The 135,754-nt window shown below is 43.0% G+C and overlaps 1 protein-coding gene across 4 annotated transcripts; it reads right to left on the bottom strand.

Moving 5' to 3' along the window:
- Window positions 1-31,759: 31,759 nt before the first annotated feature.
- Erich1 (glutamate rich 1) lies at window positions 31,760-93,075 on the bottom strand. Of its 4 annotated transcripts, none has more exons than XM_035452418.1 (7): window positions 92,987-93,068; window positions 81,109-81,202; window positions 72,238-72,384; window positions 62,202-62,336; window positions 41,383-41,814; window positions 37,912-38,106; window positions 31,760-31,819 (listed from the first exon to the last, which is right to left on the bottom strand). In XM_035452418.1, the coding sequence occupies exons 2-7, from the start codon at window positions 81,179-81,181 to the stop codon at window positions 31,773-31,775; spliced, it is 1,029 nt and encodes a 342-aa protein (XP_035308309.1). In that variant the 5' UTR covers window positions 81,182-81,202; window positions 92,987-93,068; the 3' UTR covers window positions 31,760-31,772. The 4 variants fall into 4 exon arrangements, with proteins under 4 accessions (XP_035308309.1, XP_027243575.1, XP_027243573.1 ...); XM_027387774.2 differs by lacking the exon at window positions 31,760-31,819 and adding an exon at window positions 34,346-34,771; XM_027387772.2 differs by lacking the exons at window positions 31,760-31,819; window positions 81,109-81,202 and adding an exon at window positions 34,346-34,771 and having other exon boundaries at window positions 92,987-93,075.
- Between the last annotated feature and the right edge of the window lie 42,679 nt (window positions 93,076-135,754).

Below are 135,754 nucleotides of genomic sequence, written 5' to 3'. Positions count from 1 at the left end.
CTTGTGTCAAGTTGACACACAAACCAATCAGTACATAAAGGGACCCAGGAGGTACTGGAGAAGACAGCTGAGATTTTCTTGGAAAAACAGTGGGACTACCTCTTCCAGGGTCTACAAAGTCCCTGCCATGAGAACTGGACTAGGAGATGAGGGGGAGAGGATGGCCATTTGATTCCAAATGGAATTTCTCCGGGATAGAATTCACATTAAACAAGACAGCATGCTATAAGTGATTCCACCAAATGATTGATGTAAAGATTAATATCATTCCTGCTCAGTGGGAGTAAAGGAGTCTGGATCCAAAGGCACCAAGGTCACCGAGGACCTAGGAAACAGCATGTGGCCCCCAGTAGTCTGGTTCCAGGGGCTCATAGTCACTGACAGGGATTTTTCTCACTTCCACTCTGACTGCCACTAAGCACCATTTCTACACTGTAGCTGCTGCTGCTGGCTGTTGCCTGGCCTGGTTAAGTCACTGGCTGTGCCCATGACTATGCCATCTGAGGAGATGGATACCCAGTCCCTGAGTTCAGTCTGGACATGTCAGGTGTGTGCCTCCTTCTGTGTGGACAGTTGCTACCCTGTATTAGTGAGCAACATACATACTCACAGATGTGTAGACACGTTAAGGAATGATGGGAGCTCCCATAGTAGAACCCAGGATACCTTCCTTACACGGAAGCATAGAGGAAGCTGCAGCTGAGTGGCTATCATCTTGCAGGATCTGTCTCCCCACAGCTTTTATAACACACAGCAGGGGTTTTCTCTGTTGATTTCAATTCTGCCTTTCTTCTCTTTCTAGGGATTGGCGAAGCTCCCCGCACACCCAGCATTATTTTCCCGAGCCCCCTCTGTTCTTGTGATTGCCACAGGCTCTCCTGGTTCTGGAGGGGCATGCAGCTCTTCTACCTGCCTCTTACAGCCTCCAGGGCTGCATTCCTGGACACAGCATAGCATCTGCTAGATCCCACCCTCAAGCCTCTGGTTTCATTTCCTCCTCTGTGGAGACATTGACAATTGCATTGGCCAAACTATGATGCTCAACATTCTCATCCCAAACTCAACTGGTCCACATCTGTGGAATCTCTGAAACTGTATATGCATAGATTCTGGAGTTCATATGCAGACATCCTGGGATCATCACTCTCTCTCTGTTGTTTCATGTTTTTTTCTGTTAAATTTTCTGCCATTTTCTTGATGGTTTGCAGGAACTATATAAATGTCACCTTGGTTGTTTGAAATAAGTACCCCCTTCCCTAGCAATGTAAAGGTTTATGAACTATGGGCAACAGCCTCCACTGTCTGGAAATTATTGGTGCTAATATAGTATGAGGTTCCCAGAAAAAGGCCACACGTGTAAAAATCTACAAGGTTGAATGACTAATTAGGACTTTTTGATGACTAAACATTGAAATGGCGTAGATTCAGAACCAGATTGTCTTGGGCTATCTATGGCCCTTTTAATGTCATTCATTGTCCTCCTCTGTGCAGACCTAACAGTCTTGTGATGAATGTGGGAAACTTTGGGGGGTACTGACAACAAACCACTAGCTTCCACCAACCCCAAAGTCAAGACTGTCATTACTTTCAAAGGCATCTGAAGCAGGCAGCAGCGGACGTCCCTCTTTGTTGTGATATGCCTTCCTGCTGTGTTTGACAAGCCCCTTGGCTTCCTTTGACTCTGTGACTATACATCTTCAGGAAGTCATTAGCTGTAATATGGTATTTGGGGCCATCCGAACCTGTGTTCTTCAGCCGTGGTCATTCATATTGGATAGGCTAGCCATTATTCCCTTTAGGGGAGAGTTACATTTTGAGTTGACAGTAGATTCTGTTTTTTTTTTTTGTTTGTTTGTTTTGTTTTGTTTTGTTTTTGTTTTTGCTTTTGTTTTAGCAAACTGTGGGTCATGACTGGGGATTCTTATTTTAAAAACGTTTACCCTTATGGTAGTCATCTTGATACTATTATTATTATTGTTAGAGGGTTTCTTTGTGTAAAAGTCCTGGTTGTCCTGGAACTCATTTTATTTTTTTATGTCTTTAAAAAGTTGTTTATTTCAATAAATATTGATAGCTTACTTAAAATTTCGTTATTTTTAATTCATTTTACATACCAACCATAGTTCCCCTGACTCCCCACCCTCCCCCCAAGCTATCCCCATCCACTACACAGAAAAGGGAAGGTCTCCCATGGAAAGTCAACAAAGCCTGGCACATTCAGTTGAGGCATGACCAAGCCCCTCCCCCCATTATGTTGAGCAACGCATCCCACCATACGGAATGGCCTTCAAAAAGCCAGCTCATACACCAGGGATAGATCCTGGTCCCACTGTCAGGGGTCCCACAAACAGATTAGGCTTCAAAACTGTGGCCCACATATAGATGGCCTGGTTTGGTCCCATGAAGGATCTTCAGGTGATGGTCTAAAGTCTATGAGCTCCCACAAGTTCAGGTCAACTGTCTCTATGGGTTTCCCCATCACGATCTTAAACACACACACCCCAGCCCTGTTGCTCATATAATCTTTCCTCCCTCTCTTGGACTAAACTCCCATATCTTGTCCTGGTGCTTTGATATGGATCTCTACATCTGTTTCCATCAGTTACTGTGTGAAGGTTCTAGGGTAGTCACCAATCTGATCACATGGGAAGGGCAGTTCAGGTACCTTCTCCATTATTGTTATGGGTCTTAGCTGGGATCATTCTTGTGGATTCCTGGGAATTTCCCTAACATCAGGTTTCTCCCTAGCCCCATAATGGCTCCCTCTATCAAGATATCTCTTTCTTTGCTCTCCCACCTCATCCCTCTCCCAACTTGACCATCCTGCTGGAACTCAATTTATAGACCAGACTGGCCTCGAACTCACAGAGATGGGACTGCCTCTACTTCCCAAGTGCTGGGATTAAAGGAGTGCACCACCATGCCTGGTTTTGATTTAAACAGTTATTATTTAACCTCCTAGAATGTACTCTCACGCTGTGTAATGTGGTATTGATCTTGTTTATATCCAGATACTAGGAGATGTCAGACAAGGACCCCAGGGCTGAGATTAGAATGGTACTGTTTGCTTGCTAAGAGTTCCTTGTCAGACTGTTTTTGTCCATCTTCCAACTTCTTTTGTTTCATTTATGTACACCATGTTGGGTTTTTAGCTGAACTAAGTGTTAGGAGCAGGCAAAAACATTTTTATCCCTTCTCACTGGTGGAAGTCCTAGGAATCATTTTTTTTTTTTTTTTTTTTTTTTTTTTTGTGAGGCATAATCAGCCGTTTCCTTCAGAAGGAGCCCTTAGCTGTTGAGAATGCTTCGAATTCCATTGACAGTTAATTTTCAGAATAAATATTTTTCTTTTTGCTTTGTTGTGGTTCTGGGGACCAGACCCAGAGCCTCCACATGCTAACTGCATACTCCACCACTGAGCCACACCACACCACACGGCTCACTTCTTTTTGTTCTTTCCTGTCTATTATAATCTTGATTACAGGTTCATTTTTTTCCCCTAGGAGGCAACTTTACAAATCGCCCTGATTTTTCTTCTATGCTCCGTGATTTCATTTTAAATTCACAAGATGAGTTTTTTTTTTGTTGTTGTTGTTTTCCCCCCACCCTGCATACTCTGATTTGCAAGGAAGGTTGGTATCTGACAGTCACACAAGGGTTACCATGGCAGCCACCCTGGAGCTGAGCCGGATTTAGTGACTGCAGAACCCTGCTCTGTCGCTAGCACAAGACCCCACATAGCAAATAATCAATAGATGCTGACAGACCTGAGCTTTTGAGTCCATTTGACTGGAGCCTCTTGTCACATCTGTGAGGTTGGCAGGTTGTAACACCATCACGTGAGCTCTACAGAAGAGCTGGTGAATGAGGAAAACCTGAAACTGCCATCAAGCATCAGAGTTTAGTGGCTAGGTTAGGACCAACCACAACCATCTTGACAGGGAAACAAATCCAAATACGTCACCCTCAAAACTTTCTTATTTGATTTAAAAGATGTAGGTGGACTTTTCTGTCCCACAAATCAGCTCTGTCCTGCCAGCCAGCTCCCAAATAACCACATGGAGACTTCTTATTAATTATAAATGATTGGCCAATAGCTTAGGCTTGTTACTAACTAGCTCTTTCAACTGAAATTAACCCATTTTTCTTATCTACACTGTATCACGTGGCAGTACCTTTTTTTCAGCACAGCACATTCATCTTCTGCTTCCTTTGCATCTGGCTGGCGACCCCATCTTCCTTCCTCCCAGTGTTCTCTCAGTCTGGCTTTCTTGCCTAACCTCTTCCTGCCTAGCTATTGGCCAGTCAGCTCTTTATTAAACCTATGAGAATAATACATATTCACAGTGTGCAAAAGGACTATTCCACAGCAAAAAGAAATTGAGAACCGGTCAGTATTGAACAAGTTCTCCTTCCATCTCTATTGCCTTAAATGAAGTACAAAGTCTCCCTCTGATCACATGCATAAAAAAAAAAAAATTGCCAACAAATGTGCCCAGCCAGGAAGAGAATGACTCCCATCAGCTAAGAGAGTTCATCTTGTAGCATAGCCACCCCCAACAACCCACACCCCCTCTGTGGCACTAGGTAGTGTTCAAATGACAGTAACCTGAACCCCTATGCATGTGTGAAGACTAAAATGCTTTTCTCCTACTTACCATATCATGTTAAAATGGATTCATAGACCAGCTTAAGAACTTTGAGTGGTAGGAGGAAGTGATTTTCTTTCCACCTAGATACTATATTTCCCTTTCATTACCATCCTGTCTATTTTATTCAGTGCCTATATTAGAAGAGAGTAACTTCCTAAGGCTTTGTGTGGCTGGCCAGATGTGCAGCCTTGCCAACTCAGGATGAAGTTCCTCTCCTCCACCGTATTGCAGCTGAAGGGAGACCTAGATGACCTGTGAAAAACAAGGGTCCAAACTGTTTTGTGACAGTAGAGTGCCAGATTTCAGGGCTCACGCCACTGCCCGAGGCATAGAGGCTTCCTTGGTCTGTGCCTAGCTGGTTTTCTGTACAATTAAGTTCATTTTAAACATAGGGCTCCATGGCCAAAATGCCAGTTCAACCTCTTTATTTTCGTTGTTGCTCCCTGGGGGAGTGTGCTTTACTATAGGTCATAGAGCAAATGGTTGTCAGAGCTGCCAAGACCAGTTCGAGAGGCATCAATAGTATCACCCAGACCCACAGCAGCTCCCCACGACCAAAGATCTGGACACAGTGCTCTTGGCTCTCACGTGGACACCACCACCTCCCATTCCCAATGTTTCCCACTTCACCTAACACTCTGTGTCTGTTGCCAAAAGTCGCCAGTTCAATCTGTCTGCAGCCAGAGCCCCACAGCCATGAAAATTACAGTTTTGGAAAGCCCAGAATGGCATCTGCAGGGTACATGTCAAACCCTGAAAGGGATGGAGTTAGGGAAATCAAAGGACAGGAAAAACTCAAGGCAAATAAATAAATAAATAAATAAAAGACAGCATTTGACCAGTCCTCTCACTATACCCCAAACAATTTCAAACAGTAACAATAGAAAAACATTTAATCCTCAGAGTTCTAACTCCTAGAAGAAAAGACAATGCATGGGATACTGTTAAGTACAGAGCAGCTGGGACCACATAGGTTCTCTCTACCCCTAGACACACCCTTCAAGAACTTTAAGATCATTTCTATTCTGAATGAGGATTTCATCTTGGGTCTTTTTCTGTAGTACAATTTAAACAACTAAACTGAGGTTTCTCAAATCCCCCACATCTGCTTTAAAAGAGCAAGAGTCACACGTGAGTTTGTCTAACATCTGTTCTCGTTTCAATGTTGTTCCTTGGGGAATGTGAACCGGTATTCTCCATAACAGCAGAAATGCCATCCTCAGATGTTTCAAGTCACTAACAATTTAAAAACTCTTACTGCTAACCAAGAACAGTCACTCAGTCACTGGAGAGACTATATGTTCCCCCAAGTACAGTCACACTTGAGAGTCTATATTCTTTTTTTTTTTTTTTTTTTTTTGGTTTTCTCTGTGTAGCTTTGGAGCTACACAGGTTTCTCTGTGTAGCTTTGGAGCCTATGAACTCACAGAGCTCCACCTGGGTCTGCCTCCCGAGTGCTGGGATTAAAGGCGTGCCCCACCAACGCCCGGCTTAGAGTCAATATACTTTATCTAGAGAGAGCAAAATTAACTTCTTTTTTTTTCAAACAGGGGAGGGCATGAATACAGTCCCTTAGCACACAAAGAGGGCTGTCAAGTTTCACAATTGGGAGAGTCTCAGAGGTTGCATACTTTCTGCAGTAAGAGCCTGGGTGGTGGTGGGGTGGTGGTAAGGAACACTTTTATTATCATGGTGTCTCCCCTACAGGGTAATTTTTTTTGTTTTTGTTTTTGTTTTTGTTTTTCGAGACAGGGTTTCTCTGTGGCTTTGGAGGCTGTCCTGGAACTAGCTCTTGTAGACCTGGCTAGTCTCGAACTCACAGAGATCTGCCTGCCTCTGCCTCCCAAATGCTGGGATTAAAGGCATGCACCACCACTGCCCGGCCTACCAGGTAATTGTTTTTTTAATGATTGAAGAATCATATCCTCACTGCATAAAAATAAATTCAGTAAGATACATAGAAGAAAATAGAAAACAACCCATTATTAGAAGTCACCATGAGGAGCATTTGAATATATATTTTCCAGTATCTAAGAATATGATTTTGTTTATAGTTTTGTTTACTGCATTTGAAAAAAATTTTAAAAGATTTTATGTATTTATTATGTATACAACATTCTGCTTCCATGTATATCTGCACACCAGACGAGGGCACCGGATCTCATAATGGGTGGTTGTGAGCCACCATGTGGTTGCTGGGAATTGAGCTCAGTACCTCTGGAAGAGTAGTCGGTGCTCTTAAACTCTGAGCCATCTCTCCAGCCCCTCCATTTGAAAATTAATGGGCTTTTGGGCTGGGGGTGTAACAGGTGGTAGAGTGCTTGCCTAGCACACATGGAACTCTGGGACAGATCCCTACTATGGCATAAAGCCAGGTATGGGAGCATAGGTCTACAGGCTCAGTACTTGAAAGACAGATGTAGAAGGATAGGAAGTTCATACTATCCTAGGCTACACAAAAAAGTCAAAACCACCCTGGATTGTATGAGATCCTGGCTCAAAAAAAAAAAAGGAAAAAATCAATAGCCTTAGTTTTTCAGAGTAGTTTAGAGAAAATTGTGTAAAAAGTTGAGTTACCTTGGCTGGTGAGATATCTCAGCTGGCAAAAATCTCACTTTCCACATAAGCCTAGTGACCCAAGTTCAATCCTCAGAACCCTGTAGAGGTAGAAGAAGAGAACCAACTCCACAAGTTGTTCTCTGACCTTCACACATGCTGTGACATATGTGACCCTTCCACTTTCACACACATGTGCACATACACACATACAAATACACACACAGTGCAGACACATACTAATTAATAAATTAATAATAATTAAATAGTATAAATTAATTATAATTAAATTAATAATAAATTTAAAAATTTAAAGAAAACTGGGCTCTTACATTCCTCTTCTCATCCTCCTGCCTCCTGTTGCTGATGTTTTGCATTGGCATGGTCCATTTGTCACAACTGATAAACCAATATTGACACATCATTGTTAACAGAAACCCTGGCTTAGGTGTGGATCTCTCTTGGTGTGGTATATGCTATGGTCTAGACAAATGTATAGCATGTATCCATCATTATAGGGTCATGGAGAGGAGTTTAATGGCCTTTGAAACCCTCCTAGCTCACCCCCAAAACCTCTGAAAATCCCACTCTCTTCACTGTTTCTATAGTTTTGCCCTTGCCAGAATCTCGTATGGAATCATACAGTGTGCAGCCTTCTAGATTGGCTTTTTTCACTTCACAATACACATGTGAAATCTTCTATGCCTACATAGCTCATGTGTCCTGCTGCCCACTCCTCTTCCTATTCCCCTCCCCCTTTCTCTTCCTCCACAGAAGCAAGGAGCTGGAGTTGTAGGTGCTTTATAAGCCATCTAATGTGTGTGTTAGGAACCGAACTCAGGACCTCTGTAAGAGCAACATGCACTCCCAGACTCTAAGCCAGCACTCCAGCTCCCAATCCCTTTCTTTTTTTAAAAAAATATTTTATTAATTATTTGAGAATGTAATATATTTTTATCATAATCACCTTCCAACTCTTCCCAGGTCTACCCCTCCTCTCCTTCCCACCCACCCAACCTCATTCCCACTCCCTCTGTCTGTGTGTCCATCATCTCTCTCTCCAAACCACGAAGTCTAATTTGTGTCACCCAGACACTCTTTTCCCAACTTGCAAAGTATCAAATTTATCTCTATGTTTTCTGTAAAAGAAAGATTAAGCATAGCTTTTACTTCCAAAAATAAAGGGCCCTGTAATTAAGTATTTGCAATCAGATTTCTAGATTGGCATTCCAAAAACACACAGACTGGAGTTGGCCAACTGTTGTGAAAGCTGATTTTTCTTCTTTAGTCTTCAAGCTGATTTTCAAAAGGGAATTAACATGCAAATTAACCTTACCACACTGCCACTGTGTCCAACAGTTTAGGCTCTGTGTAGTGCATGGCCCATTTTTAGAGCATTCTGTGTGGAGAAGCCACTGATAATCTCTCTCCTGAACTGGAGATGCTTTGCATTTGAATTTCTTATTTGTGAAGATTGAAGGTTACCTAACTGCAAAATTATCAAGATTTTTAAAAAATGTATTTTCAGAAGGAGGGTCTCATTACATACCAGCTGGCCTGGAACTTTGTGTATTTCTCTCTCGACTTGGTCACAGTTATGTGTCATTATACCAAACTAAAACTGTCTTTTAAAACTTTTATAAGCAATGTTTATATATCTTGTGTTGGTCTAGGGATACTCAGGAAATTCATCTGGTATGGGGATATCAAGTGTCCCAGAGTGAGATTTGAGAAAGCAGAGTGCTAATCTGGTTGCATTCCTAAATTTAGATGAATCCAAACTTGTTTTACTTGTTTTCTATTTTTAAGGCTGCAAGATGACTGGTGTATGTGATTTTTTTTTTTTAAATGTAAGCTCAGACCTTAAGAAGCACCTTGTTAGGACAAGATAACATCATACAGGCTCTACTCTGCTCCCCATCCTCAAGTGTGGCCTGCCACCAGAACAATTGTGTAAGGCCTAAATGAGAAATGCTGGTGGGGAGATTTCAGGTTTTCTGTAGAAATGTCATTCCAGGAAATCTTTTTTTTTTTCTTTAAACAATGGGATGCTATGTGTGTATTTGAAATTGCTACTGCAGAATATTCTGATTATAATGCTATGGAAATGAGACAAAAAACAGAACAGAGGTTAGGAAAAGGCAGGCTTTCTTCTTCCCAGTGATGTTGTATGCAGTGGGTCACGAGGTAGGCAGGCCCTTCAACCCCTACAGTATATGCCCTGTGCAAAGTTCTGTCTATCATGCTAGGCAGTGCGAAGCCCTGGCTAGTAGAAGTGTTCAGAGCCACTACAGTGTCCTTGCAGCCACAGTGGGCAAAGTACCTGTAGACATCCAACTGATGGTGAAGATAAAGGCTACACAGGCAAATCACCGGTGTTGACCAAGAAATAGGATGGGATCTTGAGAACATCCATGATTATTCACCAGGAGCATCTGAGGCTCCCATCCAAAGTGGTGGTTTATCATGTCATAACTCTATCTGCATCCTTATTATTTCTTAATCTTAATTATTTTTACTGTGATAAAATACATTCCTTTGTCCATTCATGGCTGCTATAACAAAATACTATAGACTTGGGAGTGATAGACATTTTACTTTTCACAGTCCTGGACATGGAAGTTCAATGTCAAGGGACCAAAGTGCTCCATGTCTGGTGTGATCTAATTCTTGTTCCATAGACAACATTTTATTAATGTTTTTTCACATGGGGAAAGGTCTTTACTCTTTTATAAAGGCAGTAAGCTAATCATAAGGTTGTAACCCTCTTACTTCCAAATCACCTCCCCACCCCAGCCTTACTTGAGGGTAAGAGGTCAACATAAGAACTTTTGTGAATAGACACAATTAGGCCACAACAATATAGATAACATACAATTGGCCAATTATAGGACACACACACTCACACACACACACACACACACACACACACACACACACACACACACACACACACACACACACGGCGGGGGTTGTCTATGGTTTCTGACTCCTAACCCCTACAGTTCCGGTTATTTGCTAAACGAACTAGAACAATCAGTGAGTCTTGGTTAAAGCATTTGTCCTTGGTTTCTGAAGCAGCTCTGGAAGGCTTAAGCGATCAAAGTGAAAGTGTTTTGTGATAATGCTTGGAGTGTTGCAGTCCCAGAAATCAAAGTTCTCCCTTAACATCTTTTTTTTTTTCTCCAATTCTGCTCTCTTTTGAGGGCAGGGCATAGTTACACACTCTATTTTATCCCTTCTTCTGTCTTGGGACTAGCCATAAAGAAACTCTCTGACCTACTTGGAATGATAGTTTATCACAAAACCCCATTTCATAGGCTCCTGCCTCAAACATAAGAGGCAGAAATGCTGAGCAGAGGTCAAGAATCTGAACAGACAGGACTTTCTGGGTCTTTCCACTCAGTTGGTTTAAAGTGTCACCCTTTTGCTCAATAACTGTTCTTCACATCTATCCATGAAGAGTCATGACCTCAATGGAGTATCTATGAAGATCTGGGCACTGAACACATGGAGGCTCTCAGGAGGTAAACAAGACCTTGCTCATGCATCAGGAAGGTTATGATACCCTGGGGGATAAAAGCACCTATGCTAAGGACCCTTCTAGATGGATACTTGTATGTCTCTGCAGCTGTTTTATTTGTATCTTTCATAGTGCCCTTTGTAATAAATGAGGAAGCATGTTTCTTTGAGTTCTATGAGCAGGTCTAGCAAATTAATCTGACCTGAAGAGGGATTGTGGAAACCCTAACTGATATTGGTAAGTCAGAAGTTCTGGAGGCCTGGCTTTGCAATTGGTCCTGAAGCAGAGGCTATCTGGAGGCCTGAACCATGCATGCTCTGTGGTATTCTGACTGCCTCGTGGAAGAATAAAACTAGGATTGACTCGGAGGCTGCCTTGCTGGCCTTTGCCAAGAACTGATTACCCACTTGATGTATAGGGAAACACACACACACACACATTCACACACACACACACACACACACACACACACACACACACACGTTGTCCAAACACTGTTGTGAGAGCCATGGAAGGAACTGAGCTTGTGAATATGTCTTCCTCCTGTATGTCCTCAGATTGCCTAAGCCTGTTGATGTGCAAGTCTGTGGCGCTGCAAACAGTCACGTAGCTGTGAAGTTGTCCCTATCATTTATTACCATCATTGCCAGGACTTTCTCACTTCCCCAAGCACAGAGTCCCCGCTCTTCTCTCCTAGGCTCTGGTATATTTCCATTCTATTTTCTGTCTCTGTGAGTTCAGTATATAAAACATCCAGAGGGGCTGGGCGTTGGTGGTACATGCCTTTAATCCCAGCACTCAGGAGGTAGAGGCAGGTGGATCTCTGTGAGTTCGAGACCAGCCTGGTCTACAAGAGCGAGTGCCAGGACAGCCTCCAAAGCCACAGAGAAACCCTGTCTTGGGGAAAAAAAAATCCAGAGGGTTCACACCTTCGAACTCCTTTCTTTGGGTGCAACAAGCCCTTGCTGATTCAGGCCTTCTGGTAAAATTGGCTCTGATGGATTTTGCTTGTTTTCCAGATGTTTCTGTGGAGCCTGCAGTTGAGGTGATGACTCTTCCATATCGATATCTGCTTCCATAGCATGCAGATTCATTTGTCTACATAGACTTTTTCTCTTTTTATTTAAATTGGAAACAAGCTTGTTTTATATGTCAATCCCAGTTCCCCCCCTCCCCTCCTCCCCTCCTCCCCTCCTCCTCACTGACACCCTACCTATCCCATACCATTTCTACTCCCCAGGGAGGGTGAGGCCTTCCATCGGGGATCTTTAAAGTCTGTCATATCATTTGGAGCAGGGCCTAGGCCCTCCCCTGTGTGTCTAGACTGAGAGAATATCCCTCCATGTGGAATGGGCTCCCAAGTCCATTAGTGTACTAGGGATAAATACTGATCCACTGCCAGAGGCCCCATAGATTGCCCAGACCTCCTAACTGGACACCCACAATTAGGGGGTCTGGGTCAGTCCTATGCTGGTTTTCCAGCTATCAATCTAGGGTCCATGAGCCCCCCTTGTTCAGGCCAGCTGTTTCTGTGGGTTTCTCCAGCCTGGTCTTGACCCCTTTGCTCATCACTCCTCTCTCTCTGCAACTGGAATCCAGGAGTTCAGTTCAGTGTTTAGTTGTGGGTGTCTGCTTCTGCTTCCCTAAGCTACTGGATGAAGACCCTAGGATGGCATATAAGATATAAGGTAGTCATCAACCTCATTATTGGAGAAGGGCATTTAAGGTAGCCTCAACACTATTGCTTAGATTGTTAGTTGGTGTCATCTTTGTTGATCCCTGGACATTTCACTAGTGCCAGATTTCTCTTTAAACTATAATGGCTCCCTCTAATATGGTATCTCTTTTCTTGTTCTCCTCTATTCTTCCTCTGAGTCAATCTTCCTGCTCTCTAATGTCCTCCTCTCCCCTCCTCTTCTCCCCTTCTCTTTCTCCTAGCTCCCTCTCCCCTCCCCTATGCTCCCAATTTGCTCAGGAGATCTTGTCCCCTTCCCCTTCTAGGGGGGGGGACCATGTATGTCCCTCTTAGGGTCCTCCTTGTTTCCTAGCTTTTCTGGCAGTGTGGATTGTAGGCTGGTTATCCTTTGCTCTATGTCTAAAATCCACACATGAGTGAGTACATACCATGTTTGTCTTTTTGTGATTGGGTTACCTCACTCAGGATGGTTTCTTCTAGTTCCATCCATTTGCCTGTGATTTTCAAGATTCCATTGTCTGCTCTCTGGCATGGAGCATGGAGGCCAGGATGCTGAAAACTCATACAATGGTTGCACAGCACTGTGCCATGCTTACTGCCACCACACCGGCTTGTGTTTCCCTGGCTGCGCGTTCCTGGCGGCAGGCCAGTATGTTTCACTACCAGAGGGACAGCAGTTCTCAATTCCCCATATTAAGCACTTAAGACATATTTTTCCTTCCTTAATGAAGTCATACCACTTCTTTCTCTGAGGAACAAGTGCATAGCCCCAAGGAATGCCAGTGTCTGTCTGGATGGGCAAGATATGTTCAAAACAGAAACAGGGAGGGAAGCTTGAAGGACAGATGTCCTTGAAGTTGTGGTGGCAGCAGGCCCCAGGCCACTGGGAGGCAGGCAAGATTAGTACTGAGTGCATTCCGGGGATGTGTTGTAAAAGGCTGGTATCACTTTGATGAGGCAGAATGTGGGAGAGAGAAACATGGGGCAGGGTGTGCCAACATAAAGCAGAGATAAGGTGACTGATTCAGAAAGCAGCTGTACAAGGAAAGAAACCAGGATGCTGATATGAAAACCTCATGAGGGAGGGGCATTGGATAGGACACTCTCTTCCCAGAGAAAGGACTGGGACAGTGAGAGGTGGAGGCAGAGCCTCAGGAACCACTTGTTTTCAGGTTCATTCAGGGACGGATGTTGTATTGTCCAGGTAGTAAGGTGAGATGGGGTATGGAAAGAAAGCAGGATTATAAATTGCATGTGACCCTGATATAGAAGGACAGAAGGGGGTGGGGGACACAGTTTCAGGGATAGAAGCAATGGATCAGAAGGGGTAGAGGCTGAGGGGTGAGGAGCAGGCACGAAGGCTGGTACTGAGCCAAGCAAGGCCACTGATGAAGAAGCCCAGCTCAGTTCCAGGCATTTTCTGCTGTCCTGAATCCACGAAGCTGAGCTCATTAAGTCAGCATGATGTGTCCTGTCGTCTGTGCAAATGTGGAGACGAAACCACCCTTAGAAGGCAGAGAGAGGCTTCATTGGGTGAGGTGCTGTCCATGAGGCTGCAGAACTCCCAGGGACTGAGAATCAAACCAGGACAGTGCCCTTGTATTGGCAGAGGCTGTGGGAAGCTCTGCCAAGCTGCAGGCTACCACCAGGCTTCTCAGTGCAGTGGAATTGGGCTTTCTCTGAGTCATGAAGACACTATATTGTGTGAATGAAACTCTCCCAACCTAATACCAAGAGATGTACAAAATAAACCATTTTTCTAGAAATCTCTCTCTCTCTCTCTCTCTCTCTCTCTCTCTCTCTCTCTCTCTCTCTCTCTCTCTCTCTCCTCTCTTTCAACTTTGTTTCTATCAGGAGAGAGAGGAGGGCTGGGACTAAAGGATGTGCTAGTTTTAGCCTTCTCAATCCAGGGGAGGTATAAACTTTATGCTTATGACAGTCCGAATAAAACCACAAACAGAACAGGTTTCAATACTTGTTCTTAGGATGGCAGGGTGAGTACCGCAGGAAAAGGGGACTTGGATATGGACCAACTGCTTGACAAGATAACCAGCATCACCCCAAGGTTTTTTTATTTACCCCGTTACTCAGCCCTGTTTCCACAAATGGAAGAAATCTTTGCAAATAGTTGTGTTTTAGTATTCACTTACCTAAGCTAAACGATTTGAAATAAATCTGACTTCCAGTTTGTGTTTAAAATGAGATGTCAATGAATGAAGTCTGAAATCAGTTAAGTATGTTAACCCAGACATAGCTAAGGCACTATTTAGGAACCTCATTATATATGCAAAGTGTGTTTGAAGTTCAAAGTATTCCCAAAATGAAAGAACATTTTTCGCTAGGCATAGTAATAAAATAAGGTAGATGTTTAAATATGTTGGTCTTCTTATGTCAGAAAATTTAAGTTATAAATGCATGAAAAGTTAAGTTTCGTACTTCATACAGAAGTAAATGTTTTAAAATTAGGGCATTAATATCCCCGAGACACAATGCATTTAAAGGGAAAAAGTATGCAAAGTTGTGTGTGCTTTAAAATTATAGTCAGAACTGAGTAAACGGATAAAGCACACATCTACTGGAAGCCCTGTAAAGTCCTTCTCTGTCTGAGTTTCTCTGTACCTTCCTTATTTCTTAGTTTCCTTATCTATAGGGCTACCAGAGTTGGATCAGCCTTAAAAGGCATGTTGAGTTGGCCTTTTTGATTCTTTTGTTCTTGCTTTCTGGACTGGGGCTTGAGATAACAAGGGCTACAGTGACCTTGATCTTGCTGTATATCTGAAGCCAGCTGCAAGCTCAAGGTCCCTCTCCCTCAGCCCAGAGAACTGGGGGTGTGCCACCACACCTGGCTTTGCTCTTCTGTCAAGTGCTTATCAGTTCCAACACTGCAAACAAGTGTTAATTGTGAAGATGCTTCTACTATTTTATTTTCCCTGCAGCCAAACCCACCCACTCGATGTTCTTTGGCAGGGAATTACAGACTTCATCAAGGATTTATTTCATACCAACGATAAACACGGTACACTAAGGATGTTGTGCCAGAGATTAATATTTCAACTTTCCCATGGTTCACAAAAATTTAGGTCCCTTGCACGGTCACTCTGACTCAGAGAAGACCAGGCACAGAGAGGCTGTTGTCTCACACTAGCCTCCACTGATGTCAAAGGCTTCAGCCTCAATGCTTTTTCCTGGGTGGGGGGTTTCAGTCAGTCTATGGATCACGGGTATTTCTAGTGTTAGCCTGACTCAGCCACATGTAGATCCTAGATAGTGAGGTCAATAGTTATGGGAGGTGCACTGATGGGGGATGTCCTTCTGTATGTATGTTTCTCTTATTGGTTGATGAATTAAACACTGATTTTGCCAGTAGCTAGGTAAGAAGTATAGGTGGGGTTACCAGAGGAGGAGAATGCTGGGGAAAGGATGCAGAGAGAGGCCGCCAGGAGATGCCATGTAGAGGCAGAAGGAGTAACATGCTGGGGCATTACTGGGTAAGCCAAGAGCACATGGGAATACTTAGATTAATAGAATTGGGTTTACAGTGCACCTCTGGAGAGAACACGGTGAACATTGTGAACAGTTTCCCCAAATAGAGGTTCTAGAATTGCTACGCAATTGACAATGACCAAGGCCTTCCAAGACATTCCATCAATATTTTTAGGGTGGTGGTTTTTGGTACCTGAGCAGGCTGGGAATGGCAGACTTTATACTCTTGAAAACCCTTGGGACAATCTAATGCATGTGTGTCATCTGCCCCCAGTCCTGCTAGCACAGCAGGGCTCCTGGAAGCATCTTGCAACCCTCTTGGGGGATAGGGCTTGAGGAGCAACCCTGGGGAGCAACTCATTTATTTCCTAAGAGCATGGGACCAGTTCTTTCAGAAGAAAGAGAATGCCAAGCCTGTTCTCAACACCAGGAGTACAGATCCATGGTTATGCAGGCATTTGATTTCTCAGTTCCAAAGCTGGGATAACATTTGCACTTTGACATTCTCTTCATGCCTGCTTTTGCATATGTCTATATCTGCCATTTTATCAGGTTTGTTGGGTTATGAGGGGACAATGTCAAAACTGCCAGTAGATAGTGTTTGTGTCCTTCCACACATCAGTTCAGTTCGGATGTAAACCCTGATTTGTCATCTGTGTTTCCGAGAAGGTTAAATAGAACATAGAAAAGAGTGGCCACTTGATAGTCACACACTCATTTTTGCTCTGAGGTCAATTAATCTACAATGATGGTCCTTTATTATACGTAAAAGTCAAACCATAGCCAGTCCACCCAGCCAAGCATGTTCTATAAAGGGAGGACTCATGGGAGGACAGAAGCTGAGCCCAGAATGGGTGATGCCCATGATTTCAGGGGTGACTAAAATCTTAGCTCTGTTTTGCCTCACAGGGCAACTGCATCAGTGTCTTGGGTTTCAGAGTTATTACTTAACAATGCAGCTGAACTCAACACCACACAGATCATACGGTGCATCTCCACCCTTCATCCCCTCCATCGTGTCCTCGGTTCTCCCTCATCAGATGTATCTGACCAGCTGTGATCATTCTTTTGACTCAGTGCTCTCTGATCTTCAGATAGATGCCAACTACTGGGTGGCAGAAATTCCCAAGGTTATCCTGCTGGCCTCAGCTGCCAGCCATGCAGTGAGGATCAGATGCCTGTATGGACGCCAGTTCCAAAGGCCTATTCTGGAAAGGTCTAGCGATCGTCCTGGGCAGTCAGGAATAACACATTCAGTCAGGAATGCTTGGTGAGAATGGCAGAGAAGGCACTGATTGGCACCCGTGTTTAATAGAAAACTGCATTTCAGCCTTGGCTGGAACATCTTGTTAGATTCCCAAGCCCTGCTTTCTGCCAGTCTTTAAGAATCGTGCTGCAGCCTCATGCAATAGAGAAGATGAGTGTATCAACTTTAATTGTTGATATTTTAGAGGACCTAACTGCTACTTTGTTTTTTAAAACACCATTATTTTATTGTTCTCATAGGTGTACATGTCTGATGTGCATATGTGCACAAGAATCCAGGCATCTGAGGAGGCCAGAGGCCTTAAAGCCCCTGGAACTTGAATTGTAGATGGCTGTGAGCTGCTTGATGTGTGTGCTGAGAACTGAACTTGAGTCTTCTGGAAGAGCAGCCAGTGCTCTTAACCACTGAACCATCTCTCCACTCTTGACTATTGCTAAAAGTTGCTAGGGATAAATACTGGTTCCACTGCCAGAGGTCCCATAGACTGCCCTGGCCTCCCAACTGACACCCACATTCAGGGGGTCTGGTTTTGGTTCCCCAGCTGTCAGACTAGGGTCTGTGTGCTCCCACTTGCTCAGGTCTACTGTTTCTGTGGTGGAAGGGGGGTGGGATGGGAGGTTGGTGGGGGGCATGGGAGGACGGGAGGGAGAGGGAACTGGGATTGGTATGGAAAATAAGGTTGTTTAATTTAAATAAAAACAAACAAACAAACAAAGAAGTTTCTGGGGAAGACTCTTTCTCAGTTTTAATGTGGTGCCATGCCTTTAAATGTTTGGCTTTACTACATACCCAGAAGTGTGTACTAGAACAAAATTATAAATCCCATTGTTTTTCTGGTAATCTTTTCATATGGGCAACTTACTTAGATTGTATTGGATATTAAACTCAAGGTAAAATTAAGAAAATTTGGTGACCTGGAAAGTATAGTCATACTGATTCCCTGGTTTCACTGTATCTAAGTGCTGCCTAGCATGAACCTTTCTAATGTCTAGTTTTCATATTTGTTTGGCAGGATGGACTTGAGGTAGAAGAGAAGGTGTTAACTCTATGAAACCAATCCCTTGTGTTACTCCAAGAGTTTTCTTACAGCTGCTGCTGATGGATCTGGGGTTGGGCAAATAGTCAGTTGGGCAAAGACTGGTTCAGTCAAAACATTCTTGCTACTAAATTGGACAACTCTAAAGAGAAATAATCTAGAGCTGGAAAGAGTTCAAGGGCAGAGTTCAAGTTGGGAAGTATGAAGGGAAGCAAGGGTGGGAAAGAAAAAAACCACAAGAGCATGCAAGTGGGCAAACACTCAGACGGAGGAAAAAAAGATTAAGGACGGATTCAATCACCTCAGTTCAAAACTCACCAATTCTCTATCCCAGTCCTTCAATTTTACAGACTAGAAAAGAGATTCAAAAGTGACATGGACTTTGCATGGGGGATAGCTGTCTCCATATAGTTTATGGGTTTTTACCTCTCCTGTCCCATGGTACTGTCACTGTACTATCATAGACTACACTTGGCAGGACCACTTGAGTGTGTCACAAATTGGTATCTGTAGGAAATGGGAAGTACTCAGGAGTGCTGGGGGACTTCCTAAGACAAGACGTTCCCTGGGTGCCATATCTGTGTCCAGAAAGGACAGAAATGTGGGACACTGTCAAGACACAACTGGTGACCCCGGTGCAATGGGTGACCTGAAGAGAGAGGAGAGAAAAGGCGAAGACAATATTTTTAATGGCTGAAGTTTCCCAAGTATGATGAAAAGCATTAGTCCACTATACAAAGAAGCTCAATAAATCCAACCACAATGAAAGCAAAAAGACACAGTTAAAATGTAGAAAAGCAAAGAAGAAAATCCCGGGGATCACTGTGACAAACAAGCATTCACAGGCAGAGGGATGGGCGGCCCCAGCATCCGGCAAGAATCTCACACCCAACACTGCCACCTCTCCAGTAACGACACCCAGACAGACAAAGGCAGAGAATGTCAGTCGGTTCACTCACACGGGGAGAAGGGTGTGCCTCATGCCAGCATGTGGCTCCATGGTGCAACTTAAATGTGGGTGCAAGCACAGGGATCAGGCGAAGACAGCCTTATTGCACAGAGCAAAGGAGCTGGACCAGTGGTTCTCAACTTGGGGGTCGTGACCCCTTTAAGGGTTAAACAACCTTCTCACAGGGGTTGCATATCAGATATCCTACATATCAGACATTTACATTATGATTCATAGCAATAGCAAAATTACAGTTATGCAGCAGCAATGAAGTAATTTTATGGTTGGTGGTCACCACAATATGAAGAACTGTATTAAAGGGTCGCAGCATTAGGAAGCTTGAGAACCACTGGTCCTGAAGCAATGGGAATGAAGAGGATCAGAAACACTCAGTGACAACAATGACATGACAAACTTCATAAAGATACACCTGCCTGGCTTTTGAATTTCATCATCTTTCAAAAACATAAGATTATACAAAGCTATAATTACAACAAAATAGATATACCAAAACTCCTTAATATTTAGACTTCTGTTGCAAATAGTACCATTAGCAAGCTAAGAAAACAACCCACAGGGTGGGATAAACGATGCATGGCAATAAAGTCCTGTAAACGGTGGGCAGCACATTCAGTGCTCTATTTCACTAGCCAGTAAAGACGTACAGTCAAAACCACAGTAAGATTCCACTTCAAGTTACTGATGGGCTGCAGCGCAAAAGAGAATATTAAGTGTTGGCAGGGATGTGGAGAAACTGAATTTCTGAGATGAAGAACTGGTAAGAATGATAAATATTACTGACAAGAGAGTTCTGGACACAGTCTAGTTACATCCAGGAAGTAAGCATGGAGTGGCTGTGTGCTTATCCAACACTCCTTGGTAGAGATTCTAGAAGTGTAATTGGAAACCACACAGAGGCATAGACATAAATATTCATAGCAGCATGGCTGCTAGATTATAATAAAAAAAGGAAACCCGATGCTTATTCCCCAAAGAAGGACAACTAAAACACATTATGTTCATATACCAAAATATTATGTAGTCACAAGAGGGCACTGATTTACTTACATGAAGAAACCTTGAAGCCTTCCCCTGAATGACAGGAACAAGATATGCCAAGTCACATGCATGTCTGACCCTAGCTACATGAAGTGCCCAGAGAAGATAAATCTACAAAGAAATTAGAAAATGGTGGATGGGTTTGGGCAGCTGGCGATGCTTAAGCTGCACTGAATTTCTTCTGAACAATAGACACGGTCCATCAGTCACTGTGGCCATAGTTGCACAGCTCTGTAAATGTGCTAAATGACCTTGAACTTGACACTTTGAGTGGATTTTATGGTAAGCAAGACATATCTCAATACAGGAGTATAAATAATGATAGAAGTAGGGCTCAGGCAGCCTTAGACAGGATCTTAGTTTCACAACATCAAATATATCTGGACCTGCTTCAAATGGTGCCAGATGTTAATCCCTTTTCTAAAGGTATCAGGACTATTTGGCCTGTTCTTTCAGCCTGGTGAGAAATAAGTGTCCGGGTGATATACTTCCTGTAACAAAGTGTGCCTTTTACCTTGGGCTAAAAACACATTTCTCACCCCACTCCAATGACTTGTGGCAGAAATACCATTAAAAAAAAATGTTCCGTATTTTTGTGTCTCAGAAAGTAACATGGTGTATAGTCTGTCTAGAAGAGTGCTTTCCCTCAGCTTTTAGTTGTATACAGTAGCAAATGTGTTCCGTGTGCCGCTGCTTCCTTCTCTCTGTATAAATCCTCCAAGTGGGGGAGGTGAGTTTCTAGTTCAGCTCGTTCAGCTTGGTGGTTGTCTCAATGAACATGCACTCCTTTGCCACACAGGTGCTTTTAGTATGTGAACCGCCTGCAACTCTGGACTTGCCGAGGGAAGCCTATCTCCCGAGCTTGCTCAGGGTGTGCCAGAATACCCCAACAGCACCTTGAGGACATTAGCTTTGCCAGCCTTGCTAGCTTCATGAGTCTTCACACCAAGTGGGCAAAGGCGTTGAGAAAAGCCACTCGGGGTGCTGCTTGGGATTTGGGTGAATATGAGTCTGAGACATTTTGAGACCGGTTGCCGTTGGCTCAAAAAGCCCCCTGGGTACATGAAGGATTGCAGAGTGCTGTGGACAGTATGGTTCACTGCTGGGAACTTCATGTGTGTGTCCGCCCAGAGGACTGAAGACAGTGTGGTGATATTGGCTCAAAGGATTTCACCATCTGTATCCATCTCAGATTCTGCGGTCCTCCCCACCTCACTGTTAAGTCAGGGAGCTGAAGACTCCTCTTCTGTTTTCCATATTTGTCAGCTGTATCGCGTGGCAGTGGTTGAGTGGCTTGTTCTGGGAGTATGGAGAGGCAGGCCTATTGTGGAATATTATTTTAAGGTGTGTTACATTTGTTTATGCTATGGAACATTTGTTTTAACTTTGCAAAGATGTGTTACATTCCTTTATGTTGCATTTGTTTACCTCTGTGGATCTGTGAGCACCAGAGTGACAGGTATGGCCATGTAGAAGTGTGGCAGGAATCCTAACAGCCAAAACTACATATGTATATATCCTGGCTTCTGATTTTTTTCTCTGTGAATTGCAATGCACTTCTCCAATTCATAGGCGGAGAGAAACAGAAATTTTCTCTCCCTAGTTCTTCTAGTCAAGACTATGCAGAAACTAGTATCTTTTTATAAATTCCCCTTCTCATGGCTTTTTTGGTAAAGTGACAAGCACTGGACCTGAGATTTCAGTTGCAAGAGTATTATTGGATAGCTGGTGCCATGGTTCTCAGGAATCGAGTACAACGGCCTAGGTCAGCATTTAGTCACTAAGTCCTGTGGAACCTTAGCCTCCTGGCTTTCATATTTCTCAACTGTAAACAACAGGACTGGCCCTCTAGGATTGATTGATAAGGCATGTGTGACCATATACAGACCTGAATAGAACATGCTTGTCAACGGTGTCCTCATCAGAGGTCTGGCTCTGCCTATGTGCCTATGTCCTGTATGAGGGTTGGCCTCTGTTCAGGTGATGTCTTTATACATCCCTGGCATCAAAGAAATGAGACAACAGGTAGCTTTGGCTGTTAGGTAAGTTATCAGAGCTGTGGGATGATGTGGTATTTACAGAAACAGGGTCTTCCTCTGGGGGCTCCTTTGGCTCCTTCTCCCCCAGTGTGAAAGGTTCTAGAGAAAGTTTTTTTGTTTTGTTTATGACTTCTACCACACTACTGCACCATCATACCTGTCCCTCTGTTGCTCATAGCATAGAAATCTGGCCCACCATATAGGCAGAAGTTATGCCAGGCCCATGCCACATACCATCAGGTGTTTTAGACAGGCAGAGAATCACAGCTTCCCTGCCTGGCCATGGGACCAGGGCATGAGAACAAGGAGCCACATGTCCAGAGGGTGCACATGGAGAACGAGTAAAGCCAAGTTCTTTGTCATCATGTTATCATTTAGGCAGGATGCTGAGCAATGTCCATGGCAGGACAAATGGAAGTCTGGAGCAAACCAGTGCTCAAAAGAGCTTTGCCCTGCCTCCTTCATCACATACCCCCTGACCCAAGTTCAAGAACTTAATGTCCTACTGTTATGGGTTGAGTTGTGTCCTTTCTACAAGAGACATGTAGGAATTCTAACCCCCCCACCATCTCCCAGAATGTGACCATATATCTCTACAGAGCTCATCAATGTAAAATGAGGATGTTACGGCAGGCCCTGATCCAAAGGGATTGGTATCCTTGTATCTTTCTAGAAGGAGGAGGAGGAAGATGGGGAGAGGGAGGAGATGGTGGTGGTGCTGAAGGAGAAATGGTTGAGATGTGCCAGAGAAATGCCATGGGGGGGGTAAAAGGAAAACCAAAAAGGGTGACTTTGGGGAAGAGAACAGCCCCCACCTATATCTTCATCTTCCTGTTCAGAAGATGGGAAGACAGATTTTCCGTGTAGAATTTGTCTACCTTGTGGTATTTTTCTACAGCTTCCCTGGTACACCACTGAACGCAGGAATGCTAAGTTCTTTGGAGCATGGAGGATGGCACTAACAGCTGAGTGATGTGTTTGCTCTGTGCCTTGTGTAGTAGCAAGGCCTTTATGACTTCCCAGTACAAAGGCTCTTACAAGGCAGCTCTGATATAACTCCACCTCCTATGACTTCTTTAGTGTACAAAGGCATCTGGAGCAATTATGTTCTCTGATGATGAGCAAACAAGGTGGGTGTTCCAGTCAGAGGCAGCTTCCATGCCCAAGTGAGGCATTGTCTGAGAACACCACATAGAAAGGGAGGGTGCGCGGAACGAGAGAGGGGTGTTCTCCATGGACAGCCTGTGTCCTCACAGTACACAAGCCAAGGCACCTTCTGATGGTAACCCCAGTTATGATCATAGCTCTACCTTCAGGTCAGCTTGCAGCATGGTGATGAACTGGGGTCAGAAGACCACCTGGGGTGCCAGTAAAACTTGGAGATGGAGTCTAGCTGTATGCCTAGGAAGCTGAGAACTAGCACATTCTGCCTTCAACTATGATTTGGTCACTGCATACCTATCTCTCGTCCCCAGTGCAAGGGAGGCAACCCAGAGTTTTTCCCTGATACTGAATTTAGCTAAAGATTTAGGACATTTAGCCGGGCGTTGGTGGTGCATGCCTTTAATCCCAGCACTTGGGAGGCAGAGGCAGGTGGATCTCTGTGAGTTTGAGGCCAGCCTGGTCTCCAGAGCGAGTGCCAGGATAGCTCCAAAGCTACACAGAGAAACCCTGTCTTGAAAAAAAAAAAAAAAAAGAGATTTAGGACATTTGCACAATATTCAGCACCCTGATAGAGTCCACAGTATTTCTTCTGGATAAGCACACAGTAAATTGAGCACAAGCCACTGTTTGCTCCCAGCCCAATCAGGAAAAACATTTTTTTTTTTTTTTTGTAACATAAATTCGCAGTCCAGAGGGGCATGAGCCATGGTGGTAACACAATACTGAATGGGAACACGAAGTCCTTGCTGTGGAGTGGAACCTAGGGTCCACAGCAGGACCCTTCTGGTGACCTTTTGGCTCTGCCTTCTTTTCCAGTGTCCAACTTGACTTTTGGAGAGCACTCCTGGGAAATGCTCTGAGAGCAGTTACAACCATTGTAATCCATAGACTGCTGGGGCTCAGGGGTTAATTAAGGGTCTACAGTCAGAATCCAACACCATGCTGAGCTTTAAGGAAGCTCCTGGGGTGAGGATGAGGAGCTGGTTGATTTTTTTTTTTTTTTTTTTTTTTTAGTCTTCTTGGGTCCTTTCTCCTTTGCCCTTGTTTCTGACCTCAGTTTCCTTTTTATCAATAAACTCATCCTCAGATAAAACAATTAGGCTTGGGCTGTGGGGCACAGGGCACATCCATATTCTTTTCTTTCAATTTATAAACTTTATTTTTTTTAATTTCAAATTAAAAAAACATTATGCACCAAAATTAACCAGACCCCAAATCTATACCACTCATTCTTTTTTTTTTCAATCAGGTGTTTTCTTTCTTTCTTTTTCATTTAAATTAGAAACAAGATTGTTTTACATGTCAATCCTAGTTCCCTCTCCCTCCCCTCCTCTCCTACCCCCCACTAACACCCTTCCTATCCCATACCCTTTCTGCTACCCAGGGAGTCTGTCATATCCTTTGGGTTAGGGCATAGGCCCGACCCCTGTGTCTAGGCTGAGAGAGTATCCCTCTATGTGGAATAGGCTCCCAAAGTCCATTCTTTTGCTAGGGATAAGTATTGATCTACTACCAGAGGCCCCATAGATTTCCGAGGCCTCCTCACTGACACCCACATTCATGGGGTTTGAATCAGTCCCATGCTGGTTTCCCAGCTATCAGTCTGGGGTCCATGAGCTCTCCCTTGTTCAGGTCAGCTGTTTCTGTGTGTTTTTCCAGCCTGGTCTGACCCTTTTGCTCATGGTTCCTCCCTCTGTGCAACTGGATTCCAGTTCAGTTCAGTGTTTAGCTGTGGGTGTCTGCTTCTACTTCCATCAGCTGCTGGATGAAGGCTCTAGGATGGCATACAAGGTAGTCATCAATCTCATTATCAGGGGAGGACATTTAAGGCAGCCTTTCCACTGTTGCTTAGAATGGTAATTTACAGGCAAATGGATGGAACTAGAAGAAACCATCCTGAGTGAGGTAACCCAGTCACAAAATGACAAACATGGTATGTACTCACTCATAAATGGATTTTAGACACAGAGCAAAGGATTACCAGCCTACAATCCACACTGCCAGAGAAGCCAGGAAACAAGGAGGACTCCAAGGAAGACATACATGGTCCCCTGGAGAAGGGGAAAGGGACAAGATCTCCTGAGCAAATTGGGAGCAAATTGGGGCAGGGGAGAGGGAACTAGGAGAATGAGAAGGGGAGAAGAGGAGGGGTGAGGAGGATATGAGGGATCAGGAAGGTTGGGTCCGGGGAAGAATAGAGGAGAGCAAGAAAAGAGATAATATAATAGAGGGAGCCGTTATACATTTAAAGAGAAATCAGGTACCAGGGAAATGTCCAGAGATCTACAAAGATGACACCAACTAACAATCTAACCACTCATTCTTAACTTGATTTTTACCCTGGAGCACTGTTTCCCTTTTCTGTGAATCTTGGAAGTCCATATCAGTAAAGGCCTTTCACATCTTGCTCCTCTAAGGGTTTATGTTTTTAGACAGGGGAGTCCTGGGAGTCTGTAGATTTAGTTCCCCATTTTTGTTGAGTAACCTGTTTCCATGACAACAAGCGGCACACTAGGCCTCACCAAATTTTGGTAGAGCTCTGGCCCCGTAGGCCTCTCTATTTGCCTTCCCAGTAAGCCAACTGTGGGTTTCACCAGGTATTTTGCTACTGTCTGATCTGACCAGTCTTCTCATACCCAGTTGCCCAATGCTGTCAGTAGCCTGCGTTTCAGGTTTTCTTGAATGGCTTGCCACTTCCAGATACTAATTCCTTGGGTCCTTACGGCTACATGGTCTGTTAAACAGACCTAACTTGCATCTTAGCTGCAATTTCAGAGGATGACAGGAGCAGCTGGAGGAAGGGGTCCTGCTTCTAGACTCATTCACCTTGATGTCTGTCACTGTACTGACTATGGTCAGCATTTTCTAAACCCAAGAGCAGAGTGCAGGGAAGCTTGTGGGTGAGTTTTTTAAATTAATTAATAAATTTTTCGAGACTGGGTTTCTCTGTGTAGCTTTGGAGCCTGTCCTGGAACTCACTCTGTAGACCAGGCTGGCCTGGAACTCATAGAGATCAGCCTGCCTCTGCTTCCTGAGAGCTGGGATTGAAGGGTGTGTGCCATCACCACCATCCGGCTGGTGTGTGAGTCTTGGTGGGCGTCGTCCTTCCCTCTTACTGGTTACAGCTTTATCACATGGCCATAATAAACCACAAGGAAACTGGGAGCATTCTGGTTGTGTTGTGTGCCAGGAAGACGAGAATTTGGTGAGTAGCTGGCCATTTCTGCCACTGGTGAGTATGTGGGGTATCCAGGGCTCAAATTTAGTCCTCAGGTGTAAGGACATACATACAGCCAGGGTATTCCTTGTCACATAGACAAGGCTGCTGTAGACATCTGGGCATTGGGTAATGTTCAGGTACATCTTATTGCTGAAGGCAGCGACTCGGCAAGCGTGTGGAGAATTTGCATTCCTAGCATGCTTCGAAATTCTAACCAGTAGGTTTTCTAGAAGGGCTGGATCTGTAGAGAAGCTGGTAGAGGGAAGCAATGAATTGACACAATGAGCTATTGTTCTCCAGCAATGAACTGTTTACACACAGAAAGCAGGTAGTTGTTGGACAGTGTGAATATGACTTGGGGGCAACAGTTACCTCATGTTTAAGGAGGGGCAGAGGTCATTGCAGCTGAATATTTGAGCAATACACTGCTTCAAGAGCCCCAAATTGCTGGATGTGGTTGCCACACACACCTTTAATTGCCACACTCCAGATGCAGGCTGATCTCTGAGACAGAGATCTAGGCCAGCCTAGTCTACAAAGAAAGTTCTAGGCCAACCAGAGCTACATAGTGAACCCCTGTCTCAACAAACGAACAGACAAGAAACACAATGAAGCAAACACCTCAAAACATGCTCTTGCATTTTGAAATGCTTTCTCTTTGATTGTTCTCCAGGGTCACTGGCCTGCAAGCTCCTTCAGCCTCAGCACTGATCCCTGGGTCAGGTCTCTGCTCTAGCCTGGCTCTGACAAGAGCATCATGAAAGCTAAAACACTTCCGGAGGTTCCTTCTCCAGTCAAGATGTCTTGCTCTGGGTCTAGCTCATTTCCTTCAGAGTTGGGCACACCCTGGAATGTACAAGTGGGGGCCGATTCATGTTTATAGGATTTCCCCACTCCTGCTCTTATAAAAACACCAAAGCCAAGGAATAGGCATCAGCAAGATGCTCCTCCAACAGAGACGATGACCTCGTGGGAAAGGGACTCACACCTGTATGCGTTGACTCTACAGTAGCACTGAGTTCTAACTCACCTCATGTGTGCAGAGCCACCTGCTCCTTCCATACCCTTCAAAGGTTCTCTCTCTTGTTGAGTTAGGCCTGGACACACATGTGCCCCGCTGCTAAAACCCTAAGATAGGCTGATATAACACAGATGGACAACACTGTTCATACCTCAGAGGCTCACATTACCTGGAGACAAAACTGGATTTTTTTTTTCACAGTCCATGTACAATGGAGGGATGGGGACGGGTTATAGAGTGGTTCCAATTAGATTCTGACATAAGCCAATAAACTCTTTAGATAGTTGACATTCTTTTTTTAATTCAGTTTTGTTTCAACGAAACTTCAAAGCAAGTTCCTTTAGGGAGAATGAGTGTTTGAAGCAATGTCTAACACTCAGCAAAGTGCTCCAGTTCACCTCCTCAGCCAGTGGGGGTTCGTGGGGGCTCTGCTCTTGAAGAACAGACTCAAAGTGATTGCCCGAACCAGAACATCCCAAACACTCGTGACTTCTCAATCACTTGGCAGGGGACATAGAGGGCTAAGCGTTTACTCCACTCTCTAACGCACATTTCCATTACTGTAAAATGGCGGAGGATCTTTTGGAGCCAACTATGTTTATTTTTCAAAATTTCTTCAACTAATTATTTCAAAGGGAAAGTCCTCAGCTTGGTTTGGGCCTTCCTCAGTTTGTTGTCTCAATGAACAAGATTCGCAACCTAAAATGAAGTTCACTGCCTGGATGGATGCCCCTTCATGGCTAAATGTAAGCTGCATTGTCAGGGTCTTGTTTTCAACCTTAACAATAAAAACGAAGGAACTCTCCAAGTGTCCTTAAGCAGTATTACTTAGGAAACTGAAAGGAAGCAGAATCACACTTCTGACTCTGGAAGGCTTTCATTGGCTTGGTGACGGTTAATAGCGTGTACTCTGATGCGCTTCTTAGGATGCTCCACTCATTCCTGGTCTACCAAAACTTTCTTCAAAGGTTATCCCAATTATGGCCAGTGACAGTCTTTACTGCACAAGGAAAACCTCGTCATGTCTGAGCTTGTTTAACTCCTATGCATAGAGGCAGCTCTCCCATGCCTTATTGGCACTGGCCAATCACTTTCGGGATCTTCTTTTCCATCTACTGACGCTGGTTTTTCCATGTTTCCCCCAATACTTCATCTCTGTGAAGCCTGCAGAAGCCCAGCAGATGGAGTGTCTCTGCTCAACAGCCTCTCTTGCAATAACTCCTCCTCTTTACCTCGCAGAGGATTATCCCTTTCTCCACCATCCACTAGGCCCGGTAGCTGTTGCCTTGATACACTCCTGATGAGGGGGCGGGGTCACTCCTGGGAACCAGGAACCCAGGGTCAGCTCCCATCCTTGGCACCATGGGTATTTTGTGGTCTGACTCTTGTGTTCTTGAGTCCTGACTCCAGGGTAGGCTGACCTCAGGTGAGAGTAGCAAATGGAAAGGGCAGAGGAATCCGTAGAGCTGGTAAAACCTGAGTATCTTCAGCTTCCAGCTGAGACTGTTATCCTGGTTTTACACTGTGTTATTAATATCAAGCTAAGTTTGTGTTGGAGTCTTCTGTCTGTGAATTGAAACTTAGCAATTCTTTGAATTATCGCGTTGCCTAGGTGGACACCACTCTAAGAGCTGAATGCCAGGTCTGCACATGGATGAGATATGTTGACCCAACTTTCTGGGCTGTTTCTGAATTTCCTCCATCTCCTGTATCCAGTGACCTTACTGTGAAGTCCAATGGAGACATGTATAATTAAATGGAGATACTTCAGTTCTTTTTCTGAGTGTTTGGCATTATCTGTCTGAAACGACAGCTGTTATCAAAAATCATCATAACCCATTTACTTTTTCGCAGGTGCTTAATTAAAATCTCCCTAAACTATTAGGAGATTCAGCTAGGTGAAGTCCATGCTGACTCAAACTAGTTTTAGCATATTACAAGCCAGAATGATTCAAGCAGAACATACACAGCATTTCAAATGCTCTAATTAAAAAGGAGAAAAAAAAATAGGATTATTTTCTTATGTATTCAGAGTCATTCTCCACAAACTGGAAGGAAAAAAAAACTCTTTAGAGTAACTAGAAGAGACCTGGAAAAGGTTTCTGGCTCTCTCAAGGACTAAGATTTTTCTAAATTGACATTTAACAAAATACAGACCGGAAACCAGTTTCAGGTAGAGCTTTTCACACCACGATATGAACAGCAAGTGAGGGCTCATGGTGTGCTGCCACCAGTAGTACAGGCAATACATGAAGCCACTGAATTACCTCTCAAGAATGAGACTCTCCAGAGGCTCCAAGAGCAGAGCCTGGCTCCAAGAGCAGAGCCTGGCTCCAAGAGCAGAGCCTGGCTCCAAATCCTCTGTCAATGCTTAACCAGGCTGGAGGGCAGCAGAGTGTCTCAGACTCCCCCTCCCCCCATCAGCCTCTGTGATCCCCAGAGTTGCCTATTTGATCTTCTCCAGTTGTGATGGCTTGAATGAGAATGGCCCTATGGACTCATATATTTGAATACTTGGTACCCAGTTAGTGGAACTTTTTGGGAAGGACCTAGAGGGTGTGACCTTGTGGGAAGAGGTGTGTCACCAGGGGTGGAGCTAGAGATTTCAAAAGGCTTGTACCATCCCAAGTTTCTGTCTTTTACTTGTGGGTCAAGATGTGAGCTCTCAGTTACTGCTCCAATTCCATGCTTGCCTGCCTGCTGCCATGCTCCCTGTCATGATGATCATAGATTCTACCCCTTTGAAACTAAATCAATATTCTTTTTCTTCTATAAGCTGCCTTGGACATGCACTCTTATCATAGTGGTAGAAAAGTAGCTAAGACAGACACATTAGGCTGTTACTAGCCCCACATTTAGAGTGGAAACCAAAGCTCAGGTCTGGACAGATGGGCTGTTTACAGCAGGCCTAGTGTAAGGCTTATATACTACACGCCCTCTGAGGGAGCTGTGTATTTATTATTGTTCTTGATGGGTAGGATGTTTTCCAATTCCCAAGGTACCCTAGCTCTAAGGAAGTTGTCACATTCGACATGTGATTATTTCACAACCACTAGTTATGACCACTTTTGATAATGAAGATGTGTGGTTATAAGTAAACACTAATCCATACCTGTTCTAAACTCAATAACACACTTGGTGGGGGGCTGTCAAGTCAGGAACCTGAATCCCCTTGAAAAGAAGGTCACATGAGCTTGACATCTGCATGGAGACTTAGGATTGAGATACCACCCACACCTGCATCCACAGTCGCCTAAGTGGGCATGCCCCTTCTCCAAGGATTGCTATTAACTAACAAGCTGTTATAACCTTAGCATTAGCTCATTTTCCCAGTCACCAGAAAATGAAGAAAGTTACTACTGGATCAGTTTGCTCAAAATTACTTTTGTGCTGGAGAAATGGTTCAGCTGTTGAAGGCCGAAGTTAACCACCGAAATGTCAGAAATTCCTCTTTCTCCATTGATGACAAACCTAGACTCCAGCTTTCCTCCTGGAATGACATAAGTGGGACTAACTGTTTGCTTTATCTTATGTTATTTTGAGTAATTGTCAATCATGAATACTGAGCTTCCGTGTGACATTTTATTTTTATTTTTTATTTATATTTTTATTTGAATTAGAAACAAGATTGTTTTACATGACAATCCCAGTTCCCTTGTCCCTCCTGTCCTCCCCTACTACCCCCACCAACTAAAACCCTACCTATCACATATCCTTTCTGCTTCCCCTGGATGGTGAGGCCTTCCATAGGGTGTCATCAGAGTCTATTGTATCCTTTGGGATAGGGCCTAGGCCCACCCCTGTGTGTCTTGGCTCAGGGAGTATTCCTCTATGTGGAATGGGCTCCCAAAGTCCACACCTATGCTAGGGATAAGTACTGAACTACTACAGGAGGTCCCGTAGATTTCCGAGGTTTCCTCACTGAAACCCATGTTCCTGGGGTCTGGATCAGTCCCATGCTGGTATCCCAGCTATCAGTCCGGGGAGCAAGAGTTCCCCGATGTTCAGGTCAGCTGTTTCTGTGGGTTTCACCAGAAGGCGAAAGGTCTGGACCCCTTTGCTCTTCACTCCTCCTTCTCTGCATCTGGATTCCAGTTCAGTTCAGTGATTAGTTGTGGGTGTCAGCTTTTACTTCCACCAGCTGCTGGATGAGGGCTATCGGGTGGCATATAAGTCAGTCATCAATCTCATTATCAGGGGAGGACATTTACCGTGTGACATTTTAACACATGCATATTCACTGATCAAATCCAGGCACTTCCTAATCACTCCTAACCCCCCTCCTGTGTTAGCCACATTTCTCATTGCTGGCACAAAATGCCTAACAAAAAACACCTTGGGGAATATTTTCGGCTCATGGTTTCAGACAGTTCTGTCCATCATGGTGGTGGAGGCATGGTGGCCAGTGTTAGAGGCAGCTGCCCAAATTGCATTTGCATCTGCATCTGTACCAGTCTGTCCCATTACCACAGTCCCCAAATAATTTTTTTCTGGAGGGGCATAATAGGAATGGAAATTATTTGATTTTCCTCGATAAGGATGAAGCCATAATTTAGGCTTAGGATAAGAAACTAAGTGTCTTGTCCTGTCTCAAAGGAGACATGAAAGCTAAATGGGATTGCTGTAGACAAGCTGTTAGCATCAGGACCTGAGCTGTCAGAAACCAGAAGATAATGTTCTACACAGGCCATTTCCCCCTAGCTGCTATGTTGGCATGTGGCCTCTGGACTAGGAGGCCCTCCTTGCTTACTGGGGCTGCTTGTTCAGCATGAGCCATAACATGGTTGCACCACGGGGCACATGATCAAGAGACCATCATGTACTAGGGGCCTCAGGTAAAATACTCTCCGACTAGATGTCACATCAGTAGTTGTTGGGTAGGCGGGCCTGGGAAATTAATTACAACACAGCTCAGGGCAACCTCAGCTTATCAGAGACCAGAGTAACAGATCAGCTTGAGGCCTCCCAGGGGATTGACTGGGTCTTAGAGGGACCAAGGACCAAAGTCCAATGAGAAAACAGTGACATCATTCAGGGAACAGGTAAGAGAGGGAAAGAGCCAGGAAGAGGGGAAAGAGGAGTTAAGAGTAGTGCATCCACTCAAAACAGGGAGCAGTTTTAGGTTGTGCTGCTGAGAGGTAAAATATCTGGAGTCTGCAATGTGAGCCTAGAGAGAGGGAGGCCTGGCGATAAAGGCTGCTAAACAGATAGAGCCCTATTCCTTCCACCTGCCACTTTTTCTTCAACCTTTCCCAGAGCTTTGGACTGAACTCTCTCCCCAAAGCATCGTGGTTGGGACTCTGAGCCTTAAGAGGCCGAGAGAGAATGTATATGAGAGCCAAACAGGACACAGGACTTCAGTCCTACAATCACAGGTGTGGATGGAAGCAGCCATGATCTATCTCTTGTTAGTCTTTTCAAGACCCCCAAGCAGAGTACCTAGTCTAGCTGTGACCAGACCTGACCTGCAAACACTGTGGGGTGCAAAGCAGTGCTGTCTCAAACAGAATTTTTTGTTGTGTATTAGTAGCAGAATAGGAATTGTAGCTAAAAGGCCCTGGAAGGTGAGATGTAAAGCCCCCTTGGAACTGCAAAGGACTCTCTGTGGCTGCAGTTTGCATGGACGTGCTCTATGGACAGACATGCTTGGAGAAGGAGAAATGCATTTGTCAGGGTTTCAGAATACAGTGCTCTGGAAGCAGAAGACATACTCAGGGTTAGGTGGGGGACAACTCAGAATGGATCAGGTGGTACTAGTGTGTAGGGAGCTCAGCACAGTTCAGCTATGGAAGCAGCAATGCTGGGCACCAGCACAGCTAGGGAGGTGTCTCCACCTGCTGTCACTGCTCCAGTTTGTGCAAAATGACACTAACAGCAATCAGCTTAGAAAACACCCCAGCCCCTTTTGTAGGATAACCTTCATTAGCAATCTCACAAGACTTCCCTATATTCTTAAGAGCTCGCTTTTCTTTGTCTCCGCAAAGGTTTGCAGAGATTAAAGAGGGCTGTAGGCACAGTTTGCAACACTGCAGGAGAGAAAGTGATCTCATTACTATTGACTTCAATCATAGCAGGATAAACAGATTAGCTGTGGTTATCTGAACATAATACAGGCAAGCTCTGCTTCTACACATTTTTCTGTTTGAAACAGAATTATATGCAAAAGTTATGAGTTACAATTATTGCACCTGTCCCCATCCCATCCCATTCTCCCTGCTCCAAACTAATGTGTAACCCTGCATAGGTGCCTAAAGAAGCAACTGGCGGGCACCAGGAAAGAAGCCATCAAAGTTGCCTCATCTTAAATTGGAGATGCTCCCTAGACATTACCAAGGATAAATGCTGCAGAGATGAAAATGGAGAATCAAATGTGTGAAGTCACAAGCATAATGGGACATTATGTATAGAAGAGACTGAGGCTTGAATGAACTCATGGCTGAAGACTAGGCCCAGGTGTACTGACTCCAGCTTACCATTCTTTCCTGTCATTCTAAGTTTGTTTTAAAAGGTAGCACGAAGTGTGGGGAATAACAGAAGTCATATGACATTTACATATGTGTATATTCTGTACCTTGGTCTTCCTCAGGACCTGTGTGGTTAAGTGACTAATGCTTTTAGAGCTCAACATTTACACACTGGTGGCTGTTCCCTTAATATAAAGGACAAAACAAGAAAAACAGATTCTTTATACTATTTCTAACATAGATAAGAGCTATATTGTTTATTTAATAAAATGTCAATTTTTTAATTTGACAGGCATTAGAAAAAATCAGGTTTTATGTAGTAATTCAAAACATATGTGACGATAAGCAAGTGAAAACACTTCAATTTTACCCGTTTCTCACTTAATACCTTACCTACAATACAAAAACACAGAAATAAATTAGATAGAAACGTCTTCAATGTATCCAATTTGTGTCACAAAGAAAATAAATCTTTATGTACAAGAATGAAGTCTCAGTTCGTGTCATATTTGTATTTAACATCTTCTTGTTAGACAGTAGGTAGCTCTTCTTAAAGACACAATACTTTATTCGCTGTTTTGTTTTTCAGGAAGAATATGTGTGATCCAATAATTAAAAAAAGCTGAGATTACTTTTGCATGGTCTGTAAGGCAAAAACAAAAACAGAACAAACAAAAAAATAAAATCATAAATAATAATAACTATTTTATAGGTTTGAGCCCTTGGGCCCAGAGAATACTCTGAAACAATGTAATAAAATGCCATTTTGGCATAAAAAAAGTGGACAGTGATACAACGCAAATGAAAATAAAAAAGAAAATAGAAGTTCGTGTCAAGGAAAGAAATAGAATCCTAAGCGGTGTGTACCAGGAGTTAGTTGCACAGCCTTTGGCTTTCATGATGGCAATGCTGTGCCAGGACACCAAAACTCAGCCAAGGGGACAAAGCACATTTCCAACATCACCTCCACCCTCCAGTCCCTTCCTAAGGAGTCATGACTTTTCTCCAACATCAGGTTTTATAGTCACACTGTGCTGCATGTGAGTGACATCTAGAGTTTAGTTTAGGATGGTTCTACTTCTAAAGTTCACAGCTACAGAGAATACAAGCTAACCCTGAGCCTGGAGGTAGAGGGTGGGGGCAGAGGGGACCCCTCCCCAGGTCTGGCCAAACCCCAGGGCTGCCCTTGATGTGGTCTGTCTGATGCTTTACTTCCTAACTATGTAGTATACAGTATCCGGGAGTCCTGGTGCTGAGGTGGGGTGTCCAAGTTCCCCTTTATTTCACACAGCCCTCTGAGATTCTCCTAATGCTTTATTAATTATTATTATTATTATTATTATTATTATTATTGCCCGGGGACAAGGTGTTTGACCTGTTTCTTTTTTCTCTATTGGGATAATGTAAGGAAGCTCCACACAGTGAATACAGGGGGTTCAGTGCAGACATTCCCACCTCGTCATACGTGTCTGAGCGTGACAGAGGTCAGCTCAGCAAATGGCATCCAGACTCATAAAGGGGTCTGTGACAACAAAGGAACAAGGGAGTGTGAGTCTGAGCTTTCCTTAGCACCCATGTGGCCCTCACACCCTGAAGGCAGTGAGCCTGTGAAAGGGGTCTGAGCCCCTTTGCAGTGGGGCCTCTGTGGGCTCAGAAGAGAATCCCCAGCAATGGGGAGAAGATAACGTGGGCAGGACACATGTGCCTGCTTTTAAGTTCAGACCCTAGGGCTGACGCACACTGCTACTAGACTTCATAAGCTCACTTACGGAGAATAAAACCTGATCCCAAAGAGTTGCACAGGCCACATCTCCTTAGGTAACCCTGGTATTTAAGAATTTAATGTCTTATTGTTTGTGAAACTGTTCCACAAAATAGCTTGACACAGAAACAATTTGAAGTGCATATCCTACCTGGTGCTTTGAGGGAACCCATGTTAAAAGAACAGATTCATGTACAAGCTTCAGCTCTATCGACTGCTTGTGGCAAATGTGTCTGAAATCTAATCTGTTCAATAACCTTAAGGCAGAATCAGTGACTCCAACAATGCAGAGTCTCCCCCCTCAAGCACACACCCCAGATGTGCCTCAGGATAGATACATGAAGGTCTTATGATATGCCAGAACAGGACAATCTCATAAGACGTTCCCATTAGTTTAACTGAATAAAACTAGCTTCAAACAGTTCGCTTTTTAAAACAGTTCTCGAGTTTGTGTGTGTGTGTGTGTGTGTGTGTGTGTGTGTGTGTGTGTGTGTGTGTGTGCATGTGTGCATGTGTGCATGTGTGCATGTGTGGTGTGGTGTGTGTGTGGTTATGTGGTGTGGTATGTATGATTACGTGGCATGTGGTGTGGTGTGGTGTGTGTGGTCCATGTGGTGGTGGTATGGTGTGTGGTTGGTTATGTGGTGTGCGGTATGATGTGTGTGGTTATGTGGTATGTGGTGTGGTTATGTGGTGTGTGACATGGTATGTGTGGTATGTGGTATGTTACGTGTGGTGTGCGGTGTGGTATGTAATGTGTGGTGAGTGTGATTATGTGGTGTGTGGTGTAGTATGCATGGTATGTGGTTATGTGGTTATGTGGTGTGTGGTGTGGGGTGTGGTATGTGTGGTCCTGTGCGTGCAGAAGCCAAAGCAAGATTTCAGGCGTCTTCCTCTATGGCTTCCATCTTATTAAGATAGTACCTCTTGCTGAAATGGAAGCTCACCATTGGATAGGCCAGCTGGCCAGTGATCTGGGATCTGTCTGTCTTCACTGCATTGCTGGAGACTCAGGCACATGCGTTCATTCCTCTCTTTCTGGGTGGGGGCTGGGATTCACATTTGGGCTCCCATGCATATATAGTGAGTGCTCATATCCACTGAGCCATCTCCTTAACCTTGACTTTTTTTTTTCTTTTTTTTTTTAATAAAACTCCTTTGCAGTTGTTTGGTATAAGACGTTAATGGATGTTTAAATTTGTCAAATACTTAATACAGTAAGCACAATAATGGCAACTAGCCTCAGGTCTGTTAGGTGGTGGTTCTTGCTTTCAGGGGAGCATCTGAGTTTTCTTTTTCTGCGATGCACACTGTACTTCCCATGAGCTTCTTTGGTCCTACTGCCTTCTTCAGTTTCCTTCCCTATGTGTTCTCTCACCTGGTCTGTCATGGGTCATCTTTGCTCAAGTCTCTTATGATTCCTTATTCATCCGTCATAAAGAAGCCTTTGTCCTCTACCTTCCCCTCAGCTCTATCCAGGTGACCACTGACTCTCAGACTCCTCCAGAGTCCATCCAGGTGACCACTGACCCTCATCCTTCTCCGATCCTTCTGGACAAACCCTGGGCCTCTAACAGGACCACACACCAAGCCTGATAACACACATACTACAGCTTGCATACAGCAGGGAACCAAAAATGATTGGAGAAGTGAAAAAGGAAAGACCACTGTAGTAATCTAATACTCTTTCTAACTGTCCCCACGGTGAGATTTTAATAAGGCACCAAGATCTTTGGAAGACAGAAAACTTCACCCTCTACCAAATCAGCAGAGAAAAGAGGAAAAAATGAATTATTCTACTTCCAATTAAACGTAGAGTTCCCCCTCCCAATGAAAACTTTTAACTCAAAGACCAAAAATTAGATGACATGCATTTTTGCATCCATTATGAGACATCTTTTTATGCCAACCATAAGCACATAGAGCCCCTTTCTCTGAGGGTTCTATTCCTCTGGGTCTTTTGAGTATCTTTTTATGCTCAGGTCCAGGGAACATCCTTAAGTAGACGCTGTGGTACTTACCAGGGGGCATTGCACAGTGCTCTGGGAACATCTCCAGAGCGCTCTGCAGTCTCTCAGTGTCCTGCAGAAGCAGCAGAGTTTTCATGTGGTCCAGAATGAGCACATCGGAGGCAGGCATGCGCCGAGACTCGAGGAGGTGAAGCAGCTCTTCAGCTGTTTCTATACACACAGCTGGATCGAAGCCTTCAGAAGTATCTGGAACAAGTCCCACAGAACCTGAGTTTCAAGATAAACTTTCAATTCTTTAAGAGTCCTCAAATACACATTCCTCTGGTGATGAGATGTACGGAATATAACGAGCTCCCAGGAGATAACTGGAATAGAACTATGGAAAGAAAGATGATAATGTGCCACTATTGGAACGACACCGGAATGTTGGCTCGTGTGTGTCTGATCTTTTAAACACCTCCTGAGCATAACACAGTGGTCGGAGTCAGAGACAGCAGCAGGAAGAAACAGACAAGGAAACAAAGCTCAAAGGCATGCTACAGGTCTTTAAAAACATCAGCAACAGAGCAAGAGTTCTGGCTGTTTAGCACAAATCAAGGAAACCCACCCAAGAGGCCAGCTTTGTTTGTTCTCTGAAAGGTCCATTGGTCTAGGTGTCTGTCTTGGAAAGACAATAAGGTCTTTTTTCTTTGGCTCTTTTAAAGATCTTTTAAACTTTCCATTTGTTGACTTATTATTTTTAGTCACTTCATTTTCACATGTACACCTGGTTCTTATTTGCCTCATCACTGCCTTTTCCTGCTGCCATCACCACTCTTTGTGGTCCTGTGTCACATGTTTTCCATCCCCTCTGCTGTCCCTCCCTTCCCACTTTCTTTGGCTCTCTTCCTCCATCTCATGGTCCCCTTACTAAAGAGGGGCGGTGCTTGTATATCCGAGTCTGGGTTGTTTCACTGAACATCATGATGATCTTAGCTCCAGTTTCCTGTAAGGGTCACAGTTTCAATCTCTTTGCATCTGGATACAATTCCACTGTAGTATGTACCTAATTTTCTTTGCCAGTTTCAGGGTTTACTTTGTCACCAGCCTTCTGTGGTTGATGGTGTTAGTACTTGTGGTGGTTTGAATAAGAGTGGCCAACACAGGCTCAGAGATTTGAATGCTTGGTCACCAGGGAGTGTCGCTATTAGGAGGTGTGGCCTTGCTGGAATAGGTGTGGCTTTGTGGAAGGAAGTATGTCACAGCGGGGGGGGGGGTGTGGTGTGGTGTGGTGTGGTGGTGGTCTTTGAGGTTTCAGAAGCTCAAGCAAGGCCAACTGTCTCTCTCTTCCTGCTGCCTGCAGATCAAGATGTAGCACTCTCAGCTCCTCCAGCACCATGTCTGCCTATGTGCCACCATGGTCTCCTCCATGATAATACTGAACTAAATCTCTGAAACTGTCAGCCAATCCCATTGCAATGTTTTCCTTTATAAGAATTGCTGTGGTCAGCAATAAACACTGAATAGTGGTGGTGCACGCTTTTAATCCCAGCACTCGGGAGGGAGAGGCAGGTAGATCTCTGTGGGTTCGAGACTAGTCTGGTCTACAAGAGCTAGTTCCAGGACAGCCTCCAAAGTCACAGAGAAATCCTGTCTCAAAACAACAACAACAACAAAAAAGACAGTCTTGCTGGAGTATGTATGTCCTTCACCTGGTTGAAAAGTTCAGCTGTCATCTCTAGAAACAGTTCCTGTTATGTCTACTCTCTTCCTGAATTATGGTTGTGTGAGTGTTAGACCTCCTGCTGTGTCAGGTGCATTTCACACACAAATCAGGAATATTTTTACATTAGTGTAAACAGTTACTTATCACATGACTATATATGTCTCAGTTGTACTTTTTTTTTTAAAGATTTATTTATTTATTAATGTATACAACATTCTGCCTCCATGTATGTCTGCAGGCCTGAAGAGGGCACCAGATCTTATTATGGATGGTCGTGAGCCACCATGTGTTTGCTGGGAATTGAACTCAGGACCTCTGGAAGAGCAGCCAGTGCTCTTAACCTCTAAGCCATCTCTCCAGCCCCCTCAGTTGTACTTTTAAGAACATTTAGTATCTGGCTGAAATTTGCATCTACCACACCCTCTACCATAATGCTCTTGTACACTGTAAAGATTTGTTACTCGTATTGGTTTAATAAAGTACTGACTGGCCAGTAACCAGGCAGGAAGTATAGGTGGGGCAACCAGACTAGAAGAATTCTGGGAAGAGGAAGGGCAGAGACACAGTCGCTAGCCAGACCCAGAGGAAGCAAGATGAGAATGCCTTACTGAGAAAATGTACCAAGCCAAGTGGCTAAACATAGGTAAGAATTATGGGTTAAGTTGTAAGAGCTTGTTAGTAATAAGCCTGAGCTATAGGCCAAACAGTTTATAATTAATATAAGCCTCTGTGTGTTTATTTGTGATTGAACGGCTGCAGGAACTGGGCAGGACAGAAACTTCTGTCAACAGCCATTCAAATGGGGGAGCAAACTCTCAGTGCATCTCTTTCTGAATGTGATCACAGTGGATCCTGATTGGCACTTGCTCTTTCTGGTCCTTAGGTCAAATGCTAATAAAACAGTATGAAAATGAACAATTGTCAACCATGAGAATAAATATTTTTTTTCATATCCTATAAGTATATATACAATGACTCAGAAATGCTTACAGAAAACTCAAGTCAGCAAGTTCTATATGAAAAAGTGACCCTCCAGGAAAAAGCCATGGCTCTTCTATTTCTCTGGTAGCTAATAAAAACAAGCTGCCAGCTGGAATGGTCTTCGTTTAGAAACACAGACTCGAACACCAACATATCCCAAAGCCTGACCTTAGAGAAATAAAGCTATTAGCTCACTCCTCACGTGGAGCCCCCAATTTCACCAAGGGAACACAACTTTACTGAGGGAGCATTGACTTCACAGCACTGGCTGTTATTTCTCCCAAGGTGCACAGGAGAGATAACATGGGCTAATGTAGTTTCATGTTAGAAAGAATTGAAATGTCCTGGGTTTCAGCTTGAATCTTACTGTTTACTTGGAACACTGTGATGGTCAGTCCCAACTGTCAACTAGAATCAGCTGTGAGACGGTCTACAGTGGACTATACTAGATAGGGCTAGTTAAAATGGGAAGCTCCATCCACTGTGGGTGGGCATTGTTTTAGACTTGGATCCTGGACTGTACAAAAGGGAGAAAGAGAGATGAGGACAAACATCCACTGCTCCCTTCTTCCTGATTGTGGATGCCATAGGACCAGCAGCCTGAAGCTCCCCAGCCCTGACTTCCCCACCATGATGAATTTATATGTTATTTTAAACATATAAAAGCCAATCAGCCCCCCTCTTCTTCCCTAAGTTACTCTGATATCTCATCAGATATGACTTACACTTTAATGTGTTTTATACAGTAACAGTAAGTATTTTACTACACTTAGTTATTCTTCCTAATACTAAATGGATGTCACTATCCAAAGGAAGACATGGGTAGGGACACTTACCATCATAAAAATAAATTTCTTGTGTTGACTTGAGAAAACTCAGGATGCCTTCTGCCTTGCTGTTGGCAAGTTCAATGTCTTCCTGGGTGGCATCTGTGACGGAGCCCTCCTGGTCATCTTCGGCCTCTCCTCCTGTGACATCATCTGCATCTGCCTCACTGCTGCTCTCAGGCTGATACATGAAACTGACCCCAAAGGTCTTTGTCACTAAGCCGGCTGCTTTCTTCCTCCTCAGCTGCAGCTTCTTTTTCAGCTTCTTTCTTTTGTTTTTGCTCATTGTGGGGGTATCTGCATGCATTTTCTCTTGTAAAAGACCTGGCTGTGTCTCTAGTTCTGCTTGCTTTATCACAACATCATTAGGGTTTTTAATATTTTTCTTGGATTTGTGCCTTCTGACTCTTCTCCTTTTTGGTTGGTCATGAAGATCTGGCTCTGTTAAAAAAAAATCCAGATAGAGTAATTTTTAGTATGATAGAACCATAACAACCATATTTAACTTAAATACATCTACTACCAGGATTTTTATAGTTTCAGTACAAAAGGAATTTAAACAACTTACTTCAGTGAGTCTTAACCTTACCTTAAGTGATCACACCAGTTAAACCTTAGTATAAACCTGGATTCAAATGAATATCCTTATTCCCCCGCCTTACAAAAAATATACACACTCACAGCTACTAGAATTGTGACATCTAGTGTGTGTTTTTAGGGATATAATTGTTGTTTTATTAATGCAAAATTTAAACTTCCATGGCCCTGGAATAAGAGCATATGAACTAGTCTTATTTATTTACTTAATTATTTTGCTTGAGATAGGGACTTTCTATATAGCTGAGACAGGGCTGTTTTTAAATTTGAGATTGTCTTGGAGACTCTTGAGACTGTATATGAAGACTATGAAGACTGTATATGGAGACTGTGAAAAAATACTACACAAAATTCTGCATTCCATCACACATATATCTGACAGGTTTGAAGGTCACTAAACACACAGGCCACTGACATGGCATTCTTCTCATCACAGGTAACTCATGTGCTATGGGCCCTGACTGAACAGATCTACAATTGCAAAGTGTGCCTATACCTTGTGCTTTGGTTTTCAGACTATTCTAAATTTTAGGAAATTCTTGCTTGAGATTTCTGAGCTGTAGCCTCTTGAGAAATCAAGTTTAACCAAAGTGCAGCTTACTGACCTCACAGGAAACTGCCTAGCAGGGCCCTTTCTCTGTTTGTACACTAGAGTCCTCATGTGTAGCCAACTCCCATGGAGATGTGTAAGCAGTTCCAGCATGCTTCATCCACCTTGGAAACACACAAGACTCTGTCTTTTAGTGAGCGTGAACCCTTCTCTCTTTCACCTGACATGGATCATTCCAGCTTTGTGCCCTTGATGGATTAGATGCTGTGTTGTGAGAACGGTGAGCAATCCCATTGCTATTTTTGAATAAGAGTTCTCAGTTTTCTCCTGACACACTTAGCAACAGTATCTATGAAACCTACTGCTACCTCAAACTTGACATGAGGCCAAACTATGCCTCATGAAATCATGGTATTAGATTATGGTCTAGCTCATAAATTGCTTTCCTTAATCGATGGTAGATTTTTGAAGAGTATTTTGCCATTTCATTTGCAAGTATGAATTGATACCAGGGGCCTGCTAAGTGTGGCTGACAGATCAATGTTGATTTCAAGTATCTTTGACTTCCTGACCATGAAATGGTCTATTAAATATTCATGGCCCCAAAGTGACTACTGTTTGTGGAACTGTTTTTTCTTGAGTTTATTTTACAACAGAAAAAATTATTCTTACTGGTGTCTTTAGAAATAGTTAATGTTAGTAATTTGGAGAACAGAATCTACAGAGATTTTTATCATCTCAAAGGAAGAGTGCACCAGGGAAGCAGTGTGACAGGTCCCTGGTGTGTAAGTCCTCATTGCTCACCAAAGAGGGTGGGCAGAGGCTCTGCAGTTATCCTCAGGCTATTTGTGAGCACCTCCCTCCCCGCTGGAAGCCACCTCCAGGACTATAGCTAGCTGCCAACTTTGTTCTTTGTGGTTCATTCCTTTTTCAAGTGGTCATACCATAATACGAACAGCTGTCACATTGAGAATAATTACAGTACTGTTCTGCTAGTTAAAAAAAGACTATAAAGTAGTCATTTTAAAAGATGGCAATAGCAAAACAGCTTTCAAATGATGTATTTACCATACTTTATTTTCAAATAAATATATGTGTGCTATTGAAAAGGAAAACTTAAAGTGACTGTTAACCCAGACCTGGGAAGCCCACTATGGTCACTCTGGATGAGAAGAGTGCAGACTACTTGTACTCTGCTGTACTTATCTGATGTCTATGTTTAAAATATTGAACATCTACTGCCTTATAACGAGGAAAACTTATTTTAAACTTGAAATTATGACATCTCAAAATGTATAGGCTGCCATTAAGTCATTCTTGGATGTATTTGTTAATCACAAGAGGAAAGAAAACCAAGGGTAAGCCTTTGTCTTAAGTAGATAGAGGTCTAGGGATACAAGGGATACAAGGGATATACCTCAATGGTTAAGTATGTGTCTAATATAAAGGAGGAGGCTCTGGACTATCATCAGCACTGAAAAGCAAAATGAATATATATATATATATACATATATATATATGCACACACACACATATATATATTATATGTTTATACATATACACACACATACACACATATGTATGTATATATATGGCTCTCTCTCCACTGGTATGAATCTCTACAATTCCTCTAGTCTGTTTCTTAATCGTTTATCTACTCCAGTCCACTTCCTGGTGCTTCTTTTATCCTCAGCTTGCTCCTTTTCATTATAAATCTTTGTAAGCATGAACACCAGTAACTAACTACACGTCAGAGTCTATACTGGGCTGTTTGGAGATTTCCTCTGCCAATGGAATTTGTCCAAATCTCTTCACTTTAGCCTCAGGCAGACTTACAAGGGCAAAAAGCAGCCACATGCTTCATCAAAATATCACAGGACCAGTCTCTAGGCCATATACTAACATTCTTCTCCTCTGAAACCTCTTGAGCCAGCCCCCCATGGTTCAGATCTTCCATGCTCCTCCTATTATGGTCCATTAAGTAGTGCTTAAAGCATTCAACTGCTTTTCTAATCCATAGTCCCAAGGTCCATATTCCTTCAAATAAAAACATGTCAGGTCTCTCACGGCAATACCCCAGTCTCCAGCACAACTTCTGTCTTAGTTAGGATTTCTATTGTTGTGAAGAGACACCATGACCACAGCAATTCTTATAAAGGAAAACATTTAACTGTGCTGGCTTATAGTAATAGTTTTGAGTAGAGACCCAAAGCAAGCATCGGAAAGACAATTGCGTCACCCATGAAGGAATAATTTTCACCAGAACACGTGAGAAGCCAAGTGCATTGCTTACTTCTGTGTCCCTATAACACCACCACCAACACCATCAACAGTTTAGAGCAGAGATGTGGGCTCCTGCAGAGCATCTTGGTGTGGGAGCATGTGGCAGAAGCTGTTCCTCACTTGTTGGAAGGCAGTATGCAAAGGAAGGCTGGCAACACAGGAAGGTGTCACGGTAAGTCACCACCTCCCACCTTTCTCCACCTCCCAATAATACCATCATAAGAACCCACCAAAGGATTAATTAATGGATTAGCTCAGAGTCCTTCAGCCCTGTGATGGAAACCCCTTCACAGACATACCCAGAGCTTTGACTAACACCCTAGTCATTTCTTAATCCAACTAGCATGATAATTCAAATTAGCCATCACACAAAATAATCTCAGTTAATTCACAAACTGAAACATGAATTTCCAACCCCATTGATCCAGCACTGGGGCAAGGAAAACAACCAATGCACACAGAATCCTGGACAGGAAGCCTGGGATGATGGTCACCAGGACTTTGACCACAGAGGAGACAGAATTATAGCCCATCTCATTTAACTACAGGCCTTTAAGGCAGAGTTGATGGCATACTTCTTATTTTAAAGTAATGATAGATTGGAATTCCTGCTCATTGCACATCAGAAGTGTCAGATATGGCCACAATAAAGAGTTTCCTGTTTTGTTTCCAAGGGACAGTGGCCTTCTCCTCAGCAGATAGCTGCTGAGTACAGGTTTCGTTTTTTAGATCAGACCTGGGAACTCTGCTCCCCCCCACCCCCCACCCAGACAGGGTTTCTCTGTGTAGACCTAGCTGTCCTAGAACTAGCTCTTGTAGACCAGGCTGACCTTGAACTCACAGAGATCCACCTACCTCTGTCTCCCTAGTGCTGGGATTAAAGGTGTGCGCCACCACTGCCTAGGGAACTCTACTCTTTGGTTCTTTCCTATTTCCTCACACCAGAGGTTCATGTTAATTGCACATAAATACAAGTGCTGACTTATTCTAGAGCCATCCATGTTCCTGATTCTTTGTTTGTCTGGAAATGATCTGCTATAAGAACTCAGTTGGTCCAACCTAAACTGGGTGACAGTCCCATCTTCTAAGCCGCCACTCTAACAGGGTTCTCCAGTGTGCCTCCTTCCCTAGTGCTTCCAGACTACTGAGGCCTTTCTCCAGGCCTGGGAATCTTTCCTTCGAACTGTCATGAATGATGAGCCCGTTTCTTGTTGCAGGGAAGAGAGAGACACAGACACAGACCACTCAGCTCAACCACACTTTGAACGGAGTCTGTACTAAAGCCTGCTGGTGACTGCCTGTAGAGAAACACTTCTCATGGAGCAGCCTCGGATAGATTTTACAGGGAGTTTCTAAAGGTAAAGAACAGAAAAACTACTTCCTGGTTGGCAATTGCAGGGGGAGTAAAGCAAGCAAGCAAGCAAGCAAGCAAGCAAGCAAGCAAGCAAGCAAGCAGTTTAACAGAAGCTAGAAGCATGCAGTTAGTTAGGGCATTTTTCTATTATTATTATTATTATTATTATTATTATTACTACTACTACTACTTTTTTTTTTACTATTTTCTTATTTTTACTGAAAATAGATTCTTTTCTTATAGTTTTTCCTTTCTCTACTTCTTCCAGCTCCTACCCAGTTCCAGATCAACTCCCTTTCCATCTCTCATTAGAAAAGAACAGGCTTCTGGTGCATGCCTTTAATCCCAGCACTCGGGAGGCAGAGGCAGGAGGATCTCTGTGAGTTTGAGACCAGCCTGGTCTTCAGAGAAAGTGCCAGGATAGGCTCCAAAGCTACACAGAGAAACCCTGTTTCGAAAAACAAAAAAAAAAAAATAAAAGAAAAAAAAAAAAAAGAAAAGAACAGGCTTCTAAGTGACAACATGACAAAATAAAATATATTAATATGAAACAAAAACTTTCACATGGAAGTTGGACATGGCAACCCAATAGGGGGGAAAAAGTCCTAAGAGCAGAGAAAAGATCAGAGACCCACTCATTCTCACATAACAACACTAAACAACACTCATAACAACACTAAAGTAATGGCTACAGCCCATTCTAAGAGGACCTGGTGCAGACTTGTGTAGCCATGTGCTTGCTGCTTCAGTCTCTGTGAGCTCATGTGTGTCATGCTTAGTTGATTCAGAGAGCCTTGTTCTCTTGTATCCTGCATCCCCTCTGGCTCTTCTATTCCATCTGCCTCCTCTTCTACAGGGTTTCCTGAACTCTGAGGAGAGTGATTTGATGGAGACCTCCCATTTAGACTTTTCTTGCATAATGTCTGGCTGTGGGTCTCTGCATGTGTTCCTGTCTGCTGCTGGAGGAAGCTTCTCTGATGATGACTGGATAAAGCACTGATCTATGAGTACAGCAGAATATCAGTAAGGAGTCATTTTATTGACTTGTTTTGATCAGTCATGTTTGGTTTTACCCTAGGTCTCTGGTTTTTGGTCACTCAAGCAGTGTCAGATATGAGTTCCTTCTCATGGAGTGGGCCTTAGAGCAAATCAGACATTGGTTGCTTACTTCCACGTGTTCTATGCCATCATTGCCCTAGTATATTTTGCAGGCAGGACAGATTGTAGGTCATAGGTTTTGTGGCTGGACTGGTGTCCATGTTTCTCTTTTGGCGGCCTACAGAGTACCTTCCTGCACTGAAGAGACTACAATGTAGGGGTGAAGGCTTCATGTAGGCACCATATGATCACCTGATTTTTGATAAATAAGATGGAAATGTACACCGGAAAAAGATAGCATCTTCAACAAATGGTGCTGGTCAGACTGGATGTCTGCATGTAGAAGAATGCAAATAGATCCATATTTGTCACCCTGCATCAAACTCAACTCCAAATGGATCAAAGACTTACACATAAAACTAGATACACTGAACCTGACAGAAGAGAAAGTGGGGAATAACTTTGATAGCTGGGGCATTTTGACCCCGAGTTTCTGAATGGGGTTGGGTTCTTTCCCACCAGACTTTTCATGATGTGGGTAGAAAAGGTGTGTGTGTGTGTGTGTGTGTGTGTGTGTGTGTGTGTGTGTGTGCATGTGTGTGGGGTGAGGGGTCAGTTTCTGGTTAAACCAAAGTTGGCCCCAGCTGAGACAAGATAGAGGAAACTTTGCTTTGTCACATCTCCTAGTCACTGTGGGTAGGCAGGGGACTAACGTTCACAGTGGCCAGCTGGCATACAAGGCTATCCTTACTTGATGTATGCAGGAATGCAGAGCCCCCAGGGTCACTCCCTACCCTAGGTCTATGGTGCCATACTTGAGTCTTCCCCTTCCTCCTATTAAATCTCCAGACATCAATATTTATTATCATGAAAGAAGGGTTATTTCATAGAATTTGCAAACTTTTACATGGTATTTTCCCTCAGTTTGAATGTAAAAATAGGTTTTAGAATTTTTCTGGAAGTCCTAATTAAAACTGTTAAATATTCAAGTGTCCTCCCATCCCATGGCAAGTTGCACACATCTCTTTTAAAAAGACCATTTCAGAAATGCTCAGCTTTGAGGATGGGGAGTTTGGCCAGTAAACTTATGATGGGACCAAATAGTGGCTCTGCTGCAGTTCACAGGCTAACATCAGATGACTCTATTCTGGGCTAACAAACTGCATTTCTTTATCCACAATGACAAAGTGATAAAAACATTCATTTAGTATTGAGCACGATCAAGTGGATGACACAGAAAAGAAACAACATTAATCAAATACATGGAGACTGTTTAAAAACAGAGCAGCAGAGAGGATAAAATAAACATAAATAAAAGACCTCATTTTATAAATTACATCACTGAATTCAATTTTCATTCTTAAACGCTTGCCTCAGTGACTAATGCTGCTGAGTTCCTGATGAAAAAGTAGTGACTTGGAGGTCTCAAACACAGCCCAGAAAGTGACAGTGACCCACCATGTCACGGGATGAGTACACAGGTCTGCACAGACAGTGACAGTGATCCACTATACTCTTTATCTGTTATGGTTTGAATGTCAAATGTCCCCTCAACAGGCTCACACTTTAACATTTTTTTCCCCTAGTTGGTGGCACTGTGTTGGGAGGTCATTGGGATTTTGTGTAAGGGACATGACCGGTGGAGGTAGTTACTGATGGCAGAACCCATCTGGGTTCTGGCCAGAGCTTTCTGTCCCCTGGCTGGTGTCATGTGAGAAGCAGCCACTGCAAGCTTGCCGCAGACTATATGACCCACTCATGCTGCCATGCTTTTCCACATGATGGACTGTAACCTCTGAACTATAAGCCAAAAGAACTCTGTCTTTCTTTAAGTTGCATCTTTCAAGTCTCTGGTCATGGTGACAAGAAAAGCAGCTAATGCACTGTCCCTGACCAGCACTACAGGGCATCTGGGAGTTATTCTCCTTAGAGTTTACAGAATTGCCGGGAGAGGCACTTGACCGTGGCCCAGGGTCTGGCACCAGTTCTGGATGTGCTGTAGGAGGAAAAGCATGTTGTCAGGATCCCGAAGAATGGTATCTGCATGCTCCTTTATCATGCTTTGGTGTGTGTGTGTGTGTGTGTGTGTGTGTGTGTGTGTGTGTGTGTGTGTGTGTGTGTGTGTGAGAGAGAGAGAGAGAGAGAGAGAGAGAGAGAGAGAGAGAGAGAGAGAGAGAGAGAGAGAAAGAGAGGGGGGTAAAGTATAGAATATTAGAATCAAAAGGGCACTAGATGTAGTCAGTAAAAAACATTGTGAAGGGTGAAAACTATCATTACTGGATTTAATGCATCTTGACTTTTAACTAGGCATTCACAGTGTTAGCTAGAGCCTGGGGTGACGCTCAGTGGATGACTTCTTTTCTTGCCTTGTGAAGTCCTGGATTTACTCTCTAGTTCCTCAAAACAAAACTACTCCCAGTGTTTACACAAGTTCCCTTCCCCCATTTTGAGACTGCATCTGCTATGATGATCTGGCTGGCCTTGAACTTGAGATCCCCTCCAATTTTGTCCTTTGGGTGCTGTTGGGTTAGTTCTTGTGTATTAGTGCAGGACTTAAAATTACTGTAATACTCTATTTCTTATGTATAACCTTCTTAAATATAGTATTATTTAAAAAACTGAATGTATGGCACCTATGAAATTTTCTAGTAAAACTTTAAAGCAAAACTTAAAAAAAGAGAAGTAGGCTAATAAATAAAAAATATTCCAAATGATGTGAATGTATCTCCAAGGTTTCTGTGTTAGAAACTTAACCCCTACACAACAATATAGAGGCTGGACCTTTGGGAAGAGGTCAGGCCATGAGAGTCCTGCCTTTGTGAGTGGATTCGGCCTTCACGGATAAAGCAGGCTCCTACTGAAAGGAAGAGTCTAGCCTCTTCCCTCTCCTGGCCACCTTGCCCAGCATTCTACCACAGATGATATAATACAAATGCCTTCATCAGATGTGGCCTTTTGATCCTAAGGGTTCCCAGGCGGGCAGCCCTTCCACAGGTCCTCAGGTCAATTCCCAGCAACCACAGGGTGGCTCACAACCATCTATAATGAGACAGGATGCCCTCTTCTGGTGTGCAGGCATACATAGAGTACTGTATACATAATCAATAAATCTGAAAAAAAAAAAGAAGAGTTTCCCAGGCTCCAGAAACATGAGGCAAACACATAGCTGTTCATTATAAATTACACAGCCTCTGGCATTCCTAATGGCAGAAGAAAAAACAAAGACTATTTGATTAAAAAAAAGTATTATGGAAATAGAAAAAAATCAATGCATTTGATTGCTAAAATGGAGGGATGAATCCATGATAACCATCTCAAGGATTCTACAAAATAGGCTGGGGCTTTCTGGATTTCTATTTTTGTGCTACCAAGAGAACACTCACAGGAGTTCTCAAGCTAAAGCTGCACAAGTGAAGACCTAGATGTGGAGACATTTGCTAGCAGACTCTCAGAGCTCCTGGGAGGTATGGACTGCTCTCAAGGACATGGCAGGCAGAGGCAGTTGAGCACATTGCATGCAGAAGAAGAGCTCTTGTGCAAGGAAGACCTCAGGAGATCAAGAAGCTGGTTACCTTGTGTGTCTGTATCCATGGTGTGTGTGGGGGAGCAATAAGTACACACCAATGTCAAGCCATTTCCGGCTCTGGTCCTATTACTCTTTGCAACCCACTACTATTGCCAAGATGGGATTGTATGCTTTCTCACCATGGAAATAGCTGTTCTCACCAACTGCATGATAAACAAAACCCCAGAAGGCACAGCCACTGGAGTTCACATCATTCACCAGAGGCCACATAGGGCTGGACAAGTTACACTTTCTGTCTGCACTCAGAGGTGGGCAAGATGATCTGTGCTATGAGTCGGCTCTTCCTGTTGTCTTTATGACAAGTGCTCAGAGGCGGTGATGACAGAAAGTCAGCCGAGGGCCTTGGCTGCACAGGAGCCCCACTGGAGCCTTTTCCATAAAAGCACAGAGTAGAAAGCCATGCCTTACTCTAGCAGAGTCTCAGGTGTGGGGGCTGTGTTGTAAATGTATCAGTTGGGGCCAGGCAACCCACAATTAGTTTCTCTCTGAGTTTTGACCAGGTGTGGCTTTCTGTAATAGTCTCCATTAAGACGGACATTCTTGATCCCTGCTGCAGCTGCCTAAGCTTTGCCAATGGAGTCAAACTGACATGAAGGAAGGAAAATCATTAAAGACTCCATTTTCCAGGTGCCAGGAAGGTCATAGCAGAGAGCAAGGAGAATCAAGAAGGTGATAACAGCTAACAGTTACATAAACAACTTAGGAAACCTTCCCCAGTACTTCTCTTCTCCTGTCTAAGAGACAGGGGCCCTTGGGCTGTGCCAAGCAGCCTTTTGGCTTGTCTTCTTAGGGGATTTTAGCTACACGCCCACTCAAAGCTCCAAAGGTCCACAATCCGACCCTCTTCACATGAGACAAATAAAAGCTGTAAGAAAATGTGCATGAGAGTGAACCAGAGAGGCATGGCTATTTACAACTTCTGAAGCATGAAGTTTGAAATGATGCTATCCCCACGACATGCCTCTCAAGACCTTATAATTAAAAAAATAGTAATAATCTAAATTTGCTGAAATTCTCTTAGCTGCTGTTGGGCACCTGCATTCTGGATACACTGCTGAGTGGAACTAGGTACTAAAAATAGCCATCGCCTTCTGATCAATTCTCACAGCTTACTTTAAAATGGCCTTGAGTTATGGGACACAGTTCAATCTGAATGACACTGAAAGAATACACAGGATAGCAGACAGGGAGAGGGAGTTAAAATATGACAATCTAGACACAGACCTTTTTATGATTTTAAATGCTAATGCCTGATAATTATTAGGTACTGTTCTGGTTAGCTTTGCTGTTGACTTGACACTACTGGGAAGGAGGATCCTCAGTTGAAGAACTGCCATCAGATGGCTTGTGGGTTTATCTATGGGGCATTTTCTCAGTTGCTTATTGATGCACAAAGGCCTGGCCCACCTTGGGCAGTGTCATCCCTAGGCATGTGAGCCTGTGCTGCATGGGAAGGCAGCTGAGCAGCCAGGGGAAAGGAACAAGTGAATGGCACTCTTCTAGGCTTTCTGCCTCAGCTCTTGGGACCAGATCCCTGTCTTCACTTCCTTCTCTGGTGTCCCTTGATGGGGAGCTGTAACCTGTGAGCCAAACAAACCCTTTCCTCTCCAACTTGGTTTTAGTCAGTGTTTTATCACAGCAATAAGAAACCTATCCATGACAGATGCCAACTAAGGAAACACCTACTTCAGCTCTTATTAAAGAAAAAAGATATTTTCATTGCTAAACTACACGCTTACTTTATAAATACTTGATAAGCATGGGGACAAATATATATCATTTAACTACTTTTAATAAGATTAATTCTTGGATTCCTTCCTGAAAAAGCTCTGATATGCTGAAGTAAGGTCCAATTTTTCTAGGTTAATATTTATATAAATATTTTAATTCTCTGTGTGAAGTTTATACTAGACAGATGCCATGACAGAGAAGGACAAATGGACACCAAGTCCCATACCTAACCAAGAAGCTATTTACAACTAGTAGCTGCTGGGAGGATGAAACCAGTTTTCTTCAACAGTGTGGCACTGGGCATACCAACCAGGTCAGACTACATGCATAGGAACAATTGGCTAACACAAAAGAGACTCCATGCCTGTTGCTTTCAATTTGTTTTGGGTTTTCTTTTCTTTTCTTTCTTTCTTCTTTTTTTTTTTAAGAGAAAGAATATGACGATAGGTAGGTGGGGAAGAGGATCTGGGAAGAGTTGGGGGAGGGGAAAGAAAAACTGAAAACAATAAAAAAAGAAGAGAAGGTGATACGTATAATGGCTGTTCAACAAGCACTTATTAAATGCCCAAATAAAAGTGTGTGTGTGTTGTTTTTATGTGGTGCATATATTTGTTATTATGAGTGTGTGTGAGGGCAGGTGCAGAAGCCAGAGGTTGATATTAGATGTCCTACCTCAGTTGTTCTTTATCTATTTTTGTGTCTTTGAGTCAGGGTCTCTAATGGAACCTAGTGTTCATTGAAATGGCCAGACCAAAATAAACCTAACCATGGAGGGGAAAGATCTCTACAAAGAAAACTTCAAACCTCTGAAGACAGAGAAGGAGAATAACACTAAAAATGGAAAGACATCTCACACTCGGGGATTGGTAGGCTCAATATTGTGAATTGGTACAAAAGTAGTTTACAGAATCAATGCAATCCCAATCAAAATACCTACAGCATTCTTCACAGAAAAAGGAAAAAAAAAATCCCTAAATTCACATGGGACCAGAAAAGACCCCGATCCGGAGTAAAAGACTCAATCCTGAGGAGAATGGTTAACACCAGAGGGATTGCCATTCTAGACTCCAGCTGGGCCCTGAGAACCTGACAGGTGTAATGATGAAGAAAGGACAGACACACAGATAGATACCTGTACAGAAAACCTGGCATTGGGCTGTGTGCTCTGATGGAGAGGCACTATCGGCCTGGAAACTCAGCACATTCACTCAGGAGTTCATCCATTCCCTACAATAGACCTATCATGATAGAAATAATGTGGTACTATTACAAAAAACAGACATGTAGAAAACAGAATAAAACAGAAGACCCAAATGTTATTATACATTACTACAACCACTTGATGTTCAACAAAGAGGCCAAAACATACACAACAGCTTCAGCAACTGGTGCCGGGAGAACTGGATGTCTCCATGCTGAAGAATTTAGGTTCCTATCTATCACCCTACATGAAAACTAGCTCAAGTGGATCAAAACCCTCCCTCAGAAACCTGAAATGCTAAAATCTGTTGGAAGAAAATATAGGCCGTATCCTATAAAATGTAGGTATAGGAAAGGGCTTTCTGAACAGGACCCCATTAGGCAGGAATCAAGGCCAACAATGGACAAGTGGGAGCCTCAAAAAGTCAAAAGGCTTCTGCACAGCTAAGGAAACAATCAATCACCTGGAGAAGAAACACAGAATGAGAAAGAATCTTCTGTCAGTATAAATCTGTCAAAGGATTAACATCCCGAACGCACTAAAAAAACAGAGTCAAGGGAACAAACGATCTAATTAAAAAGGAGCTGGGGGATCTAAACAGCATTCTCAATAGAAGAAACAAAAATGGCTAAGCAACATCTTCAAAAGCATTCATCACCCTCAGCAATTAGGCAAATGCAAATTGAGATCTCATCTCATCACAGTCAGAATGGGTAAGATGAACAAAACAACTGACAGTAAATTCTGGATGGGGCATGAGGAAAAGGGAGCCCTTGTTCACTGCTGGTCGGAAGGCAAACTTGTCCAGCCACTTGGGAAGTTAGTAGGGAGAGCACTCAAAAGACTAAAAGTAAATCTACCTTATGACCCAGCTATACCATGTTCAATATTCACAATAGCCAGGAAAAGGAAACAACCCAAATGCCCTTCAACAGAAGAATGGATGATGAAAATGTGGCACATAAACCCATTCAGCTGTGAAGAAAAAGAAAACCATGAAATTTGCAGTTAAATGTATGGACCTAGAAAAGGGTATATTGAGTGAAGTAACCCAGACCCAGAAAGACAAATGCCACATGCTCTCTCTTATCTGTGGTTCTTGGTTCCAAGTCTTCAGATGTAAGCACATAACCTGGAGTAAATGCAGAAACCAGAAAAGCAAAGTGTGACCATGCAGGCGGGCAACAGAGAGAGGACTGGCAAGATACAAGTGATATAAAGGGGGAAATGGAAAAAATGGGGAGGGAGGTCACAGAAGAATGAGGAAGGAGTAGGGACAAATAATTCCAGTGGCAGTGTTTTTGAGGATAATGGTCTCCATGTTTGAATACTTGGTCCCCAGTTAGTAGGAATGTTTGGGAAGGATTAGGAAGTGTGGCATTGTTAGAGGTGTGTCACGGTGTGTGTGTGTGTGTGTGTGTGTGTGTGTGTGTGTGTGTGTGACACAACGATGATGACAGATTTTGAGATTTCAAATGGTGTCATTTTTAGTGTTCTCTCTGCCTCCTGACTGTGGTTTGAGATATAAGTGATGTAAGTCCTGCCACCATGCCTTTCTTCCAGTGTTAAGGACTCCGAAACCATAAGCCATGACTCTCATCTCTTGAGTATGAGGCTGTGTGACTGCTTTGTTGGAACCCTATCTGTTGCTGCTGCACTGAAGGTAATAACGCCCATACCCCAGAACAGCGGAGGTGATGTTCACACTGTAGGACACACTACAGCCACTCAGGCACCTCTTCTCAACCCTGGAGAACAACTTCAAGATTCTCCCATGGTACCCACTTTTCTAGGAGGATGTGACTGGCTCTACCACCTTTAGCTGCTCATCAATTGTGGGCTTAGATTATACTTTAGCTATTAGATTGTCAAGCTGCACTTCCCCTTCTTCCTGGGAGCAAACAGAACCAACTAATTTATCAGAAATAACATCTAGTCCTCAAGGTCCTTCCATACTTGGTGCTTGCTCCTGACTCTCACATCCCGTCTTTCTCTTGTGGAGGTCTGACACTAGTTACTGTAGGAAAAACCAACTGTCCTAGATGTATGCCTGTGTCCAGCTTTCTCACAGAGCACTGTCTTTTTGCTAGGTGCTTAGAAACTATTTCTCTAGAGAGAAATTTTTAATAATTGTTTCTTAAGTTTAACATTTTGGTGTTATTTAGTCTGAAGAGCTCCTCATTAATTTAGACACACTGTTTAATGGCTCTTCAGCACACAGTCTTTTATGTTTATATATGGCATGTACTCCACGTCAAGATCCATTTATTGTCTTCTTTGGTGTTAAATATCACATTGTCAAGCAAAACTCATATATTACACACATAAGCATTATTTTTTAAAACAATAGTTTAAAAATTCTTTTACATTTATTCATTTTTAAATATGGTTCTGGATTGGGTCATATGTACCATGATCTCTTCTTGGCAAAGGAAGATAGTTTACAGGCTTGGAGACATGCCAAGCTTGACCCTTCAGAATAGTTTTCACCCCAAATGAGGTGTCACTCACAATTATTTGCTTTCTGCCTAAACCCAAATCATTCCTCTCACTTACTTGAGCAATTTCTTACCTGTACAGCTTGAGCTTAAAATTTAAGTCTTTCATAAAACCTGCCTGGACTCCCCAAAGCTGACCTCTTGTTGTCTGCATTCCCACAACACATGGTCCTTATTAGTGATAAAGTATGTTGTTTTTCCTGCATACTGACTACTAGCTTTCTACTAGGAAGGAACCAGTCATAGGTGTTTCTGCATTTCCAACATCTGCATGGGAGGGTCTCAGACAGTTTTAATTTTAGATGAGGCCGAAATAAAGAGCACATGGGAAACTCCCTTGTATTCTAAAAGTCAAATACAGGATAGACTTGTTTATCCTCATAAACACCAGCCAATGACTTCTGGAGTCCAAAGTAGTAAGCTTGGTCCATTTAGACCTACTAGGTGTCAGTGCTACTCCTTGGTGTCTGTCACCAAAAAGAGTCTCTAACTCAGGCTTTCTACAGCTCCCAATCAGGAAGATTAGGATGAGTTTAAATTGGAACCCTGGTTCTTCTTGATTTTAACTAGGGGTCCTTGAGCTGTCAATCCATTAATCCATATCAATACCGCCAGTGGCTTCTACAACCCAAGAGGACACAGTGAATCCCAATATTCCTCGGCTGAACAGTTCATTGGGTACAGGCATGGCAACCACACAACCTAGCAGGCCATTTGTGCGGAAAGTTTTGAAACAGAAATCTTGCAAAAAAAAAAAAAACCCACAAAAAACCAAACCAAACCAAACCAAAACAAAAAAAACTTTCATGACTCAAGCCCCGTGACTTCTGAATTGGAAACCAATTTACAGTGCTCACTCTTGTTAGGAGTTAAGTCCCAGAAGTCATGGTCAAATGAGGGCAAGAGAGCCACCTGGTGGAAGTGGACTGTAAGGCTCTTTGCACAGTCATCTGGGCAAACTCAAGGCCAGCGGCTAGTTCACAGCCACAGGGTTTTAATGAACAGCAGTGTTCCTCACTCAGCTGAAAGTAAGACTGGCAGGGCACATGACAACAGTGGAGCCATTGATATTCCAAGTTCAGACCATCATTTTGCTCCCCTCTTTTACAGGTCTTTGGAATCTTAAGCTACGCTCACACTGTGGTCCTGCTTCTGCACTGTGTCTATGTTGATATCGACCATATACACTTTCCTGGTATTTGGAAGTTCTTTCCTTCCACATTTCATGGAAAATGTTTAGTAATAATGCATAGTGCTGGCAAGATGGGATGATGCTCGACGTCAAGCCTGACCACATGAGTTTGAGCCTCAGAAGCCAGAGGCGGAGAGAATCAGCTGTACAGAGTTGTCCGCTCACCTCGGTACACCACTGTAGGTGGTGACGGGAGGGCTGGAAATGGTTGCATCTTTTAAAACCTCAAAGTGACACACCTCTTCTAACAAGGCCACACCTCATAATCCTTGCCAATTAGTTCTCCCAACTGGAGACCAAGTATTAAAACATATGAGCCTATGGGGGCCATTCATTCAAGCCACCACATGATTTCATTGGAGATATCTCCATCTGGAGCCTCACACATGGCCATCTCACCTCATATGAGGGAGAAGCCAGGCATGAACAGAGTTACAGGTTCTGTCTCGTGTCCACACGCAATAAGAATGAACCATTCTCACACCCTGGGTGTGTACAGTGTCCAGGAATGTGACCTCTGTCCAAGTCAGAGCTTTGCTGGGCTTGGCTGTACCAGGGTAAACTGACCTTGCTATCCACCGGTTGCATGGCCACACAATACCCAGAGGCCTGGCTCAGGCTCTCCTCAGCAAAGACAAGAAGTGGAATAGAGGCCAGGGCAACAGTAATAAGATTTGAAACCTGTCTGTCTTGAAACAAAGGCTGATTCTGTCTAAACATATTTAAAAGATGGATGGCTACCTCTCAGAGTATACACTGGGAATGTGCATTGTTCATGCTTCCAGTCAACAACCTACCTCACCTGGCGATCACTTCTGGAATAATAACCACAGGAACCAACAATTAGAGCATACAGAAAAGATTCCTTTCAAAGACTTGCCTGTTAGTCACAACGACTGAGGTTTTCACATCTATAGAGTCAACGAAGGCTTTCTATGTAATATTGATGTTCTAGGACTTGGTCTGGTTCCACCTCCACCAGGCAGGGCTTGTGTCCTCATTAGATCACTTAGAAGTAACAGCCATGGTGGTGGGTCAGGAGCCTTGGTCTAGAACCACACAAGCTTGCCACCCTCACAAATAATTGTCAGTTTATTTTGTTTCAAGTGACACATCCTTGCTAATGAGATGAGAACATCTGAAAGCAGAAAAGGGAAATGAGGGAGCTAATGGAAATATTTTATTTATCCGGGGAAATGGAGATTAAAGTGGAGAATGTGGTGGCTGACAGGTGTGGTTGCAACCAGCTGAATACACTTCAGACATCGCCCAGTGCTATTTTCAATAACGCACATGCAAGACAGCGGGCTCCTTGGATGCCTAGGGGTTCACTGTAGAGCTGGGACTGTGATTTGAGAGCATAGTTACAATACTGTTTCTAAGGAGACGGGGCAAGGCTTGTTGCTATCTGCTGCAAAGCTGCATCCTTGGTTCATCTACTTAAGCAGTTAGCAAATATAGGACATGAGAATCAGAAACTGAGCCATCAGTATTCAACAGCAAAAGGTGGATTTCTCAAAAACACTAATGTGACACAAGGTTAACATGTGGGACGAGTAGTTAGGCAATAGGGATCAACGTCAGAGAACACAAGAAATCTACAAAAGAGACATGAAGAGATATTTCAATTTTGAAACAAAATACATTTTACCAGTATTGTTCTGTCTTCAAGAAAACTGTGATTTGGCCCACAGTGACAGTTTAAATGGCACGTTGCATTCTGTCTTACAAGAACCTCACGATTGGCTTTGGACTAGAACATGTTCACCTGGCTCCTCGAATATTCCAGTACATGCCTATTCTGGCTGATGAGTAGACATCTAGATGGAAGTCATGTGTCATGCTAATGCTATACTGAGTGTGAGCAGCTCAAGGCTGACAGGCAGTGGGGGTGTAGCGGGGGGGGGGAAGGGGGGACTAATACCACGTGACTGACACTCCAAAACAGGAGGGAAACGATCAGGTTTTCTAACAAACACTGTGAGGATCTCAGAGGAAGGAGCTGAAGACTAGCATCAGGTCAGGAGACCAACCCCCACAATAGATACAATGTCACCACATGAAATATGAATGTCAGGGTTGGTCTCATAATTCTTGGGATATGTTAGATGTTCTGGCTCCAGATAATTTGTAAGGCTTTCAACACACTCTACCCTAACTGTTGAAAGTCTTCTGGATGTCACTGTGTCAGACACCCTACCATTTTGAATATCTTTAAATGTACATTTTATGGAATTTATGGTGAAAAATATACTTAAAAGTTGATAGAAAAAAACCCAAATATTGGGGTATAAGTTATAAGCTGAGATACCAACTTCCTGGCTGAATCAGATCCGTGAGTTGTTTAAAGACATCCTGAGAAACTGGAATGGTGTTTTTAGTTCATGTTGACTCATGATAGACAAACAGGACCTCTAGAAGGCAGCAGCAGTCTAGTCTCTGGCAGCTCCTCTGCAGGCAGGGCTGGGTGTCAGGGCAGAGGTGGCACTGGGTTAGAGAAATGGAGGTGCCAACAGAGAACTGGGAGAGGGCTGGGTATGGCAGTACACCCCTATAATCCTAGCTACAAGAGAGTCTGAGGAGACAAGTTGTGAGCTTGATGCTAGCTTGGGTGAAAAAGCAAGACTTACCCCTCAAAAAACAAATGAACAACAACAACAAATTAGTTTGGGACTCAGAGGGTCCTGGCCTGCTCTAAGCATCCATGTTCCTGGCCCACTTGCTCTAGGGCAGGTGTGATTTTCACCCACACTTCCCATCTACAAGGTAGGAGACAGGAAGCAGAGTGGAAAATGAGTAGTAGAAACACTTTGAGCCAGGCTTTGGTGGCACATGCCTTTAATCCCAGCACTGGGGAGGCAGAGGCAGGTGGATCTCTGTGAGTTCGAGACCAGCCTGGTCTACAGAGTGAGTTCCAGGACAGCTTCCAAAGCCACAGAAAAACCCTGTCTCGAAAAACCAAAAAAAAAAAAAAAAAAAAAAAAAAAAAAAAAAAAAAACCAAAAACTTTGACTAACAATCAACTAAAAATGTAACTTGTAAGAGCTATTCAAAGCTACAGCAATACCATTGACTTTGTCTAATTGCCATTGTAGTTTCAGTGGAACGAATCCAACAAGGGTTTCAAAACTCAATTCAACTTTGTTTTCACCAGGCTACAACTGTTTCCAGCATCCTGCCTGTAGGAGGTGGCAATTGTTGCAGGTTACAGGAAGAGGGTAACCATTTAAGGGCCCAGGAACATTAATCACACAGAAAAACCTTTAACATAGTTCCTTGCATTAGGCCACCCTCAGGAATATCAGCAATGGAGACAACTGAATACAACGACAGCAAACAACTACGTACAATAGCAACTACATACAGCAGTATGTGAGTGGATACTGATTATGTTACAACAGCAAGTGAGAACCAAATGTGTGTAAAAACATGTGAGAGATGACTGTTCTCAACATCACAAAAACAAATGACAGCAAACTTTATACAGAGCCGTGTGAGAGTTAAATGTACGCAGGGATTAGTGAGAGATAACTCTATACAATGATATGTGAATGAGAACTAAATGTAGATAATGCTATGTGATAGCCAACTCCACAACAGCAGGTGAATGAGAGTCAGCTCAATGCAATGTCATCTGGGTGAGTGTCACCTGGGTATAAAAGCACAGGAGAGCCCACGTTAAGCAGCAGCACCTGGATCAACTACATAGAATGAAATAACTGTACATGAAGGCATGTCAGTGAATGAACTGTATACAGGGGTGCATAAATTAGAGCCACCTGCATGTAACAGCTCATGAGTGAACCCAACACACTTCCTCATAAAACACATTAAGTTCACAATGATATATATTCACTAAAATAATCCATCTCTATAAGCACACAGTTAAATTTCCTAAGTAAATTATTTATCTGATAATTAATATTTCAAAGATTTTTCAACAGGGCTTGAAACAATGACTATATGATTTCTGAGTTATTCCAATTCTGGTTTTCTGATTTTTTAATTAGGAAACCAGAAAGATCAATGTGTTAGAAAAAAAACACAATTTCTTGATAGTCAAATTAACTAAGATTTAGAGTACAGGCTTTCTTTATACTTGATAGGAATCATCTCAGGGTGGGTGGTAGGTGGGGGAATCTTTATTCAAAGATTATAAGTTCCTGTTTTAAAAGTTTTCAAATTGAATATTCAAAAGGAAAACCAACCATTTTCAATGTTAAGATAAAAATATTTGGAAATACTAGTACTTCTACATCAATAATGAACTGTGTAAGTATTGGACTACTCTCTTTCAATAAGACATTCAACAATAAATGCAATTTTAATAGGCTATATTTTCCTCAAAGAGATATAGAACATGTTAGTTCCTTGATTTTATAATTTTTAGAAAATCTGAAAAGCTTGGAAAATCACGGCAGAAGTTCTATTAAACCAAGTATTAGCATTGTGATGCATTTGATTCCAGATTGCTCAGGCATTACCCAATATTTTCATAAACTTTCCAAGCTTTAATTTCTCCTGACCCAAGTTCTCTTCTGCTATTACAAGTTTGTAATCATTTTTAATGGCTGCAAAATATCTATCGGCCTTCTATATGGTTGATTATGCAATAATATGCTTATCCATATCCATCAAATTATAAGTTTAGAAGCTAATTTATGAGATTGAAGAATGATGCAATACTAGAAAATAAAGATAGAAACAATACTCAATTTTCCCTGCCCAGACTTTTTACCTTCTGTGTCACCACCACTGGAAGCATTTTCAGAATTCACACAGCTGGTAGGTTCTGGCAAACTAGGAACATACCCTGGAGGAGGCAAACTCACAGTGTAGAGCCGACGTTCAGGCTGGATCTTAATGTCACCATCTATAGAGAAGAGGGGCATGGCATGCACTAGTAAATATTACATAATAGAAGCAGTTATTTGCCCTTATTACATTAGCGTTGTTTCTCCAATAAAATTCAGCGAAGACAAGAAAATCAAGTAACTCAATAACACCAAATCACTGTCATAAACACTGAATTTAAAAAGCCAAGTAGTTTTTCAGTAAAGCAAGTCAGCATATGACCAGTGAACCATCTACAATTACTTAAATTCACATTAAGTTAGTAAAAATGTAAACTTGTGAGTTCTTGTAAGATGATATGAACTATAACTTAGGAATGTGAGACAGAAAATATAAACAGTGCAAACAACATACTCTTTATTAGCATAACATGAATTTTCCAACGTTTCTGTACCTAGCTTCCCCTGAATTGTGTCTACATGTTTTCTCTGTAACATGTACAGAGAATGTGGATACATTTTCCTCACATTTGGAACACACACTTACAAATATAGAGACACACAAATGCATGCACAGACACAACCATGTATAGACACAGACATGGACTCCCTCTCAGATCAACATGTGCACACAGAACTCGTACTTCTAAGTCACAAGTACATTCAGATATGCAGACATGCAGAATTCAGGACAATGATTACAAGATCAATTATACATATAGTATCCTTTTGATATCACACAATACACAATTCACATGGAGTATATTTATTACATGAGCATTTAAAATTGAGTATAATATCATAAAATGATACAGCACATTATATGGGACTTTAACCAACACACTCTTTTAATAGTACAAAATAGTCCATGCTACGGACAAATTATAATTTATCTTTTAATCCGTGTCCTGAATTCTGCGTGTGGGGGGTGGCTGGCTTTGAATGGTCACTGTTACGAACAGTGGGTATGGCCATCTGCATTAGTCACTGTATTCACTTCTGTAACCAAGTACCTGACAAGTACCTTAAGCAAAGAAGTGTTTATTTTGGCTCACAGCTAAAAGGGCTACTCCATAATGGCTGTAAGGCTACCTGCACACATCTCCAAGGAGCAAGAAGTAGAAACAGGACAGAGAAAGAATACAGACTTCAAGACCTGTCACCCAGAGATCTACTGCTTCCAGCTAGCTCAACCTCTCAAAGCTTCTACAGGGTCCCCTCAGTGCCATCAGGTGATGACCAGGAAAACAAACTAACCTGTATTAGACAACCGAATGATAATTCCACCCTGCTCCTTATTCCTTTGTGTGCTTGGCCATTTCGTATCTTCTGATGAATTTTTGGAAATGGAAATGCTGATTTGAAAAGTCCGAACCTTTTGCTGTGTTTTTATATTAACAAACCAGATAAGGGATCTTCCCTCCCCACACTCTAATATTTCCTATCAATTCTCTTACATTTTGTATTTCCATTGATAAAATGTTAAAGTGACTCTCATATACATGGCAAACACAAATGGATTTCCCCGCTAGTCTTTCACAGAATAACTAACATTTTATTTTAAACCAACAACTAGCAATTTATTTTAAACTTAACAATGATCGAGACAGAATAAAATAACATGCCAAAGACGTGCTTTTTAAGACATTTAAATGCAAAAACCATGAAACCTTTTCAAATTCCTCTGCCATCAATATATTTCACTCTCTGGAGGCTAAGTATTCAGAACGTTGCCAGAATTCTGGTTGTTCTGTTAATTTGATTCACATGGTTGATTAATTACTACGCCATTCCCTGCTAGAATTAAGGGCAGATGGAGATATGCTTCTATGTATATTAATCCTATCGTGCAACATCAACACTTGATCATTTTTCACAGGGTACTTTTGGAAGCCTTTCACCACTAAATCTTTCTTAATAAGAAAGTTAAACAAAACTTAGAAATGTCACTGTTCACTTAAATTATTGGAATGGATAAAGGAAGTATATGGAAGTTGAAGGATGAGATGAGTCACACAATAAAAAATAATGACATGTCTAAGAACAGATTTGGAAGTGGAACATGTGGTTGGAGAGCACATGCTGACTCTACAGACAGGCTCCTGTCTTATAGACCTCTCTGTTGCTGGGATTAAAGGTGTGCACTACCACTGCCTGGCCTCTATGGCTGAGGCTAGCTTTGAATTCTGATCTTCAGGACAGCTTTCTTAGATCATGAACAATGTATCACCACAACAAACGTTGCCATATGCTGGGGTGAATATGCAAACAGAGAGATGCACTAAACCTGTCTTAGTCTCTGTAGTGGATCTGATGGTAAACTCATTGTCTCTTACCTTTCCACCTGATAACACATCTTCGCTTTCATTCTAGTGGACCACCTAGGAGCTTGCAAGACTTTTGAAGAAAGCACAACCTCCCAGGAAACAAATGTGCCACAAATCATTTAAACACCTTTCCACCCTCATTCCCACCCCAGGGCTGGTGAGAAAACTTAGCAGGTAAAAGTGCTTTTGCCAAACCTGACAACCTGCGTTCAATCCCAGAACACACAGTGGGCAGAGCTGACTTCTGTATGTTGTCCTCTACAAGTACACTACGCTATGTACACACACACACACACACACACACACACACACACACACACACACACTCACTCTGTCCACACAAAATATATGGATAAATGTACAAAGGTTTGAACTAGCCCCCAGTGTGAAAATTTAGACTTCTAATCTGTCTTTGCTCTGAATAATGCTATAGTTAATAACCTGGAGCATGCCAATCTTACTACACAGGAGACAGTTCACAGGAAGACTGGCTAGATTAGAATTTCTGTGCCCAGGTGGATGTATTTGGAGCTGACCACAACCTCTCTCTGCCTTTAGTCATGACAGTCAGGCTTGCACGCCTGACAAAGGACATGGATCGATGATTCCAGGACAATAGAATAGACGAAAAAGGGCTCAAAATTCACTTTTAATTTGTGTTTCTCTCATTAGTAGAAGCAGATGCCCTGTCTTTCTTTGGTGTTGAGAGGGGTTGCATGTTTGTTTTGTGAAATGCCAATGACCCTGTTTTGTCTACTTGCCCCTGATGTATTTATCCTTTTTTTTTTAAACTAACGCATGAGCCTTTTAGATATTAAATAAATGAACACTTTGTCCATGCTATCAGTTACCATTGTTTTCTTAGTTCACTATTTTCCCCCCCTACTTCACATGTAGCAATTCTGGCAATGTATACTTTTGTGTCTTATAAAGTACAACCAACAATCTTTATGATCCTGGGCCATATGTATAATTTTATAGAGAAAGAATTCTCCTATGTTGTCTATATTTTCATGTTCAATTTTAAATTCTGTATGCTTCTGGAATTTAGTCAGCTCATTTTTTCCTTAGCTATGCAGGTGGTCTCAATAAAATAAAAAAAAATCACAACCCACTAATTCATCAGGCCCACTGTGCTCTGTGGATTAGAGAGAACACGTTGCTCTGATAAAAATGCCCTACATCTGAGTGTTCATTGCCTCAGTTGCCATCCTAGGTGGCCGGGGAGTGCTAGACACACAGCTAGCACAACAGGAAAGGGAACCTTTAATTTAAACAAAATACAGTTTCAACTTAAACATTTGAATATAGACAAAGGCTGGTGTCAGAAATTAACCACCCTGAACAAAGGAAAGGCTAGAACAGCGTGTTGCCTCACCGGGTGAGGGTCTGTCTCACTGTCCTTGACCTCCGTGGTCTGTCCTGCTTATACTCTCATCCTGTGTGTCTACACTGCCCTTCTTCCTTTTTACCCACTCCATGTTTTTCCTAACCGTAAAGACTGCACAGCCATTCTTCAGTTGAGAACGGTCTTCACAGTGTCCCCTCACTATAGAGTCTGCTCCTGGACCTCAGTATCTACTACATTTCAAATGCACCTCTGTGGCTGTCTCCTGTGTTATGATCTCTTCAATTTCCTCTTTGCAGGAACTATAGAAATATTTGTAGCCAACCATACTCTGGGCACAGTTTTATTGCAAATTTTCATATTTTCTATTACTTATTCACAGGTTTGATCATGTCTCTCAGTAAAGTGTGAGCTTAAGCTTGGCAGAATGTGTCTGTTTTGCTATGCTACAATTTACAATCATCATAAATATGTTGATGAGAGAGATTGTTGCCTGATTGGTAATTCCTAGTGTTGCTTCTGTAACACAGTGATGGATTTCAGGGTCTCTCATTCCTGGAGTTCTACAGCTCTACCATAACTGCTCAGAATTTATGAATCTAGCAACTACAGCACCCTTTTGGGCAGGCAAAAGTATTTGTTGGGCCCAGTATGATTTTAAGCACTAACATCATAGCTGGGTTAGGATAGGACTCATGGTAACTAGTCATGTAGTCTGAGTCCCAGTTTTCCCATTTGTGGAGTAAGTGTCTCTCCTTGAAAAGACTGTTGGAGAACTGCATCACGTGCACACCAGTGGCTCAGCAGCAAAGAGAACACTGTAGACAGAGGCCAGGACCAAGGACAGCACCACACTGATGGGGCAGCACCTAGGACAGCACCCTGGATCTAGACAGTTCCTTAGGCTAGCGTCAGCACCAAGGACAGCATCCCTATGCTGGCAGTAGTACTGAGGACCAAATTAACCCTCTACAAACAACTCGAAGAAAGCCTTCAGGAGGACATTAGTAATGACAGCAGAGTATGGGAAGACTCAGGGGAGCTGTCACTTTCTGTTGCTGCTGCTGCAAGCTCACACTGGGTGTGCCTTTGATCTGTAGGTGCTTGTACTTCCCCAGACATATTCCCCAGACATATTCACGTGCTGGTTACTGAATACAATAATGAAGCAATACCTCCTTTTCCAGGGTCCAGGGAAGACCATAAGGATCAGGATAGTCAAGACTTCCATAACACAGACCCAAACTCCTTAATAATAAGTGTGTACACTGACCTTCAGCGCAAGATGATCTGATCCAATGTAGCAACAGAAGAAGCCTGTGGGAGACTCTTTGTGAGGTGTTAGCACCGATGTGACTATGACTCAGTGCAGTTCCAGGGAGGATTCCTAAACCTCATGTGATAAGTGTTCATGCATGTGTCTATAGGAGAATGAAACTCTTACATGAATCCTGCAGTTACTTTTCCAATGGAGTATCCTTAATGGACCCTCGAAGGAATTCAGTGATTTGAAGAGCTTATAACATTCTTCTAAATGAACATACTACATTTAATTTCTCCACTTCCAATTCACGTTAATGGCAAGAAGGCTTATCAGGGATTATTTAAAACAATTTTAAAAGCAGTTTTAGGTTTTTCCTCATACATATATTTTTAAGTTCTTAAAACAGTTTCAGTTAGCACACATACTCTTTCATATATATAGGTCATTGTACCCTGTCCCTAATTCACTCCTACTGTCTTCCCACACCTTTTCCCCTTGATAGAGCCCTTCCTTCCCCTGAGAGATTCCCTTTGCTTTCATATCACATACTATATACACATGTGCAATTAAATGCACCTTTGCATATGATAAAACGTGCAATATCATGCCTCTCTCCCCCAACATTCCCCTTTTGTATTTCTCTAGTGGCTGAGGACCAGGCAATTGTACCTTAAGAAACAATAATAACAATGAAAATTCAAAATGTTACAGCAAGTGTGGCCATTAGTCAAGGAAAAGAGTAAACATTTTTCCACAGTTCCATCAATAAAACAGCCACTGTTAAAACTCAATAGAATATTTAAAATCTGAATTTGTTTACATGGCTGGAATGCATTTCTCTATCAAGTAATACCACTCACATACTTAATAGCCTGACTTTAATGCATGAAAATATTTCCTCCTATGAATATACCACAGAGAACCAATTTCAAATGTTGAGTGCTCAGATTTATAACTTGAAGCTCAAATGAGAATAGCCTGATACAGTTTTGTTTTTTTTTTTCCCCTTCCACATCTTAGAGAATGAAGAAAAGTTGGCTCAGGCTCCCAACTGCAAGACTCATGACAGTCAAAAGCCCACCTACAAGATGCAAAATACCTCCAGGCAACACTTTCTCGTCAACTGCCCTGTCCCTGGCTACAGAAGCCGTTCCTCATTCGTACTTTGTCAGTCCAGATGCCAATCGTCACTTAGTCCACACTTGAAGAGTAGAGTGATTTTAATGGGAAGCTATGGATTAGGTGTCAGGTCATGTCCTGCTCAGTCTTTGCATTTATGGAAAGTTTCCCAGTCTGTTCCTCCTGCATCTTGTTAAATTGTCCCAACATCTAAATAAAATGTGTTCCTACTAAGATTCACACCCTCCACCACTCCAACAAGTATACCACTTAAGGGGGAAACAAGCTTCCAGTTCAGAGTTTCCCATGACAAGAGGCCAGAATGAGGTACACAGACCTGTGGTTTACGACAAAACACAAAATATGACTGATAGTCTGGGCATGAGCAATGCATCCAAAAGATGCATGATGACCAACCTAGACTACAGTACCAGCTACCCACCATAGTTATAGGAGAAAGGAAAACTTTCCATGATACAAACAACCTTAAGAAGTTACATCCCACAGACCAAACCTAAAGAAAGCACAGGATGCAGTATTTTGGGCTGAAGAGAGAAATGATTATAGCCAAGAAGATGTAGAAAGAAAAAAAAAAACTATGATTACTAACACACAAAGTACTACTGAGAACACAAACAACAGCACCATGTTAGCTGTGCCCATACACATGAGTATGTATAACTTACAGCCATCCAGTGTCTGACAAAGATGCCCAAAACATGCACTGAAGAAGATAGCATTTTCAGCTAATGGTGTGGAAGAAATTAGACTGGGATCTATGATCCTGCACAAAAACTAACTCCAAATAGAGCAAAACCTCATGTGAAGCCTGAAATATCAAAACCTGTAGAAGAGAACACAGTGCATTACAGGATGATAGGGCACAGGAAAGGGTTTCCCGAATAGGGCCCCATTTACCTGGGAATAAAGCCAAAAATTGATAAGTGGGGCTTCATAAGACTGAAAAGCTTCTGTACAGCTAAAGAAATAATTGAATAAAGAAGCTCACAAAACAGTATTTTTCCCAGATGTATATCTGACAGAAAATTAATATCCAGAATTCACAAAAAGCTCCACAATAAGGAGTCAAAGAGACAAATTCCCCCCCCCCCCAAAAAAAAGGCTTTGGAGCTAAAGAGAGAGTTCTCAATAGAAGAAATAAAAATAGCTTAGAAATAGCTCAAAAAATGTTCATCATCCCTAACAATCAGGGGAATGCAAATCAAAACAGTTCTGAGATTCATTTTACTCCAGTCAGAATGGCAAAGATCAACAAAACAATAGATAACAATGCTGGCAAGGATAGAGGGAAAAGGAGCCTAGACTTGTTGGTGGGACTGGAAACTGGAGTAGGCACTCTGGAAATCAGTATGGAGAACCCTCAAAGAAGCTAAAGATAAATCTACCATATTACCCAGATGTACCACTCCTTGGTATATGTCTAAAGGACTTGACATCCTTACTCCAAGGATATATGCGTAGCCATGTTCATTACTTCTCCATTCAAAATTGTATATGCACATGAAATAATATTTAGCTGTAAAGAAAAATGATACCATGAAATTTGCAGTTAAATAGCTAGAACTGGAAAAGATTATATTGAGTGAAGTAACCCAGACCCAGAAAGACAAATGCCATATGCCCTCTCTTATTTGTGGTTCCTGATTCCAAGTCTTCAGATGTGAGCATATAACCTAGAGTAACTCTAGGAACCCAGGAAAGTAAAGGGGAAGCAATACAATAGAGATGAGAACAGCAAGGAACAAGTGATTTTTAAGGGGGAAATAGGAAAAGGGGAAACTTGTGGGGTTTAATTTGATAGAGAGGAGGGAAATTAATACAGATGGAGAGAGCGTAATAAAATAACTGTAAGGATGTCTAAAAAAGTATAAGGAATCATATTATTATCTATTTAACTAAAATGACATATATTACATATAAGTCTGTACACATACACACACACACACACACACACACACACAGAGAGAGAGAGAGAGAGAGAGAGAGAGAGAGAGAGAGAGAGAGAGAGAGAGTTTAAATGAAATCATGAAATCTCATTTGGGCTGACAATGCTCCCCCAAGATCCAAGAACTATCTATCAAAACCCACAACAACTAGTACGAGAAGGTCCTCTTCTGAACTGTTGACTGGGGCTGCCCAAGGGACTCCCAAAACATTATAGGCCACCCTTAATTGGCTCCCTGAAGAAGTAGGTTAAATCTCAATTGCTGAAGACACCATACACTTTGGACATTGAACCCAAAAGACCTGAGCTGGAACTGACCAGAAAGTCTTCTCCCTGAAGACCAGCTTTCATGGTACCAGAAGGATTGATGCAAGCTTCCAAGGGAGGGAGGCAACCAATAGTCTGGCCCAGCTATGACACCTATGAACCACATCAATCACCATGGCTCTATAACCCTAAAGGTACAGTAATGGTAAACACATCCTGGTGGTAACCAACAGCTTTCTAATTGGTCTTAAGACTCACTCACTAAAAAGAGAAACCTACCCAACTATCTGGTACAAGAGAAGCCAGGGATATTGGAGACTAATCTACAACTACCACTTTACTAAACCAGCATAATTCCTAATCATATTCTAAATATTTATCCTTATACTCATAAATAAGTGCAATTCACACACTTGATCAAGGAAACTTCTGTTTTCAATAGATGGAAACTATTTCAGAAAACTGTAACTGGTCAAAATGCAGAATAAGAGATCAGGAGATTGTGTGGTACCCAGTCTCAACTGATACATCTATAACAATTCTTGCACCTAAGGCTCAGGAATCATGCACAAGAGGAGTCAGAAAAAGAGTAATAACTATAGAGGAAACAGGATGCTTGCTAAGACTGTATCTCCTAGAAATGTCAAAGAAGATACACCCATGAAATCTCATCAACATGGTTGCCTCAAGAAGGCCTGCTAACATGCCAGGAGGAAAGCCTTGACCCTAGACAAAGAACTATAGGCAACTAAGGGATGATGACAGTGGAAGAAATAGTCTTCTTCAAGGGAGAGCACCCTCCCCTGCCTCCAGCTGGTTACCAAATACCAAATGGTCAGCCCTGAAATCATCAACACACACACACACACACACACACACACACACACACACAGAGGTAACAGTATATGGACTAAGTACACACAAATCCCTACCTCATGTGGAAAAACACTGAAAGAAAAGAGGCCATGAATTTGAGATAGAGCAAGAAATGGAGTACATGGGAGGGGGTAGAGGAAGGAAAGAGGGGGGAAGAAATGGTTTAACTATAATTTCAGAAAATAAAAATTATATAAAAATTGACAGAAGTGATCTTAAAAAATTCCTAAGTCCAATGTTAGCTTTAAGTATTAACATATTTGTGAGGAACAAAGGAGTTTCACATTCTGTGCCTGTACATCATGTGGTCCAGGCACAGGACTTTTGAGGAACTGTCCCCTAGGTTGACACTACTAAACTGGAATTGTTGGGGCTCTCACTGCAGGTTTCCCTGCTGCCCACTTCTCCAGGATAAATATTTGCTGAAGAACAATGCACAAGTAGCATCAACTGCTCTCCCTGAATGAACAGAAGCCAAATTGGTACCAAACAGGCTGTCAGGAATCAACGTAATGACTGTGGATAAGGTGACAGTGGCAGAGGCTACTGTTCTCATTTAGCTGAGCCCAGACCCACTCACATGTCCAGTCTCCTTTGTCAGAACACAACATAAAATGAACCCAACAAAACCACACGGTGGCCTCCATGTGGCTGGGAAGCACTAACCCCAGATGGTCTCCATCAAGTCAGCACTGTATGTGTAGAGAATGAGGCAGACCTGCCAGGCAAAACTTGAAGCGTTTTCTGCAGGCTAAGGGTACATAAACCCAGCAGTAAGTGTAGGGAAACACTGATACCTGCAACCCATCCTTACCTGCCAGCTTGTGACCATGGGTGTGCTCTACTGCCTCTGGGGTCACATTCTTGGGCGGTGTCTCCAAAGCAGGAGTCTGAGGTGTCCCTTTATCTTGTCCACTTGAAACATTAGGAAAAAGTCTCTTCAGCACTTTTTCAGTAAACACTACAAAGACAACAGATTAAAAATAGGAATGATTTAATACATTTACTTAAACTACATATAGCTTTCATTCAAAACAAAGACCTCCTTACTACCCTAAAGCCAAGTGGTTGGCTCCAACACCAGTCACTAGCCCTCAGAGAGTTCCTAGGAACATGCTCTCAGGCCACTATGCTGACACTGCTTGGCAGATGACCTCCTAGAGCCTCTCTTCAAATGGACCCCCATGGCCTCTGCTCTTCAAATGACCTCACACAGGCCCCACCACTTAAGAGGATGATCCACTTTGTGTTTGCTGGCCTTCTCAAGGCACAGACTTGCAGATAGCAGAGGATCCTTGGCCTGCCAGGGATGAAGAGCCCTCAGGGCATTACCTGTTACTGCACCTGCAGGAGGCATCTGTACTACATGACCCTGCTTTTCCCTGATGGGGGTCAGTCTTGCATTGCATTTTTCCTATACTGAGCACTAGGAATTGGCACTAGGCTCCAGAAACCAGCTAGGCTGGACAGTCCACGCGTAGGTTGTATGTTTCCTATTGCCTGAGGTGTGACAGGTTAGCTATGAGAACAGCAGGGCATGGAAGGGAAATAGTCTGTCTAGGTGATAGCTGGAAGCTAAGTTCTCTCTCCTCCTGCTCAAGACCCTGCCCCTCAGAAAGCCACCAAGGGTCAGCTCTTCCCCCAGAGATGCTCAAGACCATGCCTGCAGGGTATTTAAATAGTCTCCTAAGGAAAGGTCATGTGGTTTCCCCTTTCCCAAGACCACCTGGGAATGCTTTGCTCAGATTAAAACCTGGACTTTAATTCGGTGTGATTTGGCCTCATCTGATTTATTGCATCAGCGTAGCTACCCATTACCGGGGAATATTTTTACTCATCAGACTCTCTGACATCTCTCCTTTGAACTGTCAGACAACTGTCATTGGAGAAACATTTTTCCACAGATCCTACAGCTTTAGCACGAATGTGGAAATTCTTCCCTTTATTTTATAGTTTGCACTCTCATGATGCCTAAGTATCCTAGAACCTTCAGATAGGCAGTGGAAGATGTAGAATCAAAACAACTGAAGACAGTGATTTGCAATATCAAAAATAAGAGAAAAGTTATTGAGAGTGGTTTGTAGATGATGTAGATGAGATTTCTTTGGTCATTTACAGAAACACTCTAGTTATAAAAGGATCATACCCTCATATAATTTGTGCTGGGTAACCCCTTTAATGTGTGTTTCAGTGGTAGTAAATACAACTTTTTTTTTTTTTTTTTTTTTGGACTTGATATTCTTTCTTTCTTCTACAAGTTTCTGTTTTAGGCCTAACATTGAGATCTTTGAACAATCTGGAATTGATTTGTGTACAGGGTGAGAGGGAAGGACCACAGTTTGTTCTTCCACATCTAAACAGCCAGGCTTCCCCACACCGTTAAAGATGCTGTCTTTCCTCCCAATGTGTATTTTTGGCATCTTTGTCAAAAATCAGGTGGCTGCACTTAGACTTGGGTCCTTAGTTCTATCCCCTTGATCAATGTGTCTGTGTCTGTGCAGGCACCACGCCGTTCTGCTACTAAGACTCTGTGGTATTAAACTCAGGGATGGATGTCTCCAGCAGTGTTTTTAGTGTTCGAGATGGTTTTGGCTACCTGAGGTCTCTTGTGTCTCCATGTGAATTTCAGACTTTTTTTTTCAATTTCTGTTTAGAATTGAGTTAGAATTTTGATAGATTGTATTGAGTTTGCAGACTGCTTTTGATGGGAAGCCATTTTCACAATATTAATCCTACCAATCAATGCATGTGCATGGAGGTCTCTCCATCCACTGGTACCTTCTTCAACTAGTCTTCAGTGTTCTAAAGTTTTCATTGGATAAATCTTCTACTTTCTTGGTTGGTTTTATGCCACATGCTCTCCCTTCTTCCCTCCTCCCTCTCTTCTACCCCCCCCCCGTGTGTGTGTGTGTGTGTGTGTATGTGTGTGTGTGTGTGTGTGTGTGTGTGTGTGTGTGTTTTGTTTTGTTTGTTTTTAGTGAATAGAACTGATATGGGATAATGCTCTTGTACACTGTAAAGATTTGTCACTTGTATAATTTTATTTGCTGTCACTTTATCATGTGAGACCATGGGGCTGTGAAGTCCTGACATTAAGAGATTTCCTACATACTATTTTTATGTAGCATATCATTTTTTTTTTTTTTTGGTTTTTTCGAGACAGGGTTTCTCTGTAGGTTTGGAGACTGTCCTGGAACTCTCTTTGAAGACCAGGCTGGCCTCAAACTCACAGAGATCCACCTGCCTCTGCCTCAAGAGTGCTAAAATTAAAGGCATGCACCACCAACGCCCGGAAGCATATAAAGTTGTAAGTAGCATGTTGGACCCTGACAAAGTGTGGGTCTCATATAATCTGTTGATGATGAGCAGAACCAAGACCCTTGTGCAGAAGGGCCATGTGTGGGACAACCCATATGGAATACACCTTAGTGTCCACCCAAGCTGCAAATGATGTCTTGGGCTATTCGGAAGAGGCAGGTAGCCTGTGAAACATTTTTAGCAATATACTATAAAATATTTAAAAAGAAAGCTTAAACATTCACATAAAAACCAAATTGCCATGGGTATTTTTTTTTTCAAATGGTAAAGGAGCAAATATCTTATTCCAAATGAATATGGTGGGTATTCCTAGGAGAAACAAAGACAGATAAACATTTACAAATGGTCAATGAACAAGTATTTTCATGAACTATAACAAATTCTAAGACAAAGTTGTAACTAAAGACTCTATTTTATGAAGGAGGACAGGGAAGCTCCAAGTTTAAAAGACTTGAGGAGAAAAAGCAATCCTGCCATGGAGCTGAGATCACCTCCAAGCTACAGCATCTGGTATGTGTGCATGTGTGTCTGCTCAGGCATAGAAAGAGTAAAATACTATGAAGAAACGCCACATAAGAGTCAGGGCCAAGCAATGCAATGGAAGCCAGTGGCTAAGTGGCTACCCAAAGCAAAAGGATGCCAAAAAGAAAGAAAAAACAATCCCAAAGGTGAGCAACCGCATAGAAGAAATCAGGCCACCTCTGGGACTTCACCCCAGAGTCTGATTAAACAAGAAAGCTGATGTTTAAATACTCGAGCATGCATACATGTACACACACACACACACAAAAAAAAAAAAAAAAAAAAAAAAAACCAGGTACAGACTGAAATTTGAAACCTCTGGATCAATTTGTCTGCCAAGGTTTTCCAATAGAGATTTCTGGGTCATCACAAGCAACATGGTAAGAATGTGCTGAACAGCAAAGATTAGGAAGCATTTTTCACAGAATTTAATTAATGGCAGTTTTGTAACAAAACTATTAAATGCTCCATGTAAAAATAATTAATACAGATGTACCAACCCCATGGGAACTTTTAAAAGTAAGGTAAAAGGAAGGAACAAGGCTATGGCTGGCAGTGGGCATTTCTTTGAAAAGTAGGCCATAGTGCAAACCATGGCTGCAGCCTCCTCAATACAGAAGACAGAGGAGATGTCTAAGCATGTCCTGCAGGACCCATAAGTCAAGAGTGAATTTGTTATCACAGGGAGCCAAGACCAGAGAATTCTAAGGCCTCCTGGCCTCTCCACCTACTTTATTTCTCACTTTCACCTGCAGGACTTTTGCAGGTGACCACACCTTTTCTAGGGGTTTAGGAAGATGGTTCTTATCTCAGGAATAACTTCTAGGTAGGTAGGGGGTGGTCTGCATCATGGATGAGACCCTGAAAGAGCTCCTGAGTGCCAGGGGTCTTCTCAACACTCTATCACTCTTGGTTGGTGGGTCTGTCTGTCTGTCTGTCTGTCTGCCTTCCCTCCCTCCACCCCTGTAAGTGGTAGGATGCTCTTGGACCTGCCTGTGCTCCTTCCTCCTTTCTGTATGTTCTTGCCTGCTCAATTCGTCCCATGCTCTGACCATCTCCTCAAAGGGTGAAGCTGTCTCACACTTAGTTAGACCCGTTTCTCACAGCCTGTTGAATACCACACTTCTCAACCCCCTTACTCGCTGGTATTTTAACAACCAAGCCTTCACTCACTTTCTCTTCTTCAAACCTTGTACCTTTCTAGGCTAAGGCACTGCTGGATCCCAGAGGTCTAGAGACCTCGGCCTGCAACTGTCCTTCATGTTCCTTTAACAGGAACCCTGGCCAATGCAACCACCATGATGTCTGTTCAGGTCTTCACTAACCAGTCATTCCATCTGACCATACTGAAATCTTCAAGAGCTATGATTTGCTTTCCACTTTCCAGGACAAAACCATGAACAACAGAGAACCCCTGTGTACCCTTCAGTGTCCCCTGGGACCAACTTGTTACCAGACATGAAGCAACTGTCAACACTGGCCCGTGCTGGTACAGGTTCTGCAGCATCTTACTAACGGTGCAATCAGTTCCATATCTAACACCTCTCCTAGCCCCCATTTCTTCCCATGTCCTATAAACCAGCATGCACTTCTCCTGTTTACCTTGCTGTTTGTGTTCTTGATGCATTTTGAAGATCAGTGTGAGATATTCTGTAGACTATTCCTAATTTTGGTCTGTCTGATATCAGACTCAGGTTCTTTTAATTGGACAGCACTGTTGTTTATGGGGAGATGTTTTCAACACATCAACTAGGTTGACAGTGTTAGCCTGGGGTCTCCTTTCTGCTGACATTAGCCTCGACCACAACTGGGTAAGTCTGTTGGCTGGGATTTCTTCCTACAAAGTTACTGTGTTTCCCTTCCCAGTGTATCTCAGGAAAGAGATTTTTGGGGTTCATGCCTCTTCTCCACTATGTCTGTTAAATCAACTGTGGGTCCTGCTTATGGCACAAATGGCCGAGGGACTCAATGTGGGCTTTGATTCTCTCATTCCTTCTATATTTATTATATGGGAGCCCTCTTTAAGGAAGCTATTTACATTTTCACAGTTTATGGATTACTTTTTATTACTCTTTCATTTATGCATTAATAGTTACTCATTTATTCTGAGGGTTATAGCTTTGTACTATATTCACGTGTTTTCTGGTTCGGATTGTTCTATCATAGCAGTTTGCTCCTTCAGGGTGGGCCAGTGCCCTTTGGTCTGCTGTTCTTCAGTGAACACACAGCCACCAGCATGTTCCACAGGCTATAGCCTAGATAAGTCAGCATTTTCTCTGCCACCAGGATTGGGGGATATAATTGCTCATTGCTCATTTCGTAATACAAATCTATACCTGTTTGTTCTCTGCTTAACAACAGCTGACTGCTTTGCAGAAATAAGCAGTTGCAGGCCATAGAAAGCCATGTCTAGTCTCAAAAGCTAACTAGAAGGACAGTGAGATGGCTCAGAGGGTAAAGGTGCTTGCTGCCAAGCCTGACCACCTTAGTTAGATCCCAGGAATATAGTAGGAGGGGAGAATGGGCTCCCACAATTGTTGCTGGTATTGTTGTTGTCGTTGTGTGGGTGCATGTAAGGGTGTGCACACATAATAAACAAATGCAAAAGAAAAGGAGTCTTTGAATAGTAAACTGAGGCAGCACAGACATAACTAACAGCAAAAATGCTGATGCATCTAAAAAGGCTCATCCATGCCATACCCATCTTTATCATTAGACATGTAAGATGGCAGAACTAATATTAACAGTAATGGCTTGGGTTATCAAGAAGACCAAAGAAGGACTCATGAATGCAGGAAAATGGGTTTGCATTTTTAAAATAAATATACACAATTTAAGTATGAAAGTCCTTAAAGTTTACATCTCAACTTTTTATATAGAAGATAGGAATGGTAAAAAATGTCATATAACTCCAAGTGTGCATGAGTCAAGACATCTTCTAAATATACATAACCAAGGATTGAGGAGCAATCTTCCTTTATGAATTCAAAGTGAACAGAGTTCAAACAAAACAAGATAAAAACAAAAGAGGAAACCTTTCATTATCCCAACTATTCTAGTAAGAGCTTTGGAAACCCATGTGGCTACTGTAACTTCCATGCCACACTGGGATTTTTATCACTCACAAACTTGTCTTTGGCTTCTAGTCACTTCTCTGTAAGAGGGACATGTTCTGTAAGTGGCATGCATTCTGGAAATCCATCTCCACCACCACCCTGCTGTGAACATTATGGGAGAATGAACATTTAATACAGGAGTTAAGGCACGGTACTGATATTAAATACTGGCAGATGGTGGCTTTGAGTCCTAATGTCAGTAATGGTCAACTCTTATGTTCAACATGAATCAATTCAGCATCACCTAGGACACACGTGTCTGGGTGTGTCTCTGAGGGCGTGTCCATGGAGGATTAAGTGAGGAAGGAAGACCTACCCTTGATGTCCCCATACCATCCATCTGTGGGATGGGTTACAGACTAAATAAAAAGGAAAAAAAAAATGAGACAACAAACAGAAAATCAGTGTTCACTTCTCCCTGATCCCTGAAGAATTCAATTTGACCAGTTGCCTTTATCCTGCAGCTGTAACTCCCACACGGTGATGAACTGTACTCTCAAGCTAGGAACCAAAATAAACCCTTCCTTTTAAAGGTCACAGAAATGAAGAAAGTTACTAATGCAAAAAAATTGGTATCAGAAGTGGGGCTTCTGCTGTGACAAACCTGATCATGTAGTTCATAGGCCTTTGGAGCAGGTTTGTGGGAAGGGTGTGGGGGTTTGGATCTCTGGGCTGGAGAAGTCTGATGGTGCCATAAGTAGAGCTTAAATGGTCATTCCAGTAGTTCAAAAACCAAAATGCTAAGAAAAATACAGATACTGGAGGTCCAGGCCATGAGGTTCAAGAGGGGAACAAAGGCTCTATTGTAACAAGGCTACAACTCATTGTGTTACATTCGGATGAAGAATCTGGCTGCTTTCTGCCCACGGCCTGTTAATTTGAGCGAGGCTACATTCAAAGTTAATGGGCTAAATTGGTTAATAGGTGAAATTTCAAAACAGCATAACATCCATGTTTTAGCATGGTTACTGCTCACTACTTGAGTGAGAGAACAGAAACACACACACACACACACACACACACACACACACACACACACACACACACAGACAGACAGTTTGGTGAGGAAGAGAGAGAGCATGGGCAAGTTTAAAGTTGCAAATAGGGCAGGTGAGAAGATAGCAGCCATTAAACAGAAACCCAGATGCTATGTACCGAGAAAACAAGATAATGGATCCTGAGGATAGACTTCACTCATTAAGGGATCCAACTTCTAAAAATGAATATTTATTTCAAAGAGCCTGAAATGAAAATGTGGTTGAAGGGATTAACTGCAAAAACAAAAACAAACAAAAAAACTGCCTGGGGCAGTCCTGGGGTCATTCACAGAGGCATACAGAGGCCTGATTACAGCTATGATAGGAGGCCAGATTACAACTCAAAATGACAGAACTTGACAGGATTTTCCACATGGTGCCAGTTTTGCAAGCATGCAAAATGCAAGACTTATGGGCTTATGGAGGCTTGTACCAGAAAGCAGTGTGGTAGGGTTGAATTTCCTATGAGGAAAGCCTCAGAGGTCACTAAATACATCTAGGAAACTAAAGTCCTAGATGTAATGGCAACTCCAGGATGTCAGAAATGCCAGTATCATAAATGTCTAACATGGAAAGGTCCAGATACATTCTAGAACTAACCCCAAAGAGAGGTGGCAGAACTGGAGGGGCAGAGATGCAGACTGTTAGAGCCCAGATGATGCCCCTGCAAGTCTCAGATGCTGGATATGGAGCTATAGCATTTGGCATTTGTCTTCTTGGGTTTGTGTCTTGCTTGGGTCCTGTCTTCCCTTGATATTTTCCCATTCTTCCTGTTTAGAATAGAGATGTTGAATTTATGCCACAGTATTGGAAATATGCAACACTATCCCCTTGAGATTGCCTTGAGTCAGAAGAGAGTTTGTAATTCTGAACAATGTTGAGACTTAAAGATATAGGGAGTTGGAGACTGGAAAAATGGCTCAGAGGTTAAGAGCACTGGCTGCTCTTGCAGAGAACCCAGGTTTGATTTTCACCACCCATATGGTACCACACAACCATCTGTAACTCCAGTTTCAGGAGAGCCAATGCCTTCTTCTTGCCTCTGCAGGCATCGGACACACATATGGTACACATACATATAAGCAGGCAAAACATTCATACACAGAAAATAAAAAAATCAATTAAAGAATATGGGGACTTTTGAAGTTGGAATGAATATATGTTACAAAATGGCCATAAGCCCATGGGTCCAGGAGGGCAATGGTCTCATTTAAAGCTTATGTGTGGGGCTGCAGAGACGGTTCAGTAGTTCAGAGCACTGGCTGCTCTTGCAGAGGACCCAAGCTCAATTCCCAGCACCCACATAGCAGCTCAAAGCTGTCTGTAATTCCTGTTCCACGGGATCTGATGCCCTCACACAGGCATACCTACAGGCAAAACACCAATGTACATAAGATAAAAATAAATAAATTATTTTTAAAAGGGGGAGGACTGGGGAGATGGTTCAATAGTTAAGAGCACTGGCTGCTCTTGCAGAGGGCCTGGGTTCAATTCCTAGCATCCACATGGCAGCTCACAGCTGTCTGTAATTCCAGTTCCAGGTGACCTGACACCCATGGCAAAACACCAATGCACGTAAAATGAAAATAAGTAAATGAAAGCTGATGTGTTTGGGCATTAAATTGACAAGGAGTGAACATGTGATTATCCTTCATTGTCAACTTAGGATTCAGAAGTATCCAGGTGACTCACGTGTGGTTTGTCTGTGAGAGGATTTTCTGAAAGGGAGGAAGGGCAGACCCTGGATGTGGACAGTACTTGTCATCCCATGGGCTGGGATCCCAGCCTGAATGAAAAGAAACAAGAGAATGTGAACTAGGCAACAGCAGTCATTTATTTCTCCACGTTTCCCAAACCTAGCTGCATCCTCACCAACAACCCCATGCTCTTGCTGCTGCACCTGGACCTTTCCTCACTGCTGTGCCCTCCTTGTCACAGACTCCAACTGTGACCCAAGACACCCTCCCTCCTGTCAGTTGTCTGTGCTACTTATTTTGTCACAGTGAAGAGAGAAGCAGCTAACACACCATCTTTCATGTATTATTTATGAAGTAAATCTGTGAATAAGTACAAATGCAGATGGCCTCAAAGGGATGTCTAAATGGTTTCACTACTAAATGGGATCCCGGGTTTTGTCTTTAACATTAAGTTTAACTAATAAATATTAATCCAATTTAATCCCAATATCTTGACATCCAAAATAACTTTTCCAGCAAATGTCTAAATATTTTCAACTGCTGCAATATAAAGCATAAAGTATCTTTTGAAAATAGTGTGATCTTAATTTGCAAATCACTTACAAAAGAGCAAAGCTTATAGAGCAAAATTAAAATATCATTAATTACTTTCTACCAACTAATATTGCTGGAAGGTTTATTCATAGGCTTTACTTTAATCCCTGCACTTGAGATCACAGGGTGGATGCTGAAACTGAAAGCAAGATTTTGTGGATACTGGACCTGCTACCTAAAAACCTGTCCTCTAAAATGAAACACTGTACGCTCTGCCCTTGTTTGTTTCCTCTCTCCCTACAATGCTTAAGAAACAGTAAACAGAATCCCTAAAGATTTATAAGGAGAGAGACACAGTTGCAATGCATCAGGCTGGCACACACAGTCTACAAATGTGAGACGAAAAGAATTGCTTTCCTGTCACTAACAGTGTTTGGGCCCCTGACTTAAACAGAATCATCAGCTATTTTAGATCATAATTTTGTGTTGACACTTTAGTGCTTACTACTAACATTGAACCTTCAGGTTAAAACAAGACAAAACTTGTAAACTGCTTGACCATTTCCTATAAATAAGAACTTCAACAATGTATGTTTTCTAATTGGCCAACTTACTTTTTTGATTAATATTAAAACAGACATGAATGGATGCTTTTTTTTTTTTTTGAAGGCTAGTCCACAGTGCATATAATAAAGTACTAGACAGGGTATGTAGCTCAGGAGACAGAGTGGTAGCCAACCTAGCATACTCAAAGCTCTGAATTTAATTCCTAGCACTACATAAAACCAGGCACAATGGTGAGTACCTATAACCCTGGCACTTAGGAAACAGAGGCAACATTATCAGAAATTCAAGGTCATCCTTGACTACAAAGCGACTTCAAGGCCAGTCTGATATATGAGTCTCTGTCTCAAAAAAAAAAAAGTATTTATTATTAAACTTGTTGAAATGCTTCTTTTTGACTGGGAATGTTTGTGGGGTATATGTGTGTGTGTGTGTATGTATGTATGTATGTATGTATGTATGTATGTATGTATTTTTGTGTGTTAAGAACCTCTCTTTCTCTTAAATTCTAATGTGCTTTTAAAAAGTTAAAGTTCCCCCACAAAGGCTAAGCTAGATGATCTACCGAGTCCCTGGGAGGCAGGCTCCTGTCCCAGGACCCAGAAGGCTCAAAAACTTTGAGTTTTCATGTGAGTGAAACAACAATTGCTTCCTGGCGGTAACAGATGCTTTCAAGCTTTTGCTAGGAACAGGAGGCCAGCCTGCCTTCTTTCTTGCTCACACCTCATCAACTTGCTCCTTTTCTAGCAGTGGGAGCAAGTTTTAACTTGAAACTCTAGTGTCTGTCAAAAAGCAATCACAGGAAAATGAAGGGCAGGGGATTGGGTGTTTAATACCAGCTGAAAAAAAAAAACCCCAAAAAACCCAAAACTCCACAATTACCAAGCTGACCGAGCAATCAGAATCGGGAAATGATAGATACAGAAAAAGGCCAATGTGAAAGAAAACATCCCAGTCAAAATTAATATGTTCCAACACCAAGCACAGAAATTAAGTCTACTTCCCACAGGGGAATTGAGTTATTTTGATATAATTTTCAGAAAGAACTAAAGGCTCTCTGTGTTTCTATTTCAACTTAAAGGCAGAAACCAAATGAAAATAAACCTTCCCAGTTGAGTGTTCTTTGGAAATTAGAAACTTAGGAAAACTGTTAAGTACATGTATTTCAGATAGAGGAATAGGAAACTTGATTGCCAGTGACAAACCTATGGTACCCTAAGCTCTCCCTCAATGTAGTTACTTGATTTAAAGCACTAACAGCTGGCCGTAAAACCAAACATCTCCCCCATTGTTAACAAAGGTGTTAATGGCAGCATCCAAGGAATTATTATTTCTGGTTACCTGTGCAGACATCAAATGTCTAACCTGTGGGTTGTGACCCCTTTGGGGGGGGTGAATGACCCTTTTACAGGGATTGCATATCAGATATCCTGCACATCAGACATTTACATTACGATTCACAACTGTAGCAAAATTACAGTTACAAAGCAGCAACGAAAAGAATTTTATGTTTTGGGGTCACCAAGACATGAGGAACTATATTAAAGGGTCACAGATTAGGAAGCTTGAGAACCCCCTGATCTAACAAGTTCACCCAGGAAAGAAGAGTCAATACCAAAGTGTCACATCACTCTGTGATGCTTCACAGCCCAGTCTACATTTTTATTAGTATTAAAAACAGAATATGATTGCAGAACTTCCCTTTCTATTTTATTTATCCTTTTACCTTACACACAATGGCTATATGTCTATGGGGAACACTGCAACACCTCAACACCTCACATATAAATAGATAATAGTCAAGTCATAGTAAATATCTTTGTGTTACTCCTTTGTGATTGGGGCCTTTGAGTGAACCTCTTTTTCTTCATGAAAGATACGATATGTTATTGTAAATTTACAATGCAAAGGAAACCATAGCTTTCCTGCTGTGTCAGAAAATAGATTTTATTCTTCCTGAGGCTGGAGGGACAGCTCCGTAGTTGAGTATCTACAGCTCTTGCAAAGTACCCAAGTTCAGAGCTGCCGACAACTCCAGCTCAGGGACATGGCTTCCACACACACTGCACTCACATGATCAAACCTACACTCAGACACACACTTACAAACAAACTTGAAAACAAAAGTAACATTCTAAAAGTGATCTCTTTTTCCTCCCAGTTGCATTTTGATGTGTAACCTGGCCACTTTCCAGTGTCTTCCCCTCTTCCACCCCTGGCCTCAAGTGACCACTATTTGACTCTCCTGTGCAATTAACTGAAGGATTTAAATTTCCCACTTTTATGACTGAATTTAGGTTTCAGTTCTCTGAGAGGGGCAAACAGGTGTCACTCCCAGCAAAGGGCCATTTGTCAACCAATTATATTCAGGGACCAGTGAGTGAGAGAGCCCAAACAAGGCCTGAGCTAGCCCGAATGTCTCAAGGACAGTTCCTGCAACCCCTTGAAAACTTACCCAAGTATGTCCAAAGATAAAACCTCAGCCAATTAAAAGTATACTAATATAACTACTGCTTGCTTGACCAGTTATGTTTGATTAACTGGTCAAGTTATGTTGACCTAACCGTCCCTGAAATTCCCTTAGCTGTGCTTAGAAGGAACCTGCACACTACCCTCGGGGTTGTTGTCATTCTGTACAGGTGCTGACTCCTGCATGTTGGAATAGTAATAAATGCTCTTTGTTCTTGCATACTATTTGAGTCTGGGGTCTTCCTTCAGCATTTTCTCAGTCCCTTACATTAACTTTTTCAGATGCCACAAGTGAGTGAAAACACATGCATATGTTTCTGTGCTTGGCTTATTACTTGGCACAATGTCCTCCTCTTCCAAACATGATGCTTCTAGTGGCAGGATTTCACTGATCATAAGAATCATACATACTTCTAATTTGAAAAGCTCTTATGCAAAAACAAAACAAATATATAAATATAAATTTTCCTTTTATAATATTCTTTTCTGCAAAAAGAAAAATGAAAGCCATATGACAGAAAAAATGAATTCTGCAATCTCCAAGACCACCAAATCTTACCCTATTATTCAATGAATATTTTAATATTTTTTTAAAAAATATTTTGATCAGAGAAATATTTGTTTGCCCCTTGTTATCTGTGTGTATAGTATGCCTTATTTAAAATGAAAATAAATGCATAAATTTCAATTTACTGATCATAAACCATACAACTAGAAAGTAGAAGTGATGGAAGACTGTCTTAGGGTTTCTATTGCTATAAAAACACTCTGTGACCATGGTAACTCTTACAATGGAAAATATTTAATTGAGGTGGTGGCTTACAGTTCAGAGGCTCAGTCCATTATCATCATGTCAGGGAGCATGGTGGCCTGCAGGCAGACATGTGCTGGCTACATCTTGATCAGAAGGCAACGGTGTCAACTGAGGCACTGGACATATATGCTTGGGCATATATGAGACCTCAGAGCTCACCCTCACAGTGACACACTTCCTCCAATATAGCCATACTCACTCCAACAAAGCCCCACCTCCTAATAGTGCCACTCCCTAAGAGCTTACAGGGGTCCAATTACATCCAAACTACTAAAGAGACATTGGAAATGATGTTGATTTGCAACTGGTTAATAAAAAGTTTCAAAAAAATTTCATGCTACCTATAAACTTATGCCTCTTGGGAAAGTGAAATTTCCAGAAGAAAAAACGTATATGCTCTTGTGGTGTAACAGTTTCCTTCAAGATGGAAACATTCCATCCTGCGGGAAGGTCAACAACTCAAGTAGCTTCAGGAAGTCCCTGAAACTGACCAGATTTGTTACAGCCAGATTTATTAGCTCCTTGCTGCCAGAGTGCCAAGAAGAATCTGACAAGCTGAACTGCAATGAAGATTGACAGAGCAGCTGAGTTGCCTAGACAGGACTATTGTGGGAAATTACCAATACGGAGTCAGGTAGAAATATAAGGGTATTTAATAGGGAAAAGCCTTACTTACAGAGCGACCTAGCCAGCCGGCATGGCAGCAGTCTGTACGCAAGCCCAAAAGAGAAAACGAAAGTGAAAACGCAGTCACCCTACGTCCCCTGACCACGCCCTCTCAAGCTTGCGAGGGCGTGGTCAGGCACACCTGTAGCCAGCCCCTAAGTAGGCGTGGCTACAGCTTCCCCTACAATTACCCTTTTAGTCTAAAAGAGGATTAAAACTTAACAGTTTAAAGTATCCAAAATTAACAATCATAAAGGTAAAATATAAGAAGAATAAAATATAAAATATAACTATCTATTTTAAATAAACCCTAAAGTCATCTGAAAGAGGTGTCCAAGCCTGAAACCTCCTTCCAATCCCAACCATAAACAATAGGAAGCTATCCCTAACTAGGTATATACACTATCCTAAGTGACAACAATGGGGAAAGGGGGCATAGCATTCTCCAAGTTACTTCCTGCTGAAATGGGACGATGATAGTCATGTGGGGTCCTGTAGGAAGAAAATGTTAGTATCCAGTCACACAGGACACGCTCCAATCTGTTGAACTGCCTGCAAGTTGTGCAGTGTGCTCCGAGTTCCCAGCTTTGGGAGCTGTCACCTGCGCTGGGGTGGGTGTTGGGGCCCATAAAGATGGCTCAACTTCATCCTGGCTCAAGGTCAGAGAGTTCAAAACTGTCCATAAGACCTAAGGGTCTAAGGCGTGGCTATAGTAGGATGTTTGATCTTGGCCTTGGGTGTCTTATGTAAATAACAACAGATTTGGCATGTGGTGTGGTTACTCTTGACCCTCAAGGCCAAATAATGAGAAATTGAATCTAAGGTGTGGTTACAGAATCCTTGGAGAATTGAGGAAGAAAGTCTGCCTGTTCCGTATACATGACACCATGTTTCCCCTTTTAGTTAAGGTATTTAAGAATGGTGAATAATACACTCCCAGGGCATTCAGTATTCATTGAATTGCCCTCCTGACTCTATCCTGTGTCTCTGTCTTTCTCTTAACGTCTCTACCTAGCCTTTCTCAATCCACACTCCCCCTCTCAGATATGAACCAGGGGCAAGTCGGTTGGTTCTGACTGTAATCCCATAAAGCTGGGTTCCCACAGGTAGGCTTTGGTGGTGCAGCTGTCTTGAGTAATTTCTGCTCCTGAAAATGACCCCTCACCCATACTCCAGTAAGTACCCTCAATAAAATTCATTAGCTCATCAAGTTACACTTCAGTGGTATCCATACTTTGGTCTGTCATTTGGGGTCCCTATCTGGTGTGAGTAGATGTGTGTGTCCCGTTGTCCCAGGAAAAGTTTTGTTATGCAACAGCTGCTAATTTAGAGATAAGATGGGTGAGTTCAGTTCAGAAAGAGTTATTTCAAAATGGAATGTCCATGGAAAGCCGCAACACTGACAGGGCCATATGTTCCCAGAAATTACACTGGAGCGAACGACACTGACAGCGACCACCAGCCTTTAAAATGTAACTTCTTGGTCTAGCATCTGCAGGGAAAGCCACACAGAATGAATGGGTTTATAAGAGGACCTTTGTATTTAATATAGATCTGTGACAGGGAACAGGGGTCATCAGGCTTTTAACCATTAGAACGGACCAGAAGTAGAAACTTTCACTATGGTCTGACAGCAACCCCTTCTCACCTCACTCTGTTGTATGAAGAAAAACTCAAATTATTATTACTCAAACTACAACGTTACTTTACCAATTTAAACTTTGAAAAGTTCCTCTACTTTAGGAAACATCAGCTTTGGTTATTCTCCTTTTCTTTGTAATATATGTACACACACACACACACACACACACACACACACACACACACACACTCCCCTTCATTTTATTGGGCACTTTAATTTTTCAAGGTTTGTTGCAGTTTATGGAAATCTGATACTTTGAATTTTCTTTTCAGTAAAACCTGGTTTAAACGTGCTGACTAAATGCATGCCAGTTCTACACAGAGTTCCTGAAAATGATAGTTTTTTTCCCCATTTTATTCCTATGAAAAGCCAAAGTATTTAACCTTTGCCTATAATCTAGAAAAAAATGAATAAACTGATTGCGTTGTCCCATCACAAGTTCAATGGAGTATATTAATTTGATAAATGATAGAATTACAGGTAGAAAAATGATTAGCTGAGATTTAAGCAAGAGTCACTAAGCTTTGTGAAATACTAATTAAAAGTAAACAGTACTCCAAATAAGATTCAAATGGAACATGGTTAGAATCTCTAAGTAACAGAAATAAACCAGAGAGCCAGGCATTGTGGCACATGCTTGCAACTCAGTAATACCGGACTGAGACCAAGATTGTGGGTTTTAAGACTCTAAACATGTCCAAGGCCAGCCTGGATGATTAAACAAAACCCTGCCTCAGAAACAAACAAACACCAAAAATCCATTTGCAAAAACTTTAATACTGACAGCCAGGCGGTGGTAGCACACGCCTTTAATCCCAGCACTTGGGAGGCAGAGGCAGGCGGATCTCTGTGAGTTCGAGACCAGCCTGGTCTACAAGAGCTAGTTCCAGGACAGCCTCCAAAGCCACAGAGAAACCCTGTCTTGAAAAACAAAACAAAACAACAACAACAACAACAAAAAAACCAAAAAACTTTAGTACTGAAAAAAACTGAAGAAAATGTTCTAGACCTTTGCCCTTAGAGGTTTTTAACAGCACTTGTCACACAATTAACTCCCTATAAACAGGTCCCAGGTAAGGCTACAAATGTTTTCATCCTTACTGGTAATTAAGTTGTAGCAGGGAGATGGCAAAGGGCACTTCCAGGAGGATGGGCTGCTTCTTTCACAAGACCATCCTGGCACCTTTAACAACTGCTCAGCTCACAGCGCTCACTGACTTCTCACTGAAACAGACTGAGTAATGCCAGCTGCTACTTTGGAGGCAAGTCAGTAAGCAGTGCTTATTAGAAACTGAAGACAAGCCAGGTGTTGGTGGCGCACGCCTTTAATACCAGCACTCGGGAGGCAGAGGCAGGCAGATCTCTGTGAGTTCAAGGCCGGCCTAGTCTCCAGAGCGAGTGCCAGGATAGGCTCCAAAGCTACACAGAGAAAACCAAAACCAAAACAAAAAACAACAACAAAAAAAAAACCAACCCCCCCCCTAAACTGAAGACACGAGACAAATTATAATCACATATAGTTTTTATACCAATAATTCTATTTTTCATTAGACATATTTTCAGTTCAACATAAGGAAGCAGTGACTGTAAAAAGATCTAGATTAGTGTTTCTCAAGCTGTGGTTCACAACCCCTTGGGGTCCAGCGACCCTTTCACAAGGGTCACCTAAGACCACTGGAAAACATAGATATTTAAATACCTTACTATTCATAAAAGTAGCAAAATTACAGTTATGAAGTAGCAATGAAAATGATTTTAAAAACGATGGGGGGTCACCACAACATGAGGAAGTGTGTTAAAGTGTGGCAGCATTAGGAAGGTTGAGAACCACGTATTTTCATATGGGGGTTCTGTTGGCTCAGCAGATGGGAAGGCTATGAAAGAAAAAAAGGATGTGGGTACAGTGTCACTTCCCAACATCTACATTGTTCTGTGGACTCAAACTTCCTAGGCTGTGACTTTAGGGCAGGATTTCATAGTATTTTTCTGGCACTTCGTATTTCTCTTGTCCCTCAAACATGTAGCCGTCTCCCACATTTTAAACCAGGCAGCACAGAAGCCTCACATATTTGGTATCTTTCATCACCCGCACTGCACTGCTCTTTAGAGGAATCTGCTGCCTCTTCCTGCATCCTGAGAAATTCACTGTGGTACCAACCTGCTAGCTGCCTCCTTAGACCCCCCACATCATGCAGGTTACCAGACTTGGTCCTTATAACACACCCCTGTTATTATCGATGTTTAAAAGATGACATCCCCATAACTGGAAGCAATTAACTCTAAGGCACTAGCTTAGGTTAGACTAGAGTCCGGGACGCTTCAAACTCCACCTCCTATCCCTAGGTGGCCAGCTTGGGTGGGTGGGAGTTGTGGAGACAGGTCTTCCCTTAGCTCTTCAACTCTCTTCTACAGTCTCAAGCCACAACAGTATTACCTTTGCAACTGGCCTGAGTTTCTGCTCTAGGTCCCAGAACCCTATTTACTACCGAGCCAAGTCTCTTCTATCAAGCAGCTGATGGCCTATTACAGAATCAATCTGCTTTCCAGAAGAAAGACAGAACAAAACCACCAAAAATGTACAGACATTTCTTCAACTAACCCTATGCCTTACAAGCTTTCTTGTCTAAATTAGGGCCCAGAGAAGGAACAGTCTGGCACCCTTAGACAATTCTCTACACTAGGGCTTAGCCTTGAATGACACTAGTGCCTCTGTACGGGGGTGGAGGGGTGGGGAGGTGGGGGGGTCATTCAATACCCCTAATGCCCGAGGCAGCTTACATTAGCACTGGATGCTCTACCAACACTGGGTAACTGAATGGATGTTGGCTCAGCGCTCTCTCTATATCCTGCTTCTATGTACATAGAACAGTCCAGCATCTTTGCCCACCACCTCAGCACTTGGGAGATTGAGGCAGAAGGATTCCTGTGAGTTCAAGGCCAGCCTGGGCCACAGAATAAGATGCTATCTTTAAAGGTTAAAAACACCTATCACCTCTCCTCACCACTGAGATCCAGTGTCCTTGAGGAACAGCTGGACCTGAACTATGAGTGACACCAGTGACAACATCTCCACCTGCCAGACCTACACACAAGGTGGGAGGGCAGGGTCAGCAAATAATAGGCCGGGAGACAGATCAGCTCCAGTTCCATGCTTTGCTTTGACAAATTGCAAGTGCTTAGCAGTTTTTATTCTGACTCAAGTCTCAAATATTTCTAGAGCTTGTTTTCCAGATTCAGGGTTCCTTAGGTGATCATGCTTAGAAAAGAAGAAAAGTTAACATTTTGGCTTTGATTACATATATAAATATTTATACACACATATAAAAATATATACGTATAGCCGGGCATTGATGGCGCACGCCTTTAATCCCAGCACTCAGGAGGCAGAGCCAGGCAGATCTCTGTGAGTTCGAGACCAGCCTGGTCTATAAGAACTAGTTCCAGGACAGTCTCCAAAAAGAGCCACAGAGAAAACCTGTCTCGAAAAACCAAAAAAATGTATGTATGAATGTATGTATATATTTAAATTTACACACATACCCATACATACACATATATGTGTGTATATTATATGTATAGATGTTTTACCTGTATGTATATCTGTGCACTATGTGTGTCTGGTGCATGTGGATGCTAGATTTGCAGATCCCCTGTAACTGGGGTTACAGAAAGTTGGGAGTCACCATGTGGGTACTCCCAGGAACCCAACAAGGGTACCCTGGGAGAGCAGTCAGTGCTCTTAACCACTGAGCTACCTCTCCAGCCTCTCCCATTTACACTTTGTCACTTTAAGATTTATTAATCTATCCTCATTCCTCCAAACACAATATTCTTAAACTGCTTACATTTTACCTGGTAATTTTGTCCTATATTCTCTCCAATAGAAACAGAGGCTTAAGATTTATTAATCTATCCTCATTCCTCCAAACACAATATTCTTAAACTGCTTACATTTTACCTGGTAATTTTGTCCTATATTCTCTCCAATAGAAACAGAGGCTATCTCCAGCGGGTAGTTTAGTGATTGATGAAAACAACCAAGAATTTAGTGAGGTTATAAAAGTTTTTTTAAAGTTGGCCAGATGCTCTACTTTGCTCAGGAAAAGGCATTTAATACCAGGTTTAGGCGCATCTTAGGCACAGAAGGGGCTGCAAGAAGATGAAGCATGGGATGTGGAACCAACCCAGAACGCAGGAGACAGCTGAACATATACTAACCAATAATGTTTGGACTCTTCCAGTGGAAGATTGATTATAACAAGGTTTTGCTACACGATAAAGAATGTTTATGTCCACTTTGGAACACCACATCTGATTGTTTCGAAATGGTTATATCTTTTCTAATACCTGAGATGGTCTTACTGGAGGGTTTTGGGGAGGAGGAGGACCAGGCAAATAGGTGAAAGTGGAAACTCATTGGGGCTGAAGTGGGAGCCCACTAGTATAGTTTTCTGCACAGAAACAATAACGACACAGAATGGGGATTTTTACTAGCTCGTTCATGGTTTTCTTGCTCGATGAAAAATTAGTTTCCTACTTTTTAAGCAGATACTTAGTAACGATATGCAGTTGACACTGGCTTTTGTTTTTTCCTTTTCCATTTCATAAGAGAGAAGCGTGATTTAAATACAGAAAAGCACGATAGTGTTTACTCCCATCACAAGACCTGCATTTCCAGGACCTCCAGACGCTAACCCAGACATGAGGGCCATAGGAATAGCGGGCTGTTCTGGGTGGGTGGCGGCAGGTCTTGTGTCACCCCACCCCCATCCACAAACACACACCCTTTCCCACGCGCCAGCTCCGCCCCAGTGCTATCCCAGGGACAAGAGAGGACACCAAGGCTCTGGGGAACTCTGCTCCATCAGTGAGGTCGCAGGGACAACGAAGACCCTTGAAAGGCTGCGACAGTCGCCTGACCCAGGCAGCAGCAGGAGGAACCCACCACATGAGACGGGGTCGCTAAGGACCTTCATACCACTCGGGCCCCCGCAAACTCCACGTCCGTCCCCACAGATCCCGGGTACTCTCAGGGCCCATCATACCCCGCCCTACACACTTGAGGTCCCTGAAGTCCCACGATCCCCCATCAGTCTACCACATCCGCTGGTCACAACATGAGGACACCCTCCACCCCTGGGGATCTCAGACCCAGTTTCGCTCACGTTCCGCGCTTCCTGCCTACCGTGCTTCCGATGAGCAGACATACCCGACCCCAGCCGGGATCCGGGGCCCCAACGCCACCAGATGCACGGCTCTTCCGGATTCCTCTCTCTTAGGCCCGCCCACAACATTAGGAGTGCCTAATCCGGACCCGAATTCCCCGCCGCCGGGGCTGCCAATCATCTCTATCCGGCGGTTTATTGGTTCGTATGGGGCCCGGGGGAGGTTTAAGCTCGGCCTCTAAGAGCCTGGCTGTGGAGCCTGCGCGGAAGGCAAGTGGCCCGGTAGCGCTGTTTCTGCGTTTGCCCGGCTGATGGTCTTGGCCCAAGACACAGCTAGGGTCTGTACCGGCTCTGCGCACTTGAGGAACTTGGGGTGCAAGCTGGAGAAAGGTTGGTAAGGAGAGAAGGAAGATCTGGAAGCTTGAGACAAGACAAGGTCCCTCTCGGCCTAGACATCCGTTCTCTGCGCCCCCTCTTTACATCTGCGGGTGGTCCGCTCGCACACCAGCGGGGGCCCAACGACAGTGCCTCCCCTTTGCTTCTCGTCTGCCGGTCCCTCTTTTTGTGGTGTCTTTCACTCGAGCCACGTTGCTTTCAGCCCGGCGGTGCTACCCACGGCGCTGGGACCCTTGAGCTCTGTTGACATTGACTCTTCGTCCTTGAATTGCTTCTTCAGAAACATGACTGCCGAGTGTCTGCACGAAACAACGTTCATGAAAGATCGGACAAGAGAGGTGCATGACAAAGAAGACTGAGAGACCGTATCCCAAAGAGAGGAGCTCCTTGAAGAGAAGTAACGCAGGGAGCAGGGTTCTAAGTAGAGAGCTTAAAACCAAGGACACAAAGTAGATGTCTTTGATTAGTGGAGGTTAGCAAGCACAGACTTGCGGAGACGAAAGAGGAAAGTCTGATGTTATGAAGACAATATTCAAAAAAGAAAGAAGACAAACTATGGTTCAAGTAAAGTGCATGCCTGCCAGCCAGCCGGTGTCTGGAGAGCTAAGGCAGTTTGGGATCAGGGAGGAGAGAAGGCGTGGCCTCGGGCGTTGCGGGACTCTGCAATCAGTGAGCATGGAAGGGTAGAGATGTTACTGATGGCCTCAAGCCAGGATAGTTCCTGAAAGGCCTCGGTTGGGGTCCAGTTTGTATTTGAGTTTTATAACCTTGCCCACAAGGTGGGGTGGACAATCAATAGAAATTTTACAGAAGCCTAAGTGGCAGTCTGCAGGTTGTTGAGGGCAGCATGACCCAGTGTTTCCACTTTTTCCCCTGGTCATGGTCATTCTGTTCCAGGTAGCAAGTGAAGACACACTTGGCAAATATGCAGTACAAGCGGTGCTTTGAGTAAATCACGGAATAAATCAATAAGTCAGTACTTAATAATTGGGCTTTGGTGCCTTATTCTGCTTCACCAGTGACAATCATGGAAGAAGCAACATTGAACTTCCACAGAGATGCAGAAAACCGATCGGTTTGGGGCCTAGAAGTGAAATGATCTGATGTAAATGTTAAGCAGGTGACTTCATCTTCTCTATTGAGAGTAAATTGCATTGGGGTGAAGCAAGAGAGGACTGTGTGCCAGCTGCAGTAAGAACAATATTGGTAGTTAGCAACATTGAGTTGTAACATTGAAGATCATAGGAAGAAATGGTCAGCGTGTGGATGCATTTGAAGGCAAAGCAAAAGAGATGTACTGACTCATCAGATTGGTCTGTGATAGAAAAGGGGAAGTCTAGAATGGGTGCAAGGTTTTTTGACTCAGAATCTGAAAAGTTGGGGTTTCAGGCTGATATGGGGGTCTTCTGGGAAGCCCTTCATTATGTAGCATTGAGCAGCTTTTGATACATAGACTTAGGAGACTGTGGAGGGAATGAATGTTGTGGCCAGAGTAGTGGCTAAGGAAGAGCTGAGCCACACAGCTTCTATCCTTTGTAAAACTGAGAGATGAGGAGGCACCAGCTCTGGCCCAAGAGGAGTGACCAGAGAGGACAAGGAATGACAACCATCCCACAGCGAAGTCAAAGGAGAATTTATTTGTTTGAATGCACGGTTGGATTTGTCAAGGGCTGGTCTTTAGGGTCTTTGGTCATCATCAATTTCATTGGAATACAAGATACAAATGTGTGATGGTTCAAGAAAACAGAAGGTCCTATGTAGGTGTCTTGTCTGTGAACCTGTAATGGTGGCCACACCCCTTTGGGTGTGGCTTCAGGTGGACAGAAGCAAGGAGGGAAGCTTGAGACATGGCTTCTGTTTGCAGGCTCTTTCTGGTGGGTCAGCCCATCTGGTAGGAAGGGTAGAGAAACGCTCCTGTGGTTCTTTGTATTTTTCCATGTAAACGTTCCCCAATAAACACCCATTTATCATATATCTTGGATCTAGTGAAGTCATTACATCCTTGCCTTCAGTCCTGGATGTAGACCTATGCCAGCTTCTGCTACAGTCCCCAAGACCTCCAGCAGACAGGGACACTCCTGTATCTCTCTAAGTGGGCCACAGCACCATCCATTCAGCTGCCAGGCTACTCTTGGGAAACAGTTGCTTCCTTCTCTCTTCTTTTCCCCACAGACCTGTCCAGAAAGATCACATCTAATTTGTGTCCTCGTCTCTCATGGAGATTCCATTTGAAAGTTGACCTCTCCCCCACTCCTACTGCTGTTTTCCAACTCTTATCCCACTACCATGTCACCTCTTCTGTTCATAGCAACCAAAAAGATCTTTTAAAAAATCTGAAATAATCACTCTGGGCTAGGAGGACAGCTCAGTTGTTAAGAACTCTTGCTGTTTTTTTTTTATTGTTTTGTTTTGTTTTTTGTTTTTTTTTTGTTTTTTGTTTTTTGTTTTTTGTTTTTTGTTTTGTTTTTTTTTTTTTTTTTGCACAGAACCTGGTTCAGTTTCCTGCACTCACATGGTGGTTCACAACCATCTGGAACTGTAGTTCCAGGAGATCTGATACCTCTGCCATCTGAGAGCACCAGGCATGCACACTGGTGCAATACATACATTCAGGAAAGATACTCATGCACATAAAAGACATTTTAAAAACTCACTCACTGTAACCCATCAAAGGACCAGAATAAAAAGAACAAAAACAAAAATGGAGAAAGCATTTGACCAAATCTAACACTTGTTCATGATTTATAAAAACAGCAACAAACAAAAACCTCTCAGTCAATACTTAATAAAAGGTAATTTATTCAATTTGATAAAGAACACTTACAAAAAAATTTTCAAATATCATCAAGGGAAAAAACAATTAGAATCTTTCCTACAAAGATCAGGAACAAGACAAAGATTCCCTCTAACCACTGATTTTCAAAATTGTACTAGAAATCCTAGCTAATGTAATGAGACAAGAAAAGGAAATAAAAAGACCATATATTGGGAAGAAAGAAATAAAATTGTCTTTGTCTGCAAGTGACATGAAGAAAATCCTAATGTCCTGGTTAAAATCCCACGTAAGACTACACTGTATGTAAGACATAATTCCAGTTCCTTTAAATGTGTTACAAAACCTCCCAACTCATTGTCCATCCACATTCATGATGGTCTCTCAGTTCCTACTCTAACTAGTCATTTAGAAGAAAAGGCAAGTCTCTCATTGTCTCTGAGTCTTCAGTCCTGTTTTTCCTACTGACAGAACTTTCCCCAACCTCACTCCCACATTCCCACCCCCAAGTCCTGTTCCTCCTGGGATGTTTGGTAGAAGCCAACCTCTGGCTTCATCCCATCCATATCACCATCTGAAGATGGTGCTCAGTTATCAGAGTTGCTCAGTATGGGCAGTAGAGGGGAGGGAGGATGGAAGCAGGTCTGAAGTGCACCTTAGACTGTTCCTCAAAGAATCTTCAATGGGATAGCTCCAGTTGCCTGAAGGAAGATCACCCTGATGACACACCCGTTATTAACTTTCCTTCCCTTTCCCAATCTTTCTATTCTTGTTCAGTTTCCAGAGACAAGGCATTCAAATTAATTACTTATACTCAAACCATGTCTTGGGACCTACTGTGGGGGGGGCAAACCCAGAGGAAGATTTAATGTAATGACACCCTCATAATACTTCCTCAGCATCACAAACTGTTTGCTGTCCTTTTTTTTTTTTTTTTGGTTTTTTGAGGCAGGGTTTCTCTGTGGCTTTTAGAGGCTGTCCTGGAACTAGCTCTTGTAGACCAGCATGGTCTCGAACTCACAGAGATCCGCCTGCCTCTGCCTCCCGAGTGCTGGGATTAAAGGCGTGCGTGCCACCAAAGCCGGGTTTCATTTTCTAGTAACATAGTATATTTCCTTCGTAGAAGCAAATGTAATCCAGGATTATACTCCTGTAACTTTAGTGTGACTCCATCCCAAAAACTTGATGTGTGCCCAGTGACAATCTCTCTTTCTGTTTTGTTCACACGTCCACAACACATAAGAACTCACTATAAGTGCTGCTTGTATTTCTTTCATTCCTGCCATTGTGTGAGATAGCAAATAAATGAATGGAAGATGGGATACACATGGGGAGGAGGAGAGAAAATGGATATTAGAATTTTAAAACTTGATATGCAATCTATATTTTGGTTTGAGGTTTGAAAAGCCATATTTCAAATAAATGAAATACAACTTTCCACCTAAACCAATTGGAACATGCCAAACACACTAAGAGGAAGGCCTGTCAGATTCTTTGATTCATTTATGTATCTCTCACACAATTTGTGTTTTGCTTTCAAAGTACTCTGCAGTTGTTGATTATATGAAAAACATTTTATGGAGATTGTTTTTGTGTCAAGGATCTTGGAGTTTGGAAAATATTGGGTTGTTCCAGTGCCTCCTTTATTCTACACCTATTCATCTTTCTGTTAACATTCATCTTGTTGATTAAGTTTTGGTCACATTTAAACTTAACAAAGGAGACAAAAGCCCTCCTTTACACTCATATTTACATGGAACCCAGTGACTTGTCCAAGGCTAGATAGGCTTAATTGTAGAGTTCCAGAGCCCAGTGTCAAACTATGTCTTTAGTTGTCAGGGCATTTTACTGTAGGCCACATCAACTTTTCTTCTTGGCTGGCCGACAGATCTGAGAAGGACATTCCCATGAATCTAACTAGGCTCCATCACAATGTGGTGAATTAGCTAAATTTGCCAGACCGTTCCTGGTTGTCTTCCAGACTTCTCTGAGAGAAAAGAATAAATTATTATTATTATTATTATTATTATTATTATTATTATTTATTAGCTTCCACTTGCACACTTCATGCGTCTATGTGCTGCTGCAGCAGACAAATGTCTGACACCGTCTCAATGCTGGGCCAGGTTTATTAATGGAGATGGCTGTTCTAGGTGCGTGCGCGGTGAGGGGTGTGGGGTGCCACTGGGAGATCCCCGATTCCTCTGAGCATAGCTCCAAGCGGTTTACTGGCAGGGAGGTTAACAGGTGGCAACAGAAAGGTTGTATTTGATAGCGCCCAGAGAAGCCGTGTGCACTCTCAGCGGCCATGGGGAGCTTTGTTTTCTAATGCTCCCTCTCTCTGACCTGAGAACGCATTAGATGTGGAGGACTTCACCCTGCAGAGTCCTGTGCATCACTGCCTCTGCAGATCTCACATCTCCATTCAGATCGAGCTACACCTTTCCAGGCGCATTGGCTTGTGTGTGGTTCCCACGCTGACCTACAAACACGCCGAGCACTTGCGGGGTGGGACCTCTCTGTTCCCCCGCCCGGTACCTTCACTGTCCTCGAGTGACCCAATGCTCTGCGCGCAACAGTTGGGACCTGCTGTGCGCGGGCTCCCGGGCCATGCGTGCCACGCTATCTCCGGGCCAGGCTTGCCATTGGCAGTCGCACAGGGGCCTGAGCGCTCCCCCTAGGCGCGCAGCTCTGGGCCCTTCCTCAGATGGAGCCACGCACCGGCCGCCCCCCAGTGCGCCGGTGCCTCCCCGGGCGCCGAGTGCGCAGGCGCCGGCCGTGAGGACCGACCGTGCGCCGGGCTCGAAAGGGGTTGGAGCGCGCGGCGGCAGCAGCAGCGGCGGCGGCGGCGGCGGGGCGGCGGACAGACAGACTGCGGATCGACGCACGGACCCAAGGATTCTCGAGCCTGGGAGCTGGCGGCAGTGCCGCGCGCGCCGCCTGGTCTGACGGGTGGCTACCTTGCCATGTCGCTCAGCATCTTCTGAACTAGGAAAGCCCAAGGATGTCCGCTCTGAGGAAGGTGCGAGACGCGCGGGGCCGCGGGGACTGGGATGCGGGGACCTGGGCGCTAAGTGGCAAGAGCCGTCGGAGCAGGGAGGGGGCGGTGCTGCCAGACCGACCCGCGTGGGCCCTGCCTAGGTGGCTGCGTTGGGTGGGTAGGAGGCTAATAGGAACACGCTCCGGGAGTGGGAAATAACCTTAGGGGGACCCGTGCTCCGGGGTCCACCACTGGGGTCCTTCCGGGCTGCAGAGCCCCATGGCTGGGTTGCTGGCACACGGGCTCCCGGGCTACAGGAGCGAGGCGGAGGTGTGAAATTCCCCGCTCTGCGAGGCCGGATAAGGGGGTGCAGTCTGGGGCGCTGGCCAGAGATGGGCTGGTGGGGCAATGGGCAGCGACCTGTGTTCCCCCTCCCCCAAGCGCAGGTGGCCACGGGGACCCAGATTGGGAATGAATAGAAGGTGCTTGGAGCCGGTGCTACAGAGCGCTGGGGTCGCGGAGGCGGGGAGGGGCCACTTGTGCCCTTTGCTGCAGCCGTCGCGATGAGCAGGGCCTGGGCCTAGGGGTTGGGAGGGAGTAGCCACTGCTGGGCTCTCTAAGTGCAAGCCGGGGAGCACGGGGGCTTTTTTAGGGGTGGTTGCTAAGCGAAGCGCTACCCAGCGCAGCGTTTTGTAACTAAGCCTCCCCCGGCAGCTGCTGTTGCTGTTCTCGGGCTCTTTCCCTAACGATCGCAGAAGAAATAATGAGGATGTAATTATTACAGCCCTGCGCGGCGAAGGGGTGGGGGGCGGCAGGCACGGGCTCCTCTGCTCGGCACCGGCCAGGTGGGGCCGGGAGGGGCAGGGATTCCTCTCCCATCCACCAGTAGCTGCTGGGTGGCTTGAGGTGCTCCGCTGGGACGCTGGGACTCGAGACCCGGGCTGGGGGATCTATACCGAGTTAGAAGAGGTGGGTGGGCAAGGGCAGCAGGCGACGTCTAGGCGGGTGCAGTGTCGCAGGTGGAGGGGAACCCGGAGCGCCGCGTCTGCTTAGCGATTCACACCCGAAACTCACAACACCCTGTGTGGCGCTCCTACACTTCGGGAATGTGGTGCCAGCCGCCCGCAGGTCGCTTTTCTTTCAAATGGATGTCGATTCCGGCCCGGGTCGAAATGCAGATGCCTGACTGACTTATTCAGCATCCGCTGTGTTGTATCGATGAGAAAATAAAGCCACGGGCAGCGAATTCGCCCTCGGTGTTGATGAACTCTGCCAGCCCAGGTTGTGGGCGGTTCAGGGCTGGAGATTAAAGCCCAGCAATTCTTCCTGGCGTCTCAGACTTGGCGGCGGGAGGGAGCTATCTGGACTCGGAGCCTTGGGATTGCTGTTAGTGGCCAGTGTGGGTACATCAGCCTCCAACCTTGAGATCTGACCGTTACCTTGGATCCCAGTCACCTGTGTTTTGTAGAAGCATCTTATTGTACAGTCCATGAACTAATTGCGTTTGTAATGAGAAAACAACCTGTAATGAGTCTGAACGTGGTCCAAAGTGGTCCACAACCGGTTCAAGGCAGTGTACAAGTCCAAGGCTGACTTGCTGAATTCAACCTCCTCAACAATATATCGCCTTAAAGTGCATTATAACATGATTTTCATTTTCATATTCTCCGTGGGAGATGCTTCATAGCCAGCCCCCCCCCAAAAACAACAAAAACTGGTGATATGATGAAAAAAATAATTTTTGGCAGGTCAGGTTGTTACTCTGTTGTTTTAAAAATGCCATTAATCAGGGTTTTCCAGTCGCCAAATCGTCTTGTGCAGGCTGTTGGGTGACTCACACAGATTCGGCTTCCATGGTTAATTGTAGAGTGTGCGTGCATACCACTTCCTTTTAGATGGTGTGACTTTTTCATTACTTAGAAGAGAAAAATTAGAATATTTTATGCCACACATCTGGCTGCACTACTGGCAGGCCACAGGGAGTCCTCTGCTCACACACATCTGGGTTGGTAGAAACAAATCCAATGAAAGAAGATGCAGTACAGTCCCCTCCAGTCACTCCTCTCCAAGCAGTGCAGTCCCCTCCAGTCACTCCTCTCCAATCACTGCATAGATATGATCTAGTAACTGTGGGGTTTGTTCTCTGAGGCGACCTATTACGAGCTAGCTGTGGTACGTCTGTTCTACTCCCTTCTGAAACCACCTCTTCAGTTAAGTCAGTAGGCCATCTGCTCCTGCTCTGAATTGTAAATACCTTGTATTTTAGGTCAGAGGGTAACATATCAAATGGTGTGTGCTACACCAAATAACACAAAGGAATATAATTAAAATTATCCCCTCCCTGGAACTAGTTTTCGATTGAGAAACCTTCCAGGCTGAGCAGTGTGGAGCTTTGTTCCCTTTGCTGCCATCAACCTTCTGCAGCCACAGTGAAGTTAACCTAAGTGTTGCCTCTGGAGGAGGCAAGAGACTCATATGCGGATATCTGATGTGCTATGCCCGAGGGCACATGTGATTCAGGTGGTTCAATAGCAGGGCTGTGATTTCTCCAGAGTGATGTAAGCATGTTCCTCTATGGAAATCTGTTGCTTCTCCTATTTTTGTCCACTTCATTTTTGACAGTGATAGAAATTCCAGATTGAATTAGAAGCAAAAAGAAAAAAACCCTGCTTCTTAGAATTTAATTCATGTATAAAGAACATAATCAATTGCACAACTAAAAAGTTCTAGTATTTTATTAAGTGTTATAGGATTTTTAATGCTATAATATTCTTTTATAATCACATTTGAGGGGGGAAAACCCCATCTCAGTTGCCCAAGGAGTAGAATGATATACACTTCAATTATAGAATTTATGAGGAAGTTAATTAAATATTATTTATTGACCCTTGGAATGGGTATGCCATGATCATGCATTGGCTACAATAAAAATAGCTGTGATTCATCATTTTGGCCAGATGGGAGTCATATTTAGAGCATTGCAGTATGTTGGCTATAAAAGAATTAGAGCTTTACCACACAGGAAGTTCGTGGGCAAAACATTCTATGCAGTTAAAACTGCTCTTAATCAACCTTAGTTTTAACTAGCCTTTGTTCTCCATCTTGTAAGCACTCACATTTTATTAGTGTCTACTGAAATTTGTACAGTTGTTGGTGCTTGTGTGTGGAAATCTTGAGCACAGCAATTTGATTGTATTTGTAACAAGCATTCTGGGTTTTCAGGAGGCCAAGTGTCTGGGCTTGATCCTGATGAGGTGTGGGATTGCAGGTTCCCATGCTGGTGTAAATCCTGCAGCCGCCCTTGGTCAGCTCTGCCTTCCAGGGCTTCGGAGCAGTGGCAGACAATATATTTGGTTCTTAATTAATCTCTTTGGCAAAGGCGGTGGGAATTAGCCAGCTGATTTTCCTTGATCCTGCCATTTTCTGTGAAAATGAGAAGTCCTCTTCGTTAGTAGCTCAGGGTTTCTTTCTTTCTTTCTTTCTTTTAAAAAGATACATTTGTTTATTCATTTTTACATCTCATCTGCAGTTTTCCCTCCCTCCTCTCCTCCAGGTCCTACCCCCACCCTTCCTCTGTTCCCACCTCTGTTTCCCTTCTTCATTTCTGTTTAGGAAAGGGCAGGTCTCCCAGAGTATCAACAAACCATAACATATAAAGTTACAATAAGACTAAGCACCTCTCCTTGTATGAAGGCTGGGTTAGGTGACCCAGCATGAGGACTAGGTTCCCAAAATCTAGTAAAAGAGTCAGAGAAAGCCCCTGTTCCTGCTGTTAGGAGTATCACAAGAGAACCAAGCTACACAACTGAAACATATATGCAGGGTGCCTAGGTCAGTTCCATGCAGGCCTCCCTGGTTGTCAGTTCAGTGTCTGTGAGCCCCTATGAGCCCAGGTTAGTTGATTCTGTGAGTTTTCTTGTGGTGTCCTTGACTCTTCTGGCTCCTACAATCCTTTTTTTCCCTCTTCTGCATGAATCCTCAAACTCAGGCCTGATGTTTGGCTGTGGTTCTGCATCTGTTTTCATCAGTTTCTGGAAGACTGATGACAATTGGGCTAGGTACCAATCTAGATACAGGAGATGGCCAGCTCAGGCTACCAATCTGCTATTGCTAGGAGTCTAAGCTGGGGTCACCCTTGTAGATTCCTGAGAGATTACCTTGCTCCAGGTTTTTGACTGACCCCCAAAGACTCCCCTTTTCCAGTCATCTCTTTCAGTACTCCCCCCAAACTGGATCACTCATGTTTGTTATAATTAAAAAAAAAAAAACCATGAAAGAGAAGTCATGCCATACAACAAGACTCACGTAGGAGGTTTACTGGAAGAGGAGAGAGAAGGGGCAGAGACCAGTCACTGGGCACAAGAGTGGTGGGAGGAGGGGGGGAAGTGGACAGGACCCTTTTAAAAGGGAATGTAGTGATGTGCACAGGTGGTGCTCTTAGTGGCTGCAGCTGAGGGCGTATCCTGTCAGAGCCCCAAGGGCAGGCCAGTACAGATGCCTGAATACTAATCACCACCTGCCCTCAGTTTGTTCATGAAATCTTTTCTATTTCCCCTTCCCAGGGAAATTTGGGTTACCTAGTTATCTTGTCTTTCTGGGTCTGTGGATTGTAGCGTAGTTATCCTTTATTTTACAACTAATATCCACTTATGAATGAGTTCATACCATGTTTGTCTTTGTCGATCTGAGTTACCTCACTCAGGATGATTTTTTTCTAGTTCCATCTATTTGCCTTCAAATTTCCTGGTGTTCTTGTTTTTAACAGCTGAGTAATACTCTCTTGTGAGAATGTACCACATTTTCTTTATCCTCTCCTTGGTTGAAGGACATAATGCAGGCAACTGGAATCAAAGAATACATCAAAAAGATCATCCACCATGACCAAGTAGGCTACCTCCCAGAGATGCACTGATGGTTCAACATACAAAAATCTGTCTGTCAATGTAATTCATCATATAAATAAACTGAAAGTAAAAAAAAAAAAACATGATTATCTCCATAGATGGTGAAAAAGCCTTTGACAAAATCCAACACCCCTTCAGGGATACAAGGGACATACCTAAACATAATAAAAGCAAGATGCAGCAAGATGATTGACAATACCAAATTAAATGGAGAGGAACTCAAAGCAATTCCACTAGAACAAGACAAGGTTGTTCACTTTTCACTTTCTCTATATCTATTCAATATAGAACCTGAAGTTCTAGTGAGGGCAATAAAACAACTAAAGGAGATCAAGGGGATACAAATTGGAAAGTAAGAAGTCAAAATATCATTATTTCCAGATGTTATGATATTATATATAAGCAGCTCCAAAACCTCTACCAGGGAACTCCTGCAGGTGATAAACACCTTTAGTCATGTGACTGGATACAAAATTAACAAAAAAAAAATCAGGAGGCCGCCTATATACAAAGAATAAATGGGTTGAGAAAGAAATCAGGGAATCAATACCCTTTACAGTAGCCTCTAATAACATAAAATATCCTGGTGTAACTCAAGCCAAGCAAATGAAAGACCTGTATAACAAGAACTTCAGTTCTTTGAAGAAAGAAACTGAAGAGGATATTGGAAGATGGAAAGATCTCCCATGCTCATGGATTGTCAGGATTAACATAGTAAAAATGGGCATATTACCCAAAGCAATCTACAGGGTTTCTTTATAGTGTCACTTTTGATAGGCCCAGGAGAACAGCTGCTGACTGTCCTTAAGGGGCACTGGCAGGGTGGGACCCTGTAAGAGCTTTTGCATCTGGTATTGCTGGGGAGGTTTTCCTGCTTGTGTGATAAAAGTCAGTACTTTAATATCCAGCCTTTCTTGCATGACCTTTCAAGAATCAGTGATCTTAGTGACTGCCAGTATATCAGATGTGCAGTGTGAATTTATTCCCTTATGTTTTGGTGATTCTTCTCATGCTCAGGGTATAGCTGTGGTGGGCCACCTCTGTCCAGCTCTAGGATGAATGAATGGCTGGGCCTGTCACAGGTTATAGGACTTTGTCAGGGTGTTGGATCATTAAAAAACATGGAACTCTACTCAAACCTAAAATTTTATGTGACTTTTAAGGAAAGAGACAATTTAGGAAGTAAGGATGGAAAGACAGAAGACTTGAAGTTGCTGTCACCAACTGACAGCTTCTCTAAAAAATTAGCCTCTGTCCCTCAACCCCTATCTGAGGAGAAGAGAGGGGCCAGGTTATTTGAGAGAGCCATTTTAACCTATTGCTTCAGATATGTAAATGTGAAAATTCTCCTTCTAAATTGTGCATTCTGTCCCTGAAATCAAGAGATATAGGTAGGTTTTTACTTTATTCGGCAATTGACAAGTAAACTTTTAGAGCAAGATTTGTTCATTATTAGGTGATGTTTTTGTCTAGTAAACTTCTATATTTCTGCCATAACAAAAGAAAAAATTTAACCAACTACTTCTTAAAAGGAATATACAATTGGAAACACCCCATCAATAAAAATGTAGCAAAAAATGGAGTAATTTATATATATAATTAGCTATTGGTTTAAAAATGATACTCCTCCATATTGTGCATACAGAGAGAGGCTGAATTAACAGGCACCAAAATCCAGCTGGAAAATAAAAGAATGGAATTATCCCCTCGAGCCAACCGAGTAGCCAGGTAATATGGAAAGGTATACTCTTGTGCTTAATGGACATTCACTGTGCTGTTTCTGCACAAGGTGACAAGTGGCATTTTATCTTGTTGGTGTAAAGGGTGACTGAGTGAAAGTCTGTCTATGCAACTGAGTGGTGTTTAGCAATCTTGTTGGCCTTGCTGTGTTTTAGTTACCCTCCACCAAAAGGGGGGTAATGTAATATTAACTTGGCAGGATGACCAAGTTAATGGATTAAATGAATTGATAGTGGTAGCATTGTATCAAGAGTGGTATAGAAGGTTTATTATGTCTTGATTCTTTCAACTGTGGAGAAACAAAGCTAGTCTCAGCACAGTTTAAGCCACCAGTGCTAGTAGTTATCAAATTACCATGAGGGTACTGTATTGCGTATGTATGTATGTATGTATGTATGTATGTATGTATGTATGTATGTATTTCCATCCTTCAAGAAACAAATTTGAGTGAACTTAACTAATAAAAGCATAGAAGAAATGCTAATAAAATAGAGATGGCCAACAAGGTGACAATCAGAGTTAAAGAAGCTTTTGAATGTTACATTTGACTATGAGCTCCCTAAAAGTCACATCAAGAAAACCTAAAACACATAAGCCCTTCCCTGGTTACCTTGTTGGGTGGACATCACAAATACATCAAAAAATTTCTTTTTCTAGTGATAAATCATGAAGGCTCTGTGCTAAGCAGATAATAGACAAAAGAGTTGGGGGTGTAATAAGTAGCTGGGTTTTTTTTTTTTTTGTTGTTTTTGAGACAGGGTTTCTCTGTATTGCTTTGGAGCCTGTCCTAGCACTCACTCTGTAGACCAGGCTGATCTCAAACTCACAGAGATCCACCTGCCTCTGCCTCCTGAGTGCTGGGATTAAAGGCATTCGCCCCCACTGCCCGGCTCCTGATTGTGTCTTATGACACACTAAGATGGAAATCAAAGACAAAAAAACCACAAGTCCACCCTAGAAGAGGGCATGTGAGTTTCTGCATTAGTCATACATTATCTCAGCCACAACATGGTAAAACAAGGCTGGGTCTTCATGCTTTTGCATCATTAACAAATCCATTATAGCTAATGCTAAAGATATGTGTGAACCATGGTATATATCCTGTGGAGAACTCAAGCTATTGCGTTTTATGCACGTATTTCCTAAAGTCCTGGTACATGATGTTTTATTGTAAGATAAATGGCCATAACATGTTGACAGTAACAGCATGTGGAGAGAGTCCTTATGCTTAACAAGTGCTGCTAAAATTAAGATGAGCCTACCACCTGCACACTCTTCATTAACTGAAGGTACCAGAAATCTAGATATGCATTTAATACATCTACCAAATGTGATAGATTAGCCTTGCCTGATTTAAATGTGCTCAAAACATTGGCATTAGCCTATAGCTGGGTAAAATTATCTAACAAAAAGCCTATTTTAGGTTTGGGTGTATCATAACTCATCCAGTAGCTGTACTGGAATTAAAAAATGGAAGGGTTGCATGGGTACCCTTCTGTATCATCGAGAGATTGAAGAATTGTAAACCCAGCCATCACCAATTAGAGACCAGTTTTGTTACTGCTGACTCATTTCTGGCTTATTGCCACTTCTCCTTGTTCTCCCATCTCACCCTTCGAAACTTAGGAGGTGTTTGTCTCGAAAGTTACCCCTGGGCCAGCACATGTCTCCTGGCATACCCTACACTGTGGTCTTTTCCAAAGACGCTAAAATAGTAGCTTTGTGAGCAAGAGTCTTTTGTCTTAATCAGTCACTGCTAGTGGACAAGGAAGATCTGTTGCATCCATGAATGATCCTAGGATCTGCATTCTACTCAGCACAGGACCAGGATTTTCCCAAGCTCTGGCTTGGAAATTGTTTTTGTTCTTCTGTTACCACTCTATATTTTGTGGTAGTTATAATTCCCCCACCCTGAACCACTCCATCTTGTAACTCTGTGTTGCTCTTTGTCCCTGATTTGGCTATAGGTATCACTTTTTTTTTTTTACCATACTTAATATTGCTTTTAAAAATATTTTTGTATGTGTTTTACCTGTATGCATGTGTATGTCATATCCATGTCTTGTGCCTTTGGAACCAGAAGAGGTCATCAGATCCTTGGAAACAATTGGAGTTGTAGACAGTTGTGGCAGTCATATGGGTTCTGGGAACTGATCTTGGGTCCCCTGGAAGAAGAGGAAGTGTTCTTAACCATCGAGCAATCTCTTCAGCCCCTAATAATGTTTTATTTTCCATCTTTCATACTTACTTTTCCAGACCTAGTTGAACACTGCTTTCCTGTGGCATATTTCCCAGGCCTGATGCCAGATGAAGTCATCCTCATAGTCCTTGCTTTGTACTCTAGGAGGGCACAGACCATGGAAAACACACACAGCGGGATGCCTGGGACATTCGCTGTCCTTGGTACTGAAGAGATAGCAATGAAAGGGACAGATCTGCCAGTCCTCAATATCTGCCATAGTGTTGTGGATCTTGTTGCTCAATAAACATTGGAATGATAAGTAAATCTATAGCCATTGGCCTAACTATACAGCCACCATGGGGTCTTCAGTCAAATCATCCATTGCCTCTCTGAGTTGTGTGCATATAAGTGAGACATGAAACTTTATTACTGTATCAGTGGGTTTGTATATACTTGTTTATTTGCTTTTAATGGGTAACTTTTGGCTCTTTAAAATAACATAATTTATGATACTATATCACTTTTACAGTTTCTGAACAAATATCTTTTACTATTTTCTGATAAAAGCTTAGTGTAGAATCTATATTATTGACAATGTAGAGATTTTTATAAGTAGTTGAAAGTTAGTTTCAAGATTATATTGAAACTATTGGGGCCATTTTAGTATATAACATTTCTGAATCTAAAACAAAATGTTCTGGTTTATCACTATAATTAGAATCAAAGTTTTATTTTTGTTGTAAATGATGAATTTATACAGTTTTTTTTTCAGGCAACCAAACAGTAGAAATACTTAGTAAATTTCTTCAATTTACCCCTTTTCTTGTTTCTATAATGGTATTTCTTAAATATCAACAACACTCAATCAAAAGAAAACTTTCTTTGTATGTAGTTAGCTTTGGGATGTTCACTATCATAAACCAGCAAGACTAATTAATCAGTCACACACTACAGCTTTGTTTCCTGGAATAATACTGGAACAAAGAAAAAACAAGAGACAGGATAAATTTGTTACAACACAGCCACAGTATAAAAATGTACAGCCATAAAAAGATGAAAGTTAAATATTTAATGTTACAATATGATCTTCCTATACTGGGGAGTAAAGGAAACAGACTATAAGATAGAATGCTCCACACTTTCACGTCTCAGAGCTCCTGTCCTTGGGCCTGAAAGGAAGACTGGAGAGTGTCCTGCAGCCTAAGCAAGGATTCAGCTCCCTGAGTCCTGTCTCCTGACAATGCATCAGGGGTCTACACCACCATCAGCCGTATCACTGCTGCCCTTAACACGTCCCTCTGTCACCACAGCCTCCTGGATAGTCTGCACCAATGGCTAGATCCATAGGCAGGAGCTTAACACCAAAGTCCTGCCACACTAGGTGATTTCCTCCCTACTCTGTGTCTCCTTCCCTCCTACACTTGCACCTCTTAGCAAGGTCAAGTGAAAACCAAAGCTTTGAGTCCTTCTTCCTTGCTACTTTCTCTTATGCTATGAAACTTATTTATTTGTAACATTTGTCTAATCATGGGTAACATTTATCGAGTACTTACTGTTTTCTAAGTATTCTAAATGTTAATTAAGTTACCAGAGTTAAGTTTTGCAGAGTACTATGAGGTCAGTGGTGATGCCATCTGCATGTTGCTGAATAAGAAGCTGAGGCATAGAGAATATATTACATTTTGTGGTTCATTGACATAGTCTGGCACACCATAGTGTGGTGAGCTGGCCCCACAGCATCTTGTTGGGATGGATCCCATAAGAGGGTTAGAGGTTTTATTTAGTTTGGTCACTGCTGTAGCCTAAACACATTCTTGGCTATGAACCAACATTTGAGTGAACTGATGCTGATGAATGAATAGATTCAGATAGAAATTTTTACCATGCATTTACAAATGCTGGACTGATAACGATTCATATTTTTTTGGTCTGTATCAAAAATACATTTGGCTTCAAGTATAGAAAAATTACACCAAGACAACTTGGGTAAGAGTACTTGTTAGCTCCTGATAGGTAGGGCTGCTGCAAAGTATCGTCAAGGATTGTCTGACCTGTGGTGTCTTCCATGGTCTTGGTGTCATTTCCACTGAAAAGTGTGATGACAGTCAGCAGCAGCATTAGAGCCACTGGGTTTTCTTTCTTTTTACATTTTTTTAAATTTGAATTAGAAACAAGATTGTTTTACATGTCAATCTCAGTTCCCTTTCCCTCCCCTCCTCTCCTACCACTCGCCAACTAAAACCCTACCTATACTATACCCTTTCTGCTCCTCAGGGAGGGTGAGGTCTTCCATAGGGTGTCATCAGAGTCTGTCATATCCTTGGGATAGGGCCTAGGCCCACCTCGTGTGTCTTGGCTCAGGAGTATTCCTCTATGGAGCCACTGGGTTTTCAAGTGCTGTAACCACCCTGAGCTGATGCCAACACGATGCAAGCAGGCCTCTGACTCTGTTAAACTTTCACAGGGCTCCCCAGGCCTGTCTCTGTGGGGGTGTCTTTCCCCAGAGTGTGCATTCTATACTCCATCATTTGTGGCTGGTGGCTCTGGCATGGTCAGGAGAGGTCTCCACGGGCATCTAGCATATCCTCAGCAGGGGAGGAGAGCATGCGGAGAGTGGTGTGGGGAGAAAGGATTCCCAGCCTTCTCATTTCTGTCAGCCTCTGACTTTGTTACACTTATGAGCATGTGTGGCAGCATGGAGACCTGAACAGACCCAGAAAGGTCAGAAGAGTTTGACCATGACACTGGGAAGTCTTCTTGTCTCACCTTTGCAGGGAAGAAAGCTTGATAGGAATCTCTGAAGTCTTTGTTTCACGTTCCACACCCATACCAGTTATTACCAAGAGCAGGAGCCACTGTTTGGGGCTTTGATTACTCTTGATCTGCTTCCAGGTTCAACTGTCCCTCAGTCCCCTGTACCTGTGTGGAGGACAGATCAATGGGGGGAAACTGGGTTCCTTTAACATCAGCAAGACCAGGGCCTGATCACAGCCAGTAGTCCCTGATGCACTTCTGCGTGTACCTCCCGCCAACGGCAAGTGATGGGTCTGTAATTTAAAGAGGTCTAACATGGCTTTGTGTATGCATTTTAAAAAAGGGATTTCAATACCATAAAGTATATAGGGAAGTAGAACTCTCCTTTGGGAACCCATTAAACCACTACAATAAACTCATGATTTACTGTTAATTCATTCACGTAATTGGATTCACTATCTAAAATCCGGTTCTATGGCTAGTTGTGTGGGGGCATGTTGGAAGGACATGGCTCATGTTGGAGACCAGGTATAGGCAGGGAAGGTCCTTGACATTTCAGCCATAGGGTAAACTAACAAGCACTATTCTCCACGCCTGAGAACTTTCTAAAGCTGGCTCTGTGTGTCACAGTTATGTGACAAAACACATCTACTCTTCCCAGCTAGGGATCCCATGACAGTAGAGATACCACTGAAGTCTAACTTGGTGAACTAATGAGTTTTATTGGAGTTATTTTTGGGGATATGGGTGAGTGGTTACTTACAGGAGCAGAAATGACTCAAAGACAGCTGTTGCATTACCAAGGCCCACCCCAGCATGGGTGACAGCTCACAAAATCTGGGAACCCAGAGCACACTGCACAGCCTGCAGGCAGCTCAACAGATTGGGGAGTGTCCTTTCCAAGCGACTCAGTTGCTCTAAACCTCCTCTAGGCAGTTTGGCTGGTTTCTGTTTCTTTCAGGAAGCTGGTCTGGTCTCAATCTTCTTTGCAGCTTTTGTTGCTTACACTGGTCGGGAGGGGCCTAGTGAATCTGCTCAGTTTCAGGGACTTCCTGTAGCTATTTTGAGTTGTTCATTTTCAGGTTTAAGTAACTTCCTGATTGGATGGAATGTTCCAATCTCAGAGGAAACTGTTAACACAATAGCCACATATTGTTCTGTTTTTAAGGAGTGTAGGAAATTCTGGGTAGAGGGAAGAGAACCAGTTACACAGGAGGGAGGAAGGAAGGGAGGGGAGGGGAAAGGATAAGAGGGGAGGGGAGGCCTCTTACTTCTCTTCCTTTGCAGAGCGCCAGAGTCCAAACAACAAAAGAGGCAAGAAATGCTTACTGAGTGTGTGCATGTTTTATGTGCATGTACATGTGTGTACATGCAGATGCATGTGCTTATATGTGCTTATGTGTGTGGAAGTCAGAGGTTAGTGTCAGGTGTCTTCCTCAGTACCCATCTATTCTGTGGAGAAAGTGTTTCACTGAACCTGAAGCTTACTCACTGCGTAGACTGGTAGGCCTGCAAACTTTAGGAATCTGCCTGTCTCAGCCCTCACTGGGGCTAGACTTACAGATATGTTACTACCCTCAACTTTTTACATGGGTGATGAGAATCCAACCTCAGGTCTTCTAATGTTCATGGCAGGCTGATTGGGCCATCTCACCAGTCCCAAGATCCTTGCCTTGCATCATATTAAAACATTGTAGTTTAAAAGGAAATTCTTAAGTGTGCCCTGGGTAAAGTTCAGATACTCGGTGATATGGGTTTGCTAATAGCATTGCCAACGGACATCTAAGGTATTAATCACCTGCCGTGTGCAGTTCTCTCGATTCTGCCTAGGAGTGCTTGCTCGGTTTCTTTAAATCTTTCTTCTGCAATACATTTAGGCTCCTCTTTGAAATGCATTTGTATGTTTCAAGGGAACAAGAATAGGGAGAACCCAGAGGTCAGTATTTTATTGTACAACTTGGTAATGTATTTCCTTAGCTGCCAGATTTTTTTCCCCTGTTAGCTTTTGTCATGCTGTCTTTTCAGAGTCCTGGGTCCTCTGAAGTATTTTGTTCTTACCCTTATCTGGGAATGGGATAGAACACCATTTGGGCTATTTCTATGCATTTTATTTTTTCCAGTTCCCTGATCTGTTAAATATTTATAGAAGCACAAATTAATGTGTTAACAGTTACCATTAATTTTATGGCCTAGAAATAAGTATAATCTGTTTTGTGGCATATTTCTTTACAATTATCTTCTTGATTTTTAAATCAAAGTTGATGACTATGTTTTTTTTTTTTTACACTTTTTTTTTGCTATGTACTTGACCTAAAATATTGTTGACAGTTTGGTTTAAGCCTATGGTTAATATTCTAGTATGTAATATAGCCTAACTTTTTCTTTTTTGTTCAAATTTAAGTTACTTTACCAAAAACTGGCTTTTACTTTGCTATTCTTTTGATTATTTTCCGAAACTCTAGATAATCTGCCTCTAGTAAATTGGTTAGTAGTGTATTTACTAACCAATTTTGTAATTAATTGGTAATTGGTGTAATTGGTGTAATTGGTTAGTAGTGTATTTAGTTTATGAGGTTGCTATAATAAATTGCCAGCAAGTTGGTGGCTTGCAATGACGTAAACATGTGGTCTCACAGCTCTGGCTGCATGAAGTCTAAATCCAGGTGTTTGGAAGCTGTGATCTGTCCAGTCTCTGGCTTCTGGTAGCTTCAGCTATTTTGTGGCTTGTGACCACATCAATCTAACCTCCTAAGTCTCTGTTTCATGTGACTTTTTCTCTTGGCTTTATACATCTCTGTGCCCCAGGGTACTTCTAGTCTGCTTAGGGCCCTCACATTTAACTCAGGGTTGACCCAATATCAGAAAGTCCTCCATGGATATATCTGTGGAGACTTTTTTCCAAATAAAGCATTTGGGGGTTCCGGGAATTTGATGTGAACACACTAGGGACAACTTTGTTCACTCTAACCACATGGCCTCTCCTAAGAATCATAAAACCATTGCCTAACTGTGTCTTTGGCTAGCAATTCCCACAGGTGAATGCTCATTTTGTTACAGTCTCTGCTGTCAACAGAGATAACAGAGGCCAATATGAGTATAGGCAAGGACCTCATAAGTGTCAAAAACAGCCCAAGCTCTAAACAATAAAACAAAGGCTCAGGAGGGGTGATAAAATATTTAGAATGTCTTTGTGCTGGACCAGACAAGGCCATAATGTGTGTGATCCTTGAAGCACCACCCTTAGCCTTAGAAGGAGAACAGGGCTTTATATATCAATAAAGGATCAAAGACTTTAAATCGACAGGTAAGGAAAGAGTTGGCAAGCATTTGAGAAAGGTCTGAGCCAGAAAGGAATGGCAACAGAGAGGCAAATTAAAGAGTTACTTTGTCTCAGTTATCAAATGAGTTATCCTTTAAAATTATGACCACATGTTTTTTTATGTTTGATTTTCGAGGTGACTAGGGCTGGAGTCCCTTGGTTAATTTGCCTGGAGCCTTCCTTTCTCTCTGGATCCACTTGTCTGCCAACTGTGTGCACCTTGCTGCGTCTCCTCCTGTGCCTCCAGCTGATCTGAGAACACTGTGTTCTGTTTTGTAATGGAATGTAGACTTCCTCTATGAAAAGACTTAATGGGATAGCATTTTAAAAAAGAATTCAAGCTGGCTAAATTTAGTTTCTGAACAGTGTCCAGTCTGGAAATGAATCTATTTTGAAATCTTCATTCCAGGGCCCAGTCTTCCACCTGGGAAGGTGCCCTGGCCAGATGGTTGGTAGCTCCTACTTTCTTCTCTTTTCCCTCTGCCAGCAACAGGTACTGCTTAGACCCATTCCTTTAGACAGCTCCTGCTACTTGTAAGTAGTCTTAATTCTGTTCTACCCTCTGAGTATTTGCAATGGTGGTTCTCTTTACCTCCTGGCTACTTCTGACTCTCTTGTCACTTTCTGGCATCCTTTGCTTGAGGACATCACAACATGTTGTTAGAAGGCTGTGAGGGATCAGCCTTTTCAGTTCTTGGCTTTGTCTTTCCACCAACCTTTAAGTTTCTGTTACATCTGGGGCTTCTTTTTGCTCAGGCTCATTTTTTTTTCTCATGGAGATCTAGTAGTCATTTATTGTCACTATACAAGAGGAACACCATCTATATCCCTGTATGTAGCACCAGAGTGAATCCTAGGCTCTGGATTACCCATTTTTAGCTTCCTGCCACTTCAGGTGGGGCACGTGGTGTGTCCTATACTCTTCCACAGTATTGCATCCTTGGCAGTCCATGATCGTTTCATTGACAACTTGTGTTAATGTGGGTAGGCTGTTTCTGGTTGCTCTGCTGTAGGATCAAGAGCTGAGCTTTGGCTCACCCCAACTTCCTGTTGCAACCAGTGGGATGATGAACAGTGAACCCTGTTGCTTTGCACTTGTCCCTAGTACCCCTTGGATGGTAAGGTATCTAGAGGGTTCACAAGCCAGTGATTAGAAAATGAATCATACTGAATCCCTGGCCCGAACATGCCATGGTCCAGTGAGAAGTATAGGTATGAGGTACAGTTCATGGCTAGCAGAAAGGTGGGGCCTACAGGCTTGCTGGGAGCAGAGCCAGGAGAACCAGCCTGGCGTGGTTGCTGTATAGGCTCAGTATGGGCATTATGCTTCTGTGTGGGAGACAGCACTGAGGAGCCCTGTCCTCCTGGCTGCAAACTGCTGACCGTGTGTTCTGTACTGAGTGTAGTGAGTTCTGTCAAGGAAGTGTAAGTCTTGGATTCTCCTTTGAAACTTACAAATGAGGAGACAGAAGTGGTAGCCAGGAGTATTGGAGTAAGGTTATCTGGGAGCTTAGGCCTATGCCCATTGAGATCCTTCATAGACAGCACGGCTGGACAGACAGCAATCACCCTTTGTGTCCTCTGCACCCTGCCACTTCTTAAAAGAGGATGCTCATCTTGTATCCCAAGACACTGTGCCCCTCAAGTGTTTTACTGATTTTATGTTATTTCCTAAATAGTGCTCATCAAGTATTTCATTGATTGAGCTATCTCCCTAACCTAAGATGTACTTCTCATGGGGGTTTTCATGCTGACGATCATGAGGAATTCTTGCTGGTACAGCTGGACTCTTTTCAGTGGATGTGTGAGGAACAAGTGGATGGGGGCACTGAAGTTGAGTGGCACCTTGTGATTGAGGTAGGAGAGGGTGATGGGTAAATATGAGAATGCACTCATACTAATCCCTATTCCCAGTTGTTAATTTGGAAATATGACAAACAGCAGTCATTGTGCTGATTGTTTCTCCTATGGTTTCTTTTTTCTTTCTTTTTTTTGCCCTAAAAGAGCAAGCAGTTACAAACTAAGGGAGACTTTGAACTCGGTGCACCTAAGTCAGATAGGAGCACAGACACATTGCAAATGCAATCTTTATGATGGGACATGAACCTGAAAATTCATACCTGGTGTAACAATATGGCATAGATCTTACTATTTCCCTATAGAGAACAGATAAGGCTTGTTTCTCTGCAGAGTTGCTGCTATGTACCACAGAACAATAACTCAAAAATACTTCAGAAAATCATCTCATTTAGGGGCAGTTGGTTTGTTTCCTTCTCTGTATTTTTGGTTAATACAGCCATGATTTATTTACACTAAGGTCCTGAGCATGGGAGCGCTCAGAGAATTCAGTCAATAGGAAGAAAGGGACTATTTAAATCATAATTATACTCTGTTTAAATGTTTATTTAGGGAAGGAATTGAGAGAATTACTATAAGGTGAGAGGGCACACAAGGTGTTGAGCCTTGGGTAGGTAGGTAAGAAACAGCAGTGAGGGTGAGATACTGAGGAAGTGGGAATCCGGGGATATTGAATGCAGGCACAGAAGGGACCAGCTTAGAAGCCACTATGAATTCTTTTGTGTTCATCAGTTCAAACATCTTGAAAGTGTGTCACTTCACTAGGTTAGTCCTGGACTACTGATGTTTGGATGTTTCACACGGCTGGTCTTTTGGAACTTTCACCAGGAGACTGTAGTTCTGAATTTTTAAGCTGATGGTGGTCTGAGCAGCACACCCAGGCTTAAGCTGTGTGCTTGTCACAAATCATGTTAGGAGCCCGTAGGTAGTGTGGTATTAGGTAGTGAGGGTGGCTACATCAGGGTGTGGTGTGGTTCAGATTAACACACACAGGTTTCACCTATGCCTAGAGTTTGGACCAGGGCTCAGGGAAGTTGAGGGTCATCACTGAATTTTAATCATTATTGAGGGGTAAGGCTGATGCTGGGCTCAGGAGAGCCAGTGAATTTGTGCTTCTTGTGTGGTGTGTGTGTGTGTGTGTGTGTGTGTGTGTGTGTGTGTGTGTATATGCTTGTGTGTTTGATGTATGTATGTGTACATGCTATGTGTGTATGTGTGATGTATGTGTACATGTTTATGTGTGTGTATGATGTATGTGTGTGTACATGTTTATGTGTGTGTGATGTATGCATGTGTACATGCTTATGTGTGCCTGTATGTGATGTATGTGTGTACATGCTTATGTGTGTGATCATGTGCATGTGCATATAGAGCCATAAGTTAATGCTGGATGTCTTCCTCAGTCACTCCCAAGTTTGTTATTTATTCATTTGTTTGTCTCTATTTATTTGATTATTTTTACTTTATGTGCATTGATATTATGTCTGCATGTGTGTCTGTGTGAAGGTGTTGGATCTTGGAGTTACAGACAGTTGTGAGCTGCCATGTGGTCTGAGAATTGAACCCAGGTTCCCTGGAAGAGCAGCAGCTCCTAACTGCTGAGCCATCTCTCCAGCCCCCTATATTTATTTATTTTTAAGTGTGTGTGTGTGTGTGTGTGTGTGTGTGTGTGTGTGTGTGTGTGTGTGTGTACATGGGCCAGGGTACATGTGTAGAACAATCTGTAGGAATTAGTTCTCTCTTACAATATTCATCCTGAGGGTCACACTCAGTTCAGCATACTTGGCAGCAAGAGCCTTTACCTGCTGAGCCGCCACCTTGCCTGCCCTATTGTAATTTTTGAAACAGCCTAGGCCAGCTGGTCATTGAGCTCTATGGATCTGCCTGTGTCTGCACGCCCAGCATCAGTACTACAGACATTTGCTGCCTTGATTTTTTTTTTCTTTTTTGTGGGTGCTGGGGATCTGAGCTCAGTTTCTCAGGCTTTCACATCAAGTACTTCACTGAGCCATCTCCCTAACCCAAGATGTGCTTCTTGTGGGGTTTTCATGCTGATGATCATGAGACATTCTGGCTGGTAAAGCTGGACTTCCATGTTAGTGGGTGTGTGAGGAACAAGTGGGTGGGGGCACTGAGGTCTAGAAGATGAGTGGCACCTTCAGTGGGTGACGCTTGTGAATGAGGTGGGAGAGGGTGATGGATGAGCACCGTGTAGGAAATGACGTGTACTAAGATGGGGAGGAGAAACAGGGTGGGGATCACTCCAGGGCTTTCTGGCCTCTGCCTGCAAGAGGAGGGTGGGCAGCCATCACCTCCTCCTTGAGAATGTTCTCTACTGTTTTTATTTAGTGTGGTGTGATCTTGTATATTTGAGATTTTAAGATGTAATAAAAAATGCATGTACTTTAGTTTGCCAAAGCGGGCCTTGATGTTAAGGTGTGAAGTTGAGACTTTGTGTTTCTTCTCCCTGATCTGATATTCATGTTCAGTTTATCAGGAGATTTCACTGAGATCTCCAGACAAGCTGAGCTCTTGCTGAGTCAGGCCTCACATTTTACAGGCAGGGAAACTGAGGTCGGATCCCAGAATTCCTTGCTTTCCCACCCAGGCTCTGTGCCCGACCACGCCCCCCCACACTGTGCTTGAATTAGGAGAGCATTTCTTTCAGCAGATCTCCCCGCCTCCAGTCTCTCTCGGCTTGAAACCATCCTACACACAGCTGCTGGGATAATCTTTCTAAAGCCATTTTTATCATGTCACTTCTCGGCACGATGTTTTCTGTTGCCTTTTGTCACATCCAGAATTCTCCTTTCTGGCTCTTAGGGCTTTCTGCAAAATGTCCTCTTTCCTGGGGTTCACTATGAGCCTTCATGGGAAGTTGTCCCATATTGTGGCTCAGTGTGATTCCCTGTGCCTCTTGCTATTTCCTACTGCTGGGCCATTGTGTGAGTGAGCCTTGTACCTTCCTGAAATGTTCTATAACAACCCATGTCTTGTGTTACTTTTCTTCACTCTTCCACGTCCTTCCTCACCTCTGTCTAAGCCTCTTTCTTCCTTGAATTCAATGTTATAAATATTCCCCTCATTCTAATTGTTTCTTTACCTTGTGGCCCTCTTTAGCAATTTGTTACTTAGCTTATAGAATCTTACATAAAATATAGTAACCCAGCAAACTTGTGGTCATATGACTACCGACATTGAAAAACCAAAACAGACAAACAACAAAAATCACAACAAAAACCATACAATGCTCAGTAGACCACCACTGTGCAGTTGCTTTGGAAAGTGGTTTCCGATGTGTGATGGCAATTGTGTAGTCACGTCACAGCCGTTTGTCTCACCAGTGCTTTAAGGAAGGGTGCCTTTTGGTTAAGCTGGACCCACGCCTCATCGACTGGTAGCATATCATTGAGATTCCCAGGAATGGCATCTCACCACGGCAAATCCTTCCTTTGGATCCATGGATGCTCCATCAGCAACATACACTGTTCCCACCAGTCAGTTCACGGAGCTGAGTCACCGAGAGTGGTCCACAGGCAGAAAGGAGTTTGGAGTCACACCGTTCTGCATCTGAGCTCAGATGCCTCTGCTGTAAAGGCCATATATCTTTCATTTTCTTCTTTTGGATTTACGACTTTAGCAGAATCTGGGTGGTGGTGAGGTTTGGTTGCGTTGCCCAGATCTCTTCATCAGAGTCACGGAGCTGAGGCCCAGTCTGTCTGCCATTTGTTTAGTAAGTATATGTGGACCAGGTGTCCTCAAGTGTCTTTCTTATTTGTGAGTTTGTGGGTATGACTGCATGGTGTGATGCAGACTATGGTTGTGCTGTTTAATGTGTCAGGGCTACAGTTATTTTATCTGTGAAGTGGGCACCAGGATTGTCTTGCTTTCTGCACACATGGTTGTTACAGGGATCAATGTCAAGCTGAAGTTACTGAGGCCTGTGGAGGCTGTAGGAAGCAAGAGGGATTTGAGGTTTCCTTGCTCTGGGAGCTGTTCTTAGCAGTGTTCACTCTGCTCTTCAGTGCATAGTGTATTTATGAGTCTTGTTTTCAGGTACCCGATGACAGAGCTTTGTAAGCCATGAGGAACTGTATTTATAAGGCAGTCATGAAAATCTTTCATTCATAGAGAAGAAAGTTTCTTTTCTTTTCCTTGCTTTCCAATTGTTCTTTGTGTAAATTTAGCCACCTTTGTGAGTGACATATTCTTTTATGTTTTTTGAGCCTTTGTATTTTGCTACTAAAATCAGGACTAGGGCTGGGAGATAGCTCAGGAAGTCAAGAACTCACTTTGATTCCTAGAACCCAATGTAAGGGGGGGAAAAAAGACCAGGGTTGTGTGTGCTTGTAATCCCAGCACTGGGGAGGCAGAAACAAGAGGATCCCTGGGGCTTTTTGGCAAGTTTGCCTAGTTTACTTGATTTCTAGGCCAATAAGAGACCTTGTCTAAAAATAAAAACTAAGGTCAATGACACCCGAAGAAATAATGGTTGAGTTATAGTCTGGCCCTCACATGTATTGTACACACATGTATGCTCACACTGAATGGATTCACACACACACACACACACACACACACACACACACACACACACACACACACACACACCAAACATATGCATGCAAAACATAAATGGTGAAGAAATTATCAGCCGGCATATCTGGAGTATTACCAGAGGGTGAATACACCTTTCTAAAATGTGCCTGTGCCAGAGGGGTTTTGAAGTTAAGGTTTTCTTTTTTTCCAGATTTGGGGATATTTACATAAGTATAATGAGTTACTGTGAAGTGAGACCTACATTTAAGTACAGGATTCATTTATGCTTCATTATGCATAACCTGAAGTAATAATTTTGTCGAATTTTTGATATGCCTGAATTTTGATTCTGTGTTGTCATGTGAGGTCAGGTGTAGATTCCAGAATGTTGGATTGGGAACACTCAATCTATACATGGGTTTCCTTGAGATTTTTCAAAACACATATGTGCACAGTATCTCTTAAATCTGCATTTCTAAATGCTATGCTTATGGCCAGCTAACCTCTCCATTTAGATCTGGGGAGACAGTGAGCAGAGCAGGGACCCCTTTGCTTCTGTACCAGAGCCTGATGAGTGTTCCAGTTTGGTGTCTGTCTTAGTCAGGGTTTCTATTGCTGTGAAGAGACACAACGACCCAGCAACACTTACAAAGGAGAACATTTAATTGAGGCTGGCTTACATTAGGTTCAGTCCGTTAGTTATCTTCATGGCAGGACATGGTACTGGAGAGGGAGCTGGAAGTTCTTTATCTTGATCCACAGGCAGCTTGAGCATAGAAGACCTTAAAGCCTACCCCTACAGTGACACACTTCCTCCAGCAAGGCCACACCTCCTAATAGTGCCACTCCCTATGGGCTTATTGGGGCCATTTCTTTCAAACTACCATGGTGTCTATGTATCTTTTGTTCTGGTATCTCTTTCCCAGCTGTACCCTCAGACAAGGGTGACCCAGGATCTGTCCTATTGTACTTGACATCACTGAGAGACCCTTTAGTGTTCATGCTGTTTCTCTTCCCATGCTAACTTGCATTTTCTGAGGACAGCCCCCCCTCCCCACACCCCACTTCTGGTTAGGCACATCTGTCAGTATGCAGGTGACTGCTGGTATACACTCTAACATCTCCACTTCCTTTTAGGATGGCCTATCTCTCGAAGAGCCATGGTTATCCTCAAGTCAACCTCACTTTGGGCTGCTGGTTCCCTGTGTAGAAGCACATAGAACTGGATTAGCTGATGCCTGCAGTTACTCTCAGTTCTAAACATCAGTTTCTTTTCTACATTCTGGAATTTAATTGTTCAGCGCAATTGTCCCTGGTTTTCTTTTCCTGTGATGAAGTTATTTTCAAATGCCATACCATTTAACAAGTGAGTACACAGGCCTGCTGCTAAAGGCTGCAGATATGGCATCTCCCTGTTTCCCAGCTCTTTTTGAAGTAGTTCATCAGCCTGGATCACAGATGAGGCCACCAAAGCCCCAGGGTAGTGACTACTGGATTCTGAGCCGGTTAGTGGACCAGGTGATCTGCCCCACTGGAGGGGGTCATTGAGCATCCTGCTGTCATGAAGCATCCTAATGTTGTAGGCCTTCTTATTACTTCCTTGCTAAAAACTCAGCAGTGCATCTTTAGTGCCTCCTGCACAGACTCCAAAACAATAGTAGACGCGGGAGATAAAAACTTAGCTCTTATTTTCCTACTGTTTAATTTTAGGTGTGTTGAATGCAGGGGTTTAAAGACAACATGATATACATAATTGTGTGTTTCACAAGAGAGTTTTAGCTATTTGCTCATTTTAAAAAATGCAACAGAGCACAAGGAATTACATGGAAAAGGCGAATGCCTTGCTCTGCTCTTCTGCCATCCCAAGGTGGGTGGGTACCATTTTTTTTAAAGTAAAAAGTTTTAGAACAGTTCTCAGTTCACAGCATAACAGAGTGGAATCTCCCACCTCCACAGTGGACAACCCCTCCTGCATTGTCACTCTCCCATCCAGGAGAGTCTTCCTGTCACAGCTTCACCAACCGGAACCCATGGCTTACATGGTATACTGGCTAGTTCTGTGTCACCTAGACACAAGCTAGAGTCACCTGAGAGGAGAGAACCTCAACTGAGTAAATAATGCCTTCATAAGATCAGGCTGTGGGCAAGCCTATAGGGCATTTTCTTAATTAGTGATTGATGGAGGAGGGCCCAGTCCATTGTAGGTGGTGCCACCTCTGGGCTGGTGGTCCTGGTCCTATAAGAAAGCAAGCTGAGCAAGCCAGGAAAAGCAAGCCAGTAAGCACCCTCCTGCCTTTAGGTCCCTGTCCTGTTTGAGTTTCTGTCCTGACTTCCCTTGATGATGAACAGTGATGGGGAAGTGTAAGCCAAATAAACCCTTCCTCCCCAAATTGCTTTGGCCATGGTGTTTCATCACAGCAATAATAACCCTAACCAGGACACGGGGAATTTTTACTATTGCTGTGCTACTTGTTTTGTGGGCTTGGACAGATATCCAGAGGTATGTGCACATACTCCGGGGTTAGCCAGGTACACACCCTGTCTGGCTTTTTGGTGACTGAGTGCTTCTGTCTCTTTGGGGCAACTCCCTGCCTCCTCACCAGTGAGGAACTGGTGTCAGCTGCTTATCATGCAATTGGACTGTTGCTTTTAGTTCCTTCCTTTGCTAACTCATTAGCCCTGGCAGTGAGTTGTACCTTTATTTTTCATTCTGTCAACTCTAGGCAGTGCCACCTGAGAGCCAGCCGGTGTATAAAGAGATGCCAGTTCCTCTGAGCTCACTTCCTGTGTCTCTTTGAGGCCCATAATTCACCATGGTCAATACAATGCATGTCGTGTTTAACAGACATGGTTAATTTTGGTGCTATAGGCCGAGCATCAGAAATACGTACATATGTTTACATGGTAACTCATTGTACCTGGCAGCACAGCCCAGTGCATAAGGGCTGTTTTCTCTTTCAAATAGATCCCCGGAGTCCCCAAAGGTGTTTCCTTCTTCCCTTCCTCCCCCTTCTCCTCATCCTCTCTCATCTCACTGTGAATCCCCAGGTTGATATTGAACTCACAGCACTCCTGCTTTAGCCTCCTTCTTGTATTTCTTGCCTGTAAAAGTTATCCCAAAGGTTCACGGGATCATTTATATGTCTCATATTTGGCTTCCTCATGTTTCTGTCCTTCCTGACAAATCACAGAGTTTCTGAGGCCTGAGCTTTTTTTTTTTTTTTTTTTTTTTTTTTAAACACTTCATGTGTTTTCTGGTCATATCTTTTAAAACTTTATTTAAAACTTTATTTTTCATTTTACATATAAATTCCAGTTTCCCCTCCCTCCCCTTTTCCCACCCCCATATCTCCTCCTCCACTTGTCCCATCCAGTCCTCAGAGGGGGTAAGGCCTTCCTTGGGAAGTAAACAGAGTCTAACATACCAAGCTGAGGCAGGACAAGTGCTTCCCCACTGTATCCAGGCTAAGCAAAGTATCCTACCATAGGGAATGGGTTCTAAAAAGCCAGTCCATGTCCCTGGGATAGGTTCTGGTGCCACTGCCTGCCCCCCCCACAAATCAAGTCACATAACTGTCACCCACATTCAGAGGGTCTACTTCGGTCCCATGCAGGTTCCCCAGCTGTCAGTCCAGAGTCCATAAGCTGGGGTCAGCAGTCTCTGTGGTTTTCCCCATTATGGTCTTGTCTGGTCGTATCTTTTAACTTCTTGAATTTGCCTTTTTCTGTCTTCATTTTCCTCCTTACTTTGAGGGTGAAAATCTTTCAAGAATGTTGTAGAATAGTGAGAGTGGAGGGCACATTTCTGATCTTGCCAGTTGGAAGCTCTACTTTCTACGTTAGAAAGTCTAATTGAGTTATCAAATTCTGAGATCACTTTCCCTTTGTTTCAGTGTCCCCTCTGGAGAGTCTGTGATGGTCCTTTGATGGAACTGATTTCTTCACTCTGGGTACTCCCAGCCTCTCTTCTTTGTGTCAGGCATGCTCACGATCTTGAGTGTGGCGTATGAGCTTCCTGATGTGGCATGTGCCATGGAGACATTTCCATGGTGCATTTCCCCTATTTTCTGGCAGATTTTGTTGACATTATCTTCCAACACTTCAATTAAAATTTCAATCTCAACTATTTTACTTAAATTTCCAACATGCCTCCCCATGGCTCTTCTCAGCACCAGTGAGTTTTTTCACTTGTATGTTTATTTGCTTTTTTTTTTAAAAAAAATCAAAACTCTTAGGATTCTCTACATCTTTACACCAAGATGGTCTGTTGTGTTCACTCTGGCTCTAGCTGTGTGTTGTTCTGTGGGTTTAATTTTTAAGGTATTTGGGCAAACAGCAGACCATGTTGCTATAGAGTCTAAACCCCAAACTCAAGTCTTTGTTTAATTGCCATTGTTTTAAAAGTGAAGGAGAAGCCGGATGGTGGTGGCGCATGCCTTTAATCCCAGCACTCAGGAGGCAGAGGCAGAGGCAGGTGGGTCTCTGTGAATTCGAGGCCAGCCTGGTCTCCAGAGCGAGTGCCAGGATAGCCTCCAAAGCTACACAGAGAAACCCTGTCTCGAAAAACAAACAAAAAAAAAAAAAACAAAAACAAAAAAAAAAAAGTGAAGGAGATTCTAGCCCTATGGGAGGTGGGAGGAGCCTGGCAATTGGTGCTTTGGCCAGGCGCTGGTAGGTATTCTGTGAATGCTTGTTGCAGCTAGGCTCTGTTCCCACTTGTGTATTATTTCTCCCATCTCAGGCTCTCCACCCATTGGTCACATTCTCGAGTGACCAGGGCAGGCATCCAGGCATCTGCACGGTTACTTCTCTCCCGCTCTATCTTGCACCTTCCCCACCTGGCAGATTACCTCGCTCTTAACCTGCCACTTGACATTCCCTGCAGATTAGTCAAATTTACCGATGCTGTATGTCCTACCCATTCCTGCTCTTTCATCCCCATGGTTTGTTTTCTTCTTAAACTCCTTTACTGTCACTTAATTTGCTCTCAGAAGGAAGAGAAGGTAAATTTATATGGCCACTGTGCCACCTCCAATGAGAAATAGAGTAGAGTTTTATTTTCTCATGGCTTTGGGGGTTGAAATGTAATCTAGTTTTGTGACATTATTCAAATGATAATGGCCAGACAGTGTGTTAGATTATGGGCTTTTCTATCTCTACCTGGTGCTGAAAGTAATCTGTGGATTTTATCATTGCATAAATGAACAGGGACTGCCGAGAAGTCAGTGTGCGATGGCTCTGACCTGGATGAGCAGCAGGCATTTGTACACATGCTTCCCTCTGTGGGCATCGTCTGATAGTGGAAAAGAAATACATCTGAAGCCCCAGTGCAGAATTATTTCTGTGTGTATAAGACAGGCCACGGCGAAGCCTATGACAAAGTGCCCATTTTCTTTCTTCCCTAAGACTAGTGCTTAGAGAGATGTCTGGGACAGGGGAAATGTTAGGAGATCCACAGGGATGACCCCAACTAAGAATCCAGGCAGTGGTGGAGAGGATGCCATTGATGCCCTTCCCCTATAATGAGATTGATGTCTACCTTGTTTACCATTCCTAGAGCCTTCATCCAGTAGCTGTATGAAGCAGAAACAGGCACCCACAGCTAAGCACTGAACCATACTCCTGGAATCCAGTTGTGGAGAGGGAGAAGGGATGAGCAAAGGAGCCAAGATGGGACTAGAGAAACCCGCAGAAGCAGTGGACCTGACCTATTGATAGCATGGAAACCCTAGTCATAAAGCTGGGGAAACAGCATTGGACTGACCCAAGCCCTCTGAATGTGGGTGCCAGCTAGGAGGCCAAGACAGTCTATGGGACCTCTAACAGTGGAGCCAGTCTTTATCCCTAGAGCACAATGGACTTTGGGAGCCCATTCCCTATGGAGGGATACTATTGCAGCCCAGATACAGCAAGGAGGGCCTAGCCCCTCCCCCAAATGATATGACGGACTTTGATAAGGCACCTGCTGGAGTTTGCAGGCTCTTAGGCCTCTGTACAGTGAATAGCCCAGTGATACATGGATAGTTACAGGAAGGGAGATAGTTTATTGAAGGAGAACTATAAATGATATGAGGTCCCTGGTGGTGGGCCTCACTATCCCTGGGGAGGAGTTGGGGGGTGGGTTGGGGTGGTTGGGGGGAACATGGGAGGATGGGGAGGGCAAGGGAATGGGGGAGGATGGACATGTAAATATGAGTAGTAATTAAAGAATAAAAAAAAGAAAAAAGACTACTGCTTGAGAAAGTGCCCAAGGTGAGCCTCCTCCCCATTCCTCCCTTGTCTGTCTGCTTGCTTTGCTCATAGGAACCTGGTGTGGTAGCACCTGGAAGAACCTCAGAAGGTGCTGGGGGAGCTTGGGGACTTCTTTAGAAGGTCAGGCAACTCTAGGGTCTTGGTTCATAGGACACCAAAGGCTGGTCTAAATAAGGCTGTCCATGGAGCAGAGAGTTTTATCTTGTAATTTCAGGGAGCTGGAGGTCTGAGAGGCATTCCCATAACAAAGCTACATTTGGCACCATTTATGTGAAAAGGATCTCTCATGCTTATATCTGGAAAAACACAATAAAAGTCCCCCGTGTCTGTAATCCAAGATGAGGCAGAAGAATCAAGAGTTTGAGGCCAGCCTGGGCTACAGCCTTGATGTCAAAACAAAACAAAACAAAACAAAACACAGTCTAGAAGCAATGCTGAGCCCTTCTCAGTCTGACAAGGAGTAGCATTCACCAAGGATTCATGGGGGAAAGGGTGCTTTTCTGTCTGTTGGGTGATAATGTTTCTATTCTGTGATTGTTATTAATTACAGGTATGCATCTGGAAGGCACCTGCTGGAGTTTGCAGGCTCTTAGGCCTCTGTACAGTGAATAGCCCAGTGATACATGGATAGTTACAGGAAGGGAGATAGTTTATTGAAGGAGAACTATAAATCAGCTTTGAGGTGTACCACATATGTTCTGTGGCCTGGCCTAGGAACAGAGAGGAAAGGGCTGGCATTGGGGTAGGGTGGGGCATGTGTGAGGTATATTTGCAAATTCGTATGGCTCATTTACTTCATAGGCATCTCTTCCCAGCCTGTAAAATGAAGGCTATTTCTGAGCATGCTCCCTTGGTTGGAGGAAGTCCAGGTGTCCCAGGGCTGTCGCAGTCTCCCACTGCTGTCACTGTTCGTATGCTAACCTCTGGAATGTTCTTCTCCATTTTATTCACTACTCTCTCTTTCAGTCTCTGTGTAAAATACCTTGAGCCCATGGCATAGGTGCTAAATCGTGGCTTCTTAATCCACATGTGTATCTGTTGCAGAGAAGTATAAGATGATGATCAAGAAATCTTAGGCATGTAATGCTTCATTTGAGGATGCATTTCTTCAGAGGAAATGAGTGGAGTTAAGAACTGAACAGAGGGGCTGGAGAGATGGCTCAGGGGTTAAGAGCACTGACTGCTTTTCAGGAGACCCAGGTTCAATTCCCAGCACTGACATAGTGGCTAACAGATGTCTGTGACTCCAGTTCTGGGGTACCTGGCACCTTCACATAGACATGCATGCAGGCAAAATACCAATACACATTTAAAAAAAAAGAGCTGAAGCAGAGTAAAAGAAAGCAGTGTAAAATTTATAACCAAAGACCTGTATTTGTAGCTGCTGCCCCGATGATCCCCGGAGCTTGGCATCACCTTGCAGGGCAGAATAATCACGGGACTAGTTCCAAGGATAGGACCATCAGTGGAGGGCCTTTTACAGTGTATTGGGAGAAATTAAGTGAGCAAAGCAATAGTTTTATTTAAAATGTCAGTAATTACAATATACTAGGGTGCAATTCACTTGCCAGGTTTTACCAGTTACCCACAATCTTCTGAGGGTAATGACTTAGCAGTGTGAAGTTGACAGAGTCGGGAAGCAGTATGATGGCTTACAGAGTGAGGAATTCAGAAACCTGGGAACTTTGAAAGCCTGGGGAAAACAGTACAAAGGACACTGGAAAACCCAAGCCAGCTGTTGTACTTCAGAAGGAATGTGATGCTCAAAACTGGATGGACAAAGAGTGGTGTGGCTGGCTTTGCAGGAGGCTTGCACTGACCCGTGTTTATCTCTGCATGCTGCTTAGAAAGTTCATTTTAAAGGAGTCAGTTGTATGTCAGCAAAGGGCAGTGCTGCTGTTTCCTAGCGACAGTGTCAGCGTGGCTAATCCTCTGCTCAGACAGGGGATGAGAATGCTATAGTCCCCAGGGACCTCAGTGGACACCTGAGTGTCCTGTTCTCACGAGAGCAGACCTATCCAAGGCAGGGGGGCAGATAAGAGGGTGTGTAAGTGTGTCCGAGATGCAGTTTGTTCATTACATAACTCCCTTTCCAGAAACCATACCTGGTCCATTTGCTGAAAGGGTTTCTTCAGAATAGGAGACATGGAGTTATAATTGTAATTGTAGAAATACCTGATGAATGACAGGAGCAATTTGAGCAGAGGGACAGATGGAGCAAAGGAACGCATGTGGCTCTTGCTGAGAGAAGTGCAGAGGGCTTGGCTTTCTTTTCCTCTCAAGGCCCATCAGATGCTCACAGGGAAATGTCGTGGATTTCAATATCCATGCAATGGACCACAGTGCCAGGCATACAAGCTGGGCACAGGAGGTGGTGCCTACTTGCTGAGTTAGAAGCACAAAGGACTCTGGGAAATCATGAAATGGAAAGCGCTGATGCTTTCCTACTTTAAGACATGTTTAGAATTATACAAAGCCACAGTGTCCGGAGGTGGCTCAGGGGCGGCAGAGTGCCAGGTGCTTTGCATCTCTGATTATACTTCCGGATTTCAATTGGAGAGCCTCATTTGGGGACTGTGGTTTGTTCCCATGGCGTGTTTATATCTCATGGGCCTATAATCTATAACCAGATTTAGTTTTATGGTTTAAATGTGTCAGTGAGGTGCTGAGTCACGATTTCTTCCTCCAGAAGGCGTGACTCTCTGCCCAAGTGCGGGATCCAGGGTGTGCCCTGCTGTGCGAGTTGCTGCCACCACTGTTGGTTCCTTTTGACAAAGAGCAGGCATGGGTGTGGGCTCAGCTAGCACAGTTGCTAAGGCTTTCTCGCCTCATAAAGAGGAGGAACATGTGGTGCAACATTTTTATTTTTGTTCCAATTTAGAGGAATTACATCCATCACCAATCTTTTTTTTATTTAATTTTTTTAAAAATTAAAATATAATTACAGCATTTCTCCCTTCCCTTTGGTCCTTCCACACCCTCCCACGTACCCCCTGACCTGTTCTCTCTCAAATTCATGGCCTCTTTTTCTTTAATGTTGATATATATATATATATATATATATATATATATATATATATATATCAACATTATGAGACTGTATATGATATCAGAGCTGACCACTTGGTATTTAATAACTAATTAGAGTGCTCTTCCCCCGGGAAGATTGTTTCTCCAGCTCTTAATGCTTCGTAAGTTACTATATTTCTTTGTCTCGGGTCGAGGCCTCATGAGATTTTCCTCTTTTATGTTAGATACCTGTTGGTGCCACCATTCAGGTTTTTTTTAGGCAGCCATGATTGTTGAGACTTCATTGGTATAACTCCCTGGTATTTCTGGGAGACACAATTGCACAGCTGTTTCTCTGCATCTTACAATCTTTCTGCTCTCTCTTGCACAGTGTTCTCTGAGCTTTAGGAGCATGAGTTATGTTGTAGATGTGTCCTTTGGGGCTGGGTACCACACAATTGGTTGTTCTCTGCATTCTAATCAGTTGTGATTTTCTGTAATGGTCTTTATCTTTTGCATAGAGAAGTTTCCTTGATGAGAGGCAAGGACTACAGTTACCTGTAAGTATAGGGACAAATCTTTACAGTGTTCTTAGAAATTATGCTGGTTTAGTCAAGTAGCATGTGTAGCTTTTCCTTAAAGATCCATGGCCTCATTAGTCCAAGGTAGCTGGCTAGGTTCCCAGAACTAGGCATGGTTTCCCTTCTGTTGAGTGGGCTTTAAGTCCAATTAGAGACTTAACTGTTGGTTACCGCTAGCATATTTATGCCACTATTGCACCCTTAGGGTGATCATGGCATGCTCGCCAATGCTATAGTTCATAGATGTCATTGCTGGGTAGAATTATTGGTTGCTTCCCTCCTTTGGAAGCTTGCACTGGACCTTAGAGTACCACAAAAGCTAGAACTCATGGGGTAGTTTTTAGGTCAGATCCAGCTCGGATCTTCTGGATCCCGTTCATCACCATATTTTAAAAACCTCTACTTAGTTATTGTCTTACTTCCTATGAATGATTCCATCTATCTGGGAGAAGAAAGAGATCAAACTTGCATATGGGCCTATTCAATACTTTTGTCACGTCATTACAGAAGAGCTTTCAGTTTCTTCTGAGACCTTCTGGTGTGTCTTTGAACATAGCAACACTAGTGGTTGTGATTGCAGAGTCCTTGTGCTGCTGTGGTGGTCTTTGATCACCCAGGATTCACATTGCTGACCATTGTGTTAAGTGATGAGATGTCCCGTACATTGCTAGGTGGTTAGTTTTGCAGTTCTACAGACACCCAAGACATATCTTTAAGTACCATGGCACAGGGCTGTGCTACAGTGATGAGGTGGCATGCTGCTTTCAGTATGACCCCACAGATGGAAGCTGACCCTAGACAAAGAGCAGTAGTATTCTCCCAAATACTAGCCATGAGACTTAAAACACAAAACTATCAAAAATTTACCTGGGAGTCCAGATACGTAACCCACCCAAAGCCAAGTAAAAGTCTAGAGATAGTTATCTATCTCAGTGACCAGAATAGAGTCAATAAAGCTTGGACTCTCACCAATGTGATCTGACGGTGTAACTAGTACTAGTAGGGGTACACACACTTCATGAGAAAGCATGGTCAGCAAGGCAGAAGGTTTTAGAGAAAGCTTGAACATCTTACAGGAGCTTGGAGAGTTAGGAAGCCCAAGCGCTAGAAGCCGAGTCAGGACCAATCCTCTCTTGACTTGGGGACTCCAGCTGGGGCTCCTCAGCTTCCTCCTGCCCTTTATACAGAGGTTTTATACACAAGTGCATTTGAAATATAACTCATTGCAAAAACATGGTAACATGAGCTGTGTGATTTCCAGACTCATGCTGGGTGTACAGTGGCTTGATAATCTCTATACATTTTCCTAAAAATTTTTTTAATTACAATAATTTGTGTATGTGATTATATGTGTGCACATACATGTACACACATATGTCCCACCACGGCACCTCTGTGGAAGTCAAGGGACAACTGTGGGAGTTGGTTCGCTCCTTCCATCCTGTGGGCCTCTGGAGTGGAATTCAGGTCATCAGGCTGGGTGGCAAGCATCTTTACCCACTGAGCCACCCCAACAGCCCGGTTTATGCAGTTTAAGTTCTCTGCTTAGGAGAGCTTTGATTTTCCTTTGTGCCTGTGTGTGCCGAGAACATCCTTAGGCCTGTCATGCTGTGAATGGAAAATTTTACAACAGAAATTCTCCACTAAGTGATTCCTGCAGTGTGGGTGCCACATGCTGGCAGAGGCCATTTCTGTTCATTTGTTATATTGGGAACAAAATAGGTACTTGCCAAGGATGTGGCATTTGACTTAAATGACATTAATACACAGTGGTTTTTAAGGTATGTAAATATGAGTCTATAATGTATTCTATGTGGCATCCCCCAAAGAAGTCCAGAAATAACAGAGACTTAATTAAGGGAGAGATTGTTTCTGTAATATAAACAAGTACCCAAGCTAGGCATAGGGCTGTGTGGTACTTCTTACCACTGGGAGTTTGGACTTCATCTTGTTGTTAGCCTATCTTTAACTTTGACCAAGAAGGATGCAGTGGCTTCAGTCATCTCAGCTGTTTCCTAGCCATTGGGAGGAAGGAGAGAGAAGAATGCTCTCCCCATTGCCTCACATGTGTTAAGAGTCACATGCCCCATTGCCACTAAACTTCTGTCATCCAGAATTCAGGCACACTGTCATTCTGAGTTTCAAAGGGAACGGGAAGATGTCTTTGTCGTAGAGCTTGTGTATGCCAGCCTGTCTGGAGAGGGCCAGATAAGAGGCATTCTAGGAATGGGTCCCATAATCTTTGGTGTGGTGGTTCTGCTCTGCCACAGTGGTGTGAGAGCAGCCATTGACAGTACAATCTCTCCATGGTCACTGAAGTTTGACTTGAGTTCCATATAATTTCCATATCTCATGTAGTATTGTTTTTTTTTTTTTTGTGATTCAACAGTGAAAATCCATTTAGTTTGTGGGACACATAAAAATGGGTAGTGGCATTTGGATGATCTGTTTGAATCTGCCATCCCCTACTCCAATGCACCTAGAAAGTCCACCTAAGCTTGAGGGTCCCAGAAAGGACCTTATATAGTAACAAAAGCCCAACCCATCCAGACATCCAGATGATACAGTGATCCCAAACATGTAGGCTTCTTGTAACAGAGCTGAAAAATATATGAAACAAGATCGGACTGAATCGAGGGGAGAAATAAAGAATTGCACAGTAACCATCGAGATTTCTATCACCCATTTTCAATAATAGAACAACCAGATAGAAAATCAATAATCAATAGGGGACAGAGGACTTAATCAGCTAGATCCAAGAGATACAGAATGACCCACCTAATGAGGCAGCCACACATTGTCTTAGGGGCACGCATCCCTTCAGACTATGCCATCATAAGACAAAAGTTTAACAAGTTTTTAAACATCTAAATGAAGTGATGTGTCTTTTCTGAGGACAGTGGAATGAAAATAGAAACCAGTAGCAGAAGAAAAAATGGTAAGATCACAAATATATAGAAATTCAATAGGTGTGTGTGTGTGTGTGTAGCTAGGTTTAGAAGCTTTGACCTTTATCCATGCTAGGCAAGTGCTCTTTCTTCCCACATCAACAATCTACTTGCAAATAACCAACGGATCAAAATAGAAATTGTGAAGGAAATGGCATGACCAGAGCAGACAATAAGGCTTAGGGATGCAGCACGAGGCACCCTTGAAGAAAATTCCTAGCTGTGCACTCTTGTATAAAAACAAGAAAGGTCTCAAATCAGTATATTATAGAAGTAGGAAGGGATGTGCAAGCAAGCTCAGCTTCAAGTTAGAAGAAGGAAGGGAAGTAAAGATTAGAGGTAAGGAAATAGTGTTGAAGGGTTGGCTTAGCAGATAAAGGCGCTTGTGACCAAACCTGATGACCTGAGTTGATCCCTGGGGTCTGTGTGTTGCAAGGAGAGAAGGCCCTCTGACCTCCACATACATGCTGCCATGACATGTGTGCACCCACCTATTCAGCTAATACACACACAACATAATATAATAATAAATTTATTTACATTTATAATGGAAAATACGATGCATTTTTAAAAATTAAGCAGAAAAATGGTAGACAAAAGTGAACAAACCCAAAGGTGTTTTTTTTGATTTTTAGAAAAAGAATAAACTAATTAGACAGATGATTGTTGAGTGCAATTGAGAAAGAAAAGAAAGTTTATTTAAATTACTTTAGTAAAATACGGCAGTATTACCTATTGGTGATAGAATCAAATAGGGTTGTAAGAGGATGCTTCGAATAGTGGTCTGCCACCAAACTGGAAATCCTGAAATGCCTAGAGATACATCAACATTGAATGTGAAAAGGATGTTTAAATATGAAGAGCCTGGTAGTCATTAAGGAAATTAAGTAGTAATCAAAAACTTCTGACCGAAGGGCCTAGGATCCGGTGGCAACTCTGGATAAACTCTACACATGTAATGGAATTGATTTGGCCTCCCCAAACCCCTAACACTGAGGAGGAGGCAGGAGGCCAGTGCATGTGTGTTTTGATAGGTACCCACCATGACAACAGAAATTTATTTTTATTTTCTACCTTTATGTCCTATAAGCATACACGCGCGCACGCACATTCACACACACACACACACACACACACACACACACACACACACACACACACACACACACACAACTTTAAATATATGAGGCAAAACATGGGCCTTACTAGTTTATACCCATGATACTACTTTTGAGTGTGTACCCAAAAGACTCCAAGCCAGCACACTACAGAGACTCTGAAATGTCATGGGTATTGTTGTCCCATTCGTAATAACTAAGATAAGCAACCAGCCTCGATGCTCAGTAACAGATGAATGGATAAAGAAGTGGTACATACACACAATGGGATTTTATTCAGCTGCAAAGAATGAAACCATGACTCAGAAAGGAAACTCTTGAGAATAAAGGGCGCTGAGAAGACGGAGTAACACACGGGAGAAAACGTTTATGAACTGCATGTGATAAAGATTTAATGTGAAGATTGTAGAAATAACCCTCACAGTTCAACAGCAAAGGGGCAGACAACGCGACTGAAATGAGCAAAGGACACGAATAGACATTTCTTCCCAGGTGAGCTCCAAATGGCACTGTGCTCATGGCTACCTGCCCCAAAACATCAGTCATCAGGTAAATGAAAACAAAATGACAACAACACCTACTCCAGCAGCTGCTGAGATGACAGAAGCTAGAAGTTCTGGCTGGGATACCAACTATTGAGAAGTGCTCCCACTGGATTTGGTCATAGTGATGCAGCAGGTATTTTAACGCCAGTGTTGTAGCTGCTTTAGTCACAGATCCAGAAGACAGAATCGGCTCAAGTGCCCATTAGTGGGTGAGACTTCCAGCCATATGCATAATGTAGTAAATGCATGTCAAGGAATATTATTCAGCCAGAAAAAGAATGTCATTCTGGCACATGCTGTAGCACACATAAACCTTGAAGGTACTATGCAAATGAAGGAAGCCAGACACAAAAGAACAAATATTGAATAGATAATTTTTCAAAGGAGTATAATGGAGAATACCAGAAACTTGGAATGGAGGACCGAGGAATTCCTGTTGTTTGGGAATTTATAAATTCCTATTTTTAAAGCAACTTTATACGTAGATGCCATGATTATACAATGTCACAAGACAAGCCAATGATATTAAGATGACGGAATCGCTCTTGGTGTTTTTGTTTGCTTTGAGAGTCTCATAAAGCCAAGGCTGGCCCCTAACTCCCACTCTACTGCTTCCACTTCCTAAATGCTGGGATTACATGCGTACCTTACCTCATGTATTTCTGCCATTTATGTTTGCCACCACCACAAAAAGAAGGGAGAAGGTGTTGGGGGCAACTTTCACTGTCTTTGGGTTCCCCAAGTCTGCATAAGGTCGGCCCTGTGTGTATTCATTTGGACTAAGGTGGGTAATATGAACTCTGAAAATAACCTGTTACTCCCATGTTAAAGACTGTAGATGTTGAATAATGACAGCTATTCTTTGATTATTTGTCAGTTAGAGAACCTAAA

The sequence above is a fragment of the Cricetulus griseus genome (genome assembly GCF_003668045.3).
Source record: "Cricetulus griseus strain 17A/GY chromosome 1 unlocalized genomic scaffold, alternate assembly CriGri-PICRH-1.0 chr1_1, whole genome shotgun sequence".
Lineage (NCBI taxonomy): Eukaryota > Metazoa > Chordata > Mammalia > Rodentia > Cricetidae > Cricetulus > Cricetulus griseus.
The sequence above is the reverse complement of the archived record's forward strand: the minus strand, read 5'-3'. Positions and strand labels throughout refer to the sequence as shown.

What these genes read in the sequence shown, in the direction of transcription:
- Erich1 (XM_027387774.2), bottom strand. Translation starts at nt 81,181, where the DNA reads ATGACAAGTACTGTCCACATCCAGGGTCTGCCCTTCCTCCCTTTCAGA. An exon ending in CCATGGTCACAAGCTGGCAG is followed by an intron (nt 62,337 to 72,237) that starts GTAAGGATGGGT and finishes TCTTCTCTATAG; the next exon opens with ATGGTGACATTAAGATCCAG. An exon ending in CAGTGGTGGTGACACAGAAG is followed by an intron (nt 41,815 to 62,201) that starts GTAAAAAGTCTG and finishes TTTTTTTAACAG; the next exon opens with AGCCAGATCTTCATGACCAA.